Source organism: Osmerus mordax, chromosome 13 (assembly GCF_038355195.1).
Source record: "Osmerus mordax isolate fOsmMor3 chromosome 13, fOsmMor3.pri, whole genome shotgun sequence".
In the NCBI taxonomy this organism is placed as follows: domain Eukaryota; kingdom Metazoa; phylum Chordata; class Actinopteri; order Osmeriformes; family Osmeridae; genus Osmerus; species Osmerus mordax.
Window position 1 is genome coordinate 12,640,724 of NC_090062.1, and position 144,179 is coordinate 12,784,902.

The 144,179-nt window shown below is 46.4% G+C and overlaps 3 protein-coding genes across 13 annotated transcripts; all 3 read right to left on the reverse strand.

Annotated features, from left to right (window-relative positions):
• Positions 1–36,222: 36,222 nt before the first annotated feature.
• LOC136955872 (retinoblastoma-like protein 2) lies at positions 36,223–43,864 on the reverse strand. Of its 6 annotated transcripts, XM_067249643.1 has the most exons (15): positions 43,528–43,864; positions 43,359–43,415; positions 42,747–42,813; positions 42,114–42,244; positions 41,781–41,890; positions 40,940–41,043; positions 40,631–40,768; positions 39,841–40,005; positions 39,549–39,651; positions 39,236–39,433; positions 38,854–39,056; positions 38,472–38,648; positions 38,103–38,288; positions 37,724–37,894; positions 36,223–37,402 (listed from the first exon to the last, which is right to left on the reverse strand). In XM_067249643.1, exons 4-15 carry the CDS (start codon positions 42,185–42,187, stop codon positions 37,178–37,180), a joined length of 1,854 nt encoding a protein of 617 aa, XP_067105744.1. In that variant the 5' UTR covers positions 42,188–42,244; positions 42,747–42,813; positions 43,359–43,415; positions 43,528–43,864; the 3' UTR covers positions 36,223–37,177. The 6 variants fall into 6 exon arrangements, with proteins under 6 accessions (XP_067105744.1, XP_067105745.1, XP_067105746.1 ...); XM_067249644.1 differs by lacking the exon at positions 42,747–42,813; XM_067249645.1 differs by lacking the exons at positions 42,747–42,813; positions 43,359–43,415.
• A 244-nt stretch (positions 43,865–44,108) lies between these two features.
• Positions 44,109–96,500, reverse strand: chd9 (chromodomain helicase DNA binding protein 9). 5 transcript variants are annotated; one of them, XM_067249533.1, is made up of 39 exons: positions 96,410–96,500; positions 91,775–93,441; positions 76,792–77,201; positions 69,088–69,199; positions 67,751–67,897; positions 67,416–67,484; positions 67,229–67,284; positions 66,946–67,063; positions 66,646–66,732; positions 66,196–66,333; positions 65,811–65,932; positions 64,089–64,332; positions 62,800–62,976; positions 62,543–62,686; positions 61,914–62,169; positions 61,146–61,356; positions 59,775–59,970; positions 59,454–59,651; positions 58,771–58,956; positions 58,483–58,593; positions 58,099–58,307; positions 57,729–57,928; positions 57,406–57,565; positions 55,345–55,434; positions 54,523–54,626; positions 54,279–54,396; positions 53,959–54,016; positions 53,628–53,676; positions 53,262–53,502; positions 52,912–53,117; positions 51,531–52,463; positions 51,187–51,350; positions 50,887–51,066; positions 49,774–49,948; positions 49,387–49,535; positions 48,957–49,187; positions 48,639–48,782; positions 48,447–48,551; positions 44,109–48,341 (listed from the first exon to the last, which is right to left on the reverse strand). In XM_067249533.1, exons 2-39 carry the CDS (start codon positions 93,320–93,322, stop codon positions 47,367–47,369), a joined length of 9,021 nt encoding a protein of 3,006 aa, XP_067105634.1. In that variant the 5' UTR covers positions 93,323–93,441; positions 96,410–96,500; the 3' UTR covers positions 44,109–47,366. The 5 variants fall into 5 exon arrangements, with proteins under 5 accessions (XP_067105634.1, XP_067105633.1, XP_067105636.1 ...); XM_067249532.1 differs by having other exon boundaries at positions 50,836–51,066; XM_067249535.1 differs by lacking the exons at positions 91,775–93,441; positions 96,410–96,500 and adding an exon at positions 88,499–88,532 and having other exon boundaries at positions 50,836–51,066.
• Positions 96,501–98,024: 1,524 nt separating this feature from the next.
• Positions 98,025–103,454, reverse strand: aktip (akt interacting protein). Of its 2 annotated transcripts, none has more exons than XM_067249601.1 (10): positions 103,284–103,454; positions 102,419–102,546; positions 100,676–100,884; positions 100,516–100,580; positions 100,294–100,394; positions 99,884–99,972; positions 98,921–99,019; positions 98,712–98,819; positions 98,484–98,544; positions 98,025–98,280 (listed from the first exon to the last, which is right to left on the reverse strand). In XM_067249601.1, exons 2-10 carry the CDS (start codon positions 102,464–102,466, stop codon positions 98,173–98,175), a joined length of 888 nt encoding a protein of 295 aa, XP_067105702.1. In that variant the 5' UTR covers positions 102,467–102,546; positions 103,284–103,454; the 3' UTR covers positions 98,025–98,172. The 2 variants fall into 2 exon arrangements, with proteins under 2 accessions (XP_067105702.1, XP_067105703.1); XM_067249602.1 differs by having other exon boundaries at positions 102,419–102,543; positions 103,284–103,417.
• Positions 103,455–144,179: the final 40,725 nt, after the last annotated feature.

Here is a 144,179-nt window from a genome sequence, read left to right on the forward strand (position 1 = left end):
ATATTTCTAGTCATGGTTACTGCTAAAGTATATTATTTTGTTGTTTTAGTGATGGTTTGTTCATTTGAACTTCACAGCATTGCTGCAAAATTGCTTGACCTTGAGAATGAATCTGCACTGACTGACATGTTTGATGGCAAACATGGACCAATGACCAATGACTATGAGATGTAATCTAGACTTGTTTAGAGTACCAGTCTGGGGCACTACACAGCAAACAGAGGCTCTTGAAACACAATCAAGGCACTCAAGCACACAGTGGCTGACCTGGCAGTACATACTGTACTTGCCAAATAAATCTCTTTCTTGATTCTGCAAGATGTGTGTATGATTCTCAGTTTAGTTGCAAGTTGTACTTTCAGCCTAATAGCCAGCAAGGAGCCAGAGCTAAGAAAAGTGAGGGACAAGCAGAAATCCAATTAACAAGAGGCCTTAGCATTTAGCAGCTGCCTGGTCAGCCAGGAGCACATCACCGCTGGCCAAATAAGGGCACTGTGAAGGAAATCAATGTGGGCCTGTGTTAGGCTACATGACCCAATTGACTTTGAGGAGCTAATGCATTGATGTTGATATGGAGAGTACTGGAGTGAAGCAGATTCAATTGAGATTCAGCAGAGAAGTAGGAAGTGTTGTTGGGCTAATGGAGGGAGTGGGGGGGACTCTTTAATTCACAGGACCGGGGAGAGGTCACCCTGAGTTGGGCTGTTGCCTGGGCTGTTCTTCATTTATACCAAGTTCATCATACAAATTAGTATTGAGCAATGGATGGTAAATATCATGATAAACTTTGTTAGCAATTTTATGTTTCTATCAAATAGCAAACTACACACATTATGTATGTCCAATTTGGTGTATAAATTGTTGAAATTACATTTAGTCATTTAGTCATTTAGCAGACGCTCTTATCCAGAGCGACTTACAGTAAGTACAGGGACATTCCCCCCGAGGCAAGTAGGGTGAAGTGCCTTGCCCAAGGACACAACGTCATTTTGCACGGCCGGGAATCGAACTGGAAACCTTATGATTACTAGCCCGCTTCCCTAACCGCTCAGCCACCTGACTCCAAATTACTAGAAGTTTGTCACTAATTGTTGCCAGCGGAATGTGCACTATACAAAATAGATAGCAAAACCTTAGTCACACTTGGACCAACTTGAATGGAAAAACCATCAAGTTAATGTGACTAAGATAAAGGAAGGGCTTGAGTAGGGCGAGAGTGATCCTGTCAATTAATGTCAGTTGTTGCCCAGCACCAGGGTACAATGCAAACTGGTTGAAAAAATCCAAAGGTCTGCTTTGCTCATTCTATTGTGTGTACACGAAGTTTCTTCAAAAAGGCCTTTACCCACTATGTTATTATATTCTGTAAAAAAAAACTATTCTCAATGGACATTCGTGGCTCTATCATGTATTATTTGAGACGTGACTGGCAAGAAACCTCTGTCTACCTGACCGAAACCTTCATCTTTATACACCACAATTCTTTTTGAATTATTTATATTCTGCAATGTCAGAACACAACATAATGTGTAGAACATGCCAAACCTACCTCTAAGGACTCGACAACCACAGCAGCACTACTGTGTGAAACATTATTTTCAGTAATTCAAGATTCAGTGAATTACTTTTAATTAATTATTTAACACCAGATATGTACTGAAATTAGTTTGCAAGCAAGACTAGTCATGGCAGCTTTAACAAAATAAACAAAGATAATCTTGTAAATCTGCATATCACTGGTAAACTGTTAAAATAGGATTTTTTCCCCGCATTCTTTTCTCTCTCTCTTCCCTGGAATTTATCTATATTTTAGTTTCTTCCTCAAACAATACAAAAACTGCTTTCTTGATTTGGTTGCATATTTAAAGAACAAGAAGGGCTCCTCTGGGGATGATAGTTTGTTTAAAGCCTTGTATAAACAGAACCTTTAAGAGGCTTTTATCAAATGACCTGTGAACGCTCCCGTTTGATTTCTAGAAGTCCACAAAACCAAATACAGCGTAAACACACTGCCGGCACGTCCATCCGCCCAGGAAGTAATGAAGAGCAACCTTGAGACATTCATATAAAACACACTCTCAGTCAGTCCCTTTATAGCCCAGAGGAAGCAGAAAACATCCTTGTGCCTCTGAGAAAGAGCTTTGTTTTCACGTATGAGGATGTGGACTTGCCGGTAGCCATCTTTAACCCCTGCATCAACTCAGACAGGGAGGTAGATTGTATTGGCCTGAGGTGGAATGGATTGGAACCTTTTTCCATTAACCACGGGTGTTTGGAAACCAAGTATCTATTTATTTATTCTTTTTCTTCTGTCAACTTCTGAGTAAAGTGAAGTGCAGGACAGACACTCTAGGCCTAACCTTTTTCACGACATCCCCTTTCTAGCATCTGATTGGGCTATGGTGCGATCTCTAATCTTAACCTCAACAGATTACAAATACCATGTAATGATCACAACCAACCTGAAAAACCATTTGGCAAAATAGATCACATATGGTCCATAGAAATCCACCATCAACTTAATGAGAAAAAGCAATTGTTTCAGGGAGATGGATGTCTGGCTAAATCAGGCCCAATCATGTAATTCATAAGCTCAGTTACTTATACTAATTCTGTGTGGATAAACAAGCCTTTTACCAGGCTGATGGAATTTCCCAACATGTGCTCTGCTAGCGATACAGATATTATTCAAATGAGGGCAACAGCCTGCTTTCACTGATGGCATATGGCACTTTAGACAACCAGTGCCATGCGGACACATATGGCCAGCCATTCAGACGTAATGACAACGCAACCAAATTTGGGGTCATTTCTGACAGCCAGAGTTTATTTTGCCTCTGAAGGAGAAAACAATTCTGGGATATTTGGCTCTGTATCACAATGTTTATCCAATCTGTGCACACTAGTGGAAAGAAAGAGGGCCGATTTACGGAGATTAAACTGAGAGTACAATGGCAAAATAAATCTGTACGAGGCTCACTGACGCAGTCCTCCTGCACCAAAAATCTTCAAACAACAGGAGCACATGGCTGTATCATGTGATCACAGGTCATCCTGAAGTCCAGCCCCTGAATAAAACCAGAGAAATAAAACCAGTCAAAAACATAAGAAAACAGTACCACAGCAGATCCCTACAGTATGTGAAATGGTCTACATATAATAATTTCCAAAATGACAAACATGCAATGGGCAGTCTGAACATGATCTAATCTCAGTTCTGATTGCTCATAGCAGCATAGGTAAGTCTGTTACTCCCTTTGCATGCATGTCCAAATTGTCTGTCCATGAATGAGTTGCTTTTGGGGAGGAGGACAGAAATAACATTTACAGTTTTAACACACCAAGTAATGGTTGGAGACCATAGAGATGAATGCAGTAAGTAAGTCTTAGCTTGTTCACTTAGAATTGACTGTACTGGCTCTGGAACCATCAGCTGATAAACCAGGATTTCCTGTGGTTGTCTCAAACTTTCTAAAGTGACATTTTAGGCTTCAATGACACTGTTGCTTCTCTCTCTAGGTTTTTACAAAATATACATACACCTTGTGTCATTTAAAAACTTTTTTCCCTCTGTCTCTCTCTCTCTCTCTCTCTCTCTCTCTCTCTCTCTCTCTCTTTACTCTCTGTTTTCCATGAGTCTGGTACTGCTTCAGGCTTGAAACTCAATTTCTCAGCCCTTGAATAGACAGCGATTGCACAGAGCTAACTCAATTGTGAAGATAGGGCAGCACAAGCTCTTGAATAGATTGGGGCCTCGGCTTTAATATAACATCACTCATGTAACACACAAACACATTGCTATTCCATTTCATCCACAACTCTTACAAATAGGAGGTTTTAAAAGCGAACCATACTCATTATGTTGTAAAGAAAACATCCGATGAATATTTTTGGAGAACAATTTATGTACAGTTGCAAATCAAATCACTGAATGTTGCTTTCAGTTTTTTGTGTTATACCTTTATTTTTGCTGGACATGTTTTGTATGAACCAAACTGCTTGCTACACAACAGACGTTGAAAAGCAGCCACCTTTAACAACCTATAACCAAATTCCAGTGAATAATTCATTGTTGCCATTTGCTTCATTTGAATAATGTAAATGTATGTGAATTATGCACATTGGAGCACTTATCTGTTTTCTACACGACATGATTTATTTACTGACAATTATTTGAATTGCACATGTTGATGGCAAAAAAGCACTGTTTTCACATCATTCTAACAAGAGAAACATTTATTAAAACATGGGAAATTGACAGTGACAACTTAGTATATTGCCAATTAATTTGAATGGTTGAAAACAAAATAAAAACGTTATCACTTTAGTGTGTCTAAAATCATTTTCCTTGAGCTGAGTGAGATTATGAACACTTTTTGTTTTTCTTCCATCTCTGATATCAGAAGAATATTGCATTGTTTTATTCATGTGTAGGCTATCGAAAACCTAAAAAAAATCGTAATCCTTTAAGGTTGTACCTGGATCAAATAGAATTTACAAGTTCCTGACAGAGTCAACAAACACAGGATGACAGACCATAACTTAAAGATTGCTTTTTTGTTGTTGTAGCTTGTTACTCTCTCAAAGCGTGGGCTGTAGAGCTCAGGCAACATTTCAAACTTAATTACCTTTCAGGTTGCCTCATCAAGTCAGGAGCTCAATGAAGACAGATTGTTCCGCTGGTGAAACTCCTTTACCGCCACAAACACAACGTGGATCCTTTGCATCTCAGCACTGCTTTAGAATTAGACACTCCTGCTAGCATGGATTTTTAACATGAAAATGTATTTTATTGAACTGCATGTCATCTGAGCGCACGATTCCTCATTTTAATACACAGCTTCCAAGGCCTCTAAACTGGGATCCAAGCAAAATTGCAAGGTTACAATTTGGATTACATTGGAGAAATAACTGCATGTTTACCGTGTACTTTCATGGTAATCCTTCAGCTTTATGTTGCAAATGCCAGTTGCTCTCCTGTTTTATTGGGCATTACTTTTGTTTTATGGAGCAATTTCCACATCCTGGCTCGCCGATAGTGGCCTCACTCGCCCGGCCGCACCGTCGGAGAGAGCGGGCTGATGAACACAGCATGAGCAGGGTGATTATGGAGTGCTAACCTAATGATTGCCGATGAGAAGCTGTTCTCACCACTAGAGCGGATTCATTTCTCTGTCACTACAGCTTAATGGTTCCTTTTAAGGAAGATGAAATCAAGCCACCAGGGAACCCCTACCATGGAGAACTGGAGGTATAATACTTTCCCTCATACTTATTAGAACAACACCAACAAGGAAAACTGTTACTGTAGCAGCTCACAGACAACTCAAGTACATAAGAGTTCATATCCATCATGGGTAACTCTATAGGGATTTATTGAACATGTCAGCTTAAAGTGGGGAGACTGAGGGCTCTATTAGACATGTCACAAGTGAAGGATCGTAGCAGTATCACTCCACGCTTAAACTAGGGGCCAGAGTGTCTGTCTCTCTGACCAGAGGTCAGGTCACAATGCTACACAAACCCCTTTTCTAGTTACAATCCACAGTTGTTGCTCATAATAATGCGGTTTCAATATGTTTCAGAGAACAAAATTGAATGTTCCATAGCCATCTGCTATTACGATAATTGATTTCCTTTGTGTAGCTCATACAGGTCACACAGAGCCAGCACTCAGCTACAAAGGACATTTCAATGTGGTCCTAACACTTACACACAAGCAACTGTTTAATAATACACTTCTTGTATGAACCCTTTATAGTACTGTTAAATAATGCATACCTTCCATACTGCACTGTACATATTGTGAGGGAATCTGTCCACACTCATTAGCTGGAATAGTTCCCCTCTTTCAAGTCTTGAAATGGCACTGATGCTCAGATCCCATAACACTGGCACAAGACGTGATGCATTATTTACTAGTATTGATCCTGCTTATGAAATCAATCACATGGAAAGATAAAAATAGTTGCTAGCTTGTACGACAGCCTTGCCTGATTCTCTGTTTGAAGTGTTTGCCTCAGAAGAACACCAGGTGATCAAAGACAGAGTGAAAAGAGATGGGGGGGTTGATGAATGGAGGAATGCATACTAAAGGGACTGACCCCAGTTCCCATCACAGGGCCTGAGGTGGTAGAGGTGGGGGAACAGAGCTCCACCACAGATTGGGAGTCAAGTTGTTGTCAAATTGATAAAATAATGACATATTCCACCTCAAGAGGATTTTCTCTGATGTAGCAATGATATATATGGTATGTCCCTTGAATGCAGGGTGACTTTTAATGGATACTGATGAAAAAGACAATGATGTAGACCGAAATTATGCCGACGTGTCCATTATCCATATTTAATCTGTAGCAATCCTTCCAGCAGGACCTCATTGCATTGAAATTGTATGGACATATTTAAACGTTAGCCATTCTGTATTAGACCAGGCAAGACCTGGGCAGGGATATAATGTTCATAAAGAATGTATAAGCACAGGGCAGATTAGCAATGAACTTGGCTGATTGGGTCTAGCTATTAGAGTACTTTCCATCAGAAATCACTCACCCAGACAACAGTGAGAGAGAGAGAGTGATGTCAGTTTATCTGATACTCTTAGCAACGGAATAACAGCTCCTGGACAGGTTATAATACTTTAGAGCTGCTACCAGTTTCTCTGGAGTGACCTCATCAATGTGACTTAACCGCAAACAACTAGATTATCCCAGCTTGGAAGCCACACACTGTGTTGTCTATTTTGCACTGTGTCTACTGAGAAATAGTGAGAGTAAACAAAATGATAAATGAATGGCTAAAAATCACAGCACACATTGAGTATGACAGGCTATGTGAACCAAGGCCGTAGCCATGGAGTCAACCTCGGGGGGGGCGGATAATTAAAAAAAAGTTATAATTTCGGACAGGGTGGGTGGTTTGCCTGTCATAGCGTAGCACATTTATATTTTGATTTATATTTTTATATCAATATATTGGGGGGGACATTCATACTATAACATACTTCAATGTAACATACATACATACAATGTTTCTCTAATATAATCAAGTCATTTCTATAAATAAAAAAACAGAAATAATTAAATTCTCCCTCTTATAGCATATACAGTACATCATTGGGGTACATATTTCATTTTACTAAAGGGTGGGAAGAAAAGAAATCCTAATGATTTGCCTTTGCTAGAATAATTTTAATTATGGATTTTTTTCCCCCTACATGATCGATTTGAAGAAAGTCATAGTAATACAAGTTGTACATTCTACTGTATTAAATATTTGATACCCATTACATTTGTATGATTAATGTCCTGGAAAGAATCATTTTCTCTAAACCCTTTGGTTTTATAGCCGACTAAATTAAAGGTTTTATTCCCTTACTAAGAGATATGGCCCTATTTTGCTCTAAAGCCTTACATGGTATGAGGAATGTAGCAATTTTTTATTGATTTTGAGAAAATGTTATACTGAGAGGAACTATCTTTAAAAGAAATATCTTGAGAATGTTCTTCGTTGTGGGACATAAGCTACATGAGTGACCAAACTGCTCAATAATATCTTCATTTAGTTTGACTTATTCTCACCATGTTGTCTTGATAAATATCAATGTTTAACTAAAGGACAGAATAATGTCTATGTCCATTGATGATAACATACCGTGCTAAACCAAGTGTCATATGCTAATGGTTAGCCAAACCTTTTTGACTCAGAGAAATTGGAAACATGTGACTCCCAAAGGCCTACCTATCTTTTTTATTAGTCACACTATGCCAGACAACAAGTACTGTCCAAACATCACTGAAAAGATAATGATGCAATAAAACAGGGTTGAATCTCAATAACCCTGAAAATCATATTTCTTCCCAGTGTCAGTACAGTACAATACAACCGGCGAGGCAGATGATCTAATCAGAATGAAGTCTGTGGCGCGGCACAGTCATATCTCTGTCCGTGGCCCCGTCCGAGGCCAACGCGTGTGTGGAGAGATATGGGCAGTGCTAGCACTGAGAGAATAATGAGGCGTCGATCCCTAACACTGCCAGTTGTGTAAATCCTGATGATTTTGGCTCCTGTTCAACAGTTGCAGACACTTTGGATGGTTATTTCATTTCCCACATGCAGATGGGTGTGAATTTCATCTCCGAGGTATTGCAGATAGTGGAATCCCCCTGGTGCAGTCCGCTAGATCTTTGAAGGCCAATCAGAATGGAGCATGGAGACATCCCCTAACAACCAATTCAAGGTGTCTAATCACCCAGACACAAGTACTGTACCTCATGTTGTGTTTGGTATAATATTGTAGAGTCTCAATAGATTTCTGTGCATACATTTCTGATGGCTTGTCATACTGGTATAGTAAAAAATAAAATAAAATACACTGATGAGGAGTTTTACTCAGTAATGTAATTTTACAGGAAATACCTTAACAAGTTAATACAATGGCTACTCCTGTGCTTGAAGCACACACCTGATGCTGCTTGGCATCATCCTTTTGGTCATGGAACTATGCTGTTGGGCCTAAACTCTGCAGGTTTAGTTCGGCTGTAATATGGATGACATAATGTTCAATCCTGCAGAGTTCAGTAACAACAAAATAACGTGTTTTATCCTTTCTCTCTTTTCAACCTCCTGTATGATATTGGATCATGCTGTAGCCTCAGTCATGCTGTCCTATTCATGCACAAAGCGCTTGGCTGCACCTCCCTGTGGACCCGTGGATAGGGTTGAGTAACCTGAGTGGGTTTGAGAGCAGAAGTATGTTAGAGAATATCTGCGGTACACACAAGCCATCCTAGTTTGGGGTTATGCTTTTGAACAATACTGCATGATGCTACTGTGGCACAGTATGTTGAGGAAAAATGTCACTTCATCTACTGGCCTCAGCATCTCTGACAAAATATGTATCTCACCTTTGCACAAGCATCTCTCAGTACTGCCCACACATAGATTGTGTTTTTATGTTGTTTCATTGTAAGGGGCGGTTAGGGACCCAAAAAGCTGTTCCAGAAAATCTTACTTGGCTACATTTACTGCTTGCTAGGGATTTCTCTCTGTTTCCCCCTTTTTAATATTACTCCCACACGACAGCTTCCATGCAACATTCTTCTCTCCGCAAGTTCATTATCATCAATAAGTCAAATATATTCCATCTTTCATCATCATATCATCCATTCCAAAGCACAGCACCTTTTTTTGCCATGTAAACCAATTTACTCTTCTCCCTCTGTTGCAGATGGTATTATACAGTGCCCTAAGAGTGCATGGCTGTCTGAATGGGAATGATTTATTACAAAGAGAGAAGTCTTTGCGTCGGTTTGCAAAGCTCTGCAGTGTAAAATAACCTCATTTATATTCCATATAGCTCAGGCTGCATCACTTAATATTCCTGTCATGGCTCCTATGCAATGCCTTCTGTTGGTTCCGGCTGCAATAAACCCACAGCCTTTTGTAAAAGTGTGCAAACAATACGAAGCACATTTCATTACATTAGCGTAACATGGTGGGGACACGTCCGATACAATGGAATAAGTCAAGTGAGCAGGCAAGCTCATTGTGTGACTTAAGATGTGGAGTCATACAGGTATCATGACAATAAGAGGATGTCACCTTCCCTAGTGCAGTGCCTGGACCTGTACTTGTCACTGTCTGAGAGCAGTGCAAAGCACATGGGAAATGAGGGGAACAGTTAGTTTTATCATTCACTCAAATGAATGCAGATCATTTACAGCACATTTGAATGGTATCTATCTTCAATGTTATCCATCTTTCCTAGTGCTTTTCATCTTGAAGGCCCGTCCATCTTATACTTTTGTTAGAGGATAAAAAGACGCAATGCATTTTGTAGAAACCGTCACTGAAATACGTTGCTTTTTATGTCCCTTGCTGTAGCAGATGGGTGGTGATGCATTTCTTTTTAGCACATACTGTAACAATGGAGAAAGTTACATACATGCTCAAAAAATCGAATCCAGTAAAGTGAATACAGTCTCTTCCAATGAAGAGCTGTAAGTTGCTGGGGTCAGGCAGCCTACGCATGGCGTGACTGAGAGAGAGGAAGCGTCTGCCTCTTGGCAGCCCAGTGCTCTGGCTTCTTAGTCCCCACCCCTCTATGTCACTGTCACACTTCATGATTTTTCTGTTATGTTTTTTCCCCCTGTCATCCATCTTCTTAGTTAATTAGCAGAGTCAGAAGAGGCTAATAGCTCTTTATGAACTACAAGGTTGTCATTGAGCCCACCCCCTCCCTCTCCCCCAACATGATCACTCTGTCCCGTACCATTGTTACATTATTAATATAGTTGACTGGCATGAAAATCAATGTATTATGTAATTGTATTAATATACAATACAATGTTGTATAAAGACAACATTTTTGTTGTCACATTTCATTGATATAATGTCACTTCTAAGCCAGTTTGGGACTTTCTTGAGAATGGGCATGAGTGGTGTAATGGTCCTTAGTTTGTTTTAGCAGTGCCACCTGCTTGCCAGGTAAAGTGTCTCAGAGACCAAGGGGCAGCTGTGCTACCCACAGCACAATGGCACAGGTCTGGGCAACACAAGAAACCCCTATTCATGCACATTTCCCCAGCCACACCACTTAAAACATGCAAAAAAGGTAAAAAGTCTTTAAAAAGGGGGAACATTTGCAATTCCTTACACTCTCCAAAAATACTTCTGAGTTTCCAAGGAAGCCAAATAAACGGATAATTTTTGTTGGGGGCCATCATTCAATAAAAAGAAAATATCTCATGTGGACCTTGGGGAATTTGTGAAGGAGACAAGAGAGACAACACAGTAACCAATCTAGCCTCCCCACCCCTCTGTACGGCCCTGGTTACGGCCATGGTTAACATCACAATAAAGCTTTTTAATTGACATAAATAAGGAAATGGGAGAAAGAAGTTCCCAGAGGAGGTTTTGTTTTGTGTGTTGGGCCGGGCCTGATGCATTGCTTCCCTGCTGCTAATCACATGTGAATGCATGACTGGAAGAGAAGAGGGCCCTCTAATTGGTCTTGCTTGTCTGTCTATAGTTGGGCTTCTTCAAGGGCCCTGCAGCATCCCATTGGTATTCTTTCAGGGCACCATGGGTTGGTCTAATGGTGATGCCACACCATTAGGGAGAAGGACCCCACTATTTCCTTAACAAGTAAGAGACTCTCCTGGCACTGTGCTAAGGTTGACCTCTTTAAAGCTGGTCAAATGTCACAGGAATCCTACTGTACTTTATACAGTGAGAAAGACTCACTTTGAAGTATGTTTGCTACTGAACATGTCAAATGAACCTTTTAGGTCTATGAGTGCCTGGATCTCAGTCAAATTTGTTGAGTGATATACTTTTGGTTCAACAGCAATTCGAACTGATTGCTGTTTTATTTATTTAATCAGCAAGCATCTCTGATTTGAAACTTCCATGGAAATAGAAGCCTTTTGAATGTGTTGGCTGCCCACTCAGGCTCTTATGAAAATGAGTTAAATCATTGGATTTCAGTTAGTTATTGATATTATCCCTTTTTATCTTATCAGTTTAATTGCACTGAAATGTAGTCAACTTTTGTAATCAAAAAGACTAGTATCACCAAAATGGGTTTGCATTAGATTCTTAATAAAAACTCTAAATCTGATTTGTCTAATAGATACTTTTTATTTCTTCTAAAAAGGGCATAGGGGAGGAACACAATAACCCAATCAGGATGTGTACACATGATATGAGCGCCCTCCAATCTCTCTGCTAAGACATCTAAAGAGCAATGCAGAATAATTGTTGAGTCTTATGAGAACCGATATTCACAGTAGCTAAAGGTCTAACAGTCCGTGAAATCTGTTCTCATTCATATTTCATCCTTACAAATGTATAAAACGAAGGTCTCCATTGTTCCACAGAAATAGTCTGCAACATCCTCGTTCTCAAGTATCCTGCAGTGTGGAATAAGTGGCTGTGTCCTGTGGTAAAGGGGCAGTGCATCAACTGCCATATGATTACATGTACTACAACAGTATAGCCAGTGTTCCTCTGCTCTATAATAAGATAACTCCTCTTCATAATAGAGATAAGGTCATGGATTGGAAAATGGAAAATGAGTGAAAGAATCATGTTTGACCTTTATAAAACAGTCAAAAAACTGCTAAAGTCTGCATTGCTAACAGTACATGCATATTTTAAATGACGTTCAGTAAACAGCTAGACTGCAGTGAATGTAGTTGATACCACACAACATTTTAAAATGCCGTACGTGAGAGAAGCGTAATAAGATACAGGAAATGATTGAATATTTCATTTTCTAATTCAGAAGTGACAGCATTCCTTGACCTTTGACATGCATCATGGAACGTTATGTCACCCAGGAGAGTAGCTCCACCATGACAGTTTCATTTTAAATTCAAGAACCTCATTCACCGAAAGATGATCAATTCCTGACCTTAAGATTGTTATTAATATGTATATTCTGGAATTGGAAGCTTAGGTTATAGCCTCTCTTATAAAGGTCAATGCTTGTATGAAAGTGAAAGACACCGCAGCTGTATCACTTTAGAGGTGTAAATCTAGCACTCAGTCCATTGTAATATACAGGCTCCGTTTTGTGCACTCAGTTAAGTCGATTGGAATAAGAATTCTCTTCCTGTTGTCCTTTTGATCAAGTGTTTTCACTGCAAGGGGTCCATCGAGGAGCATCTACTCCCAGTGTTGTGTTACATTAAGCCCTCATTCTATCATGCAGTATCTGAGCTGTCATCATCGACACCCCATACTGGGCTGTCAAGGAAAAAACAATAACCCTACCAGCACGGGGAGTGTGATTCAATGGGATGTTGCCTGGCACACCATGCCAAGGCACTGCATGTAGAGGTGCCCCCCTCTGCCCTGGCACCAGAAGGGGGTAGGACCCTCAGGAACCTCAGAGACCTATCAGAAGCCGTGATCAATCATCTCACAGCGCCCACCAGTGTAGCGGGTTGTGTGATTCGTCTGCAAGGACTCTGAGAGTCTGCAGAAGGGATTGGATCTAGCAATGTGAAGGACGAAGTATTGACCTGGTCCTGCAGTTCTGTGCTCTCCCAAGAACACTGCACACACTGTTCTAGCTAATTCCTTGTGTAAATCCATTTAAGGAGCCATGTTAGGTTAATATAAATACAAGGAGGACAGGATGAGCTTTACTGTGTGAGAAAGCCCTTCTTTCTGTTGCCCTCAGATTTTAATTCAGCAGATCCAGGCCAACAGAGTTGTTTTGATATCTGTGACACAGTAAGTGAGAGAGAGAGAGAGAGAGAGAGAGAGAGAGAGAGAGAGAGAGAGAGAGAGAGAGAGAGAGAGAGAGAGAGAGAGAGAGAGAGAGAGAGAGAGAGAGAGATGTAAAGCCAAAAAGGGAGATGGAAGATAATTATGATCTCTGTGTCAAATGGTTTTAACACCCCAAGAACAGTAATGTATGCAGACTCTCATCAACAACAACCTCAGAGACGTGTTGGAATGCTTGCAAGGTGTGTAATGAGGAAACGTCACTCTGTATTTATACTGTTCAATGTACTCTGATAGCTAGTTTATTTTGTTTCCAGTAACACCTGCCGTTTTGTGAATCTCAATCCAGTTCCCCAGATCCTCTCTCTCTTACTCTCTCTCTGTTTCTCAACCTCGATGTCAATCTCTCCACAGGTATTTTAATTCCAAACCTAACTGAGATCAATAGGATACGCTTGCCCATACAGTAGGTTGTCTCAAAGGAGCACAAGAGATCTTATATTTAAAACATTATTATACATAATGCACACAGATCATCCATTTTTAAACCTGTACTGCTGATACAGTCGGATGGGGAGATGAAGAAGTGTGTCCCGCCATATTGACAGACAGACAGACAGGCTGCTGCTGCTGCTGCTGCCTTTAGGTTAGCACTTCACACATTGTGGCAGAATAATAAGCATCAGTGTACAAAGAAAAAGACAAAGGCAAAATAAAGGAAAGACAATAAACTGTTTGACATCTCCACAGTACTACCAGCAGCACTTTCTGTTGTTGTCATTGGTTGCATTGCCGGTCCTATTATGAACAGGGCTGAGAAACAATCTGTGGATGGGCAGGAGGGGGTTGGGGGGGGGGGGGCACAGATCCTGAGGGTAGATGATGATTTGAAGGGAGAAAAGAAAGAATAATAGCCTTTGATGTGGGGGGAAATAAAAGCAAGCTCCTCACGGCTTTGATGGGCCGATGTCAGGAAACAGCACACTAATTGGTGTTGTAACCTCAGAGGAAACCAAGGCAACCGAGAGGCTTATTCACACCCATACTGGTTGGAGGAGAGATCGTATCAAATTCAAACACATAAACTGACCCAGGGTACAGACCCAACTTTTAATACCCAAACACTTATCCACTTCAAACGACGTACCTCGATGCTCACAACCCGACACTTTAGAGAATAGGATGTCAGTGTGGATAGGATTTCACTACAACTTATTCCCTTTGTCAAAGACTTGACATGTTAGACGACAGTCGTAAGTGATGGACAAGACTCCAGTTATGTCAAAAACAAGAACTTTAAGGTATTTTAGTTTGCCTTGCTTTGGATGTGTTCAAGCTCAACAGAAGAAGAGGCAGTCTCCTTAAATACGATGGAGGATTTAGTCTCTGGCTGGTTTGTGTTGTACACGCATCCAATACATTTTACTGCAGCTCCTGCACTGGTAGAAATGCTAAAACAGGTCTAACTTGTCGGGTCAATGATTGGACTTGAGCAGATTGATATAAAATACAGACATTTCTACAACAGGCAACCTTGTATTTACTTTTCCCAGTCATACTTTCACAGTCGTATCAATTATTTACCTTACAGATCATATAAAAAATTTAACTAGGCAACACACTCACTGGCTGCTGAAATATTGATTTTGGCTTCTACAAACAGCAATTTAAAAAGACAGTGTCACAACTTTATTCTGCATAAATCCCCAAAGGCAGGGTGAAATAGTACAACTGGCTCTCAATGTTGGCGCGGCAGAAAATCTTTTTATTAACATGTTTTGGGTGAATGCCAGTGGAAACATCCTGAGTAATTAAGAGTTCCCAATAAAAAGCATTGATTGTACAGTAACAGAACATGCCTAGTCACCAGTGAGACCTTGGACTCCGGGAGCTGTGATAGTTATTGTAAATGAGGAGCAGTTGTGTTATCCCAAGCTCTATAAAAATTTCATCACCACAGCACATTTCCATGAATGGCATTATTCAGATTATGCTAAATCACATCAGCAAGCCTGCTTGGCAATGCAATGTTTTGAGTGACAATGACTGAGGAAAGATTTCCAAAGTCTAGCATGGGGCCGCATTTCATTTACCAGGGCACGCTCTGTATTCAGAGCAGACACAGAGAGGTTACTGGATCTTGGCCCAAGGCCTTCATGTATTTGTAACAGCAGAGAAGAAATAAGGACATTGAAATTCACTCCTCTCAGACAAACCACTCAGTTATGCACAAGTAACAGGACCTGTGGTGCAAAAAGGCTTGGATGACATTGAGAGGCTAGGTGATGGGTCACAATGTCCAAGGCAGTTGACTGCGTGTCAGTGAAGCCCTCTCTCTACTTGCCATGATGCAGCAGTACCTAGCCACATGACACTAACTAAATCACCCCCCCTCTTTCCAAGTGCTCTTTCACTTTCAACAACACCCACAGCACAAACAACCATTCCTCTGTTTGTGGGACCTGACCCTGACTTCAGCCTTGCTTCATGTAAATGGAGTCAAATTACCTATTGTCGCCGTCATTGTCCATTGATAAAAGCCACACTGGATGCAGTGTTGGCATAAGTATTCCTGCCAGCTACCACCCCACCCCACCCCAGCCCCCCACACCCATATGTCACCCTAACACGGCGAGGGTTGCTCATCTTAACCCGGGCCACGAGAACATTGATTACGGGAGTTTGATGACGATACCTGGGTGTTAATAATGTATGATAAATAGCACGAGGGAGAGCACAACGCTGTGTGTAATATTAGGTGACCCAGCGTTATTAACGCAGAGAGAAACCATTAGTGAGTTGCCTTAACCTGTTGTAATGAGGTCTCCCCGCTCCAGGAGAGAAAAGGGGGATGATGTGTGTTTAGGATAAAGGAGAGCAGGGAAGCTGGAGATGGAGAGAAGCGTAGCATGCATGGCCTACATCTCTACTGTTCTGTGTTCAGCACCTTTCGAAATCAAAAGCTCTCTCTGTTCTTCTCAATCTCCAGCAGCTCCGATTGAATATGGAACAAACCCAACACTCCGTCTTCAAGCCCCCTGCCTGCACGGATTCTAATTCTAACATGTTACAGTGCACTCAGACACTTATAAAATACCATAGACTCATGCTGGACTGTACAGAGTACATCTAAAGATACTGTGGTTTGCGAACTGGTTTACCGAAGCAGTCGGTGTCAGCCAAACACTGTGGTGGTTTCAATGCACAGAACCATAAAGCTAATTGGGTGAGCCGAGTTAATTAGCGGTTGTAGTCCCTTGTCATGGCTCAGTGTGAGTGAGTGACACGGATTGGTGTGTGTGTGTGGGGGGGAGGGGGGGCAGTGGGGAGCAGAGGGGGCTGGTTGTAGAACAGCAGAGAGGCCTGGTCTGAGTGATGGACTAACTACGCTTCCTGCAGTGGGCCTGGTGCTGAGTGTGTCCAGAATGGATGTTCTCATGCGTGCATGCATGTGCAAATGAGCAAGAGCGTGTGTATACGTGCGTGTGGACAGTGGGGGGGTGATTGGCATGAAGGCAAAGGGCAAAGAGATTTGGACATAGGTCTGGTGTGTGTGTGTGTACTGTATACATGAACTGCTGTTGCCGTGATGATGGACACACGAGGGGGGATGGGAGCGTGGACACGGGGGGTGGGGGGGGGGGGGGGGGGGGTGGACACGGCTCCTACAGGGGATTGTGATGTCTTGACAGGATGAGAACATGCCAGGCCAACACTCCGCAGACGTGATGGAAACTCATTACTCACACACACACACACAACTACATACTGCACACTCACTCACCCCAGTAAACCAGAGACGTTCTCAAGAGTGTTTATTACACTGGGTTATGGGGAGAAATCAATATGAAATGACAGCTGTTTAGTCCATTTCTGTTAGTGGAGTTGACCAGTACACTACAGTACACAGGTCATCAACAAAAGGCTCTTAAATGTGCTTTCTTTTATTTATCCTTTACTTGACCAAGAAGAGTGGGAGACATCTGCTGAAAATGACTAGCACATGTGTAACATGTGTAAAGTGAATTTGGTACATAGTGCTGTCTCTGTACTACACATGCTACAATGGTCTAAAGTTGCTGGCTTTCATTGGTGGTAGCTGCAAAAAACTGTTTTAAAGGAGTTATATATAGAGAGAGGGGAAATAAAGAGAGAGAGAAAGAGACAGAGAGATAGAGTGAATGATTTCCCGGTGGAAGAGCTGACACACTCAGCCCTCACTCAACAGCCAGAGGTATCAAATGATTCCTGATATGTGTGGTAGAGCCACACTGCAAGTACAACATGAAAAACATACACAGTTCCCCTACTATCTCCCCTGACTGTCATCAGTCTCTGGTGAGCACAGGCCACACCACAGCTGTTTGGTACTTTTGGTACTGCCATTGTTCCCTGAAACAAAACAGCCCATTCAGACTGGCTAGTTTCCAGAGCGCTCCTATAGACAGCCAAATGTTTATCATTGTTTTGACATCACATAGGATAAGACAGCATGGGGTATGCCTATAGATATTGTAAGGGAGGGATGGAGGGAGGGAGGACGAGAGGGGCCTCTGCAGTGGAGTAATTCACGAGCACCATTGTTTATGTCACAGTCTTGTGGATGTAAACAAGCGGACATGTTTTGTTTTTTTGGCAGTTTCTGTTAACCGAGTGACATCGCTGCTGTGGTCCAAAGGAATGGTCACCTCAGCCATCTTAACCCATATGTAGCCAGCTTAAACATTTCTTTATTCGGCTGGACAGCATCATATGAGGAATACAACTGTTTATATTTTGCAGAGGGGTGCTTGTACAGATTGTTTGCCTTCTTTCTCATTTTCTCTCTCTCTCACGCTCCCTCTCTCTCTGTCTCTTTTTCTTCCTCTCTCTTTGGTTCCTTCTCCTTGGCAGGCTGCGGCACAGGACAGCACTGCTTTATTCTAATTGCATACTTTCGATTAAAAAAGCTTGTTTTCCTTGATTACTTTGATGTTGAAATGGGAGCTAGGGAGCAATTCACATTCACTCGGCAGTATGTTTTTCCCCCGCTCTTTTGTGCTAACAGCAGAATTCCTATTTATATATTGGCACTGGAACTAAATTACTGCAAACATCTCTGTGTGCCAGCCGAGCAGAACGGATCGCCCGGGTCTTGTAACGTGTCAGTGCCCCCTGTTGGTGCCTGCTGGAAGCACACATGGCTTATTCCAAGCACGTATGGCACAAGGGCCAAAAGGAAGACTTTGGAATGGGTTCCAGGAATCTTTGCCCAATGAATTCCTCATGGCTGGGATTTTTCTACTGTGATCTGGAGACATCTCACATTGGTGCTGCCTTATTCACTGTGCGATAAAAGGAGAGTGTGAATGTCAAAGTCGCCCCCAGAAGGAGAACATATTTGGTTTTTTTTGCAGTATGCAAGCGAGGTGAAGAAGTTGTGTGGTGTTCATTCCAATGTGTTCTCAATGCCACAGCCACAGATACAGTACAGTGGACCATCTGTTGGGACTGGATCTAGCAGCAGACCCTCGTGAGCATTGAGAAACCAGAGAGGACCTGAAGGACAAAGCTTCAGATCAATGTCCTTCATCAGCATGCTTTTTACCAGAGAGGAGAGGCCGTCTCTATACGCTACACTGCAGCCCCACACCCGCTGTGATGCCGAGTGGGATCTGAGGGCTGTTCCCCAGAGTCCTATCACACACAGCTACATACAACACAGCCAGACATCAAGGGGATTCTTTTGGGGTTGTTTTTTTTTCCTTACACTGGTCCCCATTCTGAGTGGCTGAGTGTTCGTTCCCTTATATGAACGCCAGTGGAGAGTTATATAAGTGTACACAAAATGCAACAAACACTTTGCCTAATTAGGCTTTTAGCAGTCAGATATGGGTCAATTAAGGGTTTGATTTAACAGCTGAGAGCTCAGCTGGAGCCAAAGCCCGGAGATAAAAGCAGAGATAAAAAGGCTCCTATTTTCCCATGTATCTGGGCGTCCGCAGAAAATAGACGCATAGAGAAAACACGATGAGGAAAAATACAACAATTGAGCCGCTATCACCGTAGAGATAAACAAAGGACAATTTCGTCCTCAAGACTAACCGGCTCTCTTTTTTTGCTGGTGGCACATTACTACCGTCCTCCTATTCCAAGCAGAGCAAAGTACTCTGAGATGCAGTGCAATACGGATTCCCTTTACTGCTTAAAATGTTCTATAGATAAAAGGGCAGTGCAAAGAGAAAAGCTGTGGGAGCTTATGGACGGTCAACATCGTAATACTTTGTAGACTACATCAGATGAGTGATGATTAACAGTTAAAGAATGATATTCGACACTGGTGAGCACAGATGAACGCCTCCCAGCTCCCATTGTAGCAGCTGAACTTTACCCAACATCACCTGGGAGGAGGCTTGTTTGTCTTCATTAGCATACTGTGTTCTCTCTGTGTTTTCGTCAGAAGGATCCCCCCACTGTATTTGTCAAGCACGGTGAAAGGCTAAACACACAACAGAACGCGGGTCAGGCTTAAATCGTTTTCATGTTATCTCAGCCCACCCTCTCAGAAGTGTTTGTTTTCCTCCTCAGACCTGGGAGGGTATCCCACACCGGAGGAAAGAGGGAGAGAGAGAGAGGGATAGAGACATATGAGAATAGAGAAAGAAAGAAAGAAAGAGAGAGAGAGAGAGAGAGAGAGAGAGAGAGAGAGAGAGAGAGAGAGAGAGAGAGAGAGAGAGAGAGAGAGAGAGAGAGAGAGAGAGAGAGAGAGAGAGAGAGAGACTGGTAGACCAAGTGATACCAGTCTGGAGAACAGTGGAAGAGAAGTAAAAGACAGCAACTTTCCCAGGGGCTGACTACTGTAGATCCACCTAAATAGAAAAACACACAGAGTGCCACAGCCCAGTCCAGTCATCTCTATTCATCTGATACTGTAAACTACTATGACCCCCTGGACTGACAGGGACATTTTCCCTTTTAATCTCATGTGATTTGCTTTCATTGTGCAGGAAAAGGTCACTTTGCCATACACTAAACATGTCATATCAGATTCTGTTGATCCCCCACCTGCCACAAACTTGAAACTGGGGGAGCATAAACAACATGCATGCACACACACACACATACACACACACTGTCAGCAATACCATATGATGATCAACCTCTGTAATGGCTTCATCCATAAAACAGATGCACACAGGATATCTGCAAAATCATGTGCATACTAGGCCTACAGATATACACTTTACACAGTCCATCTCCGCTGTGTTTACCATAATGAGCATTACATCTTTGTATGTGTACCACATGTGACCTCTAATCAGGCTGGTAATCTCAAAGTGCAGTAGAATTCATGCTAGGCGGGTCTGTTTCGACCTGCAGGAGAAACTGGGCTTGTCAGTAATTTGCCATTATTTAGGGCCAAAGTTTGACAGAGCCAAATATTGTTGGCAGCTTCTCTCAATTTGAGTGACACACAGACAAATGTTACCTTGTACCAGGCCCCACAGTTATTCCTTGTCGCTCCCTGCCTTTAATAAACCCTAAAGTAACTTTCAGGATGAATTGTGTCTTGGACTTCACGTACCTGCATAACAGGGTAGCGCAAGATAATTAATGTATAGTCAGCATATTAATCAGCTTGAACTATTGTTTAAAGCACCTTTTCTTTTTCCCTGACTCCAATCCTTCTCCTCCCCTTCACTCATCAGAACAAACTGCAGATATGGAGCACAGCAAGTACGTCGCAGTGATTAGCATTTGAGATTTAAGCTCATTCTTAATTAACCTGGTTCTTAATTCCCTCTCCTTCTAATTTCCCGGGGAGACAATAGAGATACTGCACTGAAGGCTCATGGGAACAGCCATGCCTGCTGGGTGATAAAAAAACACTGTGTCTTCATTTGGCGACCTCTCTGTGCCAGCATGGCATCAGCCCAATGCTAGCACGTTATCATCTGAATCTATTGAAAAATATGCAGATGTTCTACTGTGAGGCTGTGGAAATTGTGCTTTCAGTTGTTTTAATCAACAAAGAAACATGGACATCTTATCGGGATGATTTGATTTTGGCATACAGATGCCTGTCATCTTGGCCTGTGAGCTAGCCAATATGATACGTTGTAAATTTCAATAATCTGAGAATCCTTCACATTTGTGTATGATCTACAACTCTGATACAAGTTTGCTCAGAACAAATAGGCTACAAATAGGCTACACAAAAATACAAGCATTTCTATTTAAAAAAAAATGAGATCCTCATGCAGCTAATTTTATGAAGTGATCTGTGCACATGTTGGTTGGACGCATATTCCACTGTTCTTTTTCTTGAACTGAGTCAATAAATCCTATTGATTTCCACTGAACCAGTGTATGATCTATAGCCGCATAATTTATATCAACTGGCAGGCTCTCTTCTGAACAAACATTTCTATTTACCCAGACCGTTGGTTGGACAGAAGAAAAATAGGGGAGGCATCGCTCAGACAAATGCCCACTGTGTCGTAAGTGTTAGTTCAGCGGGCCGGCTGTGGCAGCAGAGACAAGCAGCAAAGCAGGCAAGGGGGCCTTAGAATGAGGTCAGTCTGTTTGCCGAGTGGTCCCATGCCTCCGGAGATCCACTGAGCTAATATTGTTGTTCAGTATAGAAGCCAGACTGAGAGAACTGTTCTCACCATGCAATCAAACCAGCAGGATCACAAGATGGCCGACTCCACACCCCCAACCACTGGGTTACCATTGTTGTGTAACAATGTTGGGTGGTGCTCTATGGAAATTGGTGTCAATAAAGACATGGTTATACTCACTTTGGAATTAATGAATATTTAAGTAGTTTCATGCATCAGGCATACATATTTAAGATTGTGTAGGTTACATGTGACAAGAATTTGAAGGGAGAGAATTAGTTTATCTTTAAAGAGAACTCATTTACACTTGATTGTATTGTGTTTCATAATAGTTTTATTTTTCTGTCTAATCAGGCAGAAACGAAAAATACCAATTGCTTTGATGGAAATTAATGCTCACTCACAACATATGAGACAATGAAAGTAATCAACCTCTTAATCACTTACAAATTGAAAGGAGAAATCCTTAATTTTCTCTGTAACTGAATTCAAACCGCAAGATTCCGATAGTGTTCTATTTGAGGATTAATTCATCCCATAACAGGCACATTTGGAAGAGCGGTTGGCATGTAATGATTGCTTTGAAATATAAAGCTTTTTTTCTCGCTTTGCCACAGTAAAGATGCTGATTATTTGTATAAGAACTGAGTTGTGTTCCAGCCACTGTCGCAGCACAACAGGCAATGTCATCTGCCAATGTCATTTCATGCTCGGTTGGGTGTGAATCAATTTCATTCCAGGGAACAATTACTCAAGATTGCAGATTTTTTTTACTCCCTTGCCCAATCATAATATTTGAATACTATCATTGTGTTAAACTTAACATACAGTATGGGGGACACTGGGTCATACACAGCATTGATAGTGTGACATTGCAGACCATGACCTGTCATTTTCCAGAGAAAGTCCGCTATTCTGTCACCCCATGTTGTTTCCCCTTTTTTGTCCTCTCATTTTAAAGGTGCTAGGAAATATGTGGTTGTTTTCTTTCCTTTACCAGGGTACATAAATACCGCTACTAACCCCAATGAACTGTTAGAGTCCAGGTGTTTGTGTTGGTAGGGCAGGGTAGTCTAACAGCACATAGGATTGCAGGCAGATAAATCCTCACACATTCTCCCATTATTCACATAAAACGTTAGCCCCCGGCTCAAAGAAGAGCCTGGATTTCTCATCCCCAGCTGGACTGACACTGACAGTTATTTCTGGCCTCGGAACAGGAATGAGATGCCATGCTTGAACAACTAAAAGAGCAGATCAGTTTGAGGATCCTAGCCTGTTGCTTACTCAGAGGTGTCACTCAGCTCACAGTGGATCCGGATTGCAGGTTCATCCACGCACCACAACACACCCCAGGCAGCCTCCTCTCCAATTAGAATGAGCTCCAACCCTGGTTACCCCATCCTCATGTCATTTAGCCAGACACAAATGGAGATCTATTGAGGAATCCCTGCCTTTTCAAAATGTACTCAATCAAGATCTTACAGATCTGAGGTACTGTTGTGATTAAAATGTCAGAATTTCACATTAAGCTGAATGTTGAAGGACATTCTTTACTTTCGTTGTTGCTACTTTCATTTATAGGAGTTAAATAATATAGATTTTGCCACTCTTACAAAAATGTCCTACAGGAATCCTTCAAGACTTTTTAAAGTCCTACAAGAATCCAACAGGACTTATTACTGCCCTGTTGGACATTTAAAGATCCTGCAAAGCAACACGATATCTGTCCTACAGGGCCTGAGACAGTCTTGCAGGATTACACAATACAGGAAAAGATGGGTTCCTGCAGCATTTCCTGCTGCAACTCAGTGCTTGTTGATTCTTGTTGAAGGACAAGGTGTGTTCCAGTACAGGTGATTAGGATTGTCATCTGGCAGAAGTTTTGCTGGACATGTGATACATGTGAGACATGTTGTGCTTTGACTCTCTATTGATGAACCGGGTGGAGTGGAAAACATAGCTACTGTGGGCTGCATACAACAAACGAATGAAAACCTTTTCAGAGTTCAAGTCTCTTTCTTTAGTACACATTATGTGGCCAATGTGGCCAATGTGGCCACAGGCTCTTTAGAAATGAACACTGGCAGAGTGGGCAAGTGCAAAATATAATATGTTTGAAATCTCTATATACAAGATGATAATCAACAGCAACCTGGTAAATTCCTGTTTTAGAAACAGGAATCGCCTTAAATGTGAAGGTTAGATAAGCTTGCGAAAGTTGTCATTGTTTGTGTAGTGACCATCCATGTGTCAAATTATACCTGGGTTTGGGCTTATCTCACATTTCTCTGTCAATGAGTTCCACAGAGGATGATTCTGTTATCCGATTAGCAAATAAAGCTTCACACTTTGCAAAACACAGGGGTGTGTTTTGTAAGAATACCCCTTTATACTCCTTCACTTTACTCGTTGTTTACCAACATCTGGAAAAATGTGTATGCACTGCAGCATGCTATTATATCATTTTTCAATCCCTAAAAGATTCAGGAAATAAGACAGCTGCTGATCTGAGTAGTTCAAGTGCTTAAGCCTGTGCTTCTTACAATGTATATTGTCTGAGCCTTGACTACTGCTGTACACCCATGAGAAGATGTGTTGTAAACACAAATCTAAAAGATGAGTGTATGTGTTTTGGGACGAATATAATATTTACTGTACTATGAAATGAAGGGTACTCTTTTGTATACCTCTCTTTCCTCACCACACTTTAACGAGCAAGGCTGCAGTGGTGTCAGAAAAAGACACACCATACTTGTTGTTCACTGGGTTGCCACAGCAATATTTCTATTCATTCAGTCAGACAGCTATACAAATAGATGAAGTACAACAACATGACATTTTCTGTACTTCAATTACTTTGCAGGGCAGGGCCACGTGCGTTAAAAGCCAACAAACCATAACTTTCCCTGACATTCTGCTCCCCCCACAGTGACCGTTGATGGATTCTTCCTGACAAAGCGTTCATTATCGCAGAGAACAGAGTGCACAGAAAAAAACTCTTCTCTTTTCTTCTCTCCTTCTCTTCTCTGCCTCTTTGTCCAAATCCAGAGGAACCCGGCTATGGAATGGAATGAGTCTCCAACAACCATCAGGGGAAACTGTTCTGACGCTACAGGATATTCCCCAGCAATCAGAAAATACTGTATGTCTCTAATTTCTGTGCAGCTATCTTGGAGCATAGGCAGAATCAAATGAACACGCATCAAATAAAACAACTGCTCCACGTCAGAAAGGATTTCACCCCTTTACAATAGGGAGAGGGTTGCTATGGAAATTAACTATAGTCCTGTGCTATTGCAGATTAGACAGCCTTTTTATCATTAAGCTGGGAGTCAAACACACACACACAGTGCATACACACACACATAATGTTATATGCCAGGAAAAGTTGTACCCTGTCAAAAGACCTAAACCTTTTAGAAGAAACATCTAAATGTCTTTAATGTATCTTTATTAAAGTATTCATTTATCTAGGAAAATAGTGCTTATGGGAAAGTATCTTGGCACCCATACCTTAGTTAGAAATGATCTAATAAGTCTTGAAGAATAGAACAGAATTAAAAGAGATGCCATAAATTGGGCAATATGTATATTTAATTGAAAATGAAATTGTGTAGACACAAATGCATACCAGGTCGTTTTCATTAACTTTAATCGCCAAGAGCACCACAGGATTGATTTTTTTTCTGATATCTCTGATAGAGCCAGAGTAGAAATCAGGATTTATTAATTTATTGCAGAGACAGAAACGTATCCATCCGCTGTGGACAGCTAATAAATAACAAAGTAACCCTGTGGCAGTAACAAGCACAATGGATTTCAGATTACCAGAAATCGAAGCTAAGCAGTCCAAACTAGGAGTAGAGAGGACAAATTTGGCCCCTTTAAAAGAGAGCTTGATGAAAACCAGATCGGGGGGGGCCAGTGAACCAGCACCTCTCATTTTAAGGAAAGCAGAGCGATTATGGCAAACTAACTCACAGCCCTCAATTACAGGGAGCCGCAGAGCAGCCAAAACACTGGCCTCATCATGTCAGCATTCGCTTTCTCCCAGTCCACCGAGACTGCAATCACCAGCCCACAACACAAATATAAACACATTAGCTTTAATTAGATCGTGGCCAGCACTTTGACTCAATCAAATCTAATACATATTATGTTGGATTTAATCCAGTTGGTTGCTATGGCATTGCTGCGGTGTCCTTTCCAGTTGCTTAGGGGATAAGAGAATGTGCTGCTTCTGCTGTAGAGCTGGTGATTCACTTTACCGTAAATGTGTGGGTGTTTGTGTGTGGGTGTGTGTGTGTGTACAGCACATAAATGTGCTACAGTGTGCTCCATGTGTGCATGTGTGTCCTGCACCACGTGTGTCAGGATAACCATATGTTCCTCTCCAAGCTACAGGAGCGTGAGCTGGAACACACGCTCTACTTCTGGGGCCTTCTGATCTGATCCAGGGGGACAACGCTGGGCTGGGACCAGGGGCCTCGGGCGGAGAGGCTGAGGGGTGGGGTAGAGGAGAGACGATTTAGACGATGGTTGGGGGGTGGTGGGGTACTGATGAGGCTGGAGGGGCTGTCACTGGTCTGTCCATCTCCCTGCCCACATAGGCGGTCTCTAACACTGATCAGACTCTGGACCTCAGACACACACACACATTGAGGGGGGATTTTCAGGGGTCAGGGAGGTGGACATAAAGCAGGTTAGAGCGATTAGAGTGGAGTGGACAGTAGATCTGCCCCTGAAAACTCATTGTACAGGCAGCGCCCTCTGTATGTGCGCCTGTGGCCTGTGTGTCGGCTAGTGTTAACACCATATGACACCATTGTAGCCTGGTAGCTACAGCATGGCTGACACTGACCAGCGGCTCTCTGTCTCCTGTTAGAACATCAGCACCCTAGCACCCTAAAGTCATTGGGACCGGATTCTGTCAGAGACCCTGCCCGGACAGGGCCAAACCTTGAACATTCACATCCCCATCAAGCCCTGGCATTGGAACGGTAGCGAATTTTGTTGAGGCAAGCGAGAATACGACAATGAACTGAGGGTTGCAAATAGTCTGACTGTCTTGCAGAGGCCGAATGATCAACTACCTATCTACAGAATGCTGGCAGTTGTCTCACATCTCTGGCCCTCACCCCGAGTGCCTCTGTGCAGTCACCTGGGCATGTGTTAGCGACCTGATGGCCTTTCTCACTCTGCACGGAGACCTCGGACGCCACAGTGGCTGTCTCAGCAACTCGTCAGCCAACCGACGCAACGGATGACGTTAAGAGGCCCATTGCAGTAATGTGTAAACATCACTGTGTGAGCTTTTTGGCTTGGCCACAGCCTTTCCCTCTCTTTCTCTCCCGCCCTCCCTCGCTCGCTCTTAGACCAGGACCCAAAGCTGTGTGCAGTTACACGTCTCTAATCCCGTAATTACTGGCCCATCAGCGCCTAGTAAAACCATAATTGGAACCAGCTGTCTGTTTGTTTCGCCTTTTCCTCTCCCTATGTGCAGCATGACCAATCTGACATTTACTAACACATCTCTGGACCTCCAAAAGAGGGGGTTTAGAAGGTGGGGAGAGGGGTTAGTGGAGAGGAATAGGAGTCCAATCCAAATTCTATTTGGCCAGTTCTGTGTACAGTCCTGTGATCCAAGGAAGGGACACCTCAAGTACGGCAGCTCTTGGTCAAATCTACATTGATTCCAAAGGTTACAGTAAGGGGCCAGCTATTTGGACTCAGCCACGGAATGAGCAAAGAATGCAACAGATAGACAGACTTCATTTTTATTCTGCTTTCTAGTGAAGGTCATTGTCTGCTATCCTCCATGTGTCTACGTTACATTTCACAGTCTATTGCTTCATCCCCATCTAATGACTTGCAGGCTTTTCCATCTGATTTGCAAGAAATGAGAGCAGACATGACAGACCAAATGACTTCAATTCTGCTCGGCAGTAAGAAATACATTACACTCCGCTCAAATCACATAAGATAAATAACAAATGGAAAAACAGACACAAAACTATCAAGAAATACAATCAAAAAGCAATAAACTCTGGAAACACAATCTGACTACAGAGAAATGACATGATTAAAGTTGTTTACGGAACTGGAATAGAAATTATTTCTCTGAATAGTATTTTTTTTTCTAATATTGCTTCTTATGTGGTTCCAGGGACAGGCTGTAATACCATCTGTGGTTGATCGAAAAAGTGATCTTACAAATTCTTGAACAATGAAATAGGAACAGTGAAATGTGAATTACAATTTATGACCAACAGTACGGCATACAAATCATGCCCCATCTACTCAAATAAATAATCATTTGTCTAATTCATGCAATGTGTGCAAATTACTTCACAAGAAACTATAGAAATGAACACTTGAGACCCAACATAAACCTAAAAAAATAAAAGGCAGATTTTTCCAACCCTTGTTTTGTTTGATAATCTACCTTCTCCAGCACTGCCTCGAGGCTCTTATTTCAAATGCTACCAATGCTGTGGTAACAGAGTATAATTTAATGGGTTTCAGACTGCCAATCCCCAGGAGCCCACATGAGGCAGAGAGGAGGCAGGTATCCTAATGGCTGCTTGGCTCTCTTCCTTGACTCTGCTGCAGCGTTGATAGAAATGATGGTTTTTATATGTATCTCTCTGAGTGGCAGCAGATGTTCAGCATTCTCCGGCAGCGCTCCGTTCCAGTGGGAAATCAGGGAAAACTATACACTATAAAATTAAACCACTGACACTTCAGCAACCCTGAAAGCAAATGGGCCTGCAGCATCCCAGCAAGCTGGAGAGGATCCATCATTTCTCATTTTAGAGCTTCCATCTGTACTAACTTTCATTAACACAGGCAGGATTGACAGTGGACTTTTCTAAATGGATAAACAGGGCTGCTTTTCAAACGGGGCGCCCATAGTTTATGATATCACAAAGAAACACTGTGTAGGATTAAAAGATACCAGATGGGAAGAGTTTGGCGGTGTGTCATACCCTGTACGCACACAAAACCAAGACTATTTACATCAGATGGTGTCACAGTTGGTTTGCCTCTCAGCCCAAAAGCAATTGAGTTTAACTTCAATATGTTCAAGTTCAAATCTGATCTCTTTATGCCTGGACCAGTTGAACTGATATGAGCTTGGTGAACATGGTGCATATACAGAATGTACAGCACATGTATGTGTGAGTGTGTGTGTATGGATGTACTGTATTTACTGTGTATATACGGTGTACTCTATGCAGTATCTCTACGTACTTTATTCTTCTGATACTTGCGTTAGTATGTTCTACTGGCATACTAGCTGCTTGTCTTCCTGCTATACTAGCAGACCTGCACCTATCTGAACCTCCAGGAAGGAAGTAAATCTTGCTGCTCAAAAGGGTGACAGGCTACTGCATGGTCACAGTACTCACATAGGTAGACCAGTGGAACAAATACTTTTTAATTACCCTTTTAATTACCCTTTGAGCTCAATGAATTAGCATTTTAATGATGGTTGTGTAATTATGGTGGAAGTGGCTGTTGGAGCTGTAGGCAGCCACTCATGGCTTTTATACCAGGGACAACTACACTGGAACATCTCCCTAGAACACACACATGTACACACACACATGCACAAAATACACAGTGTCCATTTTTCTGAACATACTCTAATCAAGCAGATGTAGTGTTTATGAGAGTGTATCTAAAGCCATATCTGTTGATGTTAAAGAAACCAAAGCCATAAGTGATGGGCACACAAACCATTGTAGTGCACCATAGCCCTCAGAGGGCGATTTTAAGGCCACTGCTATCACAGCACTTTACAACAAGCTCTCCTCAAGGCACCATAGCCGCAGTGTGAAGTAAAGGATGAGGGTAGTTTGGCTAAAGGCCTTCTAGCTAATTAAAACACTAACATAATTTCCAAATGACTATTAGGAATCATTTTGCAGCTCCATGCAAAACAGGCCAGGATGGATCTCAGCATGGACTTAGAAAAGAAGAAAGCAATCACCATGAAATATGCATGGAGTCCAGTTCTGTGTACCAATCATTTATGAGAGGAAACATAAATCCTTAGCCTTTAAATCTAATTCAACCCTACATCAAAGATGTTCTTGAAATACAATTTCTTCTAATTCAAACATCAAATGGGAAAACAAATCTGGAAATACATAATGTAACCCTTATGGCCAATTATACAGCATTTGAGTTTGAACACATCTGAGGCATAAAGTATCCTTTTATTCCACATCACACAGTCTGTCTATTCTGGGTAAATGGAAAATTTGGCTCAAGCTGCTATTCAGTAGCACGTAACTTTTACTGGACTTGATTTGAGCCCATGTCTCTGACTCCTGATGTTGTGTGAGATGACGGCCAGGAGACAAGTTGTGGTATTTATGATGGGGCATTAATAGCATTCCTCTGCAGTGGTCAAACATCTTTTTGAGAAATGAAATAACTCACAACTGACATATCTGTCCATTGGGATGAAGCCTACTGTGGGTCCTGTAAGCCTAAACTTACAAAAGAAATATGACATGTCTTATTGAAAATGTAGTGAGGGGGTAAATTCACATCTGTATCCAGAGCCCCCATTCACATTCACATTAGTGTTTAAGCATAGATAGTGTATATTCTACATGGGGAGGTCTCAAAGGAAGGAACAGTAGTTGCTCTGTGTCTCAGCAGTGACAAAAGCCTCTCAGTCTTTTTGGGCTACAGCACCTCTAATTATCTTCACTGAGATGAGGTCAGATACTGCAGGTCGCTCAATCATGACAGACACCGGCCTTGTTATCTGAGATCTGCAGACAAACAAACATGCTTTCTCAGAGGTAGCTATCCAATGCCGGTCCAATGATAATCATATCAACTACGCACAATCAAATAAACAAATAACGATACGATTACTGTAAATAGACCCTAACATGAATATCCTAAGCAGCAAAAAACTGGGAGAGGATTAGCAACCATATTGAAGCATCAATGTTTTTAATGTAGCGTGCAATGCTATGGTGCTGGTGATGACACACCAAGTAATAACACCGTTTGCTGGCTATTATGCATTTTTATGTGCATGAGGCAAACATCAATGCCACTAAGAGATGTTTGGACAGTTGTCATGGCTAGACACTCTGGGGTGCACTACAGAAGAAATACATTATTATTATCACACTGGGGATGATTAGTTTGGCAGCAAATGTACTGCTAAATATACATGGAAAATACTCAGAAGAGATATACTGAAAGAATAGGATATCCATGATACTCCTGGTATCACCAAGCCAAGCCTCATCAAAGAAACATGGATGCAATTTAAATCACATCAGAACACAACCTCACTGCACATGTCACACAACAACAGCTCTCAGTGATTCATTATATGAAGGTATTCATACATTCAATACATTATACATTCGGTACTTTCATACCATGAATGTGTAATGTGTTCATGGGTAACTCTAGGAAGCTGTTAGCTTAGAAAACAGAAGACTATGAGCAACAGTTACAGAGGGGCGCATACTTTAGCTACCCTACACCTGGCATGACTGCTAAACGAGGAGCTCTTGGAACTCGCTGACACAAATATATCTGCTATATTGTATTTATTCAAATTGAGAACAGAGGGCAGAATATTACTGTCCATCTATATAGAAGCTTACACCTCGTATCAACTGTACACTCCACCATCAAAAAGACCACACACCTGCTTTCACATGGACTCCTATTTCTTATCAAATTTGATATTTAGCAGAATCCACTTGTCTGCATTTACAAAAGGGTGAGATGATTCTCTTTAAGGTCACCCTGACACCAGCGCTGAATGAATGACATTTCGACTACATTTTCCTATTTTTCTTCATTTGCTTTGAAAGGACTCTCTCTCTCTCTCGCTCACTCTCTCCCTTCTTCTTCTCCTCCCCTCCCCTCTCACAATACATACTAGCAAAACAAATGGCTGGGATGAATAGTTCCACCTGCCACAGTAGCTTTTGTATTGGACCGCTGGTGGGTTTAGGGTGATTACACTACAGCTGCCAGAGCCCATTCAGTCATGCCGTCCCATTTCTGCTGCACCCCCACCCACCCTCACCTAGAAGCACCACATCAGGAACGAGAGCTGACTTCTTAGAAACAGTACTGTATGAGGTTTGCCTCGTCCACACTCCCCAGGATAAGTATGGCAGGTAAAACAAACAGGTAAAATAAAATAGGTCCATTCATGGTTCCTTGTCTCATTATCCACTAACTGTAGCACTGTACTATAGAGTGGCTTGTATCACAACAGTGCATGAAGGACTGCTGCGAGTACAGTACAGGACAGGTGACTGTATACGCTTTGATACTGCAGGAAGAACCGAAGTATGCATTGTCTCAGTATATAGTGCCTGAAGAATGACATGATTCTTAGAACTTCTCCTTATGCAGAATGATCACATCATCCTACCTTACCTTGCCCTACCCGACAGAAGATCTGCTCCTGGACCATGAGCTTCATCTCTAGATAAATCTGATTAGCGTCTAGGACTTTAGGTTCAGAGATCTTCATTATGGGTACTGTAGTTCAAGGAGGCATGTCTGCATGCTCCATTAGCCAAAGCTGACGTGCTTCTGAGAAACTTCAAATGTTTTCAGCAAATAAACTTTGGTAAGTTCCCATTGTGCATTGTGCATTGAAGAGTTTAGCGTCTAATGGAGTACATCAAAGCCAATCAATCACCTCTTTAAGTGTTTCCAATGGCAGTTACTCTGTTTGTCCTCCTCAAGGCCACCGTTTTTACCCCCACTTCCTGAGGAGGGAAAGAAGGAGATGAAAGCAAATGCATGCCATTCAAAAAGGTGAACAAGACAAGTAATTATCAAGACAGATGGAGGTGTTTTGAGGCTAAGGAAGAGTGTGATATTGACACCGAGATAATTTCCATTAGAATCTGCTGACAGTTGTTTACCTATTCACAAGTAAAATGCCATGAGAAGAAGTAACAATCCACCATGCAGACCAAACAGTGTTTGTTTTTTTTTAAAGTTGCTGTTCCTGAAGAATGATTTATTTGGCTATAGCCTACATTTCATTCTTGACAGTATGTGGTGGCTTCGGATTGACTATTGAAGGAGAAAATGTAGTGTCGGACTTCTCTTCAATTGAAAACTGACCTCTCAGGCACGCTCTGTAGTTCATCGCAATCGCTATTGTGTTCCGAGGGTTACATCGAAAGAGCATTTTTTCTCTATTCGCACTCAATCAAAATGACTATGAACAGGCACTCCAAAGGCCATGGTGACACTTCAATCCAGATGGCTTTGACAGGCAATTATGAATATCTGGTGGTTTTATATTGGAATAAATAAACCCCCATAGGCTAAACAATCAGATACTGTGGTGTATTGAACGTAGTGGTGTGGATGTGATCAGAGTCGCCGGCGGTTCTTGGGAGATCAGTGACACTCTTCAAGGCCAGTGTAAGATTAAAGACTCTCTCTGTCACACGTCTGATCATAAATTCATAAAGGAGGCCCTGTGAAGAACACATCTTTAAAGAGCAGCTTGCTGAAAATAATATGAATAGGCCTACTTATTTGTGACAGACCTTTATACATAGCAAATGGCATAGAACTAGCACAAAGATTGCAGAGGTCCCTTTTTACATTTTCATCCTTATCTGTAATGTAAACCCAATATTACCTTAATTCTCTTATACTTGTACTGAAATAGTCCACTCGTATGTTCGTAGTCAACCTACATCAAATAAAGTCTATCTACATTAAATGTAAAAGTGAATACATAGAAACATGTTTTATGTGATACACAGCAAAAGAAAGTTCGATAGCCCTACACTACAGACATTGTGCATTTCATGAAGGCGCGAGAGGCATTTATTATGAAACGCAGATCTAGCGTAGTTTTCAGAGGGCTTCATATTTCACCGATACAATATGCACAGTGGAACATTAAGCTCAGGACATAAAAGAATTATGATTTTCTTGCTCGCCTACGTTGTGCTCTAGTGGGTGTGGCCTTGGATCCTTTAATAGCCAAGCCCAAAGCCTGACCAAGCCATGTCAGAGTAGAGAATTTAATAGCTTATTCCACACTAGATGTCCTTCAAATACTACATATCCATACTTAAATTTTCAATCTCTTTTTTTGTATACAGTTTTGTGTCCTATGATTTTAAATGTAACCTAGCACTTGAGCAGTTGTTAACTGGTGATGACATTTCAACAACATACTGTAGCTAGGTCATTAGAGGAGAATATGGTTGATTACATTGGATGACGTTGAAATAATCAGGTTCTGACAGATTCCTCTTACCATAAACCAATCATCTCTTACAATTATTGAAGACAGTGTCACTCACAATGCCTCAAGTTACCCTTCTCCTACCTCTGCCACCATTAGAACATCAATGTCTCATTTCTGCTAAATGGCGGAGGACAGATAATTGGCATATGTGCATGCATATTAATTAACTGATAATGAGATGATAAGAGTACCTCACTCTGCAGGTAGGCCTATAGACCCACTAATCAATTGGCAATGAAATTGGGGCAAAAATGTGCTTCTTTTATCCCGCATCTGAAATTAAAATCCTATTTAGCACAACGCTTTCCAACAAAGTGCTTTTCATTCATCTTCTCAAACACATTATTCAATCACACTTTCCATTTGTGTAATGGTAATATTTTCATGTAATTTCCCGCTGCCTCTGCGATGGGTATTTGCGATATGGCTTTGTGAAATGGCTATTCCCCTCCAGCTCTATTCACTAACTGGTAATAAACTTACAACATACATTTCAGATAAATGTCTTCAGCAAATGGAGCCAGCCTCAAGAGATTTCCCTGGTGTTGACGGATCACTTCTGCTCCCTGGTGGCGTGAGAGAGAACTGTGTGGGCAGAGCTGGACTGCCACCTGGTGGTCAACTGTTAACTATTCTACCAAGAAACGATTCTATGGAAGTGAAAAATATCATAGCTGGTAATAAAGTCACGCCGCTATGCAGCACTAGACTATTCTGGAAATATGTAGGCTTTAAAAAATAATTTGAATGACATGTTGTAGAAATATGAAGCATTAGAAAGAAAAAATAATGATCTCAACTTGGTTCAGAGGGCTGTGACTAGAGGGTGGGATAAGTACGGTGTGAGATGGATCAAGCAGCAAAGCAGCAAAGCAACAAATCTTCATAACTTTATTGTGACTATAAAATGAGCTTTTATACAGACTGCTATTACTGAAAATTTTAATAACAACTGTGTTGTCGTTTAAATCCAAATAGTTTTAAAACTCCTGAAGTCATGATATTCTATCTTGGCATTAACATTGGTAAAATATAGAGAAGCTGGAGGTTGGCTGATCCAAACACTGCAGAGTGTGTGTGTGTGGATAGTACACACTGTGCAGTGTGTGCGTGTGTGTGGGGGTGTGTGTGTGTGAGTGTGTGTGTGTGCGCGGCTGGTCCAGATGACACCAGGCGAGTAGTTGATGGACAGTTGTGCAGCATTGCCCTCTCATGCTGACAGGCTCTCCTTCACCCACGGACAGTCCAATCTGTAGACACACTGACACAGACACACAGAGCCAATCTCAGTGTTCACACAGACCATTTGTCATGTCGAATAGACACTGGTAGACAACACAGTGAAGTTATAGAGGTGATTGGATAAAAGTGAGTCAAGGTAAGAGTCATGAATTGCCTGTTTATGGCCAAGTCATTACAAAACATCCTTGTGCCACTGACAGCGGAATAAAGAATGAATTTTTGTGTGAAGTAGTTCATCTAACTAAATATCATTCATCTGAATTCTCCCCACTTTTCACAAAGCACAGTGTTAGGTGTTTAGCCAAAAACCTGTCAGGTCTTACTTTGAGGAAAGTTTGGGAGGGTGTCAAGATGGATGTCGTCTTCAGCTTGATTCTTCTTCTTTCTCCTCTTTGTCTTGTTCTTTTGTTCCGTTAGCTTCCTCTGAGTCGGACACCTGGTTGGAGGTGGCTGACCCTGGTCTTTCCTCTGGCTTTTTGGAATGGTCGACCACCTCTGCCCCCCTGCTCAAACTGCACCCCATAGTCCCACCCAGTGGGAAGCAAACTGATTAAAAGCTGAGTTCTGCTGAGGCTGTTGAGTTGATGAAAGTCTGAAGGCGTATAGAGTACTTCCACACTGTCCTTAACCTTAAAAGCTCAATTACTGTTGTTGAAACAGCCAACCCCTCTCCCCCCCAACCCTTCGGTCTCCATGGTAACTGCAGGACTTCCTGTTGAGTTGAGCACGGCTACCTGTGTACTGGTCTCTCAGGTTTTACTTTACAGGCCACTGCTGATTGGCTCCCAGTGGCTTATTATGATGCGTTCGCCAAGCAACATTGGTTGAGAATTAACCTCATGGCGTGCCAGGGCATGGTTACTGATAAACACTGCAGGGATTGTTTGTCAATCACTTCATTGTCATAGCAACCATTTTTCACACTATGGATTTGGATTTTTGGTAGTTAGTCATATATAGAAATGGGTAGAGGCACATTTGATGGTGTATTTATGATGCTCATAACCAGAGTAAAATGGTTGACTTTTAGCCTGACAAATTATTACCAACAGTACCTATGACAAAACCTTTGCCTGTGTATGGAATTCCTTGGGCTTTAAATATAGGCAACACACATTTGTATTTTATTTTAATAGAGTTGATACAAATGTACCAATATACTGCATACACCAGTTCAAGTTCAAGTGTCAGCATTTTTATTCTACGACTGTAAAATGTTCTATTCGATTGGGTAATACAGAATTCTACAAAAGATCTGGTTTTCCATTAAGAAAAACAGGCACATCATTCAAACGTAAGTACAGCAAGATGGAAGCCAAAGTTATAATAACAATGTCTTAATTTAGTGCAATGGAACCGTTCTAAAGAAGAAAACACAATAATTGAAAAAGCATGATTAACACTATAGTAGCTACTATCTTCCCAACGTGCTCCTAACAATGCCAGTTCATGTCTCCCTGAGGGAAGTGGGACCAAAAGTTGACAGTGCTTGTAAGTGCAAATACAAGCAGAGGAACAGTTGTACGGTTGAAAGACAGAATTGCAGAATCAAATTCATTAGGGTACACTTCAAATTACGATGATGTTCCAAGACATGGGCAGACGTAGAAAACACAACCCCTCGTTTCTTCATAATGCTTGAAGAAAAAAATGTTTTGGAGTGCTAGAAAGTGTATAACGCTGATATACTTTAGCTAAAAGTTTGTCTCGAAAGGTTAACGGGATATATTGTATCTTAATTATTTTCTAGTTTGGGTCCACATTCCAGTAAGTAGCACTCACCAGCGAGCCCTCTGGTTCAGACATGAGGAATGGTTGGTGGAATGGCATGGTGGCTTTGTGCTCTGCTCCGGGCCTGCTCATCAGCCAGCTCTGCCAGTCGTCTCTGCAAGGATGAGGGCCCCCTCCGGGGCCTCCTCATTTGGGGCCGTCCATCCTCTTCATCCTCCTCCACCCCAGCCTCTACAGCTCTAGGACGCCTCCTGGTGGCAGTCTTGACCATGTTGTTGATCTCATGCAGACACTGCAGGACAGGGAGAATCATGTGATCAGCAAGCTGCATGGTTCCAGTCACTATAAGCTGAATAAGCACATGTAACAGCGCATGACATCAAAAGCTCATGAGCAGCTTGAGATGGTTGAGAATGCTCTGCTGTTATGTGATTTCTTCAACTCAACAACAAGAATGGACACCACAGGTATCCTCTTGTGAGAGAGAATAGAACTGAAAAGAGTGCATGTATGCAGTTGGATGACTGAGTATGCGGTTAGATTTGAGAAAGGTTTCAGACATTACCCAACAGAACCACATTAGTTGTAATTTTAGATCGTATCAAACTCTCACCCCTGGGGAACTCCTGTTTACAAAGTAGAGTGCCCTGCGGGCGTGGCTGGGTGGGGAGTGGGGGGGGGTGTCAGCGTAGAGGGGTGAGATGTAGAAAGAGCGATGGAGGCGGAGCCTGTGAGGACATTTCGCTGGCAGGGTGGGGAATGGAGAATAGGGAGGGGTTTCAACCTGCACAAAAAACAAAGAGAAATCTACGTCCATATCTTTCACTACAGGATATCATAACTCAATTAAGTTAGAATATTTAATGTACCTGTATGCTGTCATATGGTATACTGTAACGGTATGCTGCAATACGACAGTATGTTACTCAAGTCGTATTGTTGATTACTATTGTAATCTCTATTCAGTTGAGCTGTATACATTGCAAACTTACCCCTGCCCTGGTCAGTGCTTCTGGAGAGTAGCGCACGGCAAAACTGTACATATGTGTGCTGTAGATGGTGTTGTAGAAGTTGATGAGGGCCCTCCTCTCCTCCCCCTGCTCTAGTCTGGAGGATGCCCCAGATGCAGCACAGCTGGCAAGCATGATATGCTTGAAGGAAATGTCTTCTTTGGAAACCTGCACAATGAGTAATGCAAACGATGTTAGCTTTCATCAGCAATGCAGTCTACTGTAAACATGTTACCCTACAGTTCAATCTCAGCCTTGTAACACATCATGTGTTTGTGTCTATCACCAAAGCATAAGCTAAGATAAACCAGGCTGGTGACCAAGAGTCAGGAACCAACCACAGGACAGTACCTTGGCCATGATAAAGATGGCGCACATGAGGAGAATGTTTAAGTGGCGATCTTTCATCAGCTCAGAGTAGTGGACCAGAGAATGCTCTAAACACGTCCAGATCTTCAGTCGCAGCTCGTCTGAGATATTCAGCTTGGGACAGATGTTCTGCAAGCGCCTGCTGGTGAGGAGGTAGACCTGAGATAGACAGAATTGATCGTGGAACATGTCTGGTTATGTAAGGAACACATTACTGAAATACAGACTGAAAAGAACAGAAGGTACATTTGAACAGAAGGTACATTCCACCAACCATTCCTCATGTCTGAACCAGAGGGCTCGCTGGTGAGCGCTACTTACTGGAATGTGGACCCAAACTAGAAAATGTAAAGAACTTCTGTACCTTTCGGAGGAACAGAGACAGCGAGCCCAATCCATGACGTTTGGTTGTGTTTGGGACTAAAGCTGGGGCTGGGGCTGGGGCTGGGGCTAGGGCGGGGGCTGGGGCCGAGTGAAGGCCCTGGGCCTGGGGCGGCTGCGTGGTACTACTGGGCAGTTGCTGTGTGGTAGTGGGCTGTCCCATTAAAAACAGCCCCCCTAGATGCACTGATAGAAAAAGGACACCAGGAAAGGAATCAAAGATAATCTTCTTTCAATTCAAATATTCAATTGTTGCTGTACCCTGTTTGAAAGAACAAAGCTGTACAAACTCTGTAGTATGCATTGTCTACGGTATTTACTTAAACATGATACGCAGCTTTAGCACAGAGGTGTGGACTTAGTACCTTGGACAGGTATGGTGACACTTTGTCCATTGTTCGTAGTGACAGTGGCTGTTGCCATAGTGACCACTATCTGGCCCGTAACCATGACAGAGGACGACTGTGGCTCTATAACTGGTGTGGCAAGGTCAGAGGTCATTATTGAACCAGCAGGGGGGGAGTTGTACATATCACAGAGACCAGCAGAAGATTGAGGGATCCCTTGGAAAGACAAAGAAGCCAAAGTCAACATCACTAGCTCCCCTCTCAACCACAATGTATTTAATGTTTCATAACAACATTCTTTTGTTCATTGACGTGATCCAATGTGACCGACCTGATGATCTACCTGGGTCTCTACGGGTTACAATGTCACCTGTGGTTCTTTGAGGGACATTAGGGGCGTTTGTGCTATCGCCCAGGTGTTGTGAGGGCGTCACCTGCAACAAACACAGATCCAGAACATTTCAAGGTTAAGGACCTTGCACAAGTGCGTACACACACTATTTTATCATGGTCCACCTTAGTCGGTTTGTTAAACAGCTAAGGCCTCTGTAGACAGCAAATGGTCAAGAAATGAAAAATATGGGTTTCATAGGGTTAGGTATAGGTGTGGTGCAGCGCCACACCTCCAGGCAGGTGGGCAGGGCGCCCTGGACAGCTCTGATGCTGTCCCACAGAGGGGACTGTCTGCTCCAGGCCAGTTCCTCCAACACCTGCTCCTCCACCCACTTCAGGTGCCTGGGCACAGCTGGTGGCCAGGCCTCCTCGGAGCGCAGCATCAGCTCTATGACCTAGAGGTACCAAAACGGATACATTCAAGTTAAATATAATAATATTCATAGTTAAATATCTACGGCAAATATAACAATATGAGCCCAACGTGAATCCAATATGAGGTTATTTTATGTAAAGCTCCAAAAACTACTTAGCACTCAAATTAATGCAAATACATTTCTCGCGCAAGCTCGCATTACTTGTTGAAGTCCCTATGTACACTCACATCTAACCGATACTAGGACATGTTTACAACGTCTGGCTACTGTGACAAATATAATCACATTTTGTGGGACAGATTGGACAGCAATGGCACTAGTACACACTACATCACCAAACCTATGTGGACTGCTGACCATCACACCTATGAGCTTGTTGGATATCCCATTCCAAAACCATGCCCATCCTTGTGGTGTTGGCTTTCCTTTTGCAGCCATAACAGCATACAACATATAGTGAATGTTTATGTGAACATTACACAAAATGCATATACAGTCTATACTACATTAAGAGAGTCACAACAACAGACTGTAAGTCTAACTCACATGACTCTCTCTCTTTCTCTTACACACACAAACACACACACACACACACACACACACACACACACACACACGTGTGAGGTGTACTCTAGTAGGCCACCTTGTAAAAGTCGTAGGGTGCAATCTCGAAGATCTTGAGGACCAGACAGAAGCTACCCCTGAAATAATGAGAGAACAGAACCATCTCCACACAGCAGGCTACCAGGGAACACTGGAACAGGTCATGCCCCAGAATGCACTGAAAAAGAAACAGAAATGTCCATCAACAGCTAAACCATATCTTTCACTTCATCACATGGTCAAACATTGCCCCCCAGTGGATATTAGTTGATATTCCGTCAGTGGATAATGTCAAGTCAATGGGTGTTCTGAAGATGCAGTTGTGTACAGCAGAGGGCAGCAGACTCACAGACAGATCCTTGTCAAGCAGCCTCTTTCTCTCTTCAGTAATGATGGCCTCCAGCACACTATAGTAAAGAGCCTCTGCCTCCCGGCAGTACTGGACTGCAGTCTCTACAAACAGAAAACAAAAGGCAGCATTTTCTTCATTGACCACACCAGCAAAGCTCAATCAGACTTCTCACCACCATCCAGAATGTTCTTAACACATCACCAGATGGCCTCACAAAGAGAAGAACGAAACATCTCTGCTCTGTTTTTACAGGGCCTTTATACCTCTTCCTCTGAGCTTCAAATGGCTTTCCTAGACGAACTGACCCCAGTCACAAGTTCTCTCTCATGTTCTTTAGCGGGACTGTCAAACAAAGGAACAGACCTTTCCCTTATTCATTAAGTTCTGCAGCACAGTTCAGGGACGTAAGTTTGATATCAGCTTAGTCAGGGACATTAATAGTAAATGCTTGCGCGCTGGAAAAAAGATTCTCAATTATTTGCGCGCAAAAAAAGCTTCATGTAATATAATGTCAGACTCATTTTATTATTATCTTTGAGTCAAAATAAGATGCATGTTTTCTCCACTGGGAGGGCACAGAGGGCACGGCATCACGTTCTTTTCACAGGTAGGGCACCATAGAAGGGACTTTATCACATGTTCTTGCACACTGGGCAACCATACAGGACCCTTTATCATGTTTAATCTACCATAAGGGCATCCAAGAGGGCACTTTTGCTAGCGTGGGGGCACCAGGGGGGGCGACCACCTCTCCTGCCCCTCTGAGTCCACCACTGCACACACACAACACATCATAATATCATAGCTCAAATGTAATGCAGCACGTGAGAGCACCCACCTGTGCCCAGGCCGCTCTTCTCATGAGGTTCCTCAAAGTGCTGGATAAAGATGTCAGCCATGTGCCTCAGTCTGGAGGCTACGGTCTCAGATGGATCTTTGGCACAGGTTCTGAGGGAACGAGCCAGAGAGGAACCATGAGAAGGAATCTCTTATGGCCCCTACAAACCTGACCCCCTCTCCACCCATACATCTATTATCAAGAAAGACTGATAAGACCTCCCCCCCCCCCCCCCCACCCCACACACACACACACTCACACCCACACACATGTAATCCACACACCACTCACCCGCAGGCACACACACACATATCCATAGCCCGTGCTGCTAACCTGAATATGTTGGTCAGGCTGACACTGGGACCAAGTCTCCTCGGCCCCAGCATGCCTTGCGGATGTGTTGCCATGGCGACCGCCACCCAACACTTGTGCAGCTGTCTCTCTGGTTGAGTTAACAAGTGTACCTAAACATAAATACATAGCGTGACATGAAAAAAATATTACAAGACATCCAAATGACACAGGTTGGTACAACACCTGATTGGGCTCTTTATGCAGAACTCTCAGTTTCAGGGTAAAGAAGCCCAGGAGAATTTAGCACGAGGTCCTTCAAAATTATGCTGGATAATGGAAACAGAAAGTGACACCACATGTATTCTTGCACACCAAAAATGTTTTCTCACTCAAGTACCAGTAATGTGTGGCCAGGACGCTTCATTCATCCAGATTCCTGTGAGCAACAAGTTGTCTGAACGGGAACTTGTTTGCCATGTGCCTGTGTGCTACAGCTCACTGAGTTGCTAAATATAGCGTCTCTCTTGCCATTTGTCTGTCTGTCTGTCTGTCTCTATCTCTCTCTCTCTTTACTTGAGTGTTTCTATCGCTCTCCCTCTCTCCAGCATTATGCCATAGCCTTGGCTGGCCCCTGGAAAACATTTTGCAGCAGCCACATATAGTTGTAATTACATCATGGCTGGCTCAGTAGTAAGCTGTATCTCCCACCAGGAAGGAAGTAGGTTCCGCCCCATCCTGTCTGAGATAGACAACGACGTTCATGTTTATAGTACGGAAGTTCCAACACGTGGAGCATGCAAATACACAAACATAGTATGCACAACCAATTATTTATATATATAAATATGTATAATTTGAATAATCTGGATTACAATATATTATTGTTATTGCAACAGTGTGGATGACCACACATTGGAAGGGTATGTTAAAACTTGCCAGCTGCCCACCAATATTTCTGCCCCCAACCTGAACACTAAGCAGCACAGCTGTTTTGGCTGGCTCAATCAGCGCATTGGTAAAAAACACATTTTAAAATCCTGGCAGTAATACTTTCTGTACAGGGTACACATGCATTCACCTATAAACACAGTCTACGTATTTTCCATTCAGCTTGATAGTAGCAAAATGAGTAGCCTTACACTGGATTCCTTTCGGTTCCATTTTGGGCTCATTGATAGGATTTGTCATTCACAAATCACATTATAGTATGTCTACAGCAAAAGAAACACAAAGCTCATCTCATATTTAATCTATATTCACAAAAACTAATCCCACATAACAGACCTCAAGAGGGCAGGTTCAACATCCTGTATCCTTGTTATCCTACACCTATCACAGAGTCTGTAAAAAAGAAGACACAGGACAAGAGAGAGATGGACATAGACAAAGTGACAGAGGAAGAAAAAGTACTCTAATGAATGAGCAATTAAGGTTACTTAATTAGGTTACTTACAAGAACCAGTTTAGAGGGATTGCAGTGTGTTAGGTTAAAGCTTCGGGATCAAGATTTGACTTGAAACAGGCTGCTACTCCTCCCCCTTCTCTCTCTCTCCCTTACACTGTGTCTCTACCCCCTTGTCTTCTTTTCTTCGGACTTCGTCAGATGCCACAGGACTACAGGTGGGCGTGGTATTATGCGCGTCATATTTTTCTAATAAGAAATATTGCAGACTAACAATACATTTGTTCACATTGCACACTATTGCAACGCACCTAGAAGCGACTGGGACTGCACGACAAACACGCCAGCTGGTGTTAGGTGCTACTTAATTTTCAGCGAAAGAAAGGCGTTTTAGTTTGAGGAACTGGTAGCGTAGGAGGTAGAAAAAAACCACATGCCTCACAGGCATGCCCCAACTTGTTGCTATGATAAGGGAGGCCATGTAAGGCTGAGGCACTGGCGGGAGAGAAGGCATACAGTAGCGCTACCACAAGGTTATGTGATGACACTGCATTGTTTCCAGGTTGACCGAAAAAATAAAGTAGGCCTACTAAATTTTAATATTTTAATAACAGTTTTCACTATGAGGTCAATTCTACCACAAATTATCATATTTATGGTGTATAACTTAAAATAAAAAATTATTCTGGATATTTTCAAGGAACTTGAAGGTAATTGCTACATAGCGATGGAATGGACAAAGACAGTCTTAATGGATAGTCAGAATATGTTTAATAAAAATAATTAAACCTCAATTTCCTCTATAGAACTTCATAGAAAGTAATCAAATAAATTACAAATTACTTAAGACACCTTTCCTCCACTACATAAAGCATTATTTGTCTACAGACCACAACTTGCAAATATTGCAACAAAATAACAAGAAATCGACTTTAAGATGACGTTTAGGATATTATCAAGCTTGAAACAAAAAAATACAAAGGCAATAATCTAGTTTTGTCAATCCAGCAACTAATTTACTTTCATGTAGTAGTGTATGGTGTCTTATTCTGTGTTTGCATATTGGTGGTAATATCCTTGTGGCTGAGTCCAGCACTTTCAATGTATGTGGCATTGGGAAATATATTCGAAAGTAACCAAAATACCAAATCAAACCACATGAATAAAAGGTTTAGTTCAATCTCACATTGTTAACTCTCCCTAGATACCTCTCCCTAGATACCTCTTAGTTCTCAATAATGTAGAGGTTACCAGTCTTCTCCAAATGCAGGCTCATCTCTCAGTAAGATACCAACCCATCTCGCTATTGAGTTAAAATATAAAGCCTGCTAAAACAATCATAGTTGGGTGAGTATTATTAGTAACCAGGAAGCAGCAGTGTATGGGCGTTTGCCTAAGGGCACAGTTAGTTTAAGGGAAAGTGTTTTTGCAGTATAAAAAAATGACAGGTGAAGGGTGTTCTTTGAATTCTCTGCCTGGTGTAAAAGCAGGCATAACAAAGATGGCTACCACTCAACACATACAAAACAAATCACTGTTAAGGACATCATAGGCGGAGAGGGAAATACACCCTATGTCAGAGAAGTGTTTTTGTCAGTCTTGACATAACTCAGTGGGCTTCAACATTGACGCATAGGTTCAGTACAACAACACTGACATCTACATGGAGGCAGACAGTGGCTCAATGTGTTTCTTTACCACAGGTCAATTTTATGTTTTTTTTTTTATGTTGACAATAAAACAGACAACTATTTTGAAATGTGTATAGCAGTCCAAAGTGTACCAACAGTCTTGCAACAACAGCTTTTGAGCCCAGATTAACCATGTAGTGATCATAAACAAACACACCACATCAAATAAAGAACATATAAGCTATCTGTTTAATCAGATACTGGGGAATAGAAGAAAGATGAACAGAGATACATTGTAAGGTCACTTCTACACGTTTCTACAGCTCCATTCACCAGTGGATCAGTAAAACTTGCCGATTACGATAAAAAGAGACACCTGAAGCAGAGAATTCCCTTGGAATACAAAGACCACAGTCAGCAATACATCTTGTTTGGAAGGTAGATATTAAGCCTGGAAAAGGAAAGCCTACACTAAATCCATACAGCCCAATACTTTAATTGATATTTCGCATCACTGCAAGACGTAGTGACGCTTTACACAGTTGTCAGGTGTAAACTAAATTTCATGTAAAATTATATTCTGCTGCAATCTAATTGATACAGAGACAACCCCAACATGTTTCCTGATACACAAACACTGTGTGAGATCGCCCAACTGCTTCCAGAAACAGAGTCATCTGGAACCGAGTCAAGTGCTGAAGGGGGGGAGAGGGGGAGGGGGGAGAGGAGGCATGATGGAGCTCCACAGACGGCTCCAGCAGCTAGTGTCGTCATGAGAGGAGCACAGATAATACTACAGACCAGCCAACCCTTTCCTGGACCTTGAACCCAGCAGGCAAGGTCCAGTCCCACGGACTGGGGTCCCTCAACACTCGTCCTGGAGTTACGGAGTGTGTCGTGTGCTCTGGGTGACAGCGCCCGGCCGGACCGTTCCAGCAAGGGGTAGTACCATCCCGTTAACATCCCAGTTGCAGCTAATCATGTGACCAACCGGTCGACGGGAGCATACAGTCTGACACTCACAACTCGCTTCCCTTACAACAGAAACACAGTGCAATAATCCCTCTCTCGCTCATACACACACACTGGTTTGGGTTAAATCCACTGTAAGTTGACTTTACCCAGCCCAAATAAGCAGACATTCGACCCAATGAAAGCAAACAGCCAAAGCGAGTGGAAGCTCTCAAGAGTACCCATTAGAGTTCCAGTGGGAACACGTACACAGGACACACGCCACAGACATAGGTTGTTTGTACAGTGAACTCAATCCTGTTTGCAAAACTGAGGTAAGATGCTGTTAAACATGCCCGGATGTCATTTCTTTTCACATTGTCAGAACATTCTTCCTGATTGTGATTATGAACACAGACTGATTTGAATAAATCTCTGCCTCATTAGACTAGGGCAGCTTTTGGCACTCCATCCTAACAGTGCTTCATGGGGCAGACACTTGTACTGTATAAAAAAAGAAAGAAATGTGCTAGCAATTATACAAAGAAACTTTAAGTGGACCTCAGATTTAATTTACGGGATTTTAAACGGTCAGAAGACAAAATCATATCTAATCCGTTTGAGTCTGCTTTGATATGGTGACTGCTGGGTGTCGAGTGGTAGGCTGTGGATACTACAGGGGCCGTGGTTGGGATGTGCAGTGGAATATGGCCGACATAAGGAATCTACAGCTTCAGTGACATTCATTAGCTGCCCGAGTTATTGCTGACTTTCCCAAAGTACGATCTGCAAAGTATATGCGTGAGGAAACCTGTATTTACAAAGGAATCCAAACAAAATATTTGTCAAGTTCTTCTCAACCTCCCAACTCCAAAATATATTAATAGTACAGCTCAGCTGGAGCATGAATGTTTTTCCTCTTTTTTTAATAAAATTAAATCCCAACATGATAATTACAATAATGCCAGTCTGATTTCTTTTTCCGTTTGTTGCATTTGTACATCATTGTGTTATACAATTTCACAAAGTTCGGAAATCTACTAAAGTTTGACATGCAAAATGCCTCTCAAAACAAGATTGTACCTTTGAACAAACACTGAAATTTTATTTCAGTTCCTTTAGGTCATTTATTTTCCTTTTTTTTTCTTCTATTTTCCTTTCTTTCAGTTCTTACACGTTTGCGTTAGATTTCTGTATTTACATGAAAAGAAATCACAATGTAAGTGCAAGAAAATCCATATATATGTATATATATGTGTACATTTCTAGGAGATACATAAATATATTTATATTTATATATTCATGAGCTCAGTCTTCATCGCTGGAGTCTGAGTCACCGGATGATGAAGAGGAGCTCCCCGACTCTGATGAAGATGACTCTGCTTTCCCCGACCCCTCTGCACCACTGTCCTTCTGCTCTGCAGACTCCTCCCCCTCTCCCTCCTCCTCCTCCTCCTCCTCATCTTCATCTTCATCATCTTGGCCCCTCTCCTCTGGTCGCTCCATATCCTGGGGTGGTGACTGGGAGGTGCCAGGGGAAGGGGTGGGGTCAGTGTTTGTGCTCTGTGGCTGTGAGGTGGACGCTGGGAGGTTAAGGCCTGGAGTAAGAAGCATCCCTGGGTAAAGCATACTGGAGAGTAACAAGGGGTTAAGAGACAGTGGATGGCTGGAGGCTGTCGCGGCAGCAGAAGCACTTGGTGGGGTGGTGGCAGAGGAGGTGGAGGGCTCGCTGGCACCGGTGGAGGCATGCTCCCCGCTCTGACCCTCTGTCCTGTCCCCTTTGGTGTCGGAGGTGTGGGCGGGGGTCTGCGAGTGGGCTTTGGAGGTCGAGGACTCTCCTCCTCCACTGTTACTGCTGGCTGCTCCCTTCCTCTTGTCCTCTGAACCCCCCGTCCCATCCTGGGGGGGCTTGCCCAGAAGCCCGCTCATTCCCAATAGGTTGGGGAGTCCGGCCATGCCAGAGAGCATCATGGGAAACATTGCGGCCAGGTTGCTGGCGGCCAGGTTGCTGGCGTCAGGGGGTAAGCCCATGAGGCCAGCGGTGAGCTGCAAGGACTGCAGGCTCTGGAGGTTCTGCTGGAAGGCCTGCAGGCTGTTGAGGTCCATGCCGGAGAGGAGACCGTTGGCCAACAGGGGGTTGAGACCCAGGGCGGCTGCCCCGCTGTTAGCCGCAGCCGCAGCCTTGGCCAGGGCACTCTTGGGCCGCCGACCGCGCCGGCTCACCTCCTCTGGAACGATGGGTCCGGTGAGGATGCGGTCGAACATGCTCTCTGGGAGGTAGCCCTGGGGGTTGGGAGGAGAAAGACAGGGTTAGACCTTTACTGGAGGGGATCGAACCAAGGCTGGAGGCTTACAGAGGCACTGGTGCTTCAGCGCTAGCAGACTCACCGACTGCTTGACCACATCGGCCCACTCAGGGGGAACCCCGTACTCCGGGTTCTCCTGGAGGAACCGGCACAGGTCCTTCAGAGGCGGGGCGAACGCTCCGCCCACCTACGGAGGGGGAGGAACAAGGTGAGTCACAAAGAAACACCCAAAACGTGCACCCAGAGCAGGCACCGTTGCTGGGCGACCCCTCACCTTGCGGGCGTTTCTCCTGTTGATGATCTGCACCCTCTCCTCGCCCGTAAGGCTGTTGACGTCGATCTTGTTGGGGTTCCTGCAGCGGTGCCTCTTCTGCTTGGGCCGCCCGTCCTGGAACTGCATCTGGATCTTATTCACGCCCTGGGGACAGAGGTCAGGGCGTTAGTGCTGGAGCACGGCCTCGCAGGGGCCAAAACACCCTCTCTCTCACTGAAGCAGGTACGCTCCCCATTATCAGCCCCGAAAGGTGGGATGGGGAATCAGAGGGTGGGGAGGAGGATGGGGGTGGGTGAGGACGGGAGGGGGGGGACTCACAGGGATGAAGGCCCCCGTGTCGGCCACAAAGCCCGGGTGTTCCCTCAGCCACTGTTCCAGGTCCTTCCTCGTGGGGGCGTCGTCCCCAGCTAAGCGCGTCCCGTCTTTGAGGTTGATGACGGGGACCCTGCTCTCCATGTCCACGGGGCCCTGGGGCCCGCCCTGGCCGTATGCCGGCACGGAGGCTCCGGGGAGGCCGGCTTGCGCCATCCCGCCCCACGCTGGGGGCACCTGAAGACACACCACCCCCCTCATCAGTCAGCAGCTACAAACCGCTGGAGTACATGCTGGCACATCAGGGTTTGAGAGAGTCCACAGCGAGACTAGCTTGAATGGAAAGGGAGCCAGGGACAGAGAGAGAGAGAGAGAGAGAGGATTGACTGGGAAAGAGGGAGAACCCAGAAAGAGGAAAGCAGAGGTGAGTCCTTACGCGTTCCTCTACAGGCGGGACTCTGTTCTTGTTCATGAAGAGCAGGTCCATTCCCTCCACATTCTTCCTCCGGCCTCTCCTCCTCTTCACCACCGGCTGGCCGTCCATCCCCCCGTTCAGCCTCATCTGACCGGCCAGGCCTGGAGGCTCTGGAGAACAGCAACCACACCATCAACATTGGATAAAAAAAAACACAGGGTCTGGATCTCTCATGTATGGACAGGAGTTGGATAACAAGAAGACATTGTTTAAAGGGGCTTTGCTGCCATCTAGTGGATGCAAAAACCTAAGAAATGAAGAAAACAACAATAAAAGGCTGAACAAGGAGGGTAAGCATATGAGATGTAGCTCCAGACATGGACAGGACGGCACTGCCAGGGAGCGTACCGTGAGGGGAGCTGGCCTGAGGCTTGGTGAAGTCAGCCAGGCCTGTGTCGGAGGCGCTCTGGAGGTCGTGGAGCCGGGCCAGGTACTGCTGCTGGCCCAGGGGGGCCTCCTCCGGCTCCAGGGGCCTCTTCAGGGGGAGACCCTGCTTCTGGAAGGTCAGCTTCAGACCGCCCTCCTGCTGCACGGACACAGACAGGGAGTCACACACACGGAGCCACACAGCCACGGCCACAGGTACTCTGCCCTTCTCAAACTCAAGAAAATAAAAAAACAAGTAATAGAAAATTAAACAAGGAGTGAAGTGCACTGCTCGGCCCTCGCTTGGTCCCTTCACTAAACTCCAGCACTATAGTGACTCTCTACAGGGCCCAGAGGTCTCTGGAGGGGGGAATCACACAGCATGGAAAGGCTAAAATCCCAGGCTTACAGCTGGAGAAGACACTGACAGATGTGGAGGTTACTGGGGAGCTCGACCTAAACAAAATGAACTGGTAGCAGCTGTCAGCATCTTCACGTCAAGGTTCAACCCCCAGGCTCTCTGGCCGGAACAAGCCTTGAGCGGAAGGGGCCCAGGTTGTATGGCGAAGCAGAATGTTTGGGACGGGTTGATGCGCCAGTCACACCCCATAATATCACGTAACTATGGCGATGTGGCTCTACTGTAGGAGAGCGAGTAGGAAGCAGTTAGTGTTGAAAGATATCAGCGGTTTGCAGGCCAATTAGAGGAAGCCCCCAGTCGGAGACCCCCCCCCTGCATCAATCAGATTATGAATGGGACCCCTTCAAATCATGACTGATTACCCTCCTCGCTTGAATGGGGTGTATGCGCTCGCCCCAATTACAGCCCAAGAGCCGGTCAGAACTCAAGAAGCAGCAGTGGGTGGATAGTGAATGGATCAGTGCTGAAGGGGGCAGCCTGACCCAGCCAACCAAGAGCCCCAACCAAAAACATGCTGGACACCGCAATTAGCTTTTGCGTTCGTGGGTAGGTTGTGGAGGTGGCAGGTCCTACTGGGTGGAGGAGGAGGAGGAGGAGGGGGGAGAAACGGAAAAACAACATACGTCATTGAGTTTGACTGAGAACTCCTTGTTTTCTGCAACATGCTTCTTCACCTTTGACCCCTGCGGCGAGGTCGAGGGGTCCTCGCACAGGCTGTTGGCGTTGTCCAGCAGCTTGGTGGTGTAGAAGGAGGCCACGGCCCCTCCGGCCTCGTAAGCCCGCCGCGCCCCCGGCCACTTGCCCTTCAGCACGGCCTGGCAGACGCTGTCCAGACGGTTGATCATCACGCGGTCCTGCGGACAGACGGACGGACAGCTCACACACACAGCCAGGCTCGGGCGTGTCCACTCCCCGCCAGATCCACTCCATTCAAAGTGGTTGCGGCGATGGTGAAAACGCAGGCGCCGGTTTACCTTGGGCCAGTAGGATGCGGCCAGCATGTAGCCTCCCTGGAAGGGGTGGGACGAGTGGCTGACGCCGTTCTCCGCCGGGTGACTATCCTGCAGCTCGTCCTGGGCGGTGGGGAGCGACGCCACGCTGTCCTCGTCGAATCCCTTCACGCTGGGCACCGTGGGCACTGGAGGGAGGCGCACACACGGGAAACCTTACAACTTCACACAACTTTTTGTTCTGTATTATTAATAAAATTGTGAGGATGTGAACCTATTCTTAAAGTGTGTGGTCAAGAAAGCGCTAACATATTGGAAAGTCATTCAAGGAAATGCAATCAATCAATCGACGCACACTAGACACTCACCCTTAATTTTCTTCTCCCTCGCTCGCCCCTCCTCTCCCTCGCTCTCAGTGTCCGCCGAGGAAGACGAGGAGGAGGAAGACGAGGAGGAGGAGCCGGAGGAGCAGGATGAAGAGGAGGAGGAGGAGCTGGAGCCGGAGCGGGAGGAGGAGGAAGACGAGGACGAGGAGGAGGAGGAGGAGTGCGAGGAGGAGCTGGAGGAGGAGCCGTCCGAGTCCGACTCGGAGGCGGCCTCGGCCCTCCGGGCCTCCCGCCGGCTCCTCTTGCTGGCCTTCTTCCGTTTCCTCTCAGCAGAGTTGGGGGTGAGGGGCTTGGTGCGGGCCGCCACCATCTTCCTCTCGCTCTCAGTCTTCACCAGACCGGGCTTCTCCTCCAGGCCCGTGGGGGTGGCGGGGCCCGGCGGGGGGCTCCACCTCTCCGCCGGCCCCTCCGCGTTCTCCTCCCCCTCCGAGGCCGGCTCCTGCTTGGGCACGACCACGGGGAGCTCCGGGTCCCTCTGGGCCGGGGCCGGGGTGGGGGCCGGGGCGGGAGTGTTTGTAAGTGGGGAGGCGGCCCGGGCGGAGCTGGCCTGGTACTGGGGGTGGAGGAGCGGGGCGGCCGGGAGGCGGGGCTGGGGTTGGTGGGAGGGGGGCTTGCTCTGGCTGTAGTTGCGCTGGGCCGTCATGAAGCAGAGCTCGGGGTCGCGGAGGATGTGGTAGTCGGTGCGGCTCACGCCGTGCTTGGCGGCGCCGATGAGCAGGTCGCGGTCGTGGGAGCCGGGCGCCCACCACACGGGCAGGTCGGAGCCCATCTGGCACAGGGCCAGGCGATCGTACAGCAGGGGGTGGCGGAGGACCTGCTCCCTCACCTGACGCAGCAACTCCACCCTGTACAGGGTCCGCGACGCTCGCTCCTCTGTTATCGGCTGGATGGAGAGAGACGGGTCTACTGCCGAGTCTGGAGAGAGAGAGACACACAGAGAGTCAGAGAGACAGAGAGAGACAGCGAGACAGCGAGAGAGACAGACAGAAAGAGACAGAGAGAGACAGAGAGAGAGACAGCAAGAGAGAGAGACAGAGAGAGAGAGAGACAGAGAGATGAAGGGTGTAAGCACAGTTGAGCACTATCTCTACAGATGAGGTTGGGTCTTGAGTGACCTTGTGCTTTGACCCCTTCTGACCCACTGTTGACTTTCTGACTAATCATCAACCTGGTCACCCTCCCTGATTCTGCAACCGGCTTCCCTTTGTCAACAGAGCCCTGAATAAAGCATGTTCAAAACTTTCATTGGAAATGACTTCATTCTCCCAAGTGTGAGAGACAACATGCAATGTAAGAGAGAGACAGAAAGAATGACAGTGTGTGTGTGTGAGAGAGAGCGAGACGGAGAGCTGGTGTCCCTCACCTGCTTCCCGGGGGGGCAGGCGACACACCCTCCTGCACATGGCCGTGAAGGCCCACAGGTATTTCTGCAGGCTCTCGTCTGTCTTCTTGTGCAGCCGGGCCATGGCCCGGAACTTGGTCCAGTCGAAGCGGCCCAGGTCGGGATCGAACACCACGCCAAAGGTGGAGACCACGCGGTAGAAGTCGGCCTCCTCTCGTCTGGTCCACCTGGACGGGGAGAGGGGGAGGAGGGAGCGGGGGGGGGGGGGGGGGAGGAGAATGGATGATGAGAGTCGGGGCTGAATCACGACGATGACTTGGCGTCATCCTAGTTTTAAGATCCTCTGGGGATGACGGAGGGATCTCCCTCACCTCTGCTGGCGCTCGATCTTGGCGGCCATCTTGGGGTTGAGGGTGTCGTTGAGGGTGGGGGGCATGGGGAAGAGCGTGGAGGGCATGGCGACGGACTGCTGGGCCTGGGCCTGGTGGATGTGGAGGATCTGTCTGCTCTTGGTGTAGCGCTGGGAGGCGGTGATCAGCCGCCTCAGCCTGGCCGTCAGCACAGACGGCGAGGGCCAGTAGGGCGCGTCGCCCTCCGTCGCTGGAGCTGCGTCTGGACACACACACACACACACACCTTAGTCTGGGACACGGTGCTCAATAGATATATGTGACCGTTGTTGATTGCATGATGGTTGTTGGGGGTTCTGGAAACCCCAGAGCTGCATAGCGACTGACCTCCAGCGTTGTCAGTGACGACCAGATCTCCCGGAGAGGAGGCGTCATCCTGTACGGCGAGAGAGAGAGAGAGAGAGAGAGAGAGAGAGAGAGAGAGAGAGAGAGAGAGAGAGAGAGAGAGAGAGAGAGAGAGAGAGAGAGGGAGAGGGGTATCCATTCAGTCTCAGGAAACGTCACATTATTATTTTTTTCAAACAATAGGTCACGTTTATTTTTGAAATGGCAAAGTTCCCAGTGTCCTTATGGTTCATTTTCATGGGGGCTTTCATGACGTAGACAGCCTGGTGTAACAGGGGGGGTCTTATCAGGGCTGCCAGCCCCCTGGCCTCACCTCCATATCGTCCTTCAGCAAGGCTGGCGCGGGCTTGTATTCTGGGTCATCCACGTCCCTGTGCACACAGATAACAACGGCCAGTCAGCAGAGTCAGAGGCCCCACAGGGGGGATGGGGGGGGGGGCAGAACAGAAACAGCTCCACCGCCCTCCACTGTGACTCGCTCCAGCTCCGCACAGACCAATTTATCTCTCTGGACAAGATGGCTTCTACAGTCATGATAATGTTCGGTGCGATGACTGGGGAATGTGAGCGATGTCTCCCTGGGTGAGTGTGATGGGTGCAGCCGCGCTGACTGGACAGTGGAGCGACGCGTACCCGTCCATGAAGTCGTTGGCTCTCTGTTCGGCAGCGATAGCCTTCTCGTCCGGCCGGCCAACCCGCTCTAGGAAGCAGAGGGCGGGGTCGGCCCGAACCGTGTTGTACTTCTCATAACCTGAGAGAGGGTGGGGGGGGGGGGGGGGGGCGGTGGGCAAAACAAACACTGGAGTTTAGCTGCGTGACCCTGGCGTGTACTGGGTCCTGCGTGAGGCGGCGTTGCCGGTTTCCCCCGGTCTCTCACCGTGCTTGTAGACTCCCAGCAGCAGACACTTGTCAGACGCCACGTCCCACCACAGGGCGGGCTGCTCCGAGTGGTCCGGGTCGGGCACCCAGATCTTGATGTCACTGCGGCACAGAAACGTGGATGGAGACACTGCTCATGCACGCGGTTCTCAGGGACGGTGACCTGCTCTCAGTCGCTTTGAAACTTTGGCTTTTCCTTCACCCTCACCCCACAGGTGGAGGAGGAATGCGTTCGGCTTGTGCTCTAAATCAGCAGCATCTCATTTAGGATTGTGCCCCCCCCCCCCCAAACAACCCTGTCTGGTGTTCCTCTCCTCTGCTCAGCAGCTGCTTCAGTGGCATCATTCTACAGGTGGCGAGCAGCTGCTCACCCTCCTCTGAACAGCAGGGGGCGACCTACAGTACAGGCTTGCCTATTCCTTCCCTCTTTAGATCCGCCTTCATCTGAACTTTTGAAGCTGAGTTATGCTGCAATATTCCATTCATCCCGGTTTCATCCAGATCGCCGGGCAGGGAAGACAAATAACAGCTATGGAAGTTTGAGCTTCCTGATTTGTCCACACCAACAGTACTTGTGTGGCTCTGTCATATTGACAGACACATATTATATTACTATATTACATATAAATGATACAGTATTCCAGAAGGCAGAAATAACATGTTTATATCCTGATATATAACTAGTCTAAATACAGAAATAATACAACAAAGCAATCCTCCTTGGCCGGTTTAGGTCTCATGTCCACAAAGCTGTAAGAACAGCTTTGAATAGCCTACAGAACCTCTTGTGTTTTGTAAAAGAGGTGAAAGTTCAACTCACCTGCAGTCCACGCCGTCTAGTACGTTCTGGGACTCGCTTCCAATCACCTCTTGTTTCAGGTAGTAGAGCATTCTGACCCGCAGCAGCACCCTGCACACAGACAGCACGCTGGTCACAACAAAGCCTGGCACAGCGCTAACGCTGACATGGCAGAAAGGCTTTCACTCACACAAACGCTATCTGTCTCTCATTTTGACTGACGGGCGCACACACACACACGCACCCACGCACGCTTCAAAGCTCACAAAACCCTGAAGTACATGTCTGAACAATCAGACACGGAAACCTTTCTTCAGAGTGCCGGAGACATTGTGCCACGTCATATTGTTAGGGACAATTTCTTACATGAACTCATGGAACTACAAAGCACTGTTCACACACACACACACACACACGAGTACAAAGGCAGCCATGTCCCTCTGCTGGGATGCAGAGTCTTGGAGCCATGGAGACGAGTGCCGTGTTCTCTGGGCTAACGAGGCAGTGACTGGGTCACAGGGGGGTAAGACAGTCTGGTCTGGCAGAAACAGGGTGTGGCGAGGCTGGAGAGGCCATATCTCGCACACAGTGTGGGTACAGTCGGGAAGAAGCTTCTAGTCTCCCTTCCGACGACGGGCCGGCTGGGTGTCTGCCCAGCTGCTCCCGAGTCTGGGCTGGTGTTTGTTTTTTTCGTCTGTCCTGGTGACCTAGGCAGGAAGGAGCGGGTGCTAAGCCTGCCAGCGGTGATGTATGAGTGTCACGACCAGGGCGGTGTGGTCTGGAGGCAGTGTGAGGCCTGGCGGAAAGGCAGGGCTACAGGTCGCTGTCTCTCTCTCTCTCTCTCTCCACCCCCCCTCCCCTCTGTTCCTCTCTCCTCTGTGGCCTACGGCCTCCCAGGAGCAGCAGCTGTTTCCTGTGGCTGTCAGCAAAGCCCTACATCACTCTCCCTGCCCCCCCCTTCCCCCCCCCCCCCCCCCCCTCCTGTCTCCTCCCCATATCCCAGACAGACAGCCAGGGTGTTTACGGGAGTGTGTGCCGGTCTCAGACCCTCAGCCCCTTGTGTGTCTCACACGATGATCTCACTGCACCACACACACACACACACACATACAGCCCTCTCTCTCTCTTGCTCTCTCTCACACACACACACACACACACACAGAACCAGTTCGAACCACACCAGCGCTACACTTGTGTGTGCTACTGTACGTAAGCGGCGCCATTAATCATTAAACTGGGCATGTACCACCGACTGGACTACACTGCCCTGTGGGCGAGTAAAAAAAAAAAAGAAAGAAAAAAGGGGGACATGGTCGTGAGTCACATTCCTGTCCACAGGGGCCAGAAAACGCAGCGGTCAGCAAAGTGTGTGTCCCCGTTTGGCCGGCGTGTCACACATCGGACGATCCCTGGCTTCAGCACTACTGGCTGGGGAACAATGAGGAAGGTTCTGTGGGAGCCCAGGGTCTCTGTGTCCAAAGCCGGCAGACACAAGCGCCTCTTTAGAAAAGCCGGCAGCATCCATTTAAGCTCTATATCTCAACACGTTTTACGGTCTGCAATCTTGTTGCGTCTTTTTTTCTTTCACCGTTTCTCTCTCCTTCTTGTATATAAAAGATCAATGATGTCCATTAGCATAGTTAAAGTCCCATTACGATTCATATCAGCTCCCAATGAGATCAGATACACCGTGTGTAATGATTCGGGGAATGGTTGAAAAAGAGATAAATAGATGTTTCAATTTCTCCATAATTACGATGCTTTCGGAGGTCAGAGACCACCTTCTGCCATGGCAAAACATGTAATTACACACATGCATTCAACATCTTTTAGACAACATCAACAAGTAGGGTTAATCACTTTCACTTGCCTGTTTGAATACCTAATTTATAAACACATACGGGAGCCAACCAAACAAAGTCCATCATCTAGTCCTGCTCCAACTCAACACAAGCCTGTTCACAATCCACCCTCTCAGAGGGAGAAAAGTGGTTTCTTCGAACCAAACTTGAAATACAGAACCGTCAAACTGTCTCCAGGTTGAGCGCATGGAGCGCGGCGCGGGAGAGGGGCGGAGCCTACTTGTTGCAGTGGTGTTTCAGGTGCTTCTTGTAGCCGTCGTCCTGCAGCATGTGCTCGGGGTTGTGCTTCCGGATCCACTCGGCCTTCTGGATGTCGAAGGTGCTGGACTGGGTCTTCATCTTCTTGCCCTTCCTGCCGCGGGGCACCGGGGTGGACAGACCTGGGGGGAACAGGGCACACGGGGAGGGGGTTAGACCCAGTCCAGGCCTGGTTCGCTTGTGGCAGTTTGTGGTGACATCTGTGGTCACGCATCATTTCAAGTGCGTTCAGAAGGGAGGTGTCTCTCTCTCTCTCTCTCTCTCTCTCTCTCTGAGTCTTCTCACCCAGGTGGTTCTGCAGCTCCTTGGTGCGCCCGTCCTCGGTGGGGGCGATCAAGTCCCACATGAAGCTCTTGATCTTGTCGTCTCCTCGGTAGTGCACCAGGCAGTAGGCCAGCAGCGCCCGGCAGATGGACTCCACATCGCGTTCGCTCAACTGCTTCTTAAAACGCCCGTGGAGAAGGATGTCCTTCCACCGGCCCCACCTGGACGACACACACACACACACACACACACAGTTTAATCCAGAACGTTTGTCGTCACCGTGTACCGTGCCCACAGGACAACATGATCACCCTGGTCTTTTAGCCAGGTTGAGAAACCACGCACTTGGCTGGAGGAGGAGGAGGAAGTGGGGCTAGCTTGGGTCTCTTACCCATATACGAGCAGGTTCTTTTCCACTCTGAAGCACTCTGTGCGGCCATAGCTGTTGAGGCGGTCGTACGGCCGGCGGAGTTTGGGCTTGCCGGCGCCGCCGTCGTCGCTGTCGCTGTCCCCCTCCGACAGCTCGGCCAGCTCGTCCTTGGTGGCGCTGAAGGGACGCGTCTGCTTCCTGACGCGGGGGGTGTCGATCACCAGGCTGTTCTGTAGCGCCACGGCAACGAGGAGAGGCAAAACAAACCAATCAACAGGTCGTTAGCGTCAGTTAGCGTTTTTTCCCCCGCTTATCGCCGAACAGCCGGTCCATTAGCGGAACGGTAAACAAGACGAAAGCCCGTTATGGTGACGTGACCACGTGACGGAACCGAGGAGAACTCACTCTGCCGTTGACCGTGTCCAGGTCGATCTCGGCCTTCTTCGCCCACTTATCCCAGAAATTGGGGTCGTCCAGAGAGATGTCTGTGCGGTTTCCGGACGCCACGAAACTGGCCTGGAACAGACATCAAATCACATCAGGCTGCCGTAATCATATTTGTCGGCTCCTTGCGCCTCGTATCCACAGACAGCCTCCTGCAGCATTAGTGTGCATACAGACAGCTTCTGACCGAGGGAGATGGGGGGGGTAGCAGAATCAGACAGAAGGGAAGAGGAGGAGGGGGGGGTGTACCTTGGCAAAGGTGGACCCTCGTCCCTCTGACTCGATGGTGATGGTCTTGGTTCTTCTCTGGAGGATCTGGTCGATGTCCTCCTCACAGAACTTGGCCCCTTCGTCCTCTTCGTCCATGATGGCTCCGTAGGCCCCCTTGCGCAGCAGGTCCTCGATCTCCTTCTTAGACAGTTGCTGCTGCACGGGCTGGAGCAGGGGGGGGAAAGGGATATTGCAACCATTTTTCAGACACAGACAGAGGCAGGGACATGAAGACGCACGCATACACAGAAACACACCACCATAGTGAGCCGAGGTAGACAGGCTGGGGTGGGATGAACTGCAGCTGAACTTGATCACGTTCTGGATCTTTGAAATAATGAAGGCGAGGCACCACCTCGACTGACTCCCAGTGTTAGTATGCAGATCCTGACAGTGTTTGTGACCCCTCTCCTCAGATGAAAGCAGCTCAGTGAAGCCTTGCTCCTCTCCTTAACTCCCTCTCAGAGCCCAGTCAGACTCCGCCTCCACGCCTTGCACTTGGGGTGATTGGAGGGTTATTTTAGCTTTCTCTGTGATGGTGACCCTGTCTGGCCCCTCTTCAATCTGGGCCGCAGATGAAGGTGGAAGAGCCCTGGTCATTCTTCAGAGAGAGTGTGTGTGTGTGTGTGTGTGTGTGTGGGGGGGGGCTTAACTAGACTCACCCCTCCTCCTCCTCCTCCCCCTGCCGCAGCCGCTCCCAGGCTGTTTTCTCGGCCGCTCATGCTCTGCAGCACAGCCTTGTCCAGGCCCAGCTTGAGGCTGGCACGGTCAAACATCTCCCTCTCGTACGAGTTGCGCGTGATCAGCCGGTAGACCTTCACGGCCTTGTTCTGACCAATCCTGTGGCAGCGAGCCTGGGCCTGAGAAGGACGCCAACCGTACAAGGCTTACCCACCACATTCTTCTCCATTTCCAAACAATTGTATACGTGTGTGTGCGCGTGTCCTGTGTGTGTGTGTGTGTGTGTGTGTGTGCGGGCGCACCTGCAGGTCGTTCTGAGGGTTCCAGTCTGAGTCGAAGATGATGCAGGTGTCGGCAGCCGTCAGGTTGATGCCCAGGCCGCCGGCACGCGTGCACAGCAGGAAGACGAAGCGGTCCGAGTCTGGCTTGCTGAAGCGGTCGATGGCTGCCTGGCGCATGTTGCCTCGCACCCGGCCATCGATGCGCTCATACAGGTACCTGGAACAAAAAAAAGGACCCACAGGAGGCTAGTACCCACACACAATCTGAGGGAATACCCTGAAGTGTAATAATACTTTTGCTACTACTGTTTTTTTCTCTCTCCCCCCCCCCCCCCCTCCCCCCAACACCTTTCTGGTCTTATTAACTTTGTACGCTTCCTGTGCCTTTCTTTACCGTAACTCGATCTCTGAGTGAGAGCAGAAGGGTCTGAGCTCTGATCACTTTCCCAGGAACAGCTGCCTCACCCCTCCTTCCACCCAGCTCCCCCCTCACCCTCCCACAGCTCGTTCTGCCTCCGCTCTCCTGGAAGGTGACCCACTTCCATCCTCCCGCAGACCCCTCTGTCTGATGTGGGAGCGCCCCAACGGGGGCCCCCGTGACCCGCCGCTGAACCCTGGCTAAGCCCTGCTCTGGGGCGCTCTGTGCTTCATGTTTACACTGGTGCTCGGGGTCTGTTCTAAGTGCCAAAAGAAAAAGAAAAAAAGGCAGGGAGAGGCTGGAGCTGAGAGTAGGGACTGGAGAGAGTCTGTGTGTGTGTGTGTGTGTGTGTGTGTGTATGTGAGAGGGGGAAAGAGAGAGCGGGAGAGAGATACACAGGCCAGGCATCCCACGGCAGTAGCAGCAGCTCGGGGTGGATAATATGCTTTTGATTTAGCCAGCAAACAGGAAGCTCATTCAGCTAGGAGGATTAAGGCCTTGAATGAGAGAAGGGGATCTTGGTACAGTCTTCCGGCACCCTGGCTTGCTCGCCTGCCTTGATGATCTCACTGCTCTAGCCGGCGCTGCACAGCTAAACGCTTCTCTTTTTCACTGGGTAGGACTCACGCTAAGAGATTCAGCGCTTCCCTTCCTTTCAACCCCACCAAATGTCATAAAGCTACAGGAAGGAGAATGATTCAGCATTTGCTGAGCTGCGGTCAGCCAGCAGCAGATAAAAAAACGTGTAACACGGCAACTGGAGAACATCTGAGAAATGGGGAAATTATGCAACACAGTCCGTTTGTTACGCCTGACTCTTTTTTTTGTTGTTGGAAGGGCTGTGAAAAACACAACAACTGAAGCTGGAGGGTGTCTGTGATTCACCGGAGAGGGTGGGGGTGGTGGAGGGGGGGGGGGGGGGGGGGGGACCCAGACCCTGGTAAACCAACCCGATCCTGGCAATCATCCGTTACCTTCTCTGGATGAGGTAGTCCTCCAGGATGTCCAGGCAGCGGACCATCTGGGAGAAGATGAGCACCTTGTGCCCCCCGGCCTTCATCTTGGGCAGGAGCTTGTCTATGAGGACCAGCTTGCCGGCCGACTGGACCATGGCCTGCAGGGGGAAGTCCATGGCTGCGGGGCTGTAGACCTCGCGGAAGTCCTCCAGGATCTTCTCCTCGGCCCCTGAGACAACACGGTTGCAGATCAGTGGATGGTGTCTATGCTTGATATGGGCCTTTTCCCTTTTTTGGATCGCATTAAAACCAAATTAACTCAACATCACAGGGTACACCACCCACTGTGATCCTTAAGATGTTACAGAACTGCACTAAATCAGTCGGAGCAGAGCTTGGACTGGAGTTATGGAGGGAGAGGGGGAGAGAGAGAGGAGTGAGAGACGACTGACTCAGCTCTGCTAATTCTCCCCCCTAGGTGCTTTTCAACAAACACGTCCTCCTTACCATGTGTGAGAAGGAGCTATAGTCACATGCTGGCTCCCCGTTTCCTACACATACATATATGGGAGGTATTGTCAAACCCAGACTTCAGCGGGGAAATAGCCTTGCCGTTGACACGAGGCTGCCAAAGACGTGGCAATAGCTGTAACCGTGCACGTCACGTCTTGTCGCCTTCGACAAAGGCCTCGTCACATTAGCGTCGCTCGCACGCCCGCCCGTTGCCCCCCCCTGACAAGGCGGCGTTCAACTAGCCCCTCAGCCTTCGTCATCACTACTAGCTACCTTTGATGAGGTAGGGATGGTTGCAGCACTTCCTCAGCTCCATCATGGTGTTGACCAGGTTGGGCACGTTGGCCTGGCCCGCTCCTTTAGCCAGGAATGAGAAGTTCTTCTCCAGGATGGCGCGGTAGTACTTCTTCTGGATGTTGGTGAGCTCCACCTCGATGATGGTCTCCTCCTTGGGGGCCAGCTTCTTCTCCACGTCCTCCTTCAGGCGGCGCAGCATCATGGGCTTCAGGATGGCCTGCAGCTTCTGGACCTGAAACACACACACACACACACACAGACAGACAGTTGTTCAAATTGTGTTTTACATGTTTGGCAAATGGAAAGAGGGTAGTCATTGATGATCAATAAAAAAAAGGGGGGGGTTTGATTATCAGCCGTGTTTCTGTGTCTGCCTAACTAAGCAAAATGTCAGGATGACCTAGTTGAAAAAGCATGATTGTACTGTCCGCTTTCATTTGTATCAAGTCTATTTCGATCCCCTCGTTGTGCTAACACCAGGTGTGGTGATGGGGGGGGGGGGAGGGAAATGAGTCCCTTGATAGCATGCAACAACTCATTTGTCTCTCCTGATGTAGAAAAAGTACAGTACAACGTATTTCCAGCTGGGTGCCAAAGCCTCATACCTGCTCCTCCGTCTTGAGGTCTCCAAACTCCTGCATGAAGGTGTTCTCGGAGGGGAAGCGTAACGGCTCCAGGAAGTGCAGCAGGCTGAAGAGCTCCTCCACAGTGTTCTGGAGGGGAGTTCCCGTCAGCAGGACCTTATGTTCCTGCACCACAACCACAAGGAGAGGCCCCAAAAAACGTCAACTCTGCTAGAAACGTTGTTCGTGTGTCCAATCACGAAGCCCCCCTGCGTTTGTTCCCCCAGGGCATTCCGTACCAGGTTCATGAGCTTGAAGCCCTCTAACAGCTTGCAGTTCTTGTTCTTGAGGCGGTGGGCCTCGTCGATGATGACGCACCGCCACTCGATGGCGTTGAGCTCGGGGCAACCGCCCAGGATCATCTCGAAGGTGGTGATGACCGCCTGGAACCTGTAGGCCCCTCGCAGCGCTCGGCCCTGGGAAGGAGGAAGAGCAGGGACACGCCGCAGAGATCAATACGGCCCCTTGTAGCACTGTGGGGCTGCTGGAGGCATTACATCACGACAGCAACAAAATAAAATAGATATTCGATAAAACGGTAGACTGTGTAAACTTATCAAAGGGTGTGTGTGTGTGTGTGTGTGTGTGATTTCCCAAGAGCAGTGCGGTAGTTTGAAGCAGGTCTGATCTGCGCTGTCAGGATGAGGCCCAGGGGACGGTGGTGACATCACAGCTCGTCTTGTCAGACAGCCTAGGTGGCGCTTCATCAGCCCTCCCACAGTACATCTGCATGCTAACCGCTCACAACCGCCACTGTCACGCTGCATCCCACGCCTTCCCGGCGAGGGCCCGCCACGCACAAACGCTTGTGCCCCGGGGCTACTGACATGTGCCACCCTTCAAACCTCCCTCCTCGAATGTGTCTGTCTGGCGGAGTAGTAGTGCATGCTGGGATTTAAGGCGGCGAGAGCACTGCCACATTCTCCATGTTAGCCTGGCCGTGTGTAGTCTTCTCCCACTGAGGGGGTTCATTGTCTAGACTTAGTAATACACTGATCACACCCCCAGCTCTCTGATTCATCCGTAGGAGTCGCGTTTTTGTTGATCATGTGTTGAGGATGTAGCATTGGGGGGCACACGGGTGTCTGTGCAATAACGTGTGTGTGTGTGTGTGTCTGAGAGAGAAAGAGAGAGCATGAGAGAGAGAGAGAGCATGAGAGAGAGAGAGAGAGAGAGAGAGAGAGAGAGAGAGAGAGAGAGAGAGAGAGAGAGAGAGAGAGAGAGAGAGAGAGAGAGAGTGAGAGACAGAGAGAGAAAGAGCATGTGTGTGTGTGAGTGAGAGAGAAAGAGAGAGAACATGTGTGTTTGAGTGAGAGAGAACATGTGTGTTTGAGTGAGAGAGAAAGAGAGAGAACATGTGTGTTTGAGTGAGAGAGAAAGAGAGAGAGCATGCGTGTGTGTGAGTGAGAGAGAAAGAGAGAGAGCATGCGTGTGTGTGAGTGAGAAAGAGAGCCTGTGTGTGTGTGTGTGAGAGAGAAGACAGTGAGAAACAAACAGTGTGTGTGTGTTTTTCCCGGTGGTGTCGCACCTGCGCGTCCCTGAAGTACATCTCGTACTGCTGCAGCATCTGCCGGCTGACCCCGCTGCCGTGGTAGACGATGATGTTGAGGAACGTCCAGGTGCGGAACTCGCGCTCCCAGTTGGCGATGGTGGACAGCGGGGCGATGATGAGGAAGGGGCCCCGGATGCCCACGCGATAGATCTCCTCCAGGAAGGTGATGGACTGGATGGTCTTTCCCAAGCCCATCTCGTCTGCCAGGATACAGTTCCGTCTGGCAGGGACAGAGGGGGGGAGAGATGGGAAGGGAAATAAAGAGTGTTAAGGAAGGTGGGATGGGAGGGGGGGTAGAGGAAGGTGAGGAGCAGAGAGCGATAGAAAGATTCCTCAGCTATTAAAAGCTTTGCAGTCATGAGAGTGACTCCCAAGTTGCAGATCTGCTGTAGACAGAATTAGTACTGCTGTACACGGTTGAGACCATTTATCTGCTTGTCCAGTGGGTGGGGGTGTTCTGACTTGACGTTAATTGCAATGTGCAGATACTCCCACTGGCCTCATAAGCTATTTTTCCAGCTCTGATAAATGTCTTTGTACATACAGTGTGAAGCTTAATTCCCGAGCATCTCGCACACACACACACACACGAACGAGGCTGAGGATGTTGTGAACATCTCTGTGGACTATTCCACCAGCCCTAGAGGGGCCCGGCTACTAATGTTAACTCAGGCAAATCACAACATGCTCCAAACAGACAACAGGAAAGCCCATCCATTATTCAGTGACTACATCTCCCACTGCGCCAACATAATCTCTGCCCAACCAGAAGAGATGTGCTATGCCACCGAACCAAACCAGACTGTTCCCTCTGCAAAAATTCAGACAGTTCTCAAACACGAAATAGAAATCTCTGTACGTCATCCATAATAATCCTCGTCAAGCCATGGGATTCCTGTGTGTGTGTGTGTGTGTGTGTGGTTGGAGCTCCAGCGAGGCTGACCCCATCCAGAGGGCAGGCTGGGAGAGTCCTCCTCCCTGTCTCAGAGCTGTGGTGTGTGGGCTCAGACGTGCTGTCAGCTCCCGGCTCCACCAGCTCCTTTTCTGCACCACTTAGCAAACTGACAGGACGGCCCCAGTCGGCCTGGCCTGCCTGGGATAACACTGCTCTTTACCAGAGGACCGGCCTGCTCTGGGTCTGCCTGGGATAACACTGCTCTTTACCAGAGGACCGGCCTGCTCTGGGTCTGCCTGGGATAACACTGCTCTTTACCAGAGGACCGGCCTGCTCTGGGTCTGCCTGGGATAACACTGCTCTTTACCAGAGGACCGGCCTGCTCTGGGTCTGCCTGGGATAACACTGCTCTTTACCAGAGGACCGGCCTGCTCTGGGTCTGCCTGGGATAACACTGCTCTTTACCAGAGGACCGGCCTGCTCTGGGTCTGCCTGGGATAACACTGCTCTTTACCAGAGGACCGGCCTGCTCTGGGTCTGCCTGGGTTAACACTGCTCTTTACCAGAGGACCGGCCTGCTCTGGGTCTGCCTGGGATAACACTGCTCTTTACCAGAGGACCGGCCTGCTCTGGGTCTGCCTGGGATAACACTGCTCTTTACCAGAGGACCGGCCTGCTCTGGGTCTGCCTGGGATAACACTGCTCTTTACCAGAGGACCGGCCTGCTCTGGGTCTGCCTGGCCGCCTAGTCTCTGTGTGTGTGTGTGTGTGTGAGTGTGTGTCTGGCCCAGGGTGCTGCTGACCTGTTGTACCAGTTGAAGAGGAGCCAGTTGACTCCTTCCAGCTGGTAGTCCCTGAGGCCGTTGCCGTTCCTGTACTCCCTCGACTGCTCCCTCTTCTTCCACAGGCTGGCTGGGGGCCGCTCCTGAGAGAGAGAGGAGAGAGGAGAGAAATGAGGGGAGAACATGTGAAATGTGAAAGAGGGATGTGAAAGGAGGATGGAAAAGAGGAAGAACACCAGGGAGAGAGATGAGAGGGAAGAGAGATGGCGAGGAGAGAAAAATAGATCAAGAGACAGAGAGAGCAGGAGAGAGAGAGAGAGAGAGAGAGAATAACAGAGAGCGAAACCGAAAGATTGAGCAGGGGGTGCGTGTCAGAGGTGGGGGGGGCGGGGTCTCTCTGTCTTACCATCCTGCGGGAGTCTGGCTTGGCTGCCTGCAGCAGCTCAAACTCCTCTATCTTGCTCTGCTCCACATCCCCCTTCAGCTCCCACGTACTGTCCTCGTAGGCCAAGGAGCACCACTTCACCAGGTAGTACACCACCTCCTACAGCAACGGCAGGGACTTGGTATCAGCCCACACAAAGAGCCCATCTCCGCCCTTTCATTTTCTTACACCGACAGACAATCTCTCGATAGGGGCTAGGGAGCGATTTGTGTGTGTGTGTGTGTGTGAGTGGGGAGGGTAAGATGAACCACCCACACAGACACTCACAAGGACGACTGCACACAACAGCGGCTACGCGAGCTCACACGCACATCCATAGCCATAGGCACACACACACACACAGCTTCACACAAAGACAGCCCCATCGCCTCTCCGTTTCAAGGCATTCCTCTGAAGAGGAAGCAGCGGTACCTCTCCTGTGTCCTTGTCTTCACAATAGGACACCTCCAGCACTCGGTCTACCTCCACATAATCCGGGTTAAAGGGGTCCTCCTCCATCTGAAAAGCACAAGAACAGAGATAATCAATCTGGCCACCCTCGCACCATCTGGAACAGGAGCCCAACAGCCGTGGCTGGGCCCACAGTGAGAGGCAGGAGCAGCCATTTGCATTCAAGCATACCCACACACACACGCACACAAAGACAAGAGAACACACAAACACAGACGAGCACACGCGCGCCCACAGACACACACACACACACACACTTACATCTGCAAAGAAGTGTGCCCTCTGAGCCTGTTTTATCTTGAAGCGTTTGATCTTCTGCTGGATCCTCTTGTCCTTCTCCAGCTGCTGCTCTGTGGCCCACTCACAGTGGAGGTAGGAGCTGTGTGTGGGGGGGGGGGGGGGACACAGTCAACCAGAGGATACACACCAGCAGCACCACTGACGAGGAATCAGCCCCAATTGTCTCTGTGTCCGGGCATACGCAGTGCACAATGAGCTAACGGCCGTATGAGCCGTGCAGGGGAGGAGAGGGGAGGAGTCTTACTAGTTTTTGTATTTGACAAAGAACTCCTCCGATTCCACGTAAACCCCCGGAGAGACCTGAAAGGGAATAGAGGGACGTCGCATATTTTCATGAAGAAGGAAATGGAGAGGTTGCGAGGGCTGACGGAACACGTACAGATACTCAAAGCCCTCAGTGTTATTGCGTGGAAGGAAACGGGCGACTGTACCTCGTTCTTCACGGTGCGGGAGGACATGATTTTGTCAACAACAGCAGCGTCTTCCTCACTGGGGTTTTCCTGAGGCAAGGAGAAAACACAATATATCAATAATGAAACATTTCTAGCATTGGGTCCTTTGTATTCCACATTCAAGTCTCATATGGTCTCTGGCATTTATATGAGATGCACACGATAAAAGAAAACAATGTTTTATTCAACGCTCTTAGCTAGTCTGTACGTGTGTGGGAGAAGGAGGAGAAAGAGAGAGAGAGAGACCGAGAGAGAGAGACAGAAGGAGACAGAGACAGAGAGAGGGATGGAGGGAAGGGCAAGGAAGAACTCACTACAAACAGCTGCATGCCGGGGTCTTTCCGTGCTGCAGTGCTGGTCTTCTTGGCTTTCACGATGACCTTGACCTCCTCGTCCGACACCCTGGCCTCCAGCTCCTCCGAATACTTCTTCCTCTTGACCTGGCGGTTGGAGCGCCGCTTCTACGCGGAGCAGAACCACAGAGAGGACAGACCCAACATCACCACTGATCCTAGACTAGGATGCTGTCACACTCACTCCTGGGTCCATAGTAGCTGGTCCTCATTCATTTCTTATTGCTTTTTTCTTTCAAAATAAAAAGAATAAAAGTATATGAATAAAATACATAATATCAATGTTCAACCTTGTAATTCTACTTCCCTGTCTGGTTGACAGGGAAACGTGTTGCCTTAGCTTCATATGTTTGACACATCTGTGAGGCCCTGTTGGAAGCCATGGTTGACAGTACAATTAGCCCTGGAAGTCACTAGGATGGCCTGCATGTATTAGGATGTGGATGAGGGCTGACCGTGCAGGCACTGTGTGTGTCACAGCTAAACAGACCCCCCCCCCCCACACACACACACACACACACACCCAGAGACAGTACATTCCTCCCAGCTGCCTGACACGCCACTTGTAGTTCCACAAGATCATCCTAAATGAGTCATCACCCAACAGCCTTAATTAAGTCCAGGGCGCCGTTTAATGAGCGTAATTATAAGCTTCTAGGCAGTAAGGCAGGGAGAGGGAGGTGGGGTGTGGGGAGGGGGGGGATAGAGAAGCTGGTCGTCCCCAGAAATCCCTCATCACCCGTCAAACAGAACGTGATCGCTCCACCGTGCGACTCCACCTCAGAAACGTATCACTTCCTCCCTGCTTCCATCTGGTTGGTCCCTGTATGGCTCCCGTAGATATTTCAAGTAGCACAACGACTGAATATGAATAGGCATGAGTCCACAGCACCAATCAATGCAAGGCAGAAAAGGCCAAGGCCATGTTTTCTGTGGCTGAATAAAGCATCGCTGATCCCTGTGCTGCGTGTCCTCCCAGTCAAGCGTCTGACCCAGTAATCCCCCCCTCAGGTCCTGTCTGTCAGCCTCCAACACCAGTTAAGATATCACGTTGTCAAGATGGCCGACCCCTGACCTGGCCCTGACCCGCGGGCGCCTTGGCTCTATAGAGCAGCTGTGAATCATTGTCTAGTGGCGGTGTGGCGGCGTGAACGCTACGGAGCCCTGGGGACATGGCCGCTCAGCGGGACCTTAACACCCGCAGCAACCGGGGCACACCTCCCCTCATTAGAGTCGGAGTGCTACTGCCCAGGGGGTTGGAAGGGGGCGGGGGGGGGGGGGGGGGGGGCGGCACTTACCGAGTCGTCGTCTTTAGCCGAGCGGCGCGCCGGAGGGTCGTCGTCCGACTCGTCCTCCTCAGACGAGGCGGGCTTCCGTTTCTTCTTCTTCCCGAACTTGATGACGATTTTCCTGAAGAGAGAAGAAGAGAAGACGGGATGATGCGAGTGTTAATTAGAGAGCAGGGGATCAGGGGGGACCACGACGACACACAAGGCTCTTATGCAGTTCAGAACTAATAGAAACTGTGAGGCAACCTTGAATAATTGATGAGCGATAATATAAATATTGTCCTTGTTGTGCAAAAATCAAATGACCCCCAGAGTGTTGCATGCTGCGCTGTACACTCCCTGCTCGTGAGGGGAAGAGCAGCAGAGAGCTCTTCTGCCTCACTTAAGCCAGACAGCTGTTATTACTGTCATTACTTCCACCAGAAAGTGATTAGGCTTCATTATATGTGATGTGTGTATGTATACACACACACACACACACACACACACACAAACACCCACACACACACATTGTCTACCCAACAGAGACTGATTCAATAACTAGAGATATGATCATTAAAGTCAACATCAAATTTACTTCCAAAGTGATTAGGCCTTAAACAACGCAGGCAGATTCTGAAACCCTGGGCTCTGTGTGTGTTAGGTGACAAGGCCAAAAACACACTGCCGCGTTTGGACTGGGGAGCTTGAGCGAGGCTGCAGTCATCTGCAGGCTGTGTGAGGGGAGTCCTCCAACTCAAGGCTCTTTCCTCTTTCAACATATTTTCGTGCAAATTAGAAGGATGCGCACTTGGGAGGTGATACAATAGGCCTCTGATCTGAGCACTCAATGTGTGCGTGCGTGTGTGTGTGTGTGTGCGTGTCTGCCATGCTCACATCAACATGAAGCACTGCCCCATTTGTCATCCATTTTACAGGATCAAGGGGAGAGAGATAGCGACTGAACCTCCTCCCTCCCTCCCCCTCTCGACAGCCCAGTGAACTCATAAACATGGAAATGTCTGAACAGCAGCGAGCCAGAGACTCTCGATCCCCTGTGCAGCCGCGGCCCTTGTCAAACGCATGAGAAACCAACGCAAATCCACATTTGGGGGGGGGGGGGGTCTCCTCATCAGCGGAGGCAGATAAACCCAACACACGGATCAACAATCGTCATGTGGTGACAAAAACTCCCAATTCCACTTCAGCGAGCTGTGGAATCCTCAGCCTGGACATGTGTGACGTCAGTGACTGTGTGTGTGTGTGTGTGTGTGTGTGTGTGTGTGTGTGTGTGTGTGTGTGTAGGGGAGGAGGGGGGGGTTGGCAGAGGAATCCTCCACTAAGGGCAGGTGTGGGCGAGACAGACACCCACACAGCTGCAGATCAAACAGGAGGAACTGACAAGGCCGGGACCAGGGCCGCCGGCTCCGGTCTCCTCTACGTGGGAGACACTGAATCATTCTTGCCTTATTCCTTATCGTCATCCCCATGGTCTATCACGTTCTGGAACTCTCCACCCCCCTCCCTCCCTCCCAGCTGAAGCCAGAGGGACAGAATGTCTAACTCGCTCGATTGTGTTTCAAACACACTCGCTGCTACGCTTGCACGCAAGCAGACAGTCAGTATCTTCTTTCTCCCCTTCTCCTTCTCTTCCCATTACACACACACACACACACACACACACACACACACAAACACTCGGCTGTGACACTGCCATCTCTTTGGTGAAGCCGAGTTTCCCTGTGGGCATTTTGCTTCAGTGAAGTGAAGGTGCGAGTCTCTCACTGACACAGAAACACAGAGGGGGTTGAACAGAGGGGCCAGGACAGCAAGCCAGCCAGGCAGGCAGGCAGCCAGGTCAACCAGCATGCCCAGCAATGCTGACACACCAGCCATTCTGGCAACTCTGCCTAGCCAGCCAGCACAGACACCGTCAGTCCTGTCCAACCAACCAGCTCTCCCAGGGCTAGCCTGCCAACATTCATTTACCACAGCCCCAGTTAGAAGCCAAAGCCTGGGTCTGCTCCATCATGATAGGCCACCCTATCACATCAGTTCTCTCCCCATGCTCAATGGGGGCATCTCTTCTTACAAAAAGAACCAGAGGGCTGCATGTTTTGGTGCTGGCTCTGTTAGACGAGCGTACACCTGGCTGGGGCACCGGAGCCTTCCAGCAGGTGTGCACGCCCGTTCCACTTGGCCGTCTCGTTCATGTCTCCGCCTCCAAAATGATCCGGATGATATTACACTTCGCCGATCCTCTCGACAATGACACTTTGGGGTTGCCAGGCAACGCGGCCCCCGGGAGCGAAGTCGGCAGCGTGGGCGGCGGCTGTGTGACATCACGTCCTGCGAATGCTTTTGCCGAGCGTGACTGTCGCCGTGATGGGAACAGCTGAGCAAGGATGCCAAGAGTGATGATCCATTGCAGACCGGCTGAAACTCTCACAGGTTCAGAAGGGGAGCGCTAAATGGTGGAGCAGTTTGCTGTGTTGGGAGTAGTGACCTGGCAGTCTGTGAGGCCAATGTCATCAGACCGCCACTGATAACAAGGCCCTGGAGCATTCTGCTGCTAAAAAGGCGAAAGCCACAAATACTAACATTTCACTTCCTGTCATGGTGTCACATTAAATGGTGAGATGAGAAACTACTAGTGCAGTGTTGAGAAATCCTTGATTTGAGAGGAAAATGGAGTGACATGGATAAAAAGATGATTAGATAGATCGAAGATGACACGTGGACAGACAGATGGAGGATGGATAGATGGAGAACATTTGGATGGATAGACACACGGAGGATTGAGTGATGGATATAGATTAAGAGATCCATAGAGATATAGAGTGAGTCCGACAGGCAGAGACATTACATTTACATTTAGTCATTTAGCAGACGCTCTTATCCAGAGCGACTTACAGTAAGTACAGGGACATTCCCCCGAGGCAAGTAGGTTGAAGTGCCTTGCCTAAGGACACAACGTCAGTATGCATGACCGGGAATCGAACTGGCAACCTTCGGATTACTAGCCCGATTCCCTCACCGCTCAGCCACCTGACTCAGAGACGGGACTGCATGGATAGATAGCCGTGCATCACTGATGCTGTGAGGGAGCAGAGCGCATGATGGGAGGAGACGGGGGGGGGGGGGGGGGGGGGGTGACGCACACGTGAAGCTCACCCCCCCTCCACCCCTCCCCCCATCCCTCTGAGGTTTACACCCCCCCCCCCGTCATACCACAGATCCGCTCTCAACAGGCCCACCCAGGGTGTAATGCCACTACTACGAACACACGGACACATAATTTAATAATACCTCTCTCTCTCTCTTTGACTCCAACCACACATTGCAGCAACCCCCCCTCCTCACCCGCGACACACAGACCACCCCCGCACACGTCACACGCAGCAACCAGCCCAGGCGCACACCAGCCCACACAAACAAAGCCTTGACCTTTAACTTAAAAGCTTTTGGGGAAGGGAGAACATGGACGGTTCATTCACAGTCCTGGTGGCTGTGCATTCTCTTCTTCTCCTGCGTGATGGCGAGTCCAACACCCTGGTGGGGGCGGAGCCTGACAGGAAGGAGGCTAGCTCGAGGGGTGAGCTACAGTGACTCATCTCCTCAAGGCTCTGGCTCCATCTTTGGGACTACTTGGCTACCAGACTCAGATCCAGCCTAATAACCCGGCTTCCATCCCCGAGCCCCCCAGTGCTGCCCTGTCCTAGTTGGCCAGAGGCCCACTGATGTGTGTGTGCCTGTGTGTGTGTGTGTACACCAAAGGGGATAAGAGAGTCATAGTGTGTCGGCATTTTGTGGGCCGTGGCACAGTTAAAATAAGAGCATTGAGGTTCAAACTTCCCTGTGAGGGTTGGCTAGCAACCTGAAATATCACGCTCCACAAGGTGTGTGTGGTTGTGTACACACATCACTGTCATTACCCCCAAATCAATGTGTGATTAAGTAGAGCTGCGTGCCTGAATGAAGAGAGAGAGAGACAGAGAGAGAGAGACAGAGAGAGAGAGACAGAGAGAGAGAGACAGAGAGCAAGAGAGAAAGAGAGAGCGTGTTGCTAAATGAGTGGAGCACCTCCTGGGGTGGGGGCTTAGTGAGACAGCGGCGTGCTAGCCCAGTAGCCCCCCCACCACCACCCCCCCACCTCCTCCTCCTTATGAATGGGGCTGTAATCTCTCCTGCACAAGCAGCAGCAGCAACACCGCCAGGATCCCTGCTAAAGTAGACATTATACACTGCACTGATCTACATTTCTGCTAGGCTTTGCATGCACGGGACAAAAACACACACACGCAAAGAAACACATTGCATATGCACGCATAAGCAAAGCCTACGCACATACACAAACACATGCATGCTCAAACACACACATACACACACGGGAGAAAAATACAACAAAAAAGACTGGCTTGATGAAGGAAAAGACTGGCTTTTTTTCTAATTAGAGAGTGAAAAGGATTAGACAGGAGCCATGTGTAGCAGCTTGGAATGGAGATACGAGCTATAGGCTGCAGCATATAGGCTCGACCCAAAGCCCCATTTTCTATCGTGTAATTGATCTCCCTGGCACCATTTTGTTTGATCTTATTTCACTGTACACAGCATTGTGGTGTGTTAGCCCAGTATTCAGATCATGTCCGCATGTAAACAATATTTTAAAAAGATTCCCTTTTCTCTCAGCTCTAAGCATGTTAGGAAGAACGCAAATCACCGTAAAAATATGTGGAGAATGCTGAGAGAGGGGGATGGGGGAGAATAAAAAAAGAGAGCAAGAGGAATATTTGTATCTGCTTTTGTCTGATCAGGATGGTGTTTTTAATATTTGGTTGTTGTTTTATCTGCAGGTAGCTACAAAAAACACATAGCGATTCTCAGAGAGCGCGGTGATAAGACGGCCCTTGGCAATGCCCTCGGCCTCACCCCTCAGAGGGCACACTTAACTCAACCTGATGAAGACAGACTGCCTGGGCGGGTGTCCCTAAAGAGCCTGTCCCCTTGTCTTAGCTCTCCCTCAAAGGGGTGGTCTCTCTCTATCTCTCTCTCTCTCTCACACACACACACACACACACACACACACACACACACACACACACACACACACACACACCTGCAGGCTGTGGCTGCCTCATAACACTATTAGACGCTTGGTCCCTGGACACACATGCGCATTCGCAAAAACCCACTGCTCTTTGACAGACTGGCACACCAGCACAGACAACAATACACCTTCAAACACGCACATGCACCTGGTATGCCATCATGGAGGGAGGAGTAATGGAGGGAGGAAGGTTAGCGCCTCTGCAGCGGAGCTGAGCATACATATTTCATGAGGAGAACCTGGGCGATGGCACACACACACACACACACACATACACACACACACACACACACACACACACACACACAGAAACCTCCCCAGAGTATTTTCATCATATACTCATCTCATGCTGTCTTCACCACACCACACCTTTCACCACCAGCGTGATTCCACACAAACACACTCTCACGCTTCAACACACGTGCACACACACTCTCCTCCACATTCACTGCACAAAGTAGTGTAACGCCTACACTAACATGTAGTAACCATCCACAAATACAGCACCTCGGTCCTCCCAGACCCAAAGAACAGCCATGACGCACTCCCAACATCTTCTTGTAAACACAGGCCCTCTCTAACAGTTGAAGGTCAGGTGTGAAGAGGAGCAAGCCCAAGCAAAGTACCATGTATTTCTCAACCCCTTCTATATGCCTTCATGTATAGTGTGGCCTGAACCCTCGCCCTGCCCCGGGTGTGTCATTAACTGCCACAGAGGGAATACCAAATTCACCACCGGCTTTAAAAGAAACCGCCCACTCAAACACACACGACGTGAGGCTGTCTGGCTCGGAGGCTTATCTCTCAATATGAGGGAGAAAGCTGGCTTACAGTACCAGACCACCGTGCCTCCCCGGAAGACAGACCTTAAGTGCTACTGTATCCTGTTAATACTATAAAGGTAACTCTAAAACTGACTACATACAAAACACTTTGAACATAACACTAAAAGGTCTACCACTGGTCTATAGTGAAATTGTAACTGGGAGGAAGGGAGTGTATGGATGTTAAAAGATTCAAAAAATAATTTTTGCTAGTCAGATTCCAACGTACACAGCTAGCCTAAAAGTCCATTACACTGAATGACTTGGAAAATGTTTGGAATGTGTGGCGTGCCGATCTTCATGAAAAGGCCATTGAAACACCAGCGGACAACCTTCCCTGTACATAGCCTAGTTTCTTTGTTGGGCATTGCTTAAAAATAGGTTATGTACTCAATTAAATGTGTGATCTGTCCATTGAAATCGCCAATCATCACTATAATGTACAGCTAGCCTCTATGCTAATCAAATGTTTAGTTAGCCTCTTTTGCTAATCTATACTACAATGTACATGTATATTTAGCCACTATTCTAAATGATGCCACTATGAAAAATACAGTAATGTAATAATGCTGTATTCATTTAGCAAATGCCTTCAACAGTATAGTTGATCTGCAGTAAGGCGCTTTAACCTCTGAGCTACTAGCCAAGCAAACTCTATGCTAAAAGATGCTAATGTCTAGCTAGGCTCTTTGCCATACCATGCTATTATGTATAGCTAGTTTCTATGCTAAACTGGCAGAACCTACTTGGTACTCTAATGATGGTGAGATGTCCAGTACCCTGGGCTTTGGCAAACAATAAATGTAACCTGATGCTAGTTCCTGTTGTTGTGTAAGCTAGCTGTGGTGTAGTCTGGGTAATTTCTCATCTCTTCTGGGTGTAGGACTGAGCCTGTATAAACCATGTAGACTGACGCAGACCAGCACTAACCCCCAGATAGAAGCTCTAGCATGACAAATGCCTGATCTCCTCCACCTCTCCTTACACATTCTCTCTATCTCACACACACACACATACCACTGCAACATTAACACCCTCACACCACACACACACACAGCTAGCTGAATCCATTATCGGCAACAGCCATTTTCCAGCAGCCAAGCTCATAAAATCATTAATCATGAAGCGGGCAGACAATATTGTGTGCCATTGTGTAAATTCTCGGTCTTCGCTTCTTCAGCTCATCTTCCCAACCAACAAACACCAATGACCTGGCATTCCTGCCTGGCCGAGTACATGCCGTGATACACCCTCGGGTTTGGAACGGCAGATTTTTCATTAGCCCACACTGGGTGTGGCTTACCACCGACTACATGGCCTCATAGGAAGAGAAGTAGGGGGGGGGGGGGATGGGAGCAGGATTATCTTTACATAGACGCTACATGCCTCAACCCACTAACAGTCCTTCAGAAGCAAATCCATATAGGCGGAGAAGTCGATGCGAAACACAGCCACTGTTGCTGCTCCCTGTCTGTGTGCGCACGGCTGTAGCTGGTTTATTGTTGAGTACAACTTGCCGTAAATTAAGCTGAACTTTGAGCTGCCATCTCGTTTACAGGCAGGGACGTTGGGAGCTGGGAGTAGCTAGCCAACAGAGCTGTTGGAACGCTGGAAATAGGTTTCTTAACACGAAGATGGGGCTTTGAAAAGCGTGGCAGCAATGTAGACAAACAATGATCCAGCTGGCCTGGCAGCTCTTAGTTTAAGATGAAGACCTTGAAGTACATGCAACAAAACAAATCACTTCCTTCACATGCCAAACGATCCATTCGCCAACTGTGGGATAGTCAGGTTGCTACTTACCCAATCTTGGCCTTCTGCTTGGGTTTGGACGAGGCCACAATGCGCGCCTTCTTGGACACCTTCTCCTTGGGCCGGGACTTGCCCCCTCGCTCCCTCTCGCGGTGCCCCCGGTGCTGCGAGGAGCTGGGGAAGCTCTCCGGGCTCATGACCCGCGGGATGTTCTTCTCCCCCCGCTGGCGGGCCTTGGCGATGGCCTCGTGGATGATCCGGTTGGCCTTCTCCTGCTTGTCCTCCACAGACCCCTCCATCAGCTGCTGCTGCTGGGCCAGCTGCTGGCTCAGCTTCCGCTGGGACCTCTTCTCAGACGAGGAGCTGTAGGAGGACGTGGACGAGGAGGACGACGACGAGCTGCTCTTCATCGGAGGGCTGAGGACCCTGGCCTGGCTCGGACCATTAGCGTTCTTGCGAGGCTGGAGGAAAACAATATGAAAATTAGAGTGAGGATATAAATCGGAATGAATAATCTCACCACGACTGATGGGAAGTTGTTACGATACCCCCATGAAAGAATCTTCCTGTCGACATCCCTGACACACACCTTCACCGACTTGAAAAATATCTCAAAAGCAAAGGAACTCTGGCACATGGCATGTCAAAGAGGCGTAAGAACTCCCATCTTACAATCCAGTTTTATAGCAGTTGCTGTGGTTGGTGACGTGGGGAGGGCAATAAAAATGACAAAGCAATGTGCTTTGAGCAATGGAGCCTTTTGTTGTCATGAAGCTAAGCTAAAAGCTGGTAACTGTTCATCAGATTTCCCTTAGAGGAAATGGCCAGGATTGAAATTGTACTGTGGCATACAGATAAAGGAAGCACAAGGTTTATTATCAAAGAGGAACTAGACTTTACACCGAATCATATTCAAAAGAAATCTTTTAACAAACAGCATGGCTTCTTAGAAAAGGCTAGAAGAAGCAGCTCCAGTGACACACCACAAAGTGTTCTGTCCGCTACATCCAACATCTCCCAGTAAGCCGCGTTACTGTCTCCGCTCTTAAGACGCGCTGAAGCGCCAGGCTCGTTTCTGCTGGTCACTCACTTTTCCACTCCGTCTCCTAGTTGCCTTTCTCGAAACATACTTTCTACGGGGGCCAACGGGCCAGAGCGAGCACGTGGAGCCAAACGCGCATGAATAATGAAGCCGGCCTGATACGTGATAATACCTGAATAATGCATGACTGCATGTATTCCTATACAGTGCAAGCTGCCCTTCTGATGAGGCTAGCGCCCACAGCCTAGAAATGGATGACCTAATCTAAACGTGTTGCGGATGGCTCCATGGCAGGACCATCGCCAGTTGCTCCGTACACTGCTATATAAAGAGAATTATCTCGAACCTAACCACACAAACAAAGCAAGGGGGGAGGGGGGTGGGATAAATAGCAATTCGTTTGGAAGATAAACAAGAGCGGCATTATGGGTTTTCACGTGTACTATGCTCAGGCTATTAGAGAGGGAACATTATTGCTTCACACTGGAATGTTCTCGCTCAAGTTCAAAGTGAAAAAGAGTTGGAGGGGGGTGGATTCGTGGGGGAAATTAATGCAAAAGAGCGGAAGATGGAGAAGAAACACGAGGGGGAGGAAGCAATGGGGGGAACAGAAAAGAGTGAGCAGGAACCAGAGCTTGTATGAAAAGTGAGTGTCGGTAGCGAAGAGAGAGAGAAAGAGAGCGAGAGAGAGTGGAGAAATGCACCAAAACCAAGTGCACTGCAGCTGTGTAATACATCTATAAATAACTGAAATTACAGGCTGCCAGCACTGCAGTGATTTCAATCTCTCTCCCACCGCACGCTCCCATGAAAATGCAAGGCTCTATCACAGCCCCTCGAAGGTGGAGAGAGAGGGGGGGATAGAAACCGTTTGGACTAGCCCGCTCACTCCTTCACGCAACGAACTCTCTAGTGAATGATGATGTTCCCAGCTCATGTGACACACACACACTTTCACAACACACACACCCTCCCACTGCATCGGACCACATAGCCAGAGGAATCGAAGTACAGAGGAATAACATGAGGAGGCAGAGAAAGCTAGGGAACATAGCATGCCACCTTAAGGCCTAGCACCATTAAGCAAATGAGTATGGAGAGGGGAAAAAAAGCAACAACGAGTTCAAGATGGCGGCAGTGGAGGCTGCAGCATGAGCCAGTAGCAGAGGAGGTTGTTCAGTTCCTGCCGGCCCCTCCTCCCCCTCCCTCCCTCCCTCCCTCCCGGCTCTCAGCGCAACTCACTTACCCTTCCTCTTGGCCTCTTCACTGTAGACATGTTTTTTTTCTCTCTTCCTTTCCCTCCCCCTCTCAAACCAGCTAACAAAAGCCTTGCCCTTTCGCCGGGTTTTTTCTCTCTCCCTTGCTCGCTCGCTCACTCCCTCCCTCCCCCTCTCTCTCTCTCTCGCTCTCTCTCTCGCTCTCTCGACGATCAGTCTTCTCTTCCTTGGAGCTGCGTGTCCCCCCTCCCCCCTCAGCCCTCCTCAGGCAGGCAGCGGAGCGGCGGTGGCGTGTTGGAGCCTCCTTCACCTCCTCCCCCGGCGGGCAGGGCTCAGGAGGAGCATGGGAGCCGGGGCTCTTCACTGGGAGCGGTGGGAGTAGCGCTGTGGGCGGTGGAGGAGGTGCGTGGCAGTCCAGGAAGCTCTCATTCTTCTGCTCTTACCCGCCTGCTTCGGCTCCGTCCGCCTCAGCCGTGCCGTGTGTGCGCGCGCGCGAGCGTGTGTGTCAGTCTCTCTTCCTGCCTCCTCTCTCCTCCCTTCTCATTGATTCCCCTCCGCCACGCTCGCTCTCTCCCTTGCTCCTTTTCCGTTCTCGCCCGCTCCGTTTGTCGCTCCGCTTTTTTTCGCGGCTCTTCCTCAGGCTAAGGTAGGCTACTCTGTGGTACACAAAATGGTTTTGTGTTGGCTTGCTCGCTTGGTTGTTTTCCTTTTTCCCCTTGTTTTTTTTCCCTCCTCCTCTTCCCTCGCTCCCCTCCCCTATCCCTGGCTGGGGCGTGTGTGGCGAGCTCGAGTCTCCGGCAGAGCGGTGGAAAATGAAAGCACAAAGCAGCAAAATGCATCAGCATGAATATTAGAGATGTCGTTAAAATCCGGACGCGTTTTTCTCTCGCTCTCTCTCTCGCTCTCTCACTCACTCACTCAGTCTCTCTCTTTGGCTCTTTGTAAGGAAGTAGGCCAGCAGATGGTGCTAGCAGTTATTACATTAACTTTCACAACTTAACCCCAAAAGTACTGCATTTCCATACAAGCAAAGACAATTACATTGCATATGTTGCCATATCCAAGCTAAAAATGTGGCCGGCACATAGACAGAGTATATTATAACCATCCATATGAAAAAATAAACAAATGAGCCCTTAGATGGAATTCACGATAAAAAAATGAAGCAAACAGGAAACATGTGATCCAACATCGTGTGGCCAAAATTCCCAAGCACTGTCCCCAATCGACAACGCCCCCCCTTCACGGCTGTGTGGCGAGCTCGAGTCTCCGGCAGAGCGGTGGAAAATGAAAGCACAAAGCAGCAAAATGCATCAGCATGAATATTAGAGATGTCGTTAAAATCCGGACGCGTTTTTCTCTCGCTCTCTCTCTCGCTCTCTCACTCACTCACTCAGTCTCTCTCTTTGGCTCTTTGTAAGGAAGTAGGCCAGCAGATGGTGCTAGCAGTTATTACATTAACTTTCACAACTTAACCCCAAAAGTACTGCATTTCCATACAAGCAAAGACAATTACATTGCATATGTTGCCATATCCAAGCTAAAAATGTGGCCGGCACATAGACAGAGTATATTATAACCATCCATATGAAAAAATAAACAAATGAGCCCTTAGATGGAATTCACGATAAAAAAATGAAGCAAACAGGAAACATGTGATCCAACATCGTGTGGCCAAAATTCCCAAGCACTGTCCCCAATCGACAACGCCCCCCCTTCACGCATGCACACACACACACACACACACAGAGACAGGATGGAGCTGGCCCTGAGAAGTAGCATCACAGAAGTGTGTTCAGACACACTCTGGCGAGCAGCAGTGAGAGTGGGAGGGAGGCAGACTGTCCACCCAGCCGTGCTTCCTGCTGGTGGCTCACGCGAGACCAGGCGGGACTGGCTGAGATATCCCTTCCTCCTAGCGACCGAGGACGGGAGGAAGGAGAGGCCCACAGCCTACCAGGGGGGCTCCTAAACGTGACGCAGGGGGCCATGTGCACCAGCTGGCACATGGTACCAGTGCGCTGGCACACGGGCAGAGTAAGGTCGGCCTGGCCTGGAGCCTAGCACAGGGCACAGTAAGGTCGGCCTGGGCCGCCTGCCTCACATACGCATGCAAACACACACGCACCACAATCCTCGCTGAACCCATTTAGAACACACAAAACACACATACACTCCTCACCGCACAGACAGGCATGGCCTCTGACGCAAAAAAAAAAGAAAAACAGCACAGCTTGTAGGAAACAGAAGGGCAATTTCAACCCAACTCGCTTTACAACCCAAGAGCAGCCCACAGTCTTCTCTGGTTTCCAGAGACAACCATGTAGAATCTACAGCCTTCAGCTAGCTGCCTGCTAAGGAGGACAAGGGTCAAGATGAAGCTTCTAGTTTTAACATAAAGCTTTAGGACATCAAGTAACTAACCAAGGGCGCACACTGTCTGGCAGAAGGGCAAGGTTTGTCACAAACCACTGATACGATCACTAAGTGCTCGACACGCTAATGAGGGGGAGGTTGAAGCCATAGACATATGTAATTTCATAAATCACTGGATTACACAGCAACAACCAGGGCATATGCATCACTTGGTTCAAGAAGAGCAATGACATCTCAATCAATGGCAACACTGGCAACCATTAGCCTAAAATGAGGGACATTTGTTTTGATACTTTAGCAACAAACTAGATCAAATGCAAAGCCCTGCTTCTGCTATGTAGGACAATTCTACAAACACCCCCATCTGCAACTTTCAGACTATTTTTTCAACAGCTGACAGACTAGGCCTTGGAGTTTGGACTGTGTGTGTGTGTGTGTTTAGGGGAGGGGAGGAGAAGGGGGAGTGGGTGGGGGTGGAGGGGGTTGAGAGAAAGCAAGGGCAGGGAACTAAACAAGCCAGCATGCACCGGGTGGCTCCCTGTAGTATGAACACGACACACACCAGGAGGACACACGCTAATACAGCGGGCCTCACACAGCTCCTTACGCCAAGCACGATGTGCTACGATGCCAGCACCGGCGTCGCAAAAAAAAATGCTTATCGTTGCGAGGAATCATCCAATCACAGCGATCGTCAGTTCCATCGAGACGTTTTAGGAGGCTGGATGAACAAATACTAGTGCTGCCAAACGATTAAAATATTTAATCACGATTAATCGCATTAATGTCATAGTTAACTCGCGATTAATCGCAAATAATCACATTTTTATCTATTCTAAATGTCCCTTGATTTCTTTTTGTAATTTTTTCTCATTTTAATGCTCTTCTCAACATGGAACAGTGGATCGGATTGCTTAGTCTTAGTGCAAATGTTTTTTTATTGAAATAAACATTGCAATCGCCTGGCTTTGATGAGGGGGCGGAGAATTCGCATCAGCTGTGTGCTTGGCCATCAAGTGGTATTTCAGACTGGACGTGCTGCGATGATGGCTCAGTTCACAACGACAAAACACACAGATCACTTCGGTATTGTCAAAGGAACCATTTGGCAACTTTTTAAAAGTAAACTTTCCATTCAGAATCTTATTGGCATCCATTTCGGCGTCTCGCGCTCGCCATCCACTCAAAACGTAACGTTAGCCCAGTACTCTTTAGCCGGCTCGCAAGCCCAAACAAGTATGTGCGGCGTGCCTGTTGTTTTGTTTCCGGTCTAGCTAGATCCGGTGTGATGTTGTAGTTTTTGTAACGTCGTAGTCGTTGCAACAGCCTGTGAAAAAAACTACAAAGTTTGCTAGGCCAAAAAGAACGTTAATCTTGCGATAAAAAAAAAATAACGCTGTTAAAATGGGTTTGCGTTAACGCCGGTAATAACACGTTTAACTGACAGCACTAACAAATACCGAAACTAGGACAGCGCGACCTGGCCGTGACGGGCCACGATGCGACCGGCATCCTTTCATCCTTTCAAAACGGGCCCTAGCCTCTCCATAATGGGACACAGCCCATTCAGTGAGAGAAAGAGAGTGAGACAGAGCCAGACAAGAGGGACAGGTACAGAGAGGAGCTTCAATCCCACCCACATAGAACCACACACAGAAAGGCTCTTTAGATGCGTGTGGCTCTCGCACGATATTGTTCCCGTGGTTAGGAGGTGTGTGTGTGTGCGTGAAAGCCAGCGAGACAACAGGGGGACAGTCAGCGCACGCACACACACGCTCCAGTGGTCACATGGCCCGGCGAGCTGTGACTCCTTGGCAACCCAACAGTTAAAATGCAAATTGGGCCGAGCAGATCTGTGCGAGGGGGAGTGGTCTCCCCCGCTAGGGGGGGGGGGGGGGGGGGGGAGCGAACAAGCGAGCAAATGCGTGAGTGAGAAGGAGAGCGCTTGAGCGAGAATGAAAGAGAGGGAGAATGAACGAGAGGCAGAGGCACACAGAGACCGAGGCACAGGTGGCAGTCTCCGAGTTCTCCATTATGACCTCATCACATCACTGTATTAGTGTGCCACTCTCATATCTGCCACCGCGAGTCTGAGAGACTCGCCACTAACGCACCATTAGGGCGATGTAGAGCACACAGGCAGACACCACACCGCCAGCTGCCCAGCTGGAGGGTGCTTTTTAAAAGCGCTGGTTCGTCAAGGTCCGTAGCCAACTAGCATCTTGCTCCAGCATCCGCCATTCCAGCTTTTCGGTTTGAAGCACGAGTCAGAGAGCGAGGATGTGGACACGGTGTACCTTGTGAGCAAACAGAGCCAGCGAGCAACGCTAGACAAAAAAAAAAACTACAAAGCAGGAAGGGGTCCAGTCGTATTCTCAAACAGCAGCGCCCTCACACACGTGGGGTCCTTCTCTTCTCGGGCAGTTCAGATGTGGCGTAGGTCTAACCCGGTTCACACCTTCTTCCTTAATTATTTTGGAAAGCGTGCCGCTTCCAAGAATGGTGCGATGCGGCCCTGTGTGCGAAAACAGTGTAGCGCTCACCCTCCCAACCATAACCAGAGCCCAAACCTATGGCCTGGATAATGGAATATAGATTATGCTGTCAAGCCGGGGGGAAAAAAGATTAGGCCCTGCTAATTAGGCCCCCGGCAGTAAGGGTGGAGGGGGGTGGGTGGGGTGTGGGGGAGACTGATAAATGAAAGGGGACATGATGCACAGCAATGCTTCCTGAACCCATTAAAAAGAGCATCAGGCAGTAATGATGCTTCAGAGGAGGGGGAGGGGTGTATCCAGACGTGTGACTCGCTGCTACTACGCTGCCCACCAGCCCCGCTCTGACCCGGCGGAAGACGGAGGACAGGTCTAGCCAGCATGTCTCATTGTAGGCTGGGCCGTGGCACTCGGAGGTGAGCTAGGGGGAGGGCTGACGGAGATGACATACAGGTTCTGGGGGAGGTTCCGGGCTGCATCGCTAAACAAAGGAAAAGAGCGAACTCTGACAAGATGTTGTCACGTGCTTCTGACAACCACAATGGGACGGACGGACGGACGGACGGGCCGTGTTTACCACTGCACACGTACACAGGAGGGTGCTAGCACTGCATGTGCGTGTGTGCGCGCATCTCTGTCTAGAGATATTTATAGTAATCAGCTAGAAAGCTCTCTGGCCCGGGCCAGGGCACACAGCTTGGCATGTTAATTCCTCTCCGATGCAACCATTAGCATTTTGGAGCTAGAAGGATAGCTGTGGCTGCTACAGTAAATGTGTCTTCACTGCAGGGGGCCCCAACACACCTCAAAATATCTTTCCTGTGACGCATGTTTAATAACGGCTCGCCATTAGTCATTCTGCTAATTAACTCCATTTAATGAAGAGAAGCATCGCGGGCCATTCCATTTCAGCGGGGGCAGAGAAGGGTTATGGTTATGACCGAGGGGGAAAGGAGGGTGCTTTGCATCTGGTCACGTCAGAGAACCCATTGGACAGCAGGGTGGTGGCGGAGAGGGAAGAGGTCAATCTGTGGTCATTGGAGATGATTTTCAGTCATTAGGTTTAAAGAGATTCAGCCGCGCTATGCAAAAAAACACCAGGAGGTCAGAGGGCAAATAAACAGGAGGCTGGTACGTAAATGAGAAACCCTGAGTAACGCTCTGTGGCCTAATGTGCAAGGCCACGCTCTGTGCTGCCTGTGAGCGCATGCCGCTGTGGGCCGTGTGGTCTAAAGTAGCAGGTCTGGCTAGCTAAGGATACTCATTATCCCATTAGGCACTGCAGTATATAGGCCTGGCCTAGCTTCAGAGGTTAGCCTACTAAGGAATGTCGTCCTTAGCAGGGTATAGGCCTGGCTTTGTGTCAATCTGAATCAATGGCCAATGAGCAAAGGGGAGGTGGGTCCAACCGTACCCTTCCTTTGGGCCATCCCATTTTAAGACGGCGTCCAGAGAAAGGGCAGTCACTCAAGTAGATTTAAGAGAGCATTTCAAGAGCTTGCCAAGGCAGCAGGGTGTGTGGGAGAGTGTGTGTGTGTGTGTAAGAGAGACAGAAGAGGGGAGCCCATCCATCCAGGAGGACTCCTCCTCCACAGTCACAGGCTGACTAAGAGTGGAGCACACAGCCACATCATTGCTCAGCCAGACCGACAGGTTCATTTGAGTCTGGCTTCCAGCGGTGGGCCTCTCTCGTGTTATGACAGATTGTGCTGAAACAGGGACAGAGATAGCATGTCACAACCGAGACAAGGCAGTGTTGTCAAGCCGAACTGCTGCACAGAGGATGAACTGTACGGGTACGCACATGGATGACGCCATTTTCTACGTGCACAGTCAGACCCTGGGTGGGGGTTTCCTGTGGGGCTGCAGCGTAAGCCACCGGGGAGGGGGGGGGGGGGGGGGGGGGAAGCGGCAGGGGGCTTTCTGCCAGACCTTTACAGCTCCTTCATTATTGAAGCATTGCAAAAAAAGAGAGCATGCACAGACACAGACCCACCCCACACAGGGGTGTGAGAGAGAAAGAGAAGGAAAGAGAAAAGCAACAATGAGAGAAAGTGCAGAGCACGCTGGATAGCCGGGGGGGGCGGGGGGCGTTGAAGTCAGGCTTTTTTCTGCTCTAATTTCCACTTCCTCCAGAACAGGAGACAGGTGCCTGTGAGAAGGCTATGGGGGGCTGAGCCACTACACACACAAAAACAAACAGTAGGCATGCTCATTGTACAAGGAGCAGGAAGGGAGGCTGAGGACAGTCAGAAATTGGCCTCCATCACTACTACTTAGCCTGGCTCACCAGACAACGTGACACACACACACGGAGCTGTGCTACATAGTGGGGAAGAGACCTTTGTGTGTGTAGACACATCTTGGTTAGAGACTGTGCGTGCATTTGATAGCTTAAAATTGATTTGACAATCGATTTACAACATCCCACACTGACGATGGATGGACGGAATGTTGGAACATAAATTATATCGTGACGGCACACCGGCAAACGATTAGTGACAAGTAACAAGAGTTACTGTGGTTCTACTTGCATGGTAGATCATGGTCCATTCTATTTGAGGACCCTGAGAACATCTAGGGAGTCTTCCCATACTATGAAGTCTGGACAACTTTGAGTCAGGTGTCGAGGTCAAACCCCCAAAAAATAAAAAACACATGCCATCCCATAACTCTCGTTCGCCAACCGTTGTTGTATGCAGTCAGACAGTAGCTGGCCTGCTTGGGTGACGGCTGTGTCACGCCGGCTGTGTCACGGCTCAGCGGCACAGCCACGTAGGCAGCTCCGAGACAGGATCTGTGGGAGCGTTGGGAGCCGTGGTGGGTGGTGACAGGGAAATGACAGGGTCACAAGAGGACGCCCACGTCCAGCAGTGCCGCGGAGAGACCTGCACAGGAATGTGAACACGCGCTCGTCCCAGGAACAAGAGGCGGCCGTCTGTTTCCCTCAGCGCCAGGCGAGCACGGGCTGACGGGAGACAATAGCTCGATAAAAATAAAAAAACAACGCATGTGAATGCGTTTCCGTTTAGCAGGCGACATTCTCGTCACGCACGATGAGAAGCTGTGTGTTGAAGGAGGAAGACGGGAATGTTTGGAGCGACCATGTTTGCATGGGCCAGTGCTATTTGTGATAGTGCAAATGGCAACAAGACAACACACGATTAGGAATTTGTTCAAATAATTAGGCTACACTGAGGCTAGGCATGGGCAATGTGACGGACTTATATATATATATATATATATATATATATATATATATTATTAAAATAATTATAACAATTCATAACAAATCATAATTAGGCCTATGTCATAATAATGTAATGCTTGGCGGTGAGTGTTTGCTTGCTGGGAGTGGGAGCACAAGAACATTGTTGCAGAAATTAGGAAGCCAATATTCATTCTCCTGATTGGTTGTCACAATAATTTGCATAAAACTTTGATGTCTCTCCGCTCTCCATCTTTAACCCCCACCACCCCCACCTTTCCTCCACTGGCTATGCCAGGGAGCAAGTCACCTCAGGCTACACGATGACAGCATGAAAGACACATGCAGTCTCTCATAGAAGAGACAGTCTGTCAAGGTGATGGTGAAATAAAGTAAGTATTGCGTGAGATATCCCTGGTCATTATAACCCGCAACAAGCTGTTACAATCTTCTAATACCGAGCAGTGTACAGTAATTTCAACCATCAGCTGACTGAATTAGGAAATCATTTCTGGGAAAGCAATTAGCATGTTTCCTTCTGTATTGCAAGTCATCTAAGATGTTAAAACATTAACTTCAGTTGATTTGCTGGAAGATCATTTCACAGTGATGGTAACTGTGGTATAACAGGTACTGCAAAGTTTCCAAATGAACTTTATTCCTGATTTATTTATTGGTTTGTCCTTTTTTTTCACAGAATTTGAATATTGTGAAATGAAGTTTATCTTCGTAAACAAACTCTCCACAAACTCTCGCCTGACTGGCTGCCATGGAAACCAGCAAAGTTGGTAATTCTCCCCAACTACTACCGAATTACCTGAGAAACCTGTTTCCTCGGCCACATAGTGACTTACACAAATCAGTAACTCACCCGATCGCCTAACTGCCATTTTACGGACAAAGCAAACACTGAACACTAACCAACAAATTTGAGCACAATAACCGCTGTATCAACTATAAACAAATGAAGCAAGCACAATGTCATTTTTTTTTTCTCCTCCTCTTTTACATCCCAGGATTATTCTGAGCAGGCACGGAACCTCTCATTGACAGCCCTGTATTAAATATTCCCTCCCACTCCAGTCACTCCATTGTCCCCAGAGACCCGATCTTCAGCTGGCCAGTGGCTGAGTTTGCTCTTGTCTGCGAGAGGTTAACTTGACAGGGGCTCACGGAGGTCACCCGAGTCACCAACGTAAAGCCTCGCATTCCAGTCACACAAAACCCTGCGTTGACCGCTCGACAGGCCTGCGGACACACGCTCCCAGAGGCACCCCCCCCCCCCCCCCCACCAACCTTCGGCCCAAGAAGTCACAGCAACTTAATCCCTTGTGAACGGACGAGACAAAGACAGAGCGAAGGAGAAAGATAGAGAAGGGGGAAAAAGCAGAACAAAAAAATAATGCTTTTTGTTCAGACCTACTGTGCAGTTTGGGCTGGAAGGGTTCCCACATGCTCCTCACAGTCTAAATCCAAGTACAACTCACCCCTCCCTCTCTTACAACCACCCCCCTCCTTTCTGCAGCCCTCCCCTTCCGCCAGTAACCAAGACTGCTTGCTTTAAAAAGCTTCCTCTTCACCTCTGACCCGCGCTGTCCCCGCCCCCTTCTGGCAAGCCTCCAACACTGACAGGCAGATGAGGCCGGATACAGGCTGGGAGCACACGAGAGAGCGAGAGAGGAGGGAGGGAGGGAGGGGGAGAGGGTGTATGTGTGTGAGTGTGAGAGACAGCCTATCATCTTGCGGCCACACAGAGGGCAGGTTTCCCAGCGGTGGGGAGGGGGGGCCCTCCCCCACAGCAGAGTGACATGGTGTCAGGTTTCAGGGCTGGCTGCGGCACGGCCTGGCTGAGAGTTATATAAACCTCGCTGGGGAAGGTCAGGAAGCAACAAAGACAGCGATTCAGTGGGGGCCCCCAGACACCCCGGGCTTCACAAACACGCACCCCTCGGCCCACGCCCCACCAGCGGAGCGGTGGAGAGGGAAGGGGAGGAGAGGATGGGGGAGTACGAGACTAAACCAGCAGTACAGGCAGGAGGCACCTGCAGTACAGCACATCAGCTTATTCAGCCATCAGCGTCTGGGCTCCGGCTGCATCACATGATCACGTGTTCCTCCAATCCTGGTGCGAGTCTAGACAGTCTGTGGCAGCACATGGTGTTAGGAGCCCATTATATTATGATGGCTCTTTCGTATTAATTATTGTAGTTTATAGTAGGCCTGGTCAAAAAGACTGCTCCTCATGCAAAGTGTTTGTCGACCAAAAGGCCCACTATTTCAAATTCATCTTGGAAATGGGTTCAAAGTAGGCTGGGCATCATATATAATTCACATTTATTTAAAATGCTAATTATTTGGTGGGAAGTGAAATTATTTTAACGAAGCAGTGTTTTCAGTTATGCTGTCCCCAAGTGTTAAGAATCGCTTGGCTTCACAATTCTGAACAAAGCGTCTCTGTTGAAAGAAGTCAGCCTGTCTGCAAGTGTGAGCAGTAGCAGCCCGTGTCACAGCAAAGCACTGTGGGACACGGCTTGGACAGGAAGGGCCATCTCTAATTCTCCACAACACAAATCGCTCGCTCCATCTTTGCGACAGTGTGCAAGGAGTAAGAACAACATTGTAATATATGACATGATTGGTAGAAAAAGGCATTTCAATACAGGATAGGCCTCTTTGAAATGGAGATTTCAGTAAGAGATTTCAGTGAGTATGACTGAAAAGATAAATGGGTATGTGAAACTGTGGAACTAAACTTTGCTGTAAGCACCTTGCAACGCTGTAGGTCTACCACAAATTGCGATCTTCTTGTCCCTGGATATGAGGACCACAGCAAAACAATATTGATCGTGAGGCTTTGAGAATCGGCTCGAGTCTGGCAATCCACCCATCGTTAACAGTCGGAAGTCCTAATTAGCCCCATGCACTGCAGGAGAGTGTGAGTGGGCAGTGTCCAATGATGTGGCCCTGTCTGCTCAGCAAGCACACTAGCTGTCAGCTCTTCACACACCAGTGCACATGAATAGCGAGGTCTGCCCATAAGCATCAACACAAGGCAGGATGTTGACACAGACAAGGGGTGGGGTGGGGGGTGGGGGGGCGTTTGTTCGACCGTTCGTGTTCAGCGTTCCTCCGTTTCAATTACAAACATCTGGGGATAGGCAAGTGGGATCCTTCCGATCGCATCATTCTGTAGTGGGTGTGGCTTGGCAAATAAATAAAAGCGACAACAACCCAAAAAACCTACACGGTGGTGTGCTGTAGAGACAGGATGTTCCAGCCTGTGTGTCATTAGAGCACAACACTGAGCAGGTAGGGGGTACTCAATACTGATCTCGGTGGGCCTTGTTAGTTGTTGCTAGCAGTGTGCGTGCGTGTGCGTGTGTGTGTGTGTTGACCAGTACAGAGTCTCCTGTGTGAGCAGTGGGCCCTGGAGCAGGAAGACTGACAGGCTGGATGGTGGTCAAGGCTTCTGAGGCTCTGGTCTACGTCACTGGGGGGCCAGGGAGGTCTGCAGATGCTGCTACGCTACTGGTCAGCTCAGCTCCTCCAACCGCCTCCAGCCTGTCAGATCCAGCTAATGCACTCGCTCTCCAGTCCTTCCTTCCTCCCTATCTCTCTCTCTCTCTTCCCCCCCCTCTCTCTCTCTCTCTCTCTCCCCCTCTATCCTTCCACTCTCCCTTTCACTGACGCGTACTCACACGCACGCACGCACACAAATCTGCGATAGCAACCACAACAGCAGCAACCACCCCCACTCTCCAGCCATGCAGTGCGCAAGTGCCTCTAGGCTGGCCTGACCCACATCTTGATATAGCCCTAAGTATGCTTACAGTAAGTCCTGGAGACACTGCTGCCACTCTTAATCAGGCCCTACCTGCTGTCTGAGCACTGGGAGGCTAGGCTGGATGGATCATTAGCATTTACAGGAGGCTCCCCCCCCCACCCCACACACACACACACACACACACACACACACACACACCTCCCCCCCCCCCCACCCCACCCCCACACTCCTGTCTACTCTCCACCTCTGAATACTGGTTTCCAACAGACCTGCTTGTGCTCTTTCAGGGCTGGTTAAACATTACATGGGTGGCTGGTGTCTGCCAGACGATATGCAGGACAGCATGTCAAAGCTCTCAAGCTCGCTCTCCTCTCTCCCACTCCAAGTCTGCCAAAGGCTTGCTGCCCTGGGCTATACAGTACAGAAAACACTAATTTCTCTTAATCTGCCGAATGCATTTCAACTGCTAATTCCATTTCAGATGCTAATTCCTCTTTCCTATGCAAATGTTGATTTGAAAAGGGAGTCAAATGGAATTGAAATTGAAATGGTAGGGGACAAAACAAAGGAGGTAGGAAGATTATAATTTGAATCAGATTTAGGAAAGCTTTTAGTTCTATGCCATTCCAATATACGTTTGATTTGATCCTAATGAACAAGACTAACATGTAGCATAGTTAAATACAAAGATTAAGTATGAATACTATATATTCTAATCTTAAATACTGCTAGCAGAATGAAATGATTTCATCCTTCCTATGTTGGAATGTGTTGACATCTCTCTGCCAGGGTGACAGACCTGAAGAGGAACTCTTCAACAACTAAATTATCCTGACTTGCGCCCCAGTTCACTTGTGGGAGGCCAGAATAATTTCATAGTACATCTCATTCAAATGTGTGCTGTGATTGGCTTACCTGCTCTTCTTCATAGAGGTCCATAGCTGGGGAGTTCCTGTCCTCCATGTCTCCCCCCCTGCCCGGGCTCCCGTTGGTCCAGGAGCAGTTGGAGCCATCCTGCTGGCTGAGGGCCGCTTCCAGCTGGGGCAGAAGCTCGTCAGCCAGCAGATCAGGGGCCTCCAGGCCCTCAAAGCCCCCTCCTCGGGCCTCCACGGGAAGAAGGTTGTCCTCCAAGGACTGATAGCCATTACTGGTGGTAGCTGGAGCCCCAGCGGAGCCACAGCTCTGGGCCTGCTCCAGGGGCAGCTGGCTGGCTACGCTGGGGTAGCAGCTCATAGCTTGCCCGAACATCTCAGAGGAGTCATAGTTTCCATGGGTCTGTCTGGTGCAGCGCATGCCCCGGAAGGGACACTCTTCAGCCTGGTTGACCTGGGAGACCTGAGGCTGGCCCATACCGGGAGCTGTGGAAAACTCACACCCAGCAGCGGAGAGCTCAGGCACTGAGGAAGGGTGAGGGGCTGTGGTGGCAGTGGTCATGGACACCGGGGCTGAAGACAAGGTCTGGCTCAGGTTGGGCATGTTGGCTTGTCCTGGGAAAGAGGAGTACTGAGACGAAGGGTAGGCAGTGGCTGAGCTGACGGAGCAGGAGGGCAGGGTGTGACCCATGGAAGAGGACTGCATGGAGAAGGACAGGCTGGCGTCCTCCTGTCCTGACCCAGGGAAGGCCTGAGCCCCCTGGGCCATTTGATATCCACCCTGCTGCTGTAGAGGAGCCCCGGCCAGAGAGGCATTGGGGGTTTCCACATAGGATTTGGGCAAAGATCCAGTGTTAGTCACAGGCCTGGGGTGGAAATGAGCTCCCCCAATAGTTAACTGGTTGTGGTGAACTGACTGCTGGCTTTGGGTGAGGCTTCCCTGGTGAAAGGGGAAGTTGTGGTGTTGTTGTAGAGAATGCTGCTGGTGCTGGCTTAAGAGTTGTGGATGCCGTTGTTGCATTTGTTGGTGATGTGGCGGTGGTACTTGTTGACATGGGTGGTGTTGCTGTGTCTGTCTTAGGTGATGTTGCTGGTTTTGCAGTTGCTGCTGCTGTTGATGATGATGATGATGCAATTGTTGCTGTTGTTGTTGCTGGGCATGTGAGTGGTAAAGATTCCCATTCTGGTCCTGGTTGCCCCACATGGGGCTGCTGTTGGAGAACAGCCCATTGGACTGGGGAGCTTGGCTCATGGGGGCACTATGGTATTGGGTATGTTGTTGGGCTATCATGCCACCACCTCCGACTGTGCCCTCTGATCCAGGAAAAGGCATTGCCATAGGGTTCTGTGCCTTAATAGCAGTATAGTGAGCTATCTGCTGCCCATAGGGCATGGCCTGCGGGCTGGCTGTGGAAGGGGTTGGTGGGAGCATACCGGGGTGCTTTCCGGGGACCAGAGTCTCCACCTGCAGGGGTTCGAAGCCAGCGCTGAGGTTCAGCTCATCCACCAACGAGGGTCCTGGGGGGAAGCCCTCCTCAGCCAACCCCTCTAGCCCTCCCACAAACAGGCTGGGGTCATCAAAGAAGTCCATGATGGGATCTGTCGTGGAACACGTGCCTGTCTCCCCTGCTTCAGACTGCTGCTTGGTCCTAGCTAGTGCTGAGGAGCGACACAGGCTGCTGAGCTACAGGTAGTCCATCACACAGGGTCCTGTTTTGGGGAGGAAAGGGGAACTTTCAATTAGATTTGAGAAGAGTCAAAACACTGAGCTGATTCATAGTTAAGGATATTTCTGGGTCATTAATTCAAATCTAGTTTCTTTTTTGTGCTCACGTGTATATACAGTTCAGGATCTTTATTTCTTTAGTATTGTAAAAAGGTACCGATGGATGACTGTGCAATTGATAACCCCAACCTACAACAAACCAATGTCTAGAAGCACCAGAGCCTTCCAGAAAAGCCTGGTAATGGCCAGTTAGGTCAGTCTGAAATGGGATAATTGGCACCATCAATTATTTCTGGCAGCAGGTAGCTCGTCTACATGTGTGGTGGTGAAGTAGCAGCTGAACAAAGCCAACTGCCAGCCACCAGCCAGGTGCCTCCTCCCTCTGTTGGAGCCCACTGATCCTCCCAGCCGTGTGAAGCTGCCTGCTCTTGCATCCTGTGTGGGAGGTGCAGACAGCTGATGCCATCTTAACAGGCACCGAGCCAGGCAGCCTTAAACCACAAACCAGTAGATGACAGAACACCCCGGTCAGTCACGACATGCTGAGCGCTGCTGACTCACTACAAACACGCGCACACACACACACTCGACATATCAGTGACGAAACCTCATGCTACAGGTGGCCTAGCCTGGGGAACCAGACGAATCTGTGAGCTCATGCTTTATGCTCTGGCAGATCTGGACACCCTCCCATTCTAACAGATTTTCCTCCAGCAAGGAAAGTGCTGGGCCAATCACAACCGTATATCTGATATGGGGCGGGTTTAATACAATAACTGTACATAGAAGCGACTCGAGGCATTTTTGTAAACAACCAACATGCTGTTTTGTTTCTCTGATTGGTTGTATCTATCCAATTACGTCCACAGGCATTTTGTCTGCGCCTGACGATAACGCCCAGACTGAGATGACATTTGCGAAATGGTCAGGCGATACGGTACAGGTTATCAGCACTGTACACAGTGCTGATACACAGCTAAGAATAATTGCTGGTTTGTCATATTTTGTATTCTGTGACTAGAGAGGGTGCACAAGGTTGTCCCCATTTGACTTGGTGACCTCAAGTTAAGAGTGCAAGAACATTTCTAAAAGGAGGATGAGGCTCTGACATGTGGGTATAAGTGCCCATTTCTTTGCTATTTTGCTTATTCCTAGTTCTGCTATTGGGTGATTATTGCAGCCAGGAGTATCTCTTGTGACTCTGACCTAACCTCTTGCTGAACAAAAGCTGAGAGATAAGTGGTTTTTGGCACAGTAACACATGCATGTTCCACAGTTTTGCCTTGGACCATTGAGTTGAATGGCAACGCCAAATGAAAACAAACTCCCTAGTTTACAGAATGATACAGCCATTATGTCCCTTATAATGTCCCTCAAACTTTAGCCCACCTCATCATGGATTGGGATGAAAGCTATGATTATGACTAGTGCAAAACACACCACAATGTACTTAACCATGAATATGGATATTTTCAGACATTTTTTTAAATAACCGAAATAATTCAGACTATAGCAAATCAGGCTACTCCAGGAAAACGTACAGTTTAGAGTACATGCAACAGGTCCCATCCTAACTCGTGCATTAGCCTAGTCTCTGTGGTTTCCTGCTTACCCAAGCGAGATTCTTTGTTTATCATGAGCTAAGACTTTGCACGGCCACAAATGGATCTCTACCCTTGCTTTTGCAACACCACAGTATGTACACAAATATAAAAGGCGTTGTCCAGATGATTGATCTATTACCCATGAACAAAAATCAGAGATAAGACCAATCGTAACGGGACAGACACACAAATTAAACACACAATTTATAAAAACCAACTAGCATCACAGGCTAACTTTTTAACTTTAGTTCAGCTGTCCTGATCTCAATGCATTAATGATAAAGTAGATGCATCCTTGAGGAGTGATAATAATTTTGCATACAAATTGCTATATCCACGCGCTACTTTCTTGCTTGCAAATTGACGCTGACGAACTAGATTAAATTGCGTTTCGATCAATAACAAAACAATTAAGTGAAACTAAACGGGTGAAACATGCTGATAGAATTGTGTACATTACTTTTCCATGTATCAAGAGTAACTAACTGGGACGTTGGACAAGTTAAGTCTTCTGAGTTCAGCAGCATCCTCACTAGCGTGTATCTTGTCCTGGTCATCTCGTTGCAATGTGCGGCCTTGCTACTCCTCCTGACCTCCGAAGGCGATAATCCAGCGCCACTGGTGTTACCCAAGCAAGTCGTTTTAAGAGGTGGCAAGATGAAGACGAAACGGTCAACCTTAACTTTGTCCGTCTTGAAACTGGCAAAAACTTGGAAACGATTTTTTACTAGATTGTTCCGCTGAAGACAAGAATCGCACACGTGTTCCCACATCACTACTTTCCAAGCCCCTTGAATGGTGTCGTGACGCCTTGGTTGAATATGGAGGGCAGAGGTGGATGTGCTTGGGTAGCCATTGACGAGAAATTAACCATCAAAAAAGACACTGTCTATTGACGAAGTTTCGTTTTATCGACGTGTCACGTAATCAAATTGAATGGCACAATAAGCGTTAAGAAAAGATATCGATGCTTGCCACGCTCACACAGCAACATCTGAACAGCATGTCGCTGTCAATTCGCGACCACCACAACGACAAAGCGAAGCCCTTGTACTTATTAAAATAATTTCAACTTTATTAAACCTCAACGTGAAAGATACATTAAGTGCATACATTAAAAAAGGTACACACCCAACCAAGCCATGTGTTTTAGTGTTCTTTCGAATAACAGCGCTTAGCTTGTAGCCTACTTGCCTGAGTCCGACTGGGAATCCCACACAGCCACAGTAGTGACCAGCTGGGCTGCCAGACCGAGCGTCAGTGTCTCTATATCCATAAAATGACAGCTAGGCTGACTCCTCGGAAGCAAAATGTTGAATTAGTTGTTTAAAGAATGATAAGTACTTACCATATTAGACCAATATGTAATGACTGAAAAGTTTAGATAATAAAGAGAGATTTATATCGGCGAAGTTGTATGTAGTTGCACCGCTGCTGGCGACCACAGCGGCTCTACCGATGCTGACGTGACGACGATAAGACTCAATTTGCATATCAGTTACTTGCTTTCTGATTGGACAGCTGAGAATTTGCCCAAGTTTCATTGTCTCGAGCCAATTTCCGAGCCGGTTCCTTACAAATAAAATGTATTTTACTGATATTTTCTCAAAGCATTACACTTGAAACATTTACGTCTATAGATAGCAAAGAACTGTAGTCTTAACGTCAGGACACACAAGATGGCTGCGCAAGGGCTAAAGCCAATCCGCGGAGGTTTTACTTCTATGACTGTAGTCTTTGAGTCTCAGGATACTGTGTTGACAGGAGAGGGAGATAGTGCGAGAACTGCTTTCAGCTGTCAGTATGTGGCGCTCTCTGGTGGCCTATCATCACATTCCATTCAGACTAGTATTGACGTGGAACCTTGGTCGTTTCTACGAATAACATCTGGCATAAAATACATGGAGCCATTCAAATACTTTTACGTAATTACGGAGTTGAAGTGCAGACGAAAATATTAGCTTATAATGACGCCTTACTCGTCAAATAATCGGTATGGTCCTTTTTATGGTAGGCTACACATTCATGAATCTAGTTTACAACAGACATTTGGCACATTATGAAGTAAATAACAGTGTAAAGCTCAAATATGTCAACCAAAACTTCCATTGTTAACATGAAGCACACGAAAGGCCTTAATATGCATAAATCTGTTTATTCGTCTTCAGAGAGAAAAGCCTTCAAACACGCATTGCAAATACAGCACTGCCGTTTAGAAACTGATGACGACTTTGTTCGATTTTAGGGGGTTGAAATAAGTAGGCCTACACATGTTCAAAAGTCTACAGGGCAGCATGTGAAGTAGAAAAAACACCTATAAGTTTACTGAATTCACAGCGTATAGAGCCGACAAGTTTCAGCAAGAAAGTTATTCCTTTTGAGGTCAGCAATTTCCACAGCATCCATTATTTACAGATCACACCAATAAACTAATTAAGGGTAGGCTTATGATATTCAAAATTAATTAAAATGAGTAAAGTACAAGAGCTTAATTAAATTAAAACCTTAAATTCCTGCTCTGCATCACATATATATATTATGAACTATTTAAGACAAGAGTTTACACAGTAAATAGAAAAATTTAGATAACCAAATAAGTAAAAACATAAAAATTGAGTCTAATTAAATTTGACAACACGTAAATGTGGTCAAACAAGAAATTATAACTTTTGCACCCAACCTCTGGACTCCAAAAACATTCCAATGTCCCATTAATAACCAGTCCTAACATACATTACAGCCCAACTCTCATCAATGCAGATTCTTATTCTCTGGCTCTTATTCAACCATCATTGAAAGGGTATCATAACCAACCCCAATGTATGTGCGAGGATCTAAAGAAATCAAAAAGCTCTTTGATTGCATTGCAGCCTATAGTGTTACTAGACATCCAGTTGTCGTAGTTGCTTTACATTTACAGATACTCTTTAGTTCTGAAGCCATCGGAGCAGATGCCTACAATGCTTTTAAAGCTGAGCAAGTGTTGAGTTAAAAATGGAGTCCATCCAACTGGTTCAGAGAGCCAATTAGCATGATCAGCTGAGGTGCATTATGTGGCATGGTATTCTGCTCTGCGCCTCCCTCTAGTGGCTCTTTGGCAGGACTGCATGCTCAGCTTAGGGGAGGGTTGTCATCTTTGCTGAAGGGCTGTGTGGTTCCTGGCTTCACCCAGGACAGTCCTGACACCTGCAGGCCCTTGTGGTGATCTTCAGGCCGTCTCTAGGGCAACAAAGACACATTACACACTGGCTGGCACCATGGAAACAGCTCACAAATCCAAACCAATCAAAACCTGGCTGGCTCAAGCCAACCCTTCTGGGAGCCAGAAGGGAAACTGACACCTAGTCTAGGAAGGAGTCCCACAGGTCCAGGTCTAAAAGGTGTTGAAGCTTTTACTTGCCGCGCCTGTTTTGTATGCTCACTTTGTGTGTGAACATTCGTTCCTTTGCGTCGTCATGGACAGCTGGGTTCCATGGTGAGAAGCTGGGAAAACAACACAACAAAACCAAACAGACCATCACACCAACACTTTTTTTTTTTTTTTTTACCATTTTACAAGTTTCTTATTGTGATCACACATGTTTACAGGGTTATGCATTTGCAGCGCTCTGTGGCCAGTGTGATGTAAGGCACGGGGAACATTCAACAACCTTATTGCATACGGATCGTCAATCTTCGGCTGGTCGAAGAGGTGACTGTTGCATAGTTTCACACTGTCTACCACCTTGCTTTTGAACAGCTGCACATCTTTGTCATACCTAAGAAAACATTCAAGAGTGTTAATAAACAACCAGAGTTCAGCGCCTGGGCACAAAGGGGGTGCTATGGTAGGGTAAAGTATGAACAGCCAGGGACTCACAGCACAGCAGCCTCTGGGTTAAGTGGCTCCAGGGTGCTGATCTTGTAGAATACTGTGCGTGCGTACATCAGGACTTGCCAGATGTGGTTGTGATTGCGTCTACAGGAAGACAGACAGATATAAAATTCAAAGAAAAAAACGATTTTTGATAAGGAAAAACAACAACTTTGAAATACAAATAGATGATCCCTTCAAAACAACAGCAATGTAGAGCAGAACTACCGTCCCATGTGTGCTACAGCATTTGGTGAGAAACTGCAGGTATTTCCATGTGCAAAGTTGATGTGGGCCAGAGGCCCTCTAGCTCCTCAGGAGCGTCCAGGGGCCGTGTCCAGCTGAGCAAACAGGCCAGGAGCACGGCAGGGCAAAGTGGGAGCCACAGTAAACACTGGGCCTTTGTGAGATACACATGACGGTCATAACTCATGACTCATACAGCCACACCTCAGGGAAAGACACTGTACGACTCACTTCTCTCTGTATGTTTGCTTGCGCTTCAGTACAGGGTCAATGTGATGCTGTGTTAAGATGCGTTCAGAGCAGACATTTCTCATGTACAGCGTATAACAAACTGCACAATGACACCTTGCCACATTGCAATTTGCACTACTTGTATCTTTTGTACTATTTGTATTTTTATATTGTAAATGATGGCTACTTTATATTTTATATACATTTTGTTTTTTTATTATAAAACCCCTTAGTATTAGTTAGATTTTGAACCTTTAGTATAGTATTTAAGTTTTAAGATTCCTACATGTTTAATGTATGCACCTTCCTGCCAAAGTAAATTCCTTGTCTGTGCAAACTTTCATGGCGATTAAAACACTTTCTGATTCTGATGAGCTATGCATTGGCTATGTGCTGGGATGGAGGAAACATCTTCACTGATGGAAAATCTCTCAATTGCCTTTATTCACAACACATTCCAACTGTCAAATTTAGAAACCATATGGGCCTGACCTCCACTTGTTGAAGGCTCTGCTGACGTCGAGCTCTCCTGACACTGGGTCCACTAGGGGGTGGAACACTGGGATGTCGAAGACAACTCTCTGAAATACAGAAATAAGTCGTCATCATTATAAACATACAGAGGTTCTCTGACAACAATAACTCCATGGTCCGGTTTCCCCCTCAATGCATGACCTCTTTCAAAAACCGACAACAAAATAAAGACCAAGTGTATTTAGTGTTAACAATGTTTATCTAATTACGTATTCATTTAGCTGATTTTATATTTTTATTTCAAAGCGATGTCCAGATGGAGATTTGGACCTGCAGCCTTCTGCTCTGCAGTCAATCGTTCCTAGCACTGAGCTGACACCTTCAGCTCCATTTATAAACATACTGTAACTGAGTAAAAGCATACTCACAGGACACTCCCCGTCAGGGTAGTTGTCTGGGATGTACACAGTGAATTTGAAGACACCGTCCTGGTACAAGCCATGTCTGATGAATATGACCCCAAACCACACTGGAGATAAGGAGGAGGGGAACAATGAATCTGAATGCTTTCCTTTTATTCTTCCATTCCTATGGGACACAAGCCATTTTCCGTCTCATTTATAAGCCTACATAGGAGAGGAGGTTCTTACTCAGTGCTGATTTGTAGGATGGCTGTACATAGATTCCTGGGAGTTTCTGCTTGATCACTAGCGTGCTGCAAACCACAGACAAACACATGGGCAAAGTCACATTGATGGTGGAAAATGTGGGTCATGCACCCGTTATGATTGGGGGGGGGGCTGTACTTACAACTCTGCCAGCAGCGAGTACTCCAGGTAGAAGGGGCCGTAGGAGGCATGTGTGCCGTTGGCTGCCTGGACTGAGGCGGCAGGCGAGGCTGGCTTGGTGATGGGGACCGCGTTCTTCGGGATGGAGGGCAGCTGCTTCTTTCCAAAGGGCGGCCGGGCGGGGCTGGCTCTCTGCTCGCCCTGACCACTCTGCTCCTCGCTATCAGATCTCTGAACAGTCACACACAGAGCAACAGGCAAGTCTGTTATTTGGCGTCAGCCGGTCCTACACAAACCTGAAACATTGCTGATTTTGCAAAGGGGGGGGGGGGGAGAGAGAGAAGGAACAATTCAACTATTACATCCGAGCTGGTAGCTGCAAATGCCTTAGAACCTCATTGGAAAACCAGGTAGGCTATGCAAAACTAAGCCTAGTCATGCTCAACCCCTGATCCACGTTCACGATATCCTTGCTACAAGACACCATTAGTCAGACAGCAGAAACTGTCCGAGTCAACGACCATATGCTGCACCTTCTCAGGTTCCAGTGACCGTCTGGGATCTCTTTCCTCCCTTCACAGACGTTGGATCATGCCTGGGACAGCCAGCACTTTAAAATACACTTCACATCCTATTCGCCGGCCCCTGCAAAGCAGCATGGGATGCTTCACAGCAGAATAGAAGCCAGGAATGCATCACAGGACTACTAAGCATGTCCCCATATGACTAATGCAACTACGGCAGGAATGCAAGACCTTAAAGCAAAACATGTACCACTATGCTTTGCAGTTACTGGCTACAATGAGCATACAGTAGCTCTTCGTAGAGAACTGGGCAGGGAGTACTCACACCCATACTCACACCCATGCTAATTGCAGAGCCGTTGCACCGCTTAAAACATTTGTGACACACCTTTTGAGTAGTGGAAAATACCAGGAATGTGGTTACAGCCATATCGGCAGGTAGTACCTGCCTTACTCGCATGGAATAAGCAATCCTCATAACCTTAACAGGCCTAATAATTGACAGGTCATTTAAGTACAAGGTTAGCCAGTCAGCTCCTATTTATTTAACGTTCTGTATCGAGAGAGGTCAGACATTTCAGTTCTGTTAACAGGTAGGCTTTGTCAGTTAGATGAAGAATAGCAGTGATTAGTTATAGTAAACACAGCACAGACCGATACTCAACCAGTTTCCAAATCCACTGACAGGTCTGATTAAAATTTCCCTGAGCCGGTAAGACCTGAATAATTCCCACAACTTTGTTCACTAAAGCAAGGGCTTTTCTTTAACCACAGCTAAACTATGCAAATCATCCAATCTATTGGGATCTAGCACGCATGGTTGCCAACAGGTCCATAGCTGGTGGCCGTTCCAGATAGGAACATACCACAAGCTCCTTCTACACCAGTTCTGCATGTGATCATCTCAGTCACATGTCTGACTCCCCCCTGTGATTTCCTCAACTTAGTCGTATACTTAACCATAACTCTCATCAGGATGACTATAAAGACTAGTCGTCACTGGCTATGAATGGTTGAAAAGGCCCAAAGAGACCATGAAATCACACCACCCCCTTAAATGTTAGGCTAGACATCAGTACAACAATTCCAGTCCTAAAAGATTCCTAGGAAACTTAAGATAGATAATAGGTTTAAAACAGCCATACACTTCATCAATCCACACTGAGGTTTTGTAACTCATTCCAAACAAGCAGTGAAAATGGGTTGTAACAAAGCCTCTCATGGCACAGGTGTCATTTTACCTTACGACCGGGATTGGTAGACATGCTCCAAAATGGATTTAGGTTCATTACTCATCAAAGTCCAAATTGGTGTCCGTCTATGTCGGGCCCACGACAAGTGTTGCCTCTGCCATCCGTTGGCGTTTCTGCTGGTTAGATTTGGAGAACAAATGGTTGGAAAAGTTAAACACACACACACACAATGAGCAACCTGAGGCTGACTGACAGCAGGCTGTTAACTAGTCAGTCACAGTACACCATAATAATCATTAGTTTGGAAAGGTTTGCAACTAGGGCTCCCAAGTCTCTGATCGCCGTGAGATGCATTTTAACCATTTCACACGCTCTCACGCCAAACTTATGATAAAACTTGAGCCCTGTTGGCAACCTTGAAACTAGTAATGGCCATGGTATAGAATTTCTCTGCCAGATAATCGTAGACTACCTCAGCTAGTAGCATTGCAAAAGCACAAAACAAATCAGACATAACGTGGAATTTAAAATTAAATTGACTCTTGCCATCTTAGGCACAGACAAAGTATACTGCCATGCAAATAGTCCGCAAGCTTCAAGGTAACATAAGCTAGCTAGCCTAGCTGACTAGCAAAACAACATTGACATTAGCTAGCACCACCAGTCTGTTGTGTTGACGACTGCAGTTAGCGCAAGTTAGCTATCAAGCTATATACACTAGCTAGCTTAGGTAGCTTGACGTTAGTAGCTCACCGACGTTAGTATAGCTTTGTACCTAGGACAAAAGTTAACGTAACACCCTGCCTGACAACTAAAACATTGCTAATAGAAAAAGACAGCTGTCGTGTGGCAAAACAGTGCATTCCTAGCAAGCTAAATTATGCTAACGTTAGCTAGCTGGCTGTAAACTTACCTTCTTTGACAGCGCAGCGGCCAGGAAATTAAATCAGGTCTTATTTTTTTGATGAGCTGTTAAGACTAGATGTCTGCAGCCCAAATTGATAATAAATGATTAATCACTTAGGTATAGACACTGTCAGAAACAACATATATGGTTACAGGGACACCGACATTCTTTGAATATCCGTCAGCTGTTTAGATAGAATCTACCGAAGATTGCTAGTAGCTTCCTAGGCTAGCAAGTAATCTCTTACGAACAACAAATGCCGAACCACCAGGATTCAATCTAACTTGATGATGATGGGCGTTGCCTACGGTTCCAATTGGAGTATGATTCTTTGACTTTTCAAGTCTTGTTTTAAAGCACTAAAAGGTCTATGGTTAAGCCTCTTTTCAGGGTTATAAACTAGGATCAATATAAAATAATATTTCCTGGTTATAAACTATGTCGATTATATCATACGAGTCAAATAAATAAATAGACATACTGAAACCAACTGGCTTCCACTGGCTCAGTTATTTAATGATGTTAGTTGATTTTTTATTAGTCATATGGAATAACGTTATCAGAGCAAACTCGTACAGCTCCAGTCCATTAAGGGGAATGCGTCATCAGCCTTTCGTTTGTTTCACATTATTGCTTTATTGTGAACCATGCTTCAGTGGCCTTGATATTTGTTGATTGATTGATTTCCTGACAAAAACGCTTGGTTATAATTCTGGAGAAAAACTAATTTAATGCATCACTGATTGAATTAATTGAAGGAAATGGCATGTCCGAGTTTCAGAGCAAATACAAATGACTGGCTTAATTATTATCATCTGTGTTTTGTTTTGTCCCAAGTATACGCCACTGAGAAAGGTAATTAACGTCCAGTTTCTTGATTGGAGCAGTCAACAATGCAAGGTCACTGACTTTTTTGACACAAACAAATCAAAGAGCAACACAAACAAGTTTGTGACAACCTTGCCTTCATTGACATTGAGATAAGTCAGTCATGTCCCTGAATAACTTCAGTCATTTTTTTTCTTGTCAATTAATGTGACCTTCCATGGTCAGCCACATAAATTTCAGTATTAATTGAAAGAAGATTGGATTTACATTTTTAATTACAAAAGCACTTATTGAAGCTAAACAACCATACTCCTGGTGAAAATGTTCAGACTAATTTTTTTTATTAAAAGGTCAAGTTAAAAGGTCACTGTCACTGTTTTTCTGTGATCAATGCCTCTTTCTAAGCCCCACTAGCAGCTCAAACAAATGTGCCTATTCTGATACAACATGCCGGTCAGGTGCCCTGTTCCATCCTCAATATTGTCTCATCAATCACTGGTCTTTCAGAAAAGCTTATATTTTAACAATTAAACTAAATTTGATAACTTAAAATTAGATGATCAAGTTATTATCAAGTTTTCTTTTTTTTCCCTAAAGGTCAGGGACCACGAAGTCTAACTGTAAAATTTGGAAACTTCACGCCTGTTTATCATACACATATTAGGACACCTCAAATTGTGGATCTTCAATTAACTTGTACCCAGATGTGCTCAATGTGCATATAGTTAGCTTTAGTTTGTTTGAAGACATGCAGTATATCTGTTTTTTCCTAGAACATTTATTGCAAATATGTACAGTACATCCTGCGAAACAAAGTAGGCTACAGCGGGACCCTGAATTTGAACTCTGGGTGAAGTATGTTCCGTATTTATATCTACTGTCAGTCTATTCCTCCAGAGAGTTTGAAACCAGCCGATTCAGATCTGCAATTTTGTTTAAATGACAGTTAAGAATTGCAATTGGCAGCCCCCGGTGAAATCTGCTATGACAGCACAGACATAAAAAAGTGAGGACGGATGACTCCGCGTCCAGATAATAAGTAATAACAATGTTAGTTTGAATAAGAAAAGCCAGAGATGGATTCAAATGCAATATTCATTTTAGGAATATGAGCAACTGGGGAGCGAAAAGGCAAAAAAAGACTCCTTCAAATCCTTCATATAGCAATAGTCTCGTCTTATCCCTCAGGCTATGGCCTGGCCAACACCTCAATGCAGCAATTATTTGCTGTAATGACTGCAGTTCAAATAAGCCTGCAGATTTTATTAAACCAAATGAGAGAATCATCTGTGTATTATCACCTTGTGATTGACAGTGACAAGTGTTGGGCAGGCTCGGGTGTGAGCATGATGAAGAAGCTCCTGGCAAAGCTCTCGATAATGTTACTGCTGATAAAGTCACCCAGCAAACCTCAACCAGCAAATGGAAGGGAGAAAGCCCCACGCATATTAATTCCAATTGTCAGATCCCTCCAGCAGGGAGAGCAGCGAAGAGGGTAATCTGGAGAGCAACCCCTGATACCCTACACTTCCTGACTGGCATTTTACACAACTAATGAAAAAGAAATCCATTGTGCTGATCATGTGCATAGATTTCACTATATAATAATAATGAAATAGAAATATTCATAATAAAAGTAAAGGTCACTGTCTGAAACTGCTAAGCTTCCTAAGCTGCAACCTTTACACGAGCAGTTGTCTGGCTCGGCTGATAAAATGGGAAAAGGGAGAGGCATGTCAATGTTTTAACCCTGCAGGGCCAAGAAAGGGACGCAACAAACCAATGGGCCAACATGGCGTGTGAGGGAGAGTGTTGTAGTTGCTCCCCTTGGCAAGACAGTATTGATGTCCAATTTAACTCAGAACAACTAGACAGATGTCCACTGACACAGAGAGACCAAAATGATAGTTTTGGACTTGAGTGGATATTGCATCACACAAGTGTTTTTACCAATGCCAACTAAAGGGTTGTGGAGGTCAGTTTTGGATGCACATCTTTTGTTTCCATGTGAACAGTAGCAGGTCAACGACACTGTCCAGAATTCATCTAGTCCAGTCAATTTATTATGGAACACGTTCAAATCTCCTCACCATCTCCTTTCCTCACTAGACAACATCCCTTCCTTTTTTACCTGATCACCTGGGCTTACACATGCGGAGGAGAGCAGAGCATGGGGGTGGAGGGAGACAGACCTGTAACTCGGAATGACATCCACAGCATTATTGCCTGCTCCGACTCCACCATGAGCCCTGTCTGCATAAGCATCAACACACTGGCATTTATTAGTGCCATGCACTAAGTACAGGCCATGTTATTGGATTTGAATATCAGCTCCCAGCCACATTCCCCAGCCATGGAAATATATTAAGATGAAGCAATCTCATTTAATAACACCCAAACTAATAAAAGGAGAGCGGATTGGAAATTAAATTTATGAATATTGCTCGGCTGCAGAAGTCATCCAAAAAGCCTGGCTAGGTCTGATCTCAATGCAGACATTCTCTGTGCCCCTATAAGCCCAGGCACAAAAAATATTTGCGATTCACTCTCTGGGCATTAGGGAGATTGTCTCTGAGGAATCTGAAGGAGGTCCTACTCTCATCATAGATGGATGGTGATGAGAGAGTTGTTGATTGTTTTGCACTAAAAGGAAATATGTTCATATCTCTATGGAGAGGAGCGTTCCTATTCTTAGACAGTACCATTGTGTGTATTCATGTGCTGTTCATTTTCATGTTGCTGAAATATATTGCAGCCTTTATGTCTAAAAGTGTGACTTAAGTCAACATCATCTTGTGTGTATCTGAAATCAGCGTGTAACCTGTATTTGAATCAACGCGTTGTTCATGGACTCACAGTCAATGCATGCTGCGTGAATGTCACGCAGAAATTGACCGACATGTGTTTGTGTGGTTGCGCAGGACTGCCAAGACTGCCAGTCCGTGTGCGTAATTGTTGGGTCCCGGTGGAGCCGTGACTGTCACTTATTGAACGGTGAGTCCATACTGCCAAGCTTCAATCGATCTTAACGTATATCTTACTCTGCACTTCCCAAACCTTCATTAACAGATGCCACTGCTCCATTGATTAGCACACAAGTCGGCGTGAGCAACTCTCTTTAGATATATTTTTATTTATGGTTGTGTGGATAACATAGCAACCCATTAGTGTGATTACCTTTGAGGGTTGGCTCAACAACAGATGTCCAAGGACACGTTATTCAATTTTACCTCGCAAATGATGATGCTGCCACCAGCAACGGTGTGCCCGAGTGATCCACAGGCAGTCAATGGTTGAGACAGAGAGAAAGGGGGAGTCGCAAAACAAAACGTGTACTCAATCCTGTAATGCACAGCTGGGTATCATCTCTGAAAACTCGACTTGAATCACTGGAGGGCGCCCTAAGACAAGGATAGGTCTTTGCAAAAATAGAGTCAGGGCTTTTAAAACATAGATTGAAAGCATCACGTTCATTGACACCATGTAGGGTATAGTTTAAGAGGCGATTAGTTTGATAAAGCAGATAACTGTAAACTAAGTGTAGATACAGCAGGTTACTAGCGCCAATGCGGCGTTCTTATTATGGCCTAATTCAAATATATTAGACCACTATATCACTAATTTACAAGCACGGTCCTTTGTCTGATGTCGAATTTAATAGTAAGCTTAACTCTCATAGGCTATAGGGATAAACATTAGGCCCAAACACGAGACCTCCAGGCACACTAGGCTCCTATGGTAAAATGTCAATGTGTTAGTGCATTGTTGCACTAGCAAGCTTCAAATCTTTTGATTTATCAAATTTATGTAGGCTACAATATGATCGTTTGATTGATCGTACTTACCAAAAAAAGAGACATAGGTATATAGCCTAAACAATTTAAAATGTTATTTTATAACATTATAACAGTTTAGATAGCCAAACATAATTCATATGCGTACAAACATTAAATGAAAGCTTCGAGGTTTATTTCAAAAACATTATTCATATTAAGGAACACGGAAAAATCACACTTTAGCACAAAAACACATGGTTTCTCTTAGATGTATTTTTATTTTTGAATTTTCAAAATATCTTACCTGAATCAATACAGCCCTATCAATTAAAAGTGTATTATAAATGTGTCTTTAAGTCCACGCTTATATTTCTTATCTACAAACGTATTAAAATTAGCTAAGTGAGAACGCAAAATGGCATTTAAAAAGTTTAAGTGAAACAATTTGCATAGGGGGTGGAAATAAAATGCTAATTCATTTCCTCACTAAGCTTGACAATCATTGTCAACCATTTTGGTTTCTGATTGTTTTCCACATGGATGCGTTCATTCATTAAAGGCAAATTATAAACATAAAGAATATTTCGGTATTAATATTTTTGCTTTTTGTTAAAGCTCAATCAACCATAATATCCTAATTTTTTCTCTGTGAACCTCATTTCTCATTATCTCACTACTCAAGAAATGGATGTCCCAAAAGGGATTTATTTCATTTATCGGGATTATTGAATTAAATTAAACTAGACACTTACCGCAGGCGTAACAGGACTACCCTACATCCACTTAAAGGTAGGCCAACTCTTGAGTATGAGGCAAACGCATTAGGCAGCAAATGCTTTTCATTCGTACAGTCTACTACATAATTCATTCATTAAGAAAGAGCGTCAAAGTGCCTTAGGTAAACGGAAAAGGTCATGTGTTGAAAGGATCTTTGGTAATTACTTTACAACCGTGTTTACACGACAGACGACATGTGCACTGTTTGTGTGCAAGTGCAATTTATGGAAAGACAAATGGAGCACATGCATGTGCCTTGATTTCAGACCAAAAAATCCCTTAGACACAACCAAAAAGACAGAATAACTTCTGCATTATTTTCAGATAAATATTTTACCATACAAAATGTTCGGCTACAGCTGCACTACTTTCTTTCATACGAATGTACTACCTTTTATCTTCACGGGATACGTTCGATGTTTACCACCAAATTATAGGGCACTACCATTAGGACAACGAGGATTTGATACGTTAAGATAAATAATACTCTACTGTAACTTCTTATGCTGAGTTTATCTTTATACAAATGGACAGATGCTGATATTTATGAGATGAGATTCTCAAACAGCTCTTCTGTTATGTCCAGAAGCACCAGCAGATGGCAGGCTTTCTCCACTGATGGATCACCTGGCTCTGCGTTGAACTCCCATGCCCCGGTTGCTGTAATCTTGGTTTCCCAAACCTCGCTGCTCTCGCCTGTGAAATGCATTCCCATTAAAACGTTTTTAAAAGCCAACACCAGTGCTATAACGATCATCTCCCTGAAGCCAGGCCCCCGCGCCTAGGATTGCGGCGGTGCCACACAGGCAGACATGTGGTGACTGCCACAAACAAAGGCATGGCACTCTCCTCCCCTCTCCACACGGTTACGGGCCGCCCGCGCCTGCCTGCCAGAGGCAATTACACCCACAGCCCAGTGTGAGGTCTTAGAGACCCCAATCACCACTAACAAGATCAAGGCTAACAGACTCCTCCATACTCTCCTTCCAACACCTCTCTCTCTGTATTTTACTCTGTCTCTCTCTTTCTCTCTTTTTCTTGGGCACATGCTGAAATTATCACACCTTTTGACTGCCTGTGGAAATCATACATCTTGGGTCACGTTAGTGTGTTACAGAAATAACTGCATACAGGGACTATTATGTTTCCAGAAATGGCATCGTGTCACCAGTGTCACAGAGAAAATAGCTGTGAAGCAGTGAGTAATACCGAGACAGCAGGAAAGCATTGCTTGGTCAGTCATCCATCCAAATCGACTGTTACTAGAAGGATGTAATTGATTGACTACCCACTTCAGTCCATTAAAATCAAATGTGGCTAAATGTGTGAATAGGTGAATCATTGGTGAAGACAAGAGTTCTTGCCTCCCTGGCCAGTGACTGGATCCTGATCCATCTGCATTAATAGACACCAACTGCTTCAACATGTGGTGTTATAAAAACTCAAGACAGAACCACATGCCCTGATGTTTAATTAGTGGATGCTGTAGATGAGGGCGGCACCTTCACTCTGATAATTGTATCAAACATTTTAAAATACATTTTTATACGAGCTTAGTTTCCCTCATACAGTTGAGTTATTTGTTCTTAAACTCTTGTTAACCCGGAAGATCTTTCCAGTGGAAAACACCCACACAGGACTCCTCTTAAAACTGTGGAGCCACCCATTAAACATCCCACGAGCATCTGAACTCAGTAAAAAGGTCATCTCACATTGAACAGGTCGCCGGCTTAGTTGCACCTACATCTGTTCCCAGACACTCACCATTGCCAACACAAGCTTACATTTTACCCTTCTTATCTCATCTGCCTTGTGTGGCCTATAGTGGTTGAGACTATATTCTATATTCTGCCCATGAATACCCATGAGGCCCTCGATCATGCAGCGTGTGGCCTGAGCAGGGAACACATGATGCGTCTTTTGAAACCTTGCTGGGAAACTGTCACTTCATGCCCCCACACTGAACGCCAATCTGGCAGCATGTTAAATAATTTGTGCTTCTTTACCGGGGTCATTGGATAGAGAAGCCAAGGCCTGAATAATTAATCTGGACACAAAATCTGAGCAGCCTGCTTCTGTTTCCTCAAGGTTTTAGCGGGATTGTCTCCACAGATCTGCTCCCTTTTCATGCGCCTGCCGTCTAATTCATTTGGATGGCAACGATCGCAATAAAAGGCAGGCTGGTGGTGGAGTGTGTCCCGAGCACGACCCGGAACATCCAGAAAAAGAACACACGCTCAGCCGCAGAATGTCTCTTCATTTCAAGTACAAAAATAAAACAAAGGCCCATTACCGCTGGGCTTTGTATAGCTACATAATTGCCTTTTATTATTCAGTGCACAATTGATACCCACAGTGTAGGTTGAAAGAAGTACAGTTGTTCGTGTGAGGCTCCGAAATGAGATCCTTTATTGATGTTGCTGTGTCTCAGATCTGATGCTCACAAACACTGAGTGCTGCCTGCAACCTGAGCCTGATGGTCTGTCTGTCTCGTTGAATACTAATGTCATTTTGCATGGTGTTAGAGAGGAAGCCTAGCAGTCTTACACAGCACAGAGTAAGTGGGGAGATGAGACACGACGGGCTACATGTCCAGCAGGGTTAACTACATTGTTTTGGCAGACTGGAGCCAAGGGCGTGTGATTCTTATGTGTGCATTCCTTTAATACTTTCCCATCATCACAAAGCCCACTCGCTTTTGGCTGTCCGGCACTTGCTGATAGTTTTCCACATGTGCTCAAATTGTCACATTGACTTACACTCTAGTTTTATCATTCCATGGTTGTTTCTCAAAGCACTGGTGTCTGACTGAGGTCAGGACCTGATAATACCCATGCATGGTTGTCAGTCCCTATGCCCTCTCATGAGAGAGAAGCAGGGGTTCAAGAAGCAAGGAGAATGGAAGAAGCAACACTGAGATATTGAGTCATTTAGAGAGATATAGTAAGGCATGAGAAATGACATCTAGCCCTTAATCATCTTCATCTCGGCTGGGAGCCCCTGTACTTTTGTATATACTGCAGATAATGGTCTTCTCTCCCTCTGAGGAAAATTTTGCAGTAGAGCTCTGTAACAAATGCTTAAGTACGTCATTGAGACACAGTATTGCTAGATGTGGTGGTGTCTGGACCATTGTGTACTGAAAGCTATTGTGTTAAGATATGGCCTCTGTTGAATGTGGAAATGGCCAGATTACAGTGGAGTTGGCCCATGCTGTGATACTGTCATAATGTACTTACTATGGCTAACAGTAGAGTCTGCTAGGAACATTGTGACTGGTCGGTTTGTGACAAGCATGGGTGATTGGCTGTTTAGTACTGGACCAGTCTGGATTGTATGGCATTTGTGTCACAGTAGAGAAACCAACCAAGGCAAATCAACTCGAGAATGACAGTGTAGCTGTGGGCTTGGCAGGCTTTCTGATTCTGCTGGATCCAACCAGAAAATAAGTGGGTAGAACACACGTCCTAAATGTCAGATAACCACCCCAGCGTGGAGCTGTCCAGTCCGATCAACCCTTTCTGCTTCTCCTTGTCTTGCACTGGTTTGGAGGACTTCCTGTTTGCTGGGAAACAGAAATGACAAATTATATAATAACAAATGGTGGCCTGGGCTATGGGTGAGCATGCAGTCCCACTGGACCTAGAATTCTAAAACTCTGGTGCAGCTAATTTAGCTTCAATCCTAAACAAGCAGAACGACAAGACAATGACTAGACTTTCTTTGTCTCCTACGCCAAATGGTTTGAGTGGTTTGGCTACAGAAAACTGCATGCTTTAAGCCATCCACTCTTCTAGCCTAGTTTTTGGAAAATAAACTGGATGTGAAGTCCACAAAAATGCTTTTCTGTTGGCTAACGATTCAGCACATAATCGAGTTTTTTCTTTCCCCAGAATGCTATGGTTGAGATTAAGATAGGACCACAGTCTATTTCAATTGCTCCACTACCCATCCAGTTGAGAAAACCTGTCTCAATCACTGCCGCCTCCTATGAGGCGTTCTAATGAAAACAAAGACAACAATTCCAAGAAAGTGTACTGTGCCACCATTTATAAACTGTCAGTTCCATCCAGCAAGGCCTCGCCTGTGGGATCAGCCATGGGCAGCGCTTGGGTATTGCTACCGCTGAGGTGGGCACCGAAGATGTTGCCATAGTACCAGGGTTCCTGGGGTTCCAAAAATAGCAATATGTAGAGTCACGTGTTATTAGCTAGTTTGATATTTGGCCAGTAAGAGACATCAGTGGCAACACTCACCACTGCAGATTGACAACAACCAGCAAAACACGGCTATACCCCCTCCTGCCTTTCGCCATCCAGTCATAAATACAGTGTGTATGGTAATCTGAGGAGGCATCTACTGCTAATGTCTGTGTTGGGGCTGCTTCACAGATTGCTGTGACCATGCACGCATATTTAGGTGCTCAGTTTTGTCGGAGAGCGATAATGAAGAGCGTGGTAATCCATTCCATCTCCTGACCATTAGCAGGCTGTGAACACCATCTAATACCAGCGCAGGACTCATTTTCTGGGGCTCTGATCACACAGAAGCAGTGGGCGCCTAATTCGCTCAATGAAATGGGCTCACCATCATGGAGGCAGAGATTTAATACATCATGGAAAATTAGGTTGATTTTAATGAATGACCCATCCTGTTGAAGAGCCCACATATGCTCATGGTCTGGTGGAGGAGAGTATGTTTGCATCTGTGGAGGGGGCAGTTGTTTTAACATGAACATTAGAGGAGGGTAACTGTGTGTGTGTGTGTGTGTGTGTGTGTATGTTTGTGTTTGTGCAAGTGTGTGCCTTACATGGGTATATCAGCAACCCTTAAAAGAACAACTGGCAAGGTGTCAGGACTTCTTGGTGCCTAGCAACTTGGGAGCTCTTATAAGAAGGAACAATTAAAGCTGTGGGTTTGGCTTCAATCATCTCCACAGGCTAAATGGGCAATTACCTTCACAAGTTTATCTGGTTGGAAACCATGTTATAACGCCTGAGTCAGTCACCACACACACACACACACACAGGCACAAACACACACGCAACATCGGCACACCGTGACCTCACGCATGTCAGAATGCCAGAGTAAATAAAAGATGGGTTTGAGTTGTTATACCATGTTGCACCAAATGCATTTTACTTTTACGGCAATGTATTTGACTTATGACAGAGATTGCTGGGAGGGAGAAGTCAAAATATCTCAATAAATCATTCTCAGCGTTCCACCTCGAAACTAGCGCTCACATGATAAATGCAAGTTTACTGGAACCATTTTGACTGTGAACAATGAGCCTGTGTGTCTGTGCGTGTGTCTGTGTGTGTGCATGTGTATGTGTGACAAATCTGGAAGCAGTTTATGGCCAGCCACACTGCAAGTCTGTGATTGGAGCAGCCATGTCACTCCTGGTCTGCACAGAGCGAGGGCATCAGAAAGTCATCCCTACATCTGTGGAGGCAGGAAATTCCACAAGATCCACCACGCCATTTGTTCCTATCCACATGGTTATCCTGTCTCAACGGCTGCCTGAACAGACACATGAAGCGGCTCAGTCATTTGTGTGTGTGGTGCATGATCAATATACATGACTTAGTGGTGCTGACCGCAGAAAGGGAACAGAACAATCTGGAAATTGATTCTTCAATGATAGGATGATACCTCTGAATCATACATCATTTTCTCGTAATTGTGCACCTTTAAATGTGACTGGAATTCATTGCATCCTGCAAATGTTCATTTCCATTTGAGTAAAGCCTTTTCTTTTTAGCTACTCTGACATTGTATATATTTAGTTTACTCATTACAGTCGTGCAAAACCTGAGAAAGATTTACTTGTGAAATTGCATGGTACTATGTACCACAATATGACAAACTGAGTCTGTAAAACCATATAACTGATTATGAGACTTCATTGAAATCAATTTTTCACTTTACATGACATTTAATATTAAACCTGGTGGTCTATTGCTGTAGTCAGCAAGTAACCAATTTGACTAACACACGTTCACTCACAATGTTATGAACATTATATGATGAAACAGAGAAATATATTTTGCATTAGACAGCCACACACATTCTTGGAACCCAGAGAGCTCTAATATCCCAGCCCTTGTTCATATACTGGTGTGTTTTTTTAAACACCCCCTCGTCTCCCCATTCAAGATAAATATGGAACCAAATGGAGAAATTCATGCTTGGAGCAAGGGAACTAATCTCCCTTCTGCCTGTTTCTCTTCTCTGTGTTTAATTGATAGAAATTGCATGCATCAAAGAAAACGCACACTGAGATTTAATGGGCATAAAATGGACATTAGCATTTTAAAGAGGTGGATTAACGTATTAATCCAGGCAATTTTCATCCAGCACTTCCAATGAGATCGTCACAGGACACAGGCTCCTAATGGGGCTTAACTGGCTCTCCTTTAGTGACGCTTTCACGGATAACAGCAGAACCTTTAGTTTTCAGAAGGAGAACCAAGGGCTTCATTCCTGCGACGACTCTTTGAGGGGTGAGGTTTGACTTGAAATGAACAGGCGTTTGCGTGGCACATTACAGCAGTCCTACAGAAGGGAGATGTGTACACTGGGGTGGCATAGCTCAGATGTGCCACAGCAAACACTCTGCAAGGGTCCAGTCTGGGCCTACGAATAGGGAAATCCAACTTGCGGTGGAGCACTATTAAGTGGGTGTTCCGCACTTGTGGAACCTAATATGTGAACTTTGTGTTTCTGCTGAAAAGGATATACACTGTCCAGAAGTGAGCATGATGTTACTATGACACACTTGACCGGTGGGGATCTCATTCTATTATGACTGTAACTGTTAGCTGCTCCTGGCATTCTCTAATCCCCGCTCTCCTCTCTCTGTCCCCCCCACACACATCCCTTGTGGTGTGGGGGGTTTGAGTTGTCAGCACCTGCCTGGTCGTCGGTCGGCCAACGCTGGACCTGGTCACGAGTCTCCCGGTCCTGTCCTACATCTATAAAGTTGAACAATGGATTTTGGTGTTTCAAAACCCATTGACACTGTAAGACTATGTTTAGCCTGTGTTCTGTTCCTCTCTCTCACCAATCCGTCTCTGGAGGAGGGGATCCCTCTCTGAATTGCTCCTCCCAAGGTTTCTTCCATTTTGTCTCCTGTTGAGAGTTTTTCTGGGAGTTTTTCCTTGTCTTCCTTGAGGGTTTAGGTTGGTTGAGGGGCAGTTCTATGGGCGTATGTGAAGCCCTCTGTGACATGCTTGCGTGTAAAAAGGGCAATACAAATACATTTGATTTGATTTGATTTATGACACGGACTGGAAGGCTTACACAGCACCAGTGCAATGCTTGAACATCAAACCTTTCCCGCCATGCTCACCCTGGGCCCACATGAGACTCAATTGAGTCGATATGTTCTGGATAGGTTGTAAAGATCCCCATCTGATGGGACAGTGCCCTGAGATCAATGCTCCTCTCCAGCGAGACAGCCTCATGTGCTTTACGGTGCTCAAACAGGATCATTGTCTCGTCTGAAACAGAGGGGGAAGACACAACCGCCGGGAGGTCCCGGAGGAGCTTTGGCGACGTTTCATGTGTGAGGGACGCGAGCGGCGCTCCCGCAAACGCGGCGCACCCACGCAGCGAAACATCAATGACATGAACTCTCTCTGGCGATGTTTAGTCTACACCGAGTATCTCGTGATGCAACATGTCCCCCACAACGGAACACGCTTTCATTTCCCTCCCCAAACGTCTGCTCCTTGCTTTTGTTTGAGTCATTTACACCACATTTTTATGCACACACAACATGTAAGACCCGCTGTACCTCCACGCACAGAGAATGTAATGTAGGCCATCAAACAGAGTCGACTGGGAGGGAGTTGTTGTTTGCGAGGATGGAAGGAAGTCTCGGGAGAAAAAGACTGATGTGGAAGAGGAGAAGAAGAAAAAAAAGGAACAAACAAAAGCTCTCTTCGACAAACTGTTAAAATGTAGAGTGGGTCGGTTTTGGCTGTTGTTACCAGGTAGAGAGTCAAAAATACAGAAATACCTCTCTCTCTCTCTCTCTCTCTCTGTCTCTTTCTTCCTGGTGAATAGTTGATGGTCTCTCCCATTCACCTGTTTTCCCAGCCCCATTTTCACTCCAACATGGGAGTGCACTCAAGACAATGTCGGAATTTCTTATAACATGGATTGTGAAAAGGAAACACCGCTCTGAATTAATAAACAACAGAGTCTGGAGCTTTTAGATACAACCCCCCCCCCCACCTACTCCATACCTTTTTTTGAATCACTTTACTGTATTAGCAAGATTATTATTATTTCATCTTCATGCGTTGTCGCTGACAATCTCCAGACTACAGGCGTACTGTATATCAGAGAAAGCTTTCAACTCTTGACGGGCCTCTGACCGAGTGTTCCAAGAAACACGTTGGAGTGGGATGCTGTGACTTAAGTGACCCTTCGATGTGCAACAGCGGTGACATCTGAACAGACAGACGACACACCAGAAAAACTTCACCAACTACCCCCCCCCCCCCCCCCCCCCCCCATTTCTAAATTCAAGCCTGTGACTTGTCGACATACAGTGTACTGTCCGCCACTGCATTGCCCAGGAGAGACAGCAGCACGGCTTCCAATCAAGGAGGTGCCTTTGTGTCGAGTCAAAATGGTGGATGGAGATATGGGCCAAGTGTTTGGATGTCAGCATACGCCCAACCAACAGGGGCTGGGTCGCATACTGTGAGCACAAACATTTAACTGACAAACAAATCTTTGGATAGATTTTCCATTTCCAACATGTGTTCCCCAGATAAAGGGGTGAGAAAGGAAAGACAGTCGCCCAAGAGCATCACTGTAAAGGATGAATGTACACTCGCATGGTCAGCCCCCCAAAAAGGCTGTACTCTCATCGAAAATATGAATAAAGAGCAACACCAACAACACGCTGCCATGCCATTCTTAGGGAACGGCAAGCTTTACTGTTGGTAGTCCCCTTCCCCCGCTTGTTAAAATGACTACTGGAATCAAAAATCTGGTATGAATTTGAATGAGGAGAACAACATTGATAAAGGAAAGTTTTCACCCAGGGGGCTCATACTTGAATCATATTAAGGCTCTGTTTTCTTTCTGTCTTTGCGTATATAATGACAGCTATCTGCTGTCTGATTTTCATTAGCTGCTTGAGCGATGGCCAAGGCGTTTGGACTGGCTAAGGGACAAAAATTTAAAGCAACAAACTTGTGTTTTGACATGCCTTGGCTGGGATCCCGACAGCCCTGAAACGCTGGTAAGCTTGCATGCTTTGAACCTCTTGATAAGGATCAAGTTATGTCAGTCAAACGCAAAGCTAAGTGGAATCAAATTTTACATAACGGCTGTCAAAGAACCGCCGACATCAGTAATTGAATATGAAGTACTTGTGATAAAACTACCAAAGATTTTCTCCACTGACCCAACGATAGGAAATATTGCAGTCCGAATCCAAGCACAAAGGCCTGTGTTTAAATAAGGACGACATCCAGTTTCTTTCTCAGATATCACAAGCAGAAAAGCAGATTGTCTGGAAGCAGGTTTGATTTGCCTGCCCAGTTATGTTGTACGTGGTGTGTGTTTGTTTGTATGCGAATGTACGTGTATGTGTGTGTGTGTGTGTGAGGGGACACACACACACACACATACACGTACATCCGCTCCTGATGTGGCTCCCAGCAGTCTACAGCTCTGCCAACCGTTGTCATTTTCTGCCAGCCAGATTACTCTTGGGGTGGCATTTTCACAGTTGTCAAGTGAGGATTTAATGGCCAATTATCCTCCGATAAATATATCTTGCCGGAGATGAGAGAGCCATCACACGAATGGGAGAATATCGCTTATAATTGTCGGGGTAAAGAGAGAGGACAAGACCCATGTCTTGTCAGAGCCTCAGGAGACGCCCCCCCCCCCCCCCCCCCCCCCCCCTCCTTCCCCCCACGGTTCACTGCCACCTCATCAGGCCCCAGGCAGGAGTGGAACACCATAAAATAAACTCACTGTCAGTAAATCATGTGTTACACTTTACTGTACAAGCCTTCATTAAAAAGGGTGTCGCCGTCCTCACTCTGACCAGGCAGCGCCGCTGTTTTTTTTTTAATCTCTCACTGACAGAAAAAGAAAGAACTCCGTTTGAGAGGGAGCAGAGCCACGTGCTGACCGGCAGGGCTACAGACTTGCGTCCAGTCACAAGGATATGAACTCGGCAGTAAGCCAGTGAATCTAAAGCCTTGGGTCTGTATTGCACAGGTGAAAGCCCAGGTCGGTTGATCTTCATCCTTGGGATAGGTCAATGGATTTAACTATCCAGTGACCTGGTGTTGTGTTGGGGGTGCGTCTGCCTGCCGTGTGGGCCAGAGGGAGCAGGGGATGTGGACAGGAGCTCGGGAGGGATGAACCTTCTCTTTTAGCATCCTTGTTCAGTCCTTAAAGCACTTGAGGGAAGGTGGAGGACATTGGCTGGGAAACAATGGATGACGGACAGTCTTCCATTTTATTCGTGACGATAGCTGACACACAGTGCCGATACAGGACGGTGGTTGATATATATTCAGCTTCACACACAACAGCTTAATGACACAAACCCGACCATCAGACTCTCCACCAAAAACACACATGCAGAACTCCCAGAGCTTGGGACTACACTGTACTGCAGCCGACTCAGGGAGAGACTCGCGGATAGCTAGCTAGCCAGCAGTGACAGAAACAGGCACAGTCTCAGATCTGGATGTCATGTGGAAGGAGGTGTCTCTCACTAGCAGGCGAGTGGTGTGTTGCTGTCTGTGGGGATGGAAGCCGGTGGGCTGAGAGGCCTGGCGGTATGTCAGTCCAGGTTAATGACGGCGACAGTCTCAATTGCAGGGGAGGTGGTGGGGATTTCATGCCTGCTCTTTGGCACCAGGAGGCGCTGATTATGATGCTGTGTGGCCTGGCCATGGCACGGCCTCTGACAACAGCAGTGATTTAACCTCCTGCAACATGCCCACACACACACACACACACACACACACAGTCTGTGTTACTTCTGATGAGGCAGTAGAAAACAGATGTTCCGGCCATAGTAAGGCATCTCAGTGTTTCATTCTCTCTGCAGAATTGCACACTCATAGGGGACAATGGACCTCTGAACACTGCGATGGCGTTTAGTTGTACAAGGGCCTTTTAAAGGCATTCAATATGAATGATTGTGATCCCAGTGAAGGATGTCCAGATTATGAAGGTATTCAAATTTTACCCAAAGGCAGGTCCGTCACTAGTAGATCCAAACACATTTCCTTCGATCGTCCAACATGCAGAATAATGAGACTCAATACGTTGCCAAAATCCGCAAAGTGTTTCACCTAAGACCCAATAAGAGATGGATTTGACTGAATTATCACATTTTCCGTCTCCCACCAGGCCCAATCATATGGTTTTATTGCGTACAGTCATGGGTGAACCTTATGCTTAGATTAATTCCACTGCGGGCGTCCGTTCTGGCAAATCTCATTTTTATTAAATATAATATTCTGCTCAACCTGAATCACACCACCAAGACATGTCTAATTAGGCCCTCTGACACAGCACAGACACCCCCAGATGAGAGAGAATAAGAGAGAGAGAGACGCAGAAAGAGAGCGAAAAGGATGATAAACCAAGGTGGATTAATCTCTATCAGCAGATAACAGGCTTTCTTTATGACGTCAAACCAGGCTGGAGGACTGAGACATTTCAGCAAGAAATAAGAAGAAAAAAAAATAACGTCATAATAATAACTATGGTTTGTCCATGTTTACAAGTGTTTGTGTGTGACTCAGTGTAATTGTTTCAACACACTGAGAACAACTTGACTTGGCCACATCATTCTGTAATTGGTCATCATCCCACAATTATGCAGATCAACAGCATAGTCCTCTCCTTCCTCATCATCATCATCCTGATCACCACATGGAACTCAACTCACTCGCCCAAGTCTAGGTACGCCTGCTCTCGTCCACACATCGACACGCGCACACACGTACGCACAAACACACACACACACACACACACTCATACACACACGCGCGTTCCCCATCGCAGCCCACCTATTTACATGATTGCCATTGACATTAGAATGATTTGTCGAATTATGCATGCGGACGCGGGGACGAGGAGAACAGTGGTGTTGACACCGTGCTGACAGGCTGCCTGGCCTCCTCTCTGCCCAGGTGCTTGCAGCTCCCTGGTTATGCACAGCCTTCATTTAGGTTCCATTACAGTGATGCGCTCCTTATGGGTGTCACTTCTCCTCCTCTTCACAATTTAGGGAGTCGCTCTGGTCTGTAATTGTGCTTCCCGTGTGCTGGGGCCCTGGTGGCGAGGCTGGCAGTCAGGGGAGAGGAGGGGGGGGCATTGAGGCATGCTGGGACTGCCTTGCTGCTTACTTCCTTCCTCTGGCTCATTTGTTTGCCTCCAGTTGTCAAGGTGTGAATATCACTGTGTGCAAATTACGCAGCAGTGCTTTCAAGGGGGCTCTGTCTCCCCCCGCCCACTCTGCTCAACTGACGCCTGTTATGTCCAATCAGGCTCTCTACAGCTCTGATCAGCTTCCTCTAACTAGCCCTGCTCTGTCTGTGTGTGTGTGCATGTGTGTAACAGTAACACGCACACACAAATACAAATGCAAATACACGCGCACAGTCATCCTTGTCTCTGTGAGCAGATAGAGAGAATGATGGGGGAGTAGAGGAGGATGGTGGTGAGGAGGATTATTTGGTATCCTCATTGCCACCTGCCTCATTACCCACAATGCTGCCCTCTCAGCAGTTGGAACCTTCCAGTGTAAAGACTTCTGGGAGTGACTGTACTGGAGTTCTACTACTTCCTCGTTCCTACTTCCTGGTAGCTGTCATCCTGTCCTGTGATAGGCTAGGCGAACATGCTGAAGTCTCTGGTTACACAGACTACTCTCAAGAGAGAACCAGTTATTATAGCATATCACAGCCAGCACATCCATAAGATCTATACAGTCTTGTGATAATGTACAGGCAAATACATGAAGGTATAAATCTGTGGATACTTAACACACTGTTATGACACATGCCACTGTCTGTGACACACACGCACACAATGTTTACCGAGTAAAGTGTGAGAGAGAGACGAGAGATCTGAGTCTTTTCCAGAGACAACAGCTAAACCTCGTCTCCCTGTTTCCAATGCCTTTGGGTATTCATGATTTCTTTTAGATTACATAGCCTGCAGTCATGCGGTGGAGAATGGAAGAAAAAAAAAGCATTGAGGACACGGCTGGTTAAGTCACCATGTCGGAATATGTCGCTTTTACTGTGTTACAGTTGTTGTTATTTCAGTCTTGGAATATTTGCGGTCTGGTTATTGACATAGTCTGACCGGAGAGGCAGCATTACTCAGTTGCTGGCCACATGTGAGCCACACATGAGGGCAAGCAGCGCTGGGCCTGACCACCCCAGCTCTGGAACAAAGGAGGGAGAGAGTTCAAAGTGTTTTTTTGTTTTGTGCGCAGTCATGGTGGGCCAGCTGCGGGGGGGGTTTCATCACCACTAACATCGATGACTCCGGGGGGATGTCACGGCAGGGTCAAACCTGGATATGAAAGGCCTCGCCATTCCTGCATAGAGATTGTGGATAGGAGTGAATTCATCCAGCCATGCCCCGGTACTGCACACATACATACAGTACACACACAATACATACACAAACACACATATACAGTTCACACACATACAGATAGAGTACACAGACACACATATATACAGTACACACACATATACAGTACACACACACACACACACACAGATACAGTACATGCACATGACCGCCGGGAAGTGTACATAGGACAGGCTAAGCTTAAGGGCTTGCGTAGAAAGATGCATATGCAGTTGTTCTTTCTCTGCCTGCCTGCCTGCCTGCCTGCCTGCTGCCCTGTCTGCCTGCCTGCCTGCTTGCCTGCCAGCTTACCTGCCTGTCTGCCTGTCTGTCTAACTTTCTGTCTGTCAAACAATAAAACGAGTCAAAGCGTCTGGCTCCTTTTGAAGGCCATTGCTAATGCCACATCCTTAGTGTGATGTCTGACGGTTGTTTTTGCTGTCAAATGTCACATATGGCTGTCGATGTCAGGGCTGATGTTGTCTGGGAGTTCGCTAAACTGCTGAAACTAGAGAGCCTTTTTTTCCATTTCTGAAGCCTCGTTTGTCATCCAATGTTTTATAAATGTGTTTATCTCCACACTACTACTTTCTATCCCACAACAATTGAGCAACACGACACATCCAATCACGAAAACCACTCCGAAAATGACTCTAACCACTCTATTCAATTTGTTCTCTCCATGGTAGCATGTTCTTTGTTTTAAATGCTATGCTTTTTCCCCCAAAATCCATTTCAGAGTGGATAGAAACCCAACTACAGGCAGTAACTTCATCCTCTCTTTGTGTGAGTGTGTTGTGATCGCTGTCTCTCCTTTATCTATTCTTTTCTTCAGGAAACTGTGCATGAACGTAAATCTCATGTTTTAAAGATTCTTTTAATGGGAATCAAAGTCTAAATATTTCAATAAGGCTATTTTATTATTCAGGAGACTCACAGGCTTTTCCAGCTATCCGACAGAGAGATTTCCAGCGAGCTTCACTTCTCTGCCATGCAGGTACATGGCTTCAGCTGGCAATATTACAAGGATTAGCATGGCATATGAAATATTTAGTGGATACCACCCCTCCTTTCTGAAACCTAATAAATCAAATGACTGCCAAATGTCATTAAAGTGATGGTCTTTGACTGGGTAAGAAAGAGAGGCTTTTCATATTCAAATTTGGGGGAAAAGAAATGAAACGAGTGGAAAGGTTACTCGGTTTTAGCTGACAACCCCCGGTGCCCTACACTGTGGGTGAGGTCTGGCTGAGGAGGAGGAAGGGAGGAGGGGAGGAGGGGAGGAGGGAGGAGGGAGGAGGGAGGAGGGACGGGGGAGGAGGGAGGAGGGACGGGGGGAGGAGGGACGGGGGGGAGGTGGTGACAGAGAAGGTATTGTTTGACGTGATATTTTGGCACCTCTCTCCCTCTCTCTCTTTCTCTTTTTCTCTCTTTTTCTGCCTCTCTCTCTCTCTCGCTGACACTTCACTTGCGCACACTGTCTAAGGGCGGGTGCCTGGCCCATTGTTTTGATTAGTTGTGAGCTCCCTCTTTGGCGAAGGTGTCACCGCGTGGCAGATCATGGAAGGGGAGAGGGGGTGGTGGTGGTGGTGGTGGGGGGGGGACTGGGCCAGCAGGATGGCCAGCTGTCTCTCTGTCACCCTCTGTCAGCAGCATTGTCCGCCCTCCCTCGCTGGGTGAACAGATGACGGGTCGCGTGATTGACAGGACCTTTTCTCTCCCTCCCGCGCCACCGATACAGAGGTGTCATCGATATTCAGACCATCACCCACCCTCAGCCACCCCTTCTGTGTTTCCTGTCAGAATGATTCATTCATATGTAAACACAGTGATGAAACATATGGTGCTAATTTGCAACAAATCAACGGTGACCCGGACTAACTTCTCTTACAAAAATTCATAGTGAAGGACACAAGACACTTGGCACCTGTCTGGGATTGAAGTCTTGCCTTGTTCATCACCACTTCAAAGTTTATTAAACATCAACAACAACAACAACAGACAACAGGGCACCACAGGCCTGTAAAGAAAGTTTGATGTGTAGGATGCTTGTGAATATTTGATTTATTAAAATAAATATTCACTAGTTTGTCTGGAAGATGTAGTAATGCCATGTGATGGTCTGAAGAGACAAATAGATGAGAAGATTAACATGGGAATGGTAGACTAGGATTGTGTCTGAGAGTCTACAGGCAAAGCTGCTTCAACATGAACTGCATCTTAACATGCTGAGGGACAGCTGTCCTAAGACAAGAACATCAACAAAAGAGACAATGTCAATCTGAAACTCTCTATTATCTATTATAATTTTTCATCCAAACAGATAGTTAGCACTTTTCATCTTTGGAATCACCCACAGGACTCCAGTGTTGGTATTCAATAGAGACACAGAACAAAACACACATGATATCGTTTAGAAAGCGCTCCAGGACAAAGCAAATGTCCATTTTTGAAGTCTGGGAGAAGGAACAAAGCTCTTAATCAATGCATTATACATCAAATTGATTATGTTAACCCTGGATAACTCAAACGTGTCAAATATTCATGCTGAGCTGTCCAAAGTTTTTTTTCTCATCTCTTCGTCTTCTGCTCTTCACGTTCCCTTGACTTTCTTCTCCATTAATTATCATGCCCAGGAGGTTTTCAGGGAGAGGAGCAGCCATCAGCCTGAATCATCTTGACAAGACTGCATGGCCCAATTACACCAGCGCTCCATCGAGCTTTGATGTGGCGGAAAAGCAGGGAGATAGGGGCAAATCGTATGGCCACATTATGGTAATGACGCGATTTAATCCTGCCACTAAACTTTATGTAGCTTGTTTAAAAGAAAGATGCTAACACTAATTACAGAGCCTTGGAGAGGGGAGGGAGATGAGGAGGGGAGAGAGCAGAGGAGAGAGGGCCTGGGTGGGATAGGGTGGAGTGGAATGGTGGTTGTTGTTGCTGGTGGGCTGTGTGATGGAGGAGGGAGTGGGCAAGTGGGGGCGGGGGGGGGGGGGGGAGGGTGTCTACAAAGTGCAGCTCATAAATGTTGTAAATTAAAATGAGACACGGTGAACTTATCTCCCTTTAATTATAAATCTAGCAGTGGTGAAAAGGTGAGAGGGGGGACGCGTACGTCTCCAATCAGAACCTGTTGGCTGACCGTCTTTGATGAACTTCTCTGAAATATTAGACCAGAGAGAGGGAGAGAAAGAGAGAGATATAAAGGGAGACAGAGAGAGAATGTGTATGTGTGTGTGTTTTGGGGGGAAGGGGGGGGGGCAATGGAGGCATACAAGGAGAGCATGATAATATCGCGCTGTAATTAACTTGTCACTTCAATTACAGCTCCTCAGATTGGAATTGTCTAGGGCTGTGGCGCCGAGCCCTGTCTGCCTGGTTAATTAGTCCGGTGAGTAGCCGCCGTGCCGCCGTGCCGCCGCGCCGCCTCGTCCGTGCTCTGCTCCTCATGCCGTCATGCCTGCAGCGCATCCATTTATTGTTTCACCTGATTGGTTAGCGTAGCGAGGGAGCCCACATCGAACCCCAGAGATGGCGGTCTGATCAGGCATCGGAGCCGTCACACATGCTCCAACGGCAACAAACAGGCTTGTCAACTTTACTGAGGCCTGGAGTGCTGTGAGAGGGGGGGGGGGCTAAAGAGAGGGGGACCAAGATGTACTGAACTCATAAATACATCAGAGCTTGTTGCCAGCCACAAGAGTATAGGTAGGAGTTAAGGGGTTTGCTTGAGTGTCTAACCTGTATCTGCCCTGGGCACATTTCAAGCACCAAAAAGACGATTTTGCCGTGAGCGGCTAGTTGAGCGAACGCAATTACAAAAGTTTCTTTCAAATGTTCTCTGCTTAGTTTAAGAGTGGCAAAAGTATCTGAATAGGGATTTGAAAGCCAAATTGAATACCCTAATCATACATAACTTCAGAAACAAGTCTTCCTTTGATAGTTTCTTTTGTATATTCATAAGTACTACAATGTAAACATCAACCGGTATTAATAGGTACAAAAGGAAACATAAGTAACTGCTTTGCATGTTTCTTAGAAAGAGAACAAAGGCATTTAGCATCCCAGGAAATTCTTAACAATCTACATAAAGTGCAGTGGTAAAAATAATTCCTTAAAGGAAACACAGGTTCTCTCTAGCATAGCTTGTCCTCCATCTTACCTCTCTTCCTGTGGATAATACCTCCTCATGGGACAAGGATGGATCCCCAACGCTTTGTTAAGATTCATATCCAACACACTGTGATGGGACTGTAGCATGTATCCCCAGGTGTACAACATGGACATCCACTGCTGTGTTGATCTCTCTTTCTTGTAGAACATTTATGATGTCTCCAGTTTTTCGACATTTTCGCTCAATTATGCAGGTGGCCATATCGGGTTTGGGAAATATATTAGGGTATATGTTTTGTGTGTATTCTGGCACAAGAGTAAAACAAGAGAAACCCCCAGAAAATGTGCCTTTAATTCAAACACTATTCTTCGACTATACCTCCACATTGTCTCTGGCAATTTTCTCTTTGTTCTGTAAACTCCTTTTTGGCCGACCTGGCAGAGGGCAAGACTGACAGACTAGGAGAGTATCCATCCATCCAGACCAGTTGCCAGATCAACTTCTCCATTGGGGAACCTGATTGCCAGTGCTGAATACAATTATGACCCTGAGGCCGATAAAGTGTTGCAGCATGAGAATCTCGACAGGGTTCTATGCAGGCTGTCAGTAAGGGGATATATGGAAGTCTACATGACCACAGATGCAACAGCTCCGAGTAGATACTGGTGCCATGGAGCTCTGTGTCAGCAAGCGTCGATGCCGTCAGGAGCCTGCTGTCAGCCTTCTCCGTCCTTCTTCCTCACCAGAGCCTTATCCATTAGCTGCTGTCAGTGAGCACTGCAGTAGGCACACTTTAACTGTGCTACAACCTAACATGAAAGCTGCCTGCTTGTACAAGGACGGCCTTTATTTGTCTTGGTTCTTTCCTTTGGCGAAAGGTTTATGGATTAACAATCGTCAGACCATTAGCAGTGCAGTGAAGACAGAGCTATGCAATAATATGATCACAAAACTACAGTATGTCAGCCAATGCAAAAGAGAGCAATTACTTAACTGTTCTAAAACCAAGCGATACCCCACAGAAGTGTTTTGCCATGATTGTTCAGCAAACCAATCTCCAGGTCAGGGTTAGCTGCATAAACTTGATGATTGATGAACTGATGTCTTTGGGGAACTGTTGGTCTCTGAAATACGTTACACCCTTGTCCAAAAATATTGTTCTTCTGTGATCCTGTCATCTGAAAACGATGTGTCACACATTTGTGGCCATGCTCTGTTGGCCAGAGGAGATGACTTGGCTCTGAAATGATGGGCTGGTGGTCAGGGAACAACGTGACGAGGCTTCGAAATGTCTGGTCTCTCCAAGTTCTGGTCTTTGTTGTGTTTTGCCGTGGACATGACCGTGTGTCTGTCTTTCTGTCTGTCTGTGGCATGGGCAAGTTTGGTTGCAGTAGCCAGTGTGCAAGTCTTGGTCTGACTTTGTGATTAACGGAGGACACACACGTGTTGCGGTTTACAACACATTTATGGGCTTGAAACTGAAATATTAGTCTCTATTTTAAGAGTGCATGTGCATAACTCATCATCAGGCTGCAGCTATAAAAAAAAAATTCTGCTTTTGTTTTTTCACTTTCACTGAAAATCTGCAAATCACATAGTATGAAGCAATATGTTTCATCGATGGCTCACTGCAGAATCTTTGTTCTGTGCACAAATGTGCCCCAGTTGCGTATGATTCCTTTGGTTTGCATCCACCCCTCCCCCATCCCCGGGTTAAGACTCGAAGACTTTATTCTTTGTTTCTTTTTTCCTGTTACATTGTGAGTCTCCGGTGCATTTCAGTTGCTGGGAGAGGCAAGTGATAATTGTTGGAGCAATCTGTTTCTGATATAGTGGTGATCACCCATGTGAAATCCACCTAGCCCAAGTAATGACTGCATCCATAGGGAATGCATACCTCATGGGGGAGCTGGCATGCAGAAGCTTTAGTGCAAGATGAGAACATTCAAATGGGCCCTGTTATCATGCTCCTTCATGGGTCCAGTGGATGGACTCCAAGCGTGACACATCTAAAACCTCGGTGTTGGGCAAGACATCAGTAAACAGTGTAGACATATTTACTTGGTTTAGTTTGCATATTGAGAAAAACCCTTGCAACTCATGATGTACCAGGGATCCTCCTAAATGCCTTAAGCAGTCGGTCAGTGTAATTAGCATTGACAAGGATCTTTGGACAGGTACTGAAGGGACGTGCCCAAGTAATGCCACAAGGCTGAAACTCTAGAAACCAGTGATCCGCAGGGGGTTTGAGGTGAAAAGATACGTTGATAAAGTCTGACAATTACTTGGTGATTCTGTAAAGTCAAAACAAAAAACAAACGCGTTGAGCTGTATCAAAGCATTTTTTTTCCCAGAGAGGGTGAAACAGAGCAAGAAAAGCCAACATGTTTTAGAGTTACCATAAAAATCCCCTGCTCTCCCCTCACACGGTCATTATGTGGGAAGGAGAGAGCTCCAAACCTCTGCAGAACACATTGTTAAAAACTGACGTAAAAAAATACTTCAATGGCTAACAACAGAATCTACAGCCATGTTACATGGAAGAGGGGTAGTGGAGGAAAATGGGGGGCAGTCGTCGCCAAATCTATGAGAAAACACAGATCGTCTCATGTCCATTACTTGGTCCTCATTTGGATACACACACACACGCACAGACACACGCACAGACACACCAGCAAACAACATGTTATAAAACTAGAGTAAATAACTTATCAGATCTATATAAATCTCAAACCAGGCACAAATATGTGACATGAGAAGCATTAATGAAGTAGACGAGTCCTTCCCAGACAAGCTCAACAAATAAACTCCACATGAGAATGAATGTGGTCGGGTTTGTTTTGCATGGAGTGTGGTTTGGCACATTGGAGTTATTGCAAGTTAGATTGATCGGGGACACAGATCGTTTCTCTTACCTTCAGTAGAACTATAGTAGCCTACTACTTAAGCCTGTCCAAAAACAACTATAAAAAAGTCTAAGACATCAAAATGGACATGACCTAGGCCCAATTCTGAAGCTACACTCCAAAATAGATGATTGTCATTTGTTCATGTTGAAAGTTACAGTCAGCTTCAGAAAGTAAAATACAGCTATAAAGTTGTCACAGTTCACAAAATGTTCAGAGCAACTTTATGAGGATGACGCCGCAAATACCAAATCTGTGTTATTAGAAGTGACATTGTCATTATGCACTGACACTGCATCCCTGCTCTGGTGAGGCATAAAACTGTCCTGCTAAACCGGCAACATAAACACGCTGATAAATTACATTTGTATGCCATCAAGCTGCGACATTTGCTGACACCAGAATGTTTCTCGTGTTCTTCCAAAGCAATGGTTCTCATTATCCGTGCGGAGCAAAGAGCACGGCTGAGATGCTAATGAAAAATACACAGACAGTGACCTTTGGAAAAATCACACAGCAAACCAACAGAATGAACAAACTCTAGTTGAGATTCACTGAAAGAACCGTACGTCTTATCAAGGTTAGAGCAGCGTCGGGGTTGGGTACAGCTGTTCCGTTCTCCAGGTTGTCGTCTGCTTTGGAAACTGACAGGGTGGACGAGTTCAGAGAGGTCGGTGACTCCTGTCTCTCCTCCAGACATCTCAGCTGCAGTGGAACGAGAGGCAATGCCTGTACAGAGGAGCAGGGAAGCTGGAACAACTCTAAAGAGAAGTCCTTACCTCCCCAGAGAGTGTGGAGGAATTCTATAATGGCTAATGTCTTAATTAGCCCATAAGAAATAATACAGCACAGAGCTGGGACACAGGCCGCCAAACCATGACAAAATGGCAATAACTGTTCGCTCGGATTCCTGAAAAAAATATGCAACTCATTAACCAAAAGGGCAATAGGCTAATTTCCTATTTTGCAGACAAGGTTTATAGGATAAAATCAAACGTATGCTTTTATAAAAAAATAGGTGTGTCCTGCAGACGGCACATAAAAATGATATTTGGTTTCCTTTTATGTATCCTGATATTCAAGCTTGTATTCTTGTGGTCATATTCTACAACTGTAAATGGACATTAAACAACAGTTGTAGAATATGACCCAGATTTATTGCCAGGGACCGTATTAAACCATGGTTTGACCTCTGGGTTCACCCGGGCAGTCATTTTCATAAATCCTTGCTTGGACTGATTTATTGACAATGCAGGGTTCCCAAAAGATCTTTGAATTTGCTGAGCTGGCGATGCCTCCATGAAATCGTAGTGGATCATTGGCATCAAAAGAATAAACGGAGTACTGTACGAATTTCGATTTAAGGAAGTGTTGTAACTGGTAGTTTGTTTGTCTTGTGAAGTTCTCCATGACATACAATCTAAACATGTAAAATTCAGGGAGAGTAATATCGTATGCATTTGGTTGTTCTTCTGACCTCTATCAAAACGTTCAAACGTATCATTGTTCTGCAAGCATGGCAGGTGCCCTTTCTCACGCTCTCGTATGGAGCGTACAAGTGAGCCCAGGGGGGCCACAGCCTGCACCAGCCTGCCAAAGCACTGTCACACCTGAGTACAGGAGATCAAACAGACGAGCAGCGGCTGCAAGCACACAGCTGTGCGCGTGCCAAACTTCCTTCAGAACCCCACATACTTTACCTCCACACGTGTTACCAAGGTCGGCCACTAATCTCCCAATTACGCTCAAAATACTGGGTCCCTGGTTCCACTGGCTGCTGGTAATGGAAACTCTCACCCTTGTCACTGTGTTTTCAAGGGACATCTGCTCTCTTGTCTTAGTATGTTTCTTTTTAGTTTGGTTCTAGTTAGTTTATGTTGCATTTTGAATTGTGGAAAAGCCAGGGATAGAGGGTGAGAGACAGAGAGAGAGATAGAGAGAGAGAGAGAGAAAGAGAGAGAGAGAGAGAGAGAGAGGGAGAAAGAGAGATGCCAGTAGAGAGCTTCTGCCATATTACCACCCCAAACCAAACCAGTGGGGCTTAATTGTAGTGAGGTTTCCACTTGTAGAACAACAGTGTTGGCTGGTGACAGAGGCAGCTTTTCAGAACTGAGAACAGTGGAGGCGAGTGTTGTCACTTCATCACCAAGTCCTGGGTTCCATGTTGGGAACTGTTGTTAGAGAATTCCACAAGGGACTGGCGTATGATAAAATGCTGATTCAAACAAGGCAGCAACCTTTGAGACACATAAACAGTCTGGAAACAGGCACCGTGTAAATGTAGTTGAGCAACAACAAACAGCCAAACAAACTAATGAGAAAAAGAAAGAAAAAAGAAAAACGACTGCTATTGATAACCACACTGGATGAAACAGTTTCTCGAAATGTGTCTACCATTATGGGAGAGATAATGTATTGCTTCAGAGCAAGGACACAATGTTTTATTTAAGACTGCTGAAACTCAAGTCTCATTTAGTAAGCAGTCTGTAAGTAATGTTATTGACTTCTGCTTCCATACTCAATCTGACTAAACCTTTTTAGTCTGGAATGATTTGGAGGGGGAAAAATCACCAGGGGTCCTTTTAATGCTATAAGCACATTTGTTTCCAGAGGCATATTCATCTTATCGTAAAGTAGACAGTAAGATGGAGAATTCTGTATGTGCGTTTCTATTTCTCAATTAATCAAAAGTAACCTCATAAAGAGTAATTTCAGGAACTTTTCTCAAACCAGATTTTGCTATAGTCTTCCATTCTATCCTTTTCTTCCTGACATATACTCATTGTAAACTATGCTGCAGTGGGCCTGTGCAATGTAAATCTGGTAAGGAACAACTATAAAGCAGTAACGGTAGGGTCACTGAGAATAACAATTGGTGACATTCCGTTATGACAGCACTATAATCTGCACAAACCCTACATGGAAAGGAGGCCTGAACTCACTCAATCTGCACCCAATACATCACCTGGCAGCTGTGTATGCTTCTGATAATCTCATCTCCTTCGAAAATGCTGTGGCCGCATTACAGATATTCACTGCACCATAGAAGCGAGGGGAGCAAGGCTGGTCTTTATGATGCAGATGTTTATCAGAAATGAGTCACCCCTCTTTAGCACTCAAAGAAAGGCACCATGATGTAACATAGTCACTGTTGAGGAACTGTGACCGCCAGATGCAACAGCTTCAACCTAATGCTTTTATGACAGCCATAAAACCCCAGCGCAGGCACATACTTTAGTGTTTTCTAAAGCTCATATCTGGATATGTTCTATTTTGTATTTGTCTTATCTTTGATGTGTTTTATTTTTCCAAGTACTGTATCAGAGCTAATGGAAAGATGCAATGAACTCAAAGAGATGGTGATCTTGAACAAAGTATGATCCCAGCAGTTCTGAGATGTGAGGTTTCTCAAAGGTTTGTCAAGAATGCGCCATGACAGGCTTTTGAAAGTCCCAGTGACACTCCTCCACCTTGTGTACAGTTACATATTTCAATCATTTATTCCAGTAGTTTAATGAGTTTTCTTCCAATCATAAATGAATGGAAAAGTCTGTTGGGCATAGCTAAATGTGCGGAGCCAGGGTTTATGAGGGATTATAGTTTTATATAAACAGTCTGTCCCCATACATGGCAGTGTTCAAAACCGCAAACAGTTCTGAAAGGACTGGGTACAGTCCTTTGTGGTAAGTATGGTAATTAATAGTCAGAGAATACTGTTTCCCTGAGAAAACTTGCACATGTAAATGTTCAGGGACAACTTCTGCTAAGGTAGGGGGAATTGCAGACAAATAACCAAAGAGCATTCCTGTGGGAAAGCAAGAAAAATACAAGATGTGTTTGTATTCTAATCATTGAATAGGGGGAATATTGCCGGGGTCCACCGTCGAGTATGAGGCCTTGCATGGAACTGGCCTTCTACCAATCAGAAACATGAACTCCAGAGGTCAGCTGAGAGCAAGTGACAGCATGCCACTCATCAGATTACCTCCAGTCTGTATAATGTAGAAATGAACAGTTCCCTTTATCCCGACCACAGCAGATTTAAGAGTGGCTGTGCTACATGGTTGTGCGATGTCTTCTCCCTAATTCAATAAGGATCCGTTTCACTACAGAGAATGTTGTGTGGCGTCAAGGATGATCTTTTAAGGGGAAAGTCGAAATCTGAAAATGAAGTGCAAATGTCGAAGCTCCACCAAAAGGTTTCGATTTCGGTTGTCATGCGCTCGGTGTTAGATGAGGGTTGAAAGCGTTGGTCTAACGCCTAATGTGTTCGTGTTGGCGCGAGCCTGTTCAATGGAATGGCCGCCAGATGTGTTTCTGCGAAGCTAGGACACGGAGCGGGAGCGGTGACTCGCAGGGCCTGCATGTGCACGGTTTCCAAAACCACGACGATGTGTACACGCAAGCGGGCACCATTTAATGAGTCACACAGTCAGTCGCTTCAAAGCGAAATTACACCCATTTAAACCTGTCTTACACGTCACCTAAAAGTAGAGGGGAAAAAAATGTTTCTACCTTCAATTTATAGCCGAATGAAAACCACAAAGACAAAAGCGCAACATGTGCAAGTTATTATGGATTTGCTCTTTTCTTCATTGATGAGAGCAGCATGTATCAAATCGGGGGAGGATGGGGGGGTGAGGGCAGGGATGGGGCATATTTGTACGATACCAGACTCGAAATGGAAAAATCAAAGGAAAGCCTTTTTCGAACAAAACGCGAGCATATTCCTACGCCATGTTCTGGATCTTGGAACATAATTATCATTTCAGCTGGTGAGTCGTCCCTTCAAAGGCCCTCTCCTGTAATACAGATGATCACAGAAGGGTCAGGGAGGCAGCTCGGTGAAGAGAACCAGCCCTGAGTAGGTACAGTACTGAAGACTTAGTGAGCTGCTGACAGGAAACAGAGAGGGCAAACTGTTCTGGCATGTTGGGCGTTAATTCACAGAGGCCTATAAAAGACCTTTACACAACACCAGAGGGATATGAGACCAGTGGGGAGTGTGACAGGGACACTGAGGGAAGAGGGCCACTGTGCCTCACCCCTGCTGAAGGGTATCTGGAGGGTGGAGGTCTGTGAGTGGCAGGAGGCGAGGAACAGGAGGCGGGGGGTGGGGGCTTTGTCATCCTGTCTCGTATGGGCACCGCCATTGTGTTGTTTTTCTTTCATTTCTGTATCTTAATCCTTAGAAACACTGTGATGCACAGCAGCACCACTGTTAAAAGTCAACATGCTTTGAGTCTGTGTGTGGTAGCGGGCCTTGTACCCAGTGTCAGAGATATTTCCCAGAGGCAGATTACACAAAAGCATGTATTTCCATAATTCTTTGCAAAGCAACTAAAATGTGAGAACACTGGCTGGCACAGTGGACCCAATAAAATCATTTATGGGACATAACAGCCAAAGAAAGTGACATAAAAAAAATCAAGAAGGTGACAAAAATGCATGAGAACCATCTTGATCCCTCATAAACATTTTTTAATACGTATTTACACAAATACTCCAATCTCCAGACAATGCTTTCATGTTCCATATAGGGCTATTCCAGTTCAAATCGAGCGTGTGGCTCTTTTTTTGTGTGGAAATAGCTAGTAAATGTGTTGCTATGCTTTTGATATACCTTCCAGTTTCCTGAGTCGTGCCGTGCTCTCATGTCGAGCAGCTGGGCGAACCGGCGGTCAAGTTTCAGGTCGTACCCGGTCTTAATGCCTTCCATCCTGCAGGCCGCAACTTCCACCTCCGTCCTCCAGGGGAGGAGAAGAAAGGCACAGGAGGAAGTAACACCTGGTTCCCCCAAGTCCCATCCACCCCGGCAGGCTGGATATCCTGTGCTGCACGGTGGTGCTGGAGGCTAGTGAGGGAACAGCTTTATGGAGTATGGAGGTGTCGAACCAGTCTCTTCAGCTGAGGAGATCTCTTCCTGCCAGACACTGGACAGCCTCTCACAGCTCCCAGTCACATGAATGATACCCGAGAGAGGGTGGGGGGACTTGGTGTGGGTGGGGTGAAATGTTTGTGTGTGTGTGTGTGTAGGTGGGGTGAAATCAGGTAACAGGTAACTGTAAATCAACTGAGCCACTAGCACATGTTGAACAGACAGCCTCACTTTGCCTGACTGTCCCTGTAAAAGTTTCAGCCACAATGTGCAAACTGTGTCCAACGTGAGCTTGGTTCTCTTTCTGTCTCATGTGAGCGGGTTGTGTGTGTGTGTATGACACAAGTGTTTGATGGTGAGTGTGTGTGAGACAAAAATTGAGAATGAGAGAGAGAAGAGAAGTAAAAAGGTATTTACATAGAGAGAGAAGGGAGGGAAAGAGAGAGAGAGAGATGCCACGGTCCTCAGTGGTGCTAGAACTGGTGTAGTGACAGGCCTCGTCCCTCTCCCCCTGTGTTTACAGTAAAATGGGAACACACAGGTCCACAGCCCCACCACACATCTTAGAAGCATGGCCTGAGAGTTCCTCCTCAATCCTCCTCAATCCTCCTCAATCCTCCTCAATCCTCCTCTTCAGCCACAGAATGCCTCCATTTACCCCTCTTTCTGTAGCTTGTCTGCTTCCTTCTATTTCCTTCTTTCCCCACCCTCTTTCACCCTCTCCCCCTATTCTGTTCTCTCTCCTCCTCAATCTCAGTCCTTATCTTTCTCTTTTTCCTTTTCCCCTAACCCTTTTCCTCCCCGCTCCTCTCCTTCCCACACTGGTCCTTTATAATGAATGTGAATGTAATTAATCCACTCAAGTCTTGTGAAACAATGCAGTAGCCAAGCCAAATGACAAACAGACCAGAATCATAAATTAAGACCCTTTAATGGTTTTCACTCACATAATGTTTGCCACTTATTTTACCCTCCAAAACTTTCTTTACTTCTCTCTCACTTTTTTTCCACAAGACTTTAAGTATCCCAGCAACAAAACAAATATGGCATGTGTGAGTGAGATGGCCTTGCAAAAGGGATTCATTTTTCCTGTGTAAAACATTGAATGTAATGAGACTAAATGGAGCAGTGATTTTAAATGTGGGTATAAAAGATACAGATGTTCCTTATGATGTTATTTCTAGACCGGTGGATATTTTCTCCACATTTTTCTGGTAAAGTCATAATGGTCCCAATCAAGGCCATTTTTCTTTGTCTGAATTACTTTATTCAATGTGAATATATGAATTCAATGTTCAGAATTTCCTCATGAACTATTACCTTACAAGCCTTATTTGAAAAAAAATCTTTGGATTACACCAGCCTAGCGCATGCAGTGTCACATGCAAATCACATCCATCAATTTCGAGTTCACCATGATGCCACACACTGCTCAAACAAGTTTGCCATTCACTCTTCTTGGAAAGGGCTGGGAACATCAGACTCGTGAATGCTGATTGGCTCTTGTGTCAAACCGAAACCTTTGACTGGATCAGGATATACTGCAGGCCAACCTTCTCCAGGAGATACATAGAACCACCTGCAACCAATCAACTGGTTTACCTCTTTACACTAGCATACAAGTGCCTGACATCTGAGAATGCCAGGAAGAAGCACTGTGGGCTGAAGAGAGGAGAGCAGAGGAGAGAGGAGGAGAGCGGAGAAGAGGAGAGAAGAGGAGAGAAGAGGAGAGGAGAGAAGAGGAGAGAAGAGGAGAGAAGAAGAGAGCGGAGGAGAGAAGAGGAGAGAAGAGCAGAGAAGAGCAGAGGAGAGCAGAGAAGAGGAGAGGGGAGAGATGAGGAGAGCGGAGAAGAGGAGAGAAGAGGAGAGGAGAGAAGAGAAGAGAAGAGAAGAGGAGAGGAGAGGAGAGGAGAGGAGAGGAGAGAAGAGAAGAGAAGAGGAGAGGAGAGAAGAGAAGAGGAGAGAAGAGCAGAGAAGAGAAGAGGAGAGCAGAGGAGAGGAGAGGAGAGGGGAGAGATGAGGAGAGCGGAGAGATGAGGAGAGCAGAGGAGAGCAGAGAAGAAGAGAGCGGAGGAGAGGAGAGCAGAGAAGAGCAGAGAAGAGGAGAGCAGAGGAGAGATGAGGAGAGCAGAGGAGAGATGAGGAGAGCAGAGGAGAGATGAGGAGAGCAGAGAAGAGGAGAGCGGAGAAGAGGAGAGCGGAGAGCTCTTCCACAGCCTAAGGCTTGTCACTCAGCCGTACGCAACACTCACTTAATCAGGCAGGCATGTGGCATGGTGGGATAACTGCCTGGGCGCAGAACTACATGTCTTGTGGTTGAAGCTGGTTGCAGACAGGACGGATGTGGCACCAGTGGCAGCCTCTTTCTACTTGTTCCTGCCTTGTTTGTTTTGACAGTCGACTAAGACCCCGTGGGCAGGCAGGCACTCTGGCATCCACAGATCCAAAAACAAATACAGAAATAGAACCCACATTATCCTTTAAATATGGAAAGCTGTTGCCCCAAAGAAAATCATAAAAAAACAACTTTAATTTCATTTTTTCCTGCCTTCTGGCTTTTCATAATAGAACCAGGGTACTCGACGAGTGCATGCATTGGGATTCAGTCTAGCCAGATGTAGGAACATTAATCAGACATTCCTGGTTGTACCCTTTACTCCCAATTCACAACATAACAAATGTTGCTCAGAGCTACACATCTGCAGTAGATGCTGTTAAAGGCTCTTGAAATGTACACCAACGACAACACTACGCGAAGAGAAAAAAAGACTTGAAGTGGCTCTCAATTGGGTGTGCGTGCTGAAAGGAAGACCAGCAGGGTATTGAAAAAGATGTCCATTTTCCCTGAGTTTTCTATGTAAATCCACATTCCCTCTGGGCCCTGCTAAGAGAAGCATCTATATATGGAACCACTTTATTAGAGACAAATCCTCTTTACTGTCCTTGTCAGTAAAAGAACAGCTGGAGAGGAGATAAACTGACGGACCAATCTGCTCCAGCTGTTGAAGTATTAATACAAAATTAACTACTGTATGTCGGTTAATTGCTTTCTGGTTAATGTGCTTTCAAAATCCTTGATTCCTTTTTTCTGTCACACAATCTCCCATGCAATGGAATAGCAAGAGCTCTGTGAAATTAAAGATTCCATTTCGAGAAGCTGTTTCCCTTCGTCTTCTCACGGCTCGCCGACCATAATGGACTTTTGTGTTGAATAACCAAAATGGAGGCATTAGCCACCTGCTACTGTACACGCCTCTTTGAAACACACACACACATGGCCCAGGATATGAAACTCTGTCAAGCTGTGCTGGATAAACAGCCCAACATCAACAGCACCGAATGTACTTTAAACCCAATAGGTCGAATACACAGCCCATGGGATTCAGTGCAGTCTTCACATTGAGTGATGACTATAGATTTCAAACAGGCTGGCTGGTATGTTTCTCCCAACTGCCATGCGTTTCATTTGTGTTATTAACTGTTGCCACCTCACTCTACACTTCCAGACTGACTGAGGCCACATGGAAGTGGTTAAGGAACATGTCCCAAAAAAAACCTGATCACTTTCCCACTAGGCCCAGCAGCTTTCCCCCAGCTAGAGCCCATACATGCAAGCGTCGTGTCTCCAGCACATTTAATTCCAAGCCGTAAAAAAGCATTGATCAGACCCAGATGAGGTAGGAAGAATTTCATGGTGTCCCGCTTTTTAATCGATAACTTGAGGTTATTTACACAGGAGAAATGACCATGTAACGAGTCCCAGACAGCTCTGTTGAGGACACCAAGGGCAGGACAGACACACTGCTGCATGGAGAACCTTGGGAGAACAGAGAGTCCACAATTGTTTGTATCTGAATGTACACTAGTAGACAAGTCCAGAATAAACAGTGATGGGGAAAGTCTATCTTTTTCCATTTGTTTCTATTTAAGTTCCACCGTCAGAGATGAGAACGATCGTGACGTGTCCTTGTGAAGGAAACACAGATCTGCTTTCTCCTGAGGTTCATGCCTGAAGAGAAAGAACTTTGCTGTTTATGCAGTCAAGGAGCTTTGAGTACATTCTGTTAGGTCCTTGTTCCATTGTTGTCCATTAGATGGCTTACTTGCTCAACAAACTCTGCTCTCATCTCTGGGGTTGGGGCGTAGTTCAACATGGGGCAAGAGCCTACATATCACACGGAAAACAGTGCTGGAGCAATATGCGACATTTGAGAGGTCAGAAAGAGGACTGCCAACCCTATGACTGGAGCTATCAAACATCCCACAGATCACACTCTGCATACACACACACACACATACGCACACACAGTCTCAGGCACAAGGCTCTTGACATATAATCATGACGTGCTCCATCCATGTTTTCCTCTGTGAAGGGCACTACCTAAGATGTTCGAGGTCCTGTACATAGCGTACATATGTCCGATAATCTTGTCGAGATAGGAGCCAGCAACCTCTTAAAACTACTGGTAGAAGACGAATCTGGCAATAGATGAATCAGTCAAAGTGTACTTTTAGAAAACACAAGAGGAAACTTGAGGACAGCTCCACATTTTCCACACCGATTTGATCTCCCCAGTGAAATCAAATACATTTTTATAATAATAGGCTGACATTTGGGCAGGCTTGAGCAGTGAGTGTCAGCCACTGTAGGCCACTGACAGTACATGGATCTGCATCAAAGAGCTCAGCTATGATTACTGGAGGACAGACCCTGTGTCTAAAGTTATAAGTGAGATGATTCAGTCATTTTATTATAACTCAGAAGTCTATGGAGAGAACCCTATACTGTTGCATGTGTCATGAGCATGCAGTATGTGCTGGCACTGCACCTCAAACTGTCATTACGGGCCATGTCCTCAGGTGGGAAACGACTGCTGGTGAAGATGCTTCTCCAGCGATAACACGGATTTGCTCTAAAACACGCTTCTTTTCCTCAGAACGTCATGAATAAGTAAAGATGGACCGAACCTTTTGCATTTCCAGTATCTTTCGTAATGCTTTTGCTTTTAAGATGCTTATTGCGCTATGCATAAAACATTTTTCATCCTCTATCGCCGCAATGAATGATTGAAGACAGCTCATACGCATAAAAAAAACCTCCGAGAATGAAAAAAGACTGAAGAACAAATAAACAAGGAAGACTAGAAGTGTCTTCAGCGCATTGCCAAGGCCCGTGATTATGTCTTTGTCTTTTTTCCATTTTGTTGAGCATCACTGCATGGCTCACATTGGTGCCTCGCTAGTTTACTTGGGTTGAATGAACTCCATGTGATCCTTTTAATACAGCCAATTGTCGCAGTTGCTCCGGAAAAGAAGGCTGTAATTTTGGCCAGGGCATTGACAAGTTTTTCACTTAGCACTGAGAGGATTAAATCAATTATGTTGATTCTGTATTTAGTGCTTGCGTGCCCACAGTCGTTTGTAATTAGCTTATTGCTTTTGATCTGATGTAATGTGATGAAATGCCTGGGGGTTGGTGGGGAGTATGGCTGGCTGGGGGGACGGGGGTGTGAGGCGGGGGAGCAGCTCGTAGGGTCCGTTGGTCCCGGGGCGGGAGTTTGGGTTGGGGGTCGAGGGGGGGGGGGGGGGGGGGTGTTTCGCGTGAGCACACGCAGACAGAGGGGCAGAGGGATCAGTGTGGAGGAGAGGGACCACCCGCAAAGATGGCGACATCCTCCAGCCCTCATTACACCCCAGAGCCCTCCCCTCAACTGCACGTGTAATTACCCCGGGCTCTGCCCAGCCTCCCAGTTCACCCAACACCTGATACCCACAGGTAGGGCAGCCTGGAGGAGACACTCCACCCCTGGGGCCCCAGCCCCCCACCTCCGACCTGGGGGCCCCAGACCCACTCCCACTCCCCATAGCCTTTCAACTCTGGCCACCCACATCACGAAGGGCCTGCAACAAAGACAGCATCTCAGATCCATTTTGAGAAGAGGACCATTTCATCTACCCAAACCTGATATTAGTGAACCAACATTCTGCCTGCAGCCCCAATGGTGGATGAATGGATAGGGTCTGGAATTGGTACAGTCACATGTTTGGATTCGGTGGCTGTCTAATGGTCAAAGGACAGGAAAAGCTTTTCATGTTAATTTGAGCAACCTTCTGGTGAACAGAAGGATTGGGTTCTTTGGCTGGGACCGCCACAAGAACGAACTGGAGCCCAGTCAAACGAGGGAGTTTTAAGTGCTGCCCACCACTCCACAAAGGGAAAGCGCTCCAGCATGACTCTCAAACAAAACGACCCCAGAGCGCCCCTCCCAAACCAGGCAGTCCCAAACCCCCTCTCCTCCCCAAGCCCCCCTCCCCATCCTCATCCCTTCTTTAAGGGGTGAACGAGGCCCATGGTGTTCAGCAGACAGCCCTGTTTATGGAAGGGGTCAGTGTGCCACATATGGCCTAGCGCGTTAAAATACACACGGCTGCTGCCACGGTTTCTAAAAATGTGCTGCGGCTGTCTGTACATCCAGGAATAAAATAAACTCTGGCTGTTTCTGCAAGCAGTTCTGAAGATTTAATGATTGAGTATTTGAAACTATGGTCAGGTTTTGTACATGAAAACGACGAGGAAAGAAAAAAAAACTACACGCCTTTAAAAGTCCAAAGATATTGGGTTGTACGTCAGCGGTATACAGAGGGCTGTTTGAGTTGGCAGGGCAAGGCCGGCAGATTTGCCGGGGGATAAGTGTGTGTCACACGCCATCAAACAGGCTAGCATGGGCTCAGTAAGCCATAGGAAACTGGTGGTGAAACTAAACACATGCAATGACAGCCACAGGCCGTCCACGCGAGCCAAATACTCTTAACTCCCAAAGATGAGCCCGAAGGGAGAGAGAAAGAACAGCAGGGCCACAGATAAGTGGAATCAAGAGCAGAATATATGAATACTTTCCCCATTCAAAGCAAACCATTATATGCCACTGAATTCAGATTATTTTCCCTTTATACTGTTGCTTGTTTCCCTTGGCTGAATAGACCTTTCTTCTGACTCCGGGAGCTCTATCTGGCTCTGTGTTTAGCCTAACTCCTCCATAGGTCGAGTGCTTACTGGTACCGAGCTTTAGATTGGTAGATATCCAGCATTATGAATTAATTCCAGCCAGCCACTATGGTCTCTGAGGTCACTGTGCCACAAGAGACGAGTTCTAACTCTCTAACAGTGCAGTCTGGAGACATCAGGCAGTAAGTGTGAACAGGAGGTCAAAAAGGCATTGTGGCGTGATGTTGGGCGTTGGTTTTCTTGACGCCCTACTCTTTATATCACCAAGGGGTGGTTTAGGTAATCTAGTGTGACCTGCGGCGGGAAGGCTAAGCGTGTCCACCTCTCGGATGTGTGATCTCGTCCAGCACCCTGCAGTTGTGGGTAATACCCAACCATAATTCTGTCTCCCGTTGGCCAATGAAACACCTCCCCCGCGGCTCCTTGGTTTCCCCCTCACAGGGTCATGGGGTGGCTCGGCCTTGTGGGAAGGCCGGGTGGTGGTAGTAGGGATGGGTGCGTGGGCGCATAGGGGACGGGGGGTACATATAATAACACATGTAATGAGAAAACATGTGGCATGTGACTATTGGAAGTCATCAACAACAGAAAATAATAATTAAGGCGTAAAAATAAATAAAGAAGAAATCCCGAAGCAGTCTTTTCGTGGCTCGGAGACCACTGTCATCATGTCTCAGGAATTAGGCAAACATATGCTGGTCTGCTGCTGTTGAAACCGAGGCGCCTCTCTCAGCCTGCGGTTTGGGAACATGAAAGGCTTTGTGGGATGAGCAGGAGGACTGGCCCTAATTCAGGGCCTCGTTGCCAGGGAATCTGGCAGTGCACTCCGATTGTGGGACAGGGGAAGGAATTTGGTTACATATTCCAACGGGGACCGCAGCTCCAAACAAACTCAAGCAACAGGCTGCTGACAAAACCATTCTGTCCGCATACAACCAACCCCCCCCCCCCCCCCCCCCCCCCCCCACGGGTCCCCCTCTTTTTCTCTCTCTCCTGGAGGGGGGCCCGGGACACTCTGCCACCTGACCCATCTCCCTGGAGGGGAGCTGAGCATGAGGAGCAGACTGGGGTATGAGTCTTGCAGAACTCAACAAGCACCCCAAACCCCCCATCCCGCCCACCCGGTGGGCCTCTACTCCAGCGTCCCAGAGCCCTCGAAGCTGCTGGCTGCATTCTCCCCTTATTTGGCAGGGGTGTTTGAAAAAAACAAAGCAGGGCTTTGTGTTGTTTTATTGCAGCCAATTAAAGTGTTAAATTTGATATCTATCATCAGGATGCTACGCAGAGGTCAGCTTGAGATGTGCTGGGCAGGAAAGAGGAGAAGGGGGACAATTAGCAGGTCACAATAATGCCCCTGGCTCCAGCTTTACTGGGGTTTAACAGACCAGGCTTTTTATTGAAACTTGAGTGACTCAGCAAATTGGATGAAGCCCCCAGCTTCCATAATTGGACAAGATATATTGCAATGTATACCCACAGAGACGGAACACTTTCCACAACATTGGTATTTCTTCTGTTTCTCAGGCAGGGGGCTTACGTTAATTGTGTCGCCAGTTTAGGCTACATATGATAAGGGTTGGCTGTTTATAAGATCTGCTCAGATGTGTTCCTGTTGCAGGATAATGACAGTGAAAACCAAAGCTGAATATTCACTTATTGCACTGTTAGTCATGGCTTTTGTGGGGACATATGTCCTCAAACTGATGAGTGAAAGATTATTCACATAAAAATTCCTCGTTATTGAGTGACCAATAGCTCGCTGTGAATCATTCTGTCTGGGAAGTCTGGATTTTCATTTAAGAGTTTTCAAACAGAAGAATACTCTGCTCTCTGCCCAAGATCATTCTCTGGGATGTTGTATGTTTGAAAAGTTATTTTTCTCGAACACACACGCAGTAAGTTAGTAATATCACACCCAGCCAGGGGGAGGCAGCATAGACTGGAAGATCATAGGAGTTCTA

What these genes read in the sequence shown, in the direction of transcription:
- LOC136955872 (XM_067249645.1), bottom strand. Translation starts at nt 42,187, where the DNA reads ATGGCAACACATCCGCAAGGCATGCTGGGGCCGAGGAGACTTGGTCCC. An exon ending in AGCCTGACCAACATATTCAG is followed by an intron (nt 41,891 to 42,113) that starts GTTAGCAGCACG and finishes TCGTTCCCTCAG; the next exon opens with AACCTGTGCCAAAGATCCAT. An exon ending in CCATCTTTATCATGGCCAAG is followed by an intron (nt 38,289 to 38,471) that starts GTACTGTCCTGT and finishes CTCATTGTGCAG; the next exon opens with GTTTCCAAAGAAGACATTTC.
- aktip (XM_067249601.1), bottom strand. Translation starts at nt 102,466, where the DNA reads ATGAACCTAAATCCATTTTGGAGCATGTCTACCAATCCCGGTCGTAAG. An exon ending in CTACCAATCCCGGTCGTAAG is followed by an intron (nt 100,885 to 102,418) that starts GTAAAATGACAC and finishes GTGACTGTTCAG; the next exon opens with AGATCTGATAGCGAGGAGCA. An exon ending in AACCCAGAGGCTGCTGTGCT is followed by an intron (nt 98,820 to 98,920) that starts GTGAGTCCCTGG and finishes ATGTTTTCTTAG; the next exon opens with GTATGACAAAGATGTGCAGC.
- chd9 (XM_067249532.1), bottom strand. Translation starts at nt 93,322, where the DNA reads ATGGACTTCTTTGATGACCCCAGCCTGTTTGTGGGAGGGCTAGAGGGG. An exon ending in TGGACACGGTCAACGGCAGA is followed by an intron (nt 58,308 to 58,482) that starts GTGAGTTCTCCT and finishes GTGGCGCTACAG; the next exon opens with AACAGCCTGGTGATCGACAC. An exon ending in GGAGCTGCAGAACCACCTGG is followed by an intron (nt 57,566 to 57,728) that starts GTGAGAAGACTC and finishes TGTTCCCCCCAG; the next exon opens with GTCTGTCCACCCCGGTGCCC.